Source organism: Budorcas taxicolor, chromosome 8, assembly GCF_023091745.1.
Source record: "Budorcas taxicolor isolate Tak-1 chromosome 8, Takin1.1, whole genome shotgun sequence".
Taxonomy (NCBI): domain Eukaryota; kingdom Metazoa; phylum Chordata; class Mammalia; order Artiodactyla; family Bovidae; genus Budorcas; species Budorcas taxicolor.
This window is the reverse complement of record NC_068917.1, coordinates 83180222-83324400: the sequence shown is the minus strand read 5'-3', so window position 1 is coordinate 83324400 and position 144179 is coordinate 83180222.

The following is a 144179-nucleotide window of genomic DNA, read 5'->3' as shown; positions in this document are numbered from 1 at the left end:
ATTCTGGAGCCTCTCCTGATTTCAAATTAGAACCAGACAAATTTAACCTCCCAAAACAGAACTGCTATGGTCTGGTTTCTGTGAAATGACTTAATGCTGAGTGAAGTTATATGAACTAGCAATTTGAGACTCTTTGTTGAAAGATTGAGCTGCCACCACTTCATGCATCACATACCGGTATTATTTCATGTGTACATGTATTAAGGGCAATTCAAAGACAATGACTGGTCACCTTCCTGGGTAACTATGCATTGTAGTGGAGAAACCAGAAGAAAAGAAATTGGCTACCAATACCTGCCGAGGGTGTACAAACAGGAGATGGAGGGCAGAGTTGTAACTCAGTGACAGCGAAGCTGAGGCCATCTTCAATCAACTTTGGCAACTCTTCATCAAGGTACACTGAGCTCATAACTGGTAACCTCTTCCCAATATCCATTTGGTAACTCTAGGATGGGATGGGAGGGCAAGAAGTGGGGGCGGGGGGCGGGGGGGACAACAAGTGAAGAATTGTCCAAGGATCCCAAAGGGGCTTTACTGACTGTCTTGTGGGCTGTGGAGAGCTGTATGACAGTGGTACCACTTTTAACTATTGACATTGACTTTGACATTGAAGTCGCTCAGTCGTGTCTGACTCTTTGCGACCCCAAGGACAGTAGCCTACCAGGCTCCTTCGTCCATGGGATTTTCCCGGCAAGAATACTGGAGTGAGTTGCCATTTCCTTCTCCAGGAGATCTTCCCGACTCAGGGATCGAACCTGGGTCTCCTGCATTGTAGGCAGATGCTTTACCATCTGAGTCACCAGGCAAGTACTTTTAACTATTAGGTGATGGAATTCATGATGGCTTGCTTTGAAAGAAGCTATAGTTAGCTGTCACTGGCTACGCCCCATCCCTCAGCTGTACCACTTTGGCACATGCCACCTGCTGGCCCTGATGTCTCTTTGCCTGCTTGCTCTGTCTGTGCCATAGAGTAGGACAAGAGTGCCGGGGATGAGCACAGGCAGCCCTCCCAGCAGCTTTAAGTAACGATAGATAGGAATGGTATGGAAATACCCTGGCAGAAGGAGATGCCTTCAAAGCACTGATTCTGAAGTTTCCCAGCAGAATCAAGTTTCTGTTGCTCATGGTGGCAACTGACTTGAGAGCACACCCTTTATTAGCCTTCTTCCCTTCCCAGCTTCACTTCTCCACTCCCTGGCTCTTGTTTTTGGCCTTTCTAGGATGAAATGGGAGAGCAAATATTAACAGGTAAATCCCAAATAGATCACTTGCACTTGATCTTTGTCTCAGGGACTGCTTCTGGGGGAACCCAAACCAATATAGCTTCTATTTTTCAAAAGTTTCTCCTTTGTCTGTGGGATAATACCATGAATGCCTGGGCTGCCGTATGTCTGTATGCATTCACTAATTCACTGACTCATTTTCTCTTTTCAAAAAATATCAATGGAATGCCTATTTGATGCAAAATTGCTGAGCTAGGTGCTAAAAAGACAGTAGTGAATAGTCATAAGTCTTGTCCCCTAGAGCGGCCTGTCCCAAAGAAACAAGTTATGTGCTACAAGTGTAATTTAAATTTCTTGGAGGCCACACTGAAAAAAAAAAAAAGGAAAAAGGGAGAAGCTCAATATAGCAAAATATTGTCATTTCAATGTGTTCCCAGTCTTTGAAATCTAGTGTTTGTTTTGTATTGGCAGCATCTCTCAATTTGAACTGGCCACAGTTCAAGTGCTATGTAGACACATGTGGCTAAAGGCTCCTGCCATAGAAAACAGCCCAGTTCCTGAGGTTTATGGTTAGTGAGCAGGAGGAAGGAGCAGATCACTTAAGAGGCAATCACACGATAGGAGGTTGGTTACGTGAGTTGGTGGTCCCCCAACTTAGTGTGTATCTGAATTGCCCAGAGAGCTATACAGGACACACAGTTTAAGGCTCATAGGAGACACCTGGGACTAAGCAGCCTCCCCAGGTTCTCCAGGGGACTGGATACACAGTGAAGCTTGACAACCACTGCCCTACCTCACCCTCAACCAGTCTCCTCACTCTCAGTTCTTTGTGAAAATGTTCAGGCATGCATGCTAAGTCGCTTCACTCGTGTCTGACTCTTTGTGACCCAATGGACTGTAGCCCACCAGACTCCTCTATCCATGGGATTCTGCAAGCAAGAATCCTGGAGTGGGTTGCCGTGCCCTCCTTCAGGGTATCTTCCCCTACCCGGTGATCAAACCTGTCTCTTGCATCTCCTGCTTTGAGAGGTGGGTTCTTTCTACTAGCACCACCTGGGAAGCCCTTATATAAGTGTAGAGGAGGAGAAATTATTTCCCCTCAACCCTCCCAGGTTCTTGGCTGAGTCCCCCTGTAAAAAAAGACAGGTTAATGAGAGAAAAACAAGCGAAAGTCTGTTAGTGTGTGTACCTGACATATACATGGGAGATACCCAGGAAAACTGAGTAGAACTCCCTCAAATGGCCCAAGCCACCACTTTAAATATATCTTCAGGTAAAGACAAAAGGGTGGGTGGGGCAGAAGGGGAGCCAGTTATGCGAGGGTACCAGGAAAAGCTCACTAAAGGAGAACAAGGTTGTTAATGCAGATTTAACTCAGTAGTGGCCACAGGACTGGAAAACGTCAGTTTTCATTCCAATTACAAAGAAAGGCAATGCCAAAAAATGCTCAAACTACTGCACAATTGCACTCATCTCATATGCTAGTAAAGTAATGCTCAAAATTCTCCAAGCCAGGCTTCAGCAATACATGAACCGTGAAATTCCTGATGTTCAAGCTGGTTTTAGAAAAGGCAGAGGAACCAGAGATCAAATTGCCAACATCCATTGGATCATTGAAAAAGCAAGAGAATTCCAGAAAAACATCTATTTCTTCTTTATTGACTATGCCAATGCCTTTGACTGTGTGGATCACAATAAACTGTGGAAAATTCTGAGAGAGATGAGAATACCAGACCACCTGACCTGCCTCTTGAGAAATCTGTATGCAGGTCAGGAAGCAACAGTTAGAACTGGACATGGAACAACAGACTGGTTCCAAATAGGAAAAGGAGTATGTCAAGGCTGTATATTGTCACCCTGCTTATTTAACTTATATGCAGAGTACATCATGAGAAGAAACTGGAAGAAACACAAGCTGGAATCAAGATTGCCGGGAGATATATTAGTAACCTCAGATATGTAGATGACACCACCCTTATGGCAGAAAGTGAAGAGGAACTCAAAAGCCTCTTGATGAAAGTGAAAGAGGAGAGTGAAAAAGTTGGCTTAAGCTCAACATTCAGAGAACGAAGATCATGGCATCCGGTCCCATCACTTCATGGGAAATAGATGGGGAAACAGTGGAAACAGTGTCAGACTTTATTTTGTGGGGCTCCAAAATCACTGCAGATGGTGATTGCAGCCATGAAATTAAAAGATGCTTACTCCTTGGAAGAAAAGTTATGACCAACCTAGACAGTATATTCAAGAGCAGAGACATTACTTTGCCAACTAAGGTCCGTCTAGTCAAGGCTATGGTTTTTCCTGTGGTCATGTATGGATGTGAGAGTTGGACTGTGAAGAAGGCTGAGCGCTGAAGAATTGATGCTTTCCAACTGTGGTGTTGGAAAAGACTCTTGAGAGTCCCTTGGACTGCAAGGAGATCCAACCAGTCCATTCTGAAGGAGATCAGCCCTGGGATTTCTTTGGAAGGAATGATGCTAAAGCTGAAACTCCAGTACTTTGGCCACCTCATGCCAAGAGCTGACTCATTGGAAAAGACTTTGATGCTGGGAGGGATTGGGAGCAGGAGGAGAAGGGGATGACAGAGGATGAGATGGCTGGATGGCATCACTGACTCGATGGACGTGAGTCTGAGTGAACTCCAGGAGTTGGTGATGGACAGGGAGGCCTGGCGTGCTGCAATTCATGGGGTCTCAAAGAGTCGGACATGACTGAGAGGCTGAACTGAACTGAACTTCTCCACTGATAAGTTTCTTGTGATTTACAGTCATCCTATTCCTCCTGGTGTAGAGAGGGAGACACCACCATGGAGGGAGAGTTCCGTTTTTAGTTAAAAAAAAAAAAAAGTAAATGTTCCTTGCTGCTGCTGCTGCTAAGTCACGTCAGTCGTGTCTGACTCTGTGCGACCCCATAGACGGCAGCCCACCAGGCTCCTCTGTCCCTGGGATTCTCCAGGCAAGGACACTGGAGTGGGCTGCCACTTCCTTCTCCAATGCATGAAAGTGAAAAGTGAAAGTGAAGTCACTTAGTCGTGTCCGACCCTTCACAACCCCATGGACTGCAGCCTACCAGGCTCCTCCATCCATGGGATTTTCCAGGCAAGAGTACTGGAGTTGGCCTCCAGTGCCTTTTCCATAGTAAATGGTAATTTCTACTCTGTTTTCAGACCTCTCATGACTGCAGTTTCTCAAAACAATCCTTATGCCAAGGATGCATATACATATTTAGGGGTGGTATACTCTGCTACTCTGCATAAGACTTGCTCTCAAACTCATTTGTACCTTGGATGCACTTCAGCAGTATTAAAAAATACAGAAGCCTTGGTTTCATTCCAGAAATTCTGATTTGAAGGTCAGGATTGAGACCTATTCATCAAGGTATTAAAGGAATTGTTTATTACCAACTCCTGGAGCTTGCTCAAACTCATGTCCATCAAGTCAGTGATGCCATCCAACCATCTCATCCTCTGTCATCCCCTTCTTCTCCTGCCTTCAATCTTTCCCAGCATCAGGGTCTTTTCCAGTGAGTTGGTTCTTCACATCAGGTGGCCAAAGTATTGGAGCTTCAGCTTCAGCATCAGTCCTTCCAATGAATATTTGGGACTGATTTCCTTTGTGTGTTTCTCCCCAGACTCACCCAAATCCTCCTCTCCCCTCCCCCCCCCACCCCCCACCAACCCACAACAAAAGCAGCCTGGCTATAGCCCAAATCAGGCAAATCACCTCCTAATGACCCACCCACCCCCAGCTCCTCAGATGGTCTGAACCTTGCAAGAGGCTCAAGGAAGGATGTGGGCTGCATGCATTTCCCTCATCATGTTATATTCCAAAGCAAAAGCCTATTTTGAAAGAATGAAACCATTTTGCACTGTGCTAAAAGAAATTCAGCATCTGACTACTGTAGAGCAGTCTGTCACTTCGGGGTGAGTTCACTGGGAAATAAAGACCAAGCAAAACACATGAACGTGGACATGAAAACCAAGGAAGATACAAGAACTGAACAATCAAAACAGTGTTCTTTCTTTTTGGTTTCAATTCATTTGTCAGAACAAATCAAACCACCGTGTAGACGACTTTTTAAAAGTTAGCAACAGTTTAAGCTTAACTGTACTGCAATTTTCAAATTGAACTTAAAATATTTAAATGTGACTTCCATGAATAAACTGAAACACTGAAGACATTACACAGTGGCTGAAAGAGAAGACCAGACTTCATTTCAAAAATACATGGTTGCACCCGAGTGAATGTGCTCCGATCAATCTTGAACACCAGGGATTATCTGTGCAAACACACAAAATTTAGCACCTCTGAATTTGATCACTCAGACTTAAATGCAACTGTTCTCAGAGAAGATCAATGTTTATAGCCTTAAATTCATTCAATATTTAATTTAAATGCAGGCAGGTTTATATCTGAAACCAAAGCCTGACATTTCAGAGTTTTTTCATCCCTGACAGCCCAACCCAGCATGAAGCTTCATGCTAACTCCCAGGTGCCAAGGAGATTTCAGAAACCCAACTGCAAAGCCCTCTTGACCAGGGATCCAGAAACAGTGTAGGAAAGCATGCTCACAAATCCGACCCAGTCCTGAAAAGGCTAACACCAGCTTCCTAACTGGTTTCTCTGCCACCTCTGACCCTCTCCAGACATCTCTATGAGGCTGCCAGAGCCATCCTTTCAGGGCCATCCATCCTTCCAGGGGGCAAAGATGGGAAGCATTCAACCCATTCAAATCAAGATCAAGTTAAACACTTAGGAAAGTATTGCCAAAGAGCAGGGTAGACTTAATAGGTGGAAAATTAGAGGCAGAACCCAAACAAAAAAAGCCCAAACATATCTAGATCCACCTTTTATATAGTGTTTTTCATTGGGTTTCATTTCATTAGCTTCCATTTCAAACGTTGTGCACACCCAGCACAGAAAAATTACAAAGAACATCTTTATAATCACGCTTGCACTTCTGGAATGGCATGTTTGTACAAGTCCTTCAAGATTCTTCCTTGTGGGCACACATACATATAGGCAATATCTTTACAAAACTGGACCCCTGAAGTAAGTGCTGTCTGTTACACACCATACTTTAGGTCCTTGATTCTCAAACTTGGCTATGCTACAGTCCATGGGGTCACAAAGAGTGAGACACAACCGAGCAATTGAAATGAACTGAACTGGGGAGAGACAAGCGTGGGAGAAGGATGCTCTAGTGCTTGTCCTCTCTCTACCTTGCTGGCCTTGGGGAGTCTTTGGTGAGAGACTCAGCTCCCTCCAGCTCCTACTGACAAAATATGACCCAGAGTCAGTGATACTTTCTCCTCAGTCTTTTAGGGACTACATCACCAGGCTATCATTGAGACCTGGTGCCACTGGGAGCATCCAGAGAGAGCCAGAATGTGAACTTGGGCCATCCTGTGGTGGGTGCTGAAAGCAGGGCTCAGTGTAGCTGAGGGCAGAGAGCATCAAAGAAGAGACCAGCAGAGAGGAAAAATGTGGGGGTGCTCCACTTGAGGAATGTAGCTGATATGGGGGTCCAGATGAGACTCTAGCCGGGGGCACCCAGAATTAATCTGTGATGCTTTTCAGTGTTCTAGAAGATGTCAGTTCAAGGGTCAGAGAAATATGGACTTTCCCTATTAATAAGACTCCATGTATACTCATCTCCTGTATTAAAGGCAAACAGAATGAAAACACTTTTAATCAAGATTAATGGCTTATATTAGCAACAGAAATGCTTCCTGAGCTAAAAAGGCCCCTACGTGGGAAGGTCAGGGGTGACAGGCTACAACATCCAGTCTTGGGTTTCTAGAAAGATTCCTAGAAATCTTACACTGGAGCATAACAAGAAACAAGCAGCGTTTGAATTTTCACAGAGGATATGCCCTCGGCCAGCAGCCATCCGCAGAAAATCTTCAGAAATGCACATGACGCCGAAAGAGGTGTTGCTTTGGAAGTACCTTGTAATCAGTTCCCAAATCTTACCAAACAGCAGCACAGTCTATAATTTCTATGTAAGCTCAGCCCCTTGTTTGCATCATGTCATGTTTCTTTGCTGAGGATGTGTCATCCATCAAAAAACAACAGTTTTGGCTATCCAAACTAAGCAGTCACCTGAAATTGCTAGAGGGAATGGTTGCTTTGTTCAATGGGGGTGGTCTGTTTGGGTGAGACAACCAGGATACCCAGGGTCAGGAAGCCCAGGGTCCTGACATTACTCATTGTGCAAGCTTGGACTTCCTGTCTTGTAAAATGAGAGCCTAAATGTAGGTTTTTATTCAGTAACTACTTTCTGGGTAGCAGATTTGTGCCACATATTTCCAGAGACTTTTCTCAACCCAATCATCACCGCTTCATTTCTGATTTCCAAGGTTCACTTCAGTCCTCAGAGTTTAATGTGCCTGGGAACTTAAGTTTCAAATTCTCTGAGAAACTTACCTGGTGTGTAAAAAAAAATGGAAACATCTCAGTTATTTTTCCTGATTTTAACTTGTCAGTTATAAATATTCACACAAGAAGGAAATTTATAAAATAAAAGCCACTTGGAAGCATCCCTGTCAGCAATAACCACAGTCCATATTTTGGGGTAGCCCTGTCCAGACCTGTTTCTGTGGAGCCTCATACACATTCAGTTTTCCTAGGGTATTTTGAGAAGCCTGCCAAATCCCCTCACTTCATGTTATGTGGATATCTTTCCACATCAGTGTGAAAACTTTTCATGTCAAAAAATATAGATCTACATCCTCATTTTCAATGGCTTCCAAACACTCCATTATATGATTAAATCATAATCTCTGTATTGTTGATACACATTGAGGTTGATTCCACTTATTGTATGAAAACAAAAAGAAGATGAATATCACTGTAAATCCATCTTTGTGAATATATATTTTCATTTCTCTCTTTTTTCCCCCTTAGATGAATTCCTAGAACTGGAAATCCTAATTCAAAAGATACTTAGTGAGCCTGTACCAATTTACATTCTTGCCACAGTGTATAAGAATGCCCATTTCTCTAAACTCTAGCTACATTGTCATTTGTTGTCCTTTAAAATTTTTACCAAATGCCAGACAAAAGATGGTAACTTTTTTTTTATTCCTTTGATTATTAGCAAAGTTGAACATCCTTTTTCTGTGTTTATTGATTATTTTATTATTTTCTTTTGTAAATTGTCTGTAACTTTCATTCTTTTATAAGAAAATATTTTCTTATTGCTTTGTAAAGACTCTTTCTATATTAAGGGTAATCTATAAGTGCTAACACAGACCACATACTTTTATTCTCAAATTACTCTTATTTCAAATTAAAGCTCAATTCATTCCTTAGTATAGAATATATAAATGGAAAATTTGAGGTATGTTGAGAAGAGTAGATTGCTAGATGAAGATCAAACCTTATTTTATATAATAATTTATTTCCAAATTTTACTTTTTTCTTAAATGTCACTCCCACTCGTTGTACATAAGCCTTTCTGAGTCCCCAACTCCCACTTCAGTTCCCCAAAAGTGAGGCTATTAAGATACTGAGTGATTAGAGGATTTGAACATTTTGAAAGAGAAGTAGGTGGTGACGGCACGTTATTGAAACTTGAAAGAAAGCCAGTGTGATATAATTTCACATTGAGAGCTGATCACTATGGCAACAAAGAACAAATTTTGAAAAATAAGGTTCAATATAATAGAATTAGGGGAGAAAATTGATTAAAATAAAAGGACTGTTTATCTTTTGTTTTTTTCTTAACCTGTTTATCATATGCAAGAAAACTCTATATGAGCACCCAAAAACATATTTCTGCTTTCAAAAGCAAACAGATTTTAATTATGTTTACATTATATGAAGTCACGAGAAGGAAATACTTTTGGTAATACTGTTTTTGTTTCTAGTAATAGTGACAGTATCTCTTTGAGTCTTTTATTTGAGAAGAAATAGGGTAATTTACAATACATACATGGGCTTCCTTAGTGGCTCAGCGGTAAAGAATCTTCCTGCCAATGCAGGAGACAAGAGTTTGATTCCTGTGTTAGGAATATCCTCTGGAGAAAAAAATGGCAACCTACTCCAGCATTCTTGCCTGGAAAATTTTCAGGACAGAGGAGCCTAGCAGGCTATAGTCCATGGGGCTGCAAAAGATTCAGACATGATTTAGCAACTAAACAACAACAACAACAAAATAAACATAGCTTTGAATTCTTTCTTTATTTTTCACTCAGTACTTCCATCCACCCATTCATTCATCCAATAAATACTGAGCCACTGTTAACTGAAAATACACTATTGAGGAAATTCAAACCTGGTCTCTGTCCTCAGGAAGCTTACATTCTATAGGAAATATTGTACCATATTCTTTGAAACATGAATTCAATAGTACCTAATATTCCAGTGTATGTTTACATGATAACTTAATTATACTATTGTTTTACATTCAGATTGATTTTAATTGTTATTATAATAGATTATTAAATGATGAGCAAACCTGTGTATTAATGTGAGTTGCTGATTATATCCTTAGGATTGCTTCCTAGAAAGGGAATTACTAGCTAAAAATACATAAACGTGTCTCTTAAAAAAAATAAAAAATTTACAAATGATAAAAATCACAGTTTTCCCAGTGAAAAGATTATCCTAACTGTAACATTATTTCTAGAAACATAGCATGGTTAAGATAGGGCAATAAATTACTTTTTAAAATTAGTATCTCCTGAAGTAGATGTGGAGTGTTGACTTTTGCTTTAGAAACCAAACTGAAGTTTAATAAAATGTCAAAATTCAATCAGCTCAGTTCAGTCACTCAATTGTTTCCAACTCTTTGTGACTCCATGGACGGCAGCACGCCAGGGTTTCCTGTCCATCACCAACTCCCGGAGTCTGCTCAGACTGACGTCCATCAAGCCAGTGATGCCATCCAACCATCTCACCCTCTGTCATCCCTTTCTCCTCCTGCCTTGAATCTTTCCCAGCATCAGGGTCTTTTGTACTGAGTCGGTTCTTCACATCAGGTGGCCAAAATATTGGAGCTTCAGCTTCAGCATCAGTCCTTCCAACGAATATTCAAGACTGATTTCCTTTAGGACTGACTGGTTTGATCTCCTTGCAGTCCAAGTCCAAAATTCAATATTACTATTCGTTGCATAGAGGCTTTGTAGAGAAGGTCATCTTTTGATCAGAAAGAAAAGAGATGCCATATCTATGCATTAAGGGAAAGACATGATCCAGTTTAGATCTTAATCTCCTTCTTTAGGAGATAAGTCCTTGTAGTCAACAGGCAAATTAGGAACATCAGAGTCCAGTGGTCTAAGGAGTCAGTCAAGAGTTAATTGTCTTACTGATCTGTCATCACTCATGACCATAACTCCCCATGACGAGTGATAGCTTCTTGTCACACCATTTTTATCCCATACAGACTTCTCGTTCCTTCTGTCAATTATGTTGTTTTCCAAAATAGAGAGTATTTATTTGGAATCCATTTTATTTGCTCGAAAGACATCTGCATTACTTTTTACAAATCATCAGACCCACCAACATAGTATTGTACAAAATTTGCATTTGCAAGAATCAAAATGATAAACTCTGCTTCCTTTCATTTGGCTCAAAACATATGTATTCCAGTAAGTATTTTTCAAGTAATTACTTTTCCCTGATAAGGAAACAAGAAGGAAACTGCACGAATGTTAAGAATCTAGGTTTCTGTTCTTGGGTCTGAATTTACATGATTTCAGGCAAATTACTGGGTCTCTGCACCTGAGTTTCCCCGCCTATAAAATGAGGAGGTTGGACTCGATGGTTTCTAATCATGTCTAGGGGTCCTTCTTTCCTTTTCATGCCCCCTGCTGATAGTTTATCCCCATTTTTCAATCATATGGTAATTTTATTCCTAGTTTTTCAAGGAACCTCCATTGTTCTCCATAGTGGCTGTATCAATTTACATTCCTACTGTGTTGCTCTTCATCCTGTTCATGACGCCAGTTGTCTCACTGTTCACACTGTCCGCACTGTTCGCTGAACCCAGCCTAGGCAAGGTGCTAGCTGAGAGGCTGGAGGGATCCATAGGAACTGCAGACACATTTCTTCTCTCCTGGCTGGCCTGGCAGCCATAACACAGCCTCTCTCCTCGTTGACACAGGAGCTGTAGCAGCGGCCACAGCATCACCATAACAGAGCCATAAAGGAGCCATGACATAACCTCATATAACATAATCATGATGCCGCTCCAAGGTAGCCCAAGGTGGCAGCAGCCAGGGCTTTCATGGTGAAGCTCATACCAGCATACTGCACACACTAGCCTGCAACCAAACGAGTACCTGGTGACAAAGCAAGTACCTCATAGCACACATGCACAGTGCTATAAGTTACATAGCCATTATTTACCAGACATTAGGTGAGTGAGACGGGAATACCAGACCACCTGACCTGCCTCTTGAGAAATCTGTATGCAGGTCAGGACCAACAGTTAGAACTGGACATGGAACAACAGACTGGTTCCCAATAGGAAAAGGAGTACGTCAAGGCTGTATATTGGCACCCTGCTTATTTAACTTATATGCAGAGTACATCATGAGAAACGCTGGACTGGAAGAAACACAAGCTGGAATCAAGATTGCCGGGAGAAATATCAATCACCTCAGATATGTAGATGACACCACCCTTATGGCAGAAAGTGAAGAGGAAGGAAGGGGAAGTGAAGGGGAGGAAGGCTCAAGATGGAGGGGATATTTATATGGTTATGACTGATTTTCAAGGAGATCCAACCAGTCCATCCTAAAGGAGATCAGTCCTGAGTGTTCACTGGAAGGACTGATGTTGAAGCTGAAACTCCAATACTTTGGCCACCTGATGTAAAGAGCTGACTCATTTGAAAAGATTCTGATTCTGGGAAAATTGAGTGCAGAAAGAGAAGGGGATGACAGAAGATGTGATGGTTGGATGGCATCACCAACTCAATGGACATGAGTTTGGGTAAACTCCAGGAGTTGGTGATGGACAGGGAGGCCTGGTGTGCTGTGGTCCATGGGGTCGCAAAGAGTTGGACACGACTGAGCAACTGAACTGAACTGAGCTGAACAACAGAAAACAACACAACATTGTAAAGCAATTTTCCTCCAATTGAAATGAAAATCTGGATCTCCTAGGAAGCATAGGGGTTGATTATGGAAGAAATAGCAAAACTGCCAATAAGGCAAGGCTATACTAGAGAGAAGGAAATACATATGCTCTTGAACTCCTATTCACAAAGAATTCTCAGACTCCAAGTCCAAAGCTTGTGAAGAAAGCTGATGCTGAAAAAGATAGGGAATAAATTCAGCAATTGGTTGAGGAATTTACTCCCAAGGAGCCATCTGAAAATAAGTATGTCTACAGATGGCCAATAGTCACATGAAAAGATGCTCAGTATCGCTAATGATCGTGCTGTGAGCTCAGTCTCTCAGTTGTGTTCAACTCTCTGCTACCCTTTGGACTGCATCATACCAGGCTCCTCTGTCCATGGGATTTTTTAGGCAAGAATACTGGAGTGAGTTGCCATTTCCTTCTCCAGAGGATCTTCCTGACCCAGGGATCAAACCCACGTCTCCTGTGGCTCCTGCATTGCAGGCAGATTCTATATCCACTGAGCCACCAGGGAAACCCTCACTAATGACTAGACAAATGCAAATCAAAACTATAATGAGGTATTACCTCATACCATCAAAATGGCCATCATCAAAAAGTACGAAAAACAAATGATGGATAGGGTGTGGAGAAAAGTGAACTCTCCTGCACTGTTGGTGGGAGTGTAAACTGGTACAGCCACTGTGGAAAACACTATGAAGATTCCTTAAGAAACTTAAATTAGAATTACCATATGATCCTGCAATTCCACTCTTGGGCATATATCTGGAGAAATCTCTAATTGGAAAAGATACATGCACCCCACTATTCATATCAGCACTGTTCACAATATGCAAGACATGGAAGCAACCTAAATGCCCATTAATAAATGGATAATGAAGATAGTGTATATATACAATGGAGTACTACTCAGCTATAAAAGGAATAAAATAATGCCATTTGCAGTAATATGGATGGACCTAGAGATTATCATACTAAATGAAGTAAGTCATAGAAAAACAAATATCATATGATATCACCTATATGTGGAATCTAAAAAAATGATACAAATAAACTTATTTACAAAACAGAAACAGAGTCCAGACATAGAAAACAAATTCATGGTTTCTAGGAGGGAAGGGAAAGAGGGATAAATATGGCGTTTGGGATTAGCAAAGCTATATATAAATATATGTAAAACAAACACTATATATATAAACAACAAGGTCCTACTGTATAGCACAGGGAACTATATTTAATATCTTTTAATAAACTGTAATGAAAAGAAAATGAAAAAGAATATATATATCCATATATTATATATACATATATATGTAACTGAATCCATTTGCTGTACACCAGAAACTAACACCAGAGAAGGCAATGGCACCCCACTCTAGTACTCTTGCCTGGAAAATCCCATGGATGGAGGAGCCTGGTAGGCTGCAGTCCATGGGGTCGCTAGGAGTCGGACGCGACTGAGCGCCTTTACTTTCACTTTTCACTTTCATGCATTGGAGGAAATGGCAACCCACTCCAGTATTTTTGCCTGGAGAATCCCAGGGACAGGAGAGCCTGGTGGGCTGCCGTCTTTGGGGTCTCACAGAGTCGGACACGACTGAAGTGACTTAGCAGCAGCAGCAGCAGAAACTAACACAACATTGTAAATCGACCACACTTAAAAAAGTTTTAAAAATGTCTAAAATCAAAAGAGACAGAGAAAGGAAAAATATTCATTTGAGCCTTGCAATCACTAGGCACGGGGGTGTCAATTTGTTCTTTGGTAATTAAGAATCTGAGGCTTAGACAGATTAAGAAACTAGCTCAATGTCCCACAGCCAGTAAGTAGGAGAGCCAGGTGTCACAGTCAGGGCTTTGAGTACAAAGCTAATTACTTAAGCACTGTTTTATTATCCCTATCAGTGTCTACAAAGTAAAATGTCTTTACATGTTTCAGACTATCCTAAAGGAAGAAATACAACAGAGCATTTCTTGAGAAATAAATTGGGCATGCAGAAATTTGGCCTCCACTGCTGAACTAGAAAATAAAAACTCATTCCTTGGAATTTCAATTCAATAAAAGTTTACTGAGCATCTACATCTTGTCCATCTCCTTGCTAAGTGCTGTGAGGGTGGATGATGGTGGTGGGGAGAGAAAACAGTAGAATTTGAAGTCTCATAGAGGGAAGGACATGGGCTTGCCCACCAGTTTACAATAATGTTCAGCAGGATGAGCTCATGGGAAAAAGAATGGTGTGGCCAGTCAGACAACCAGGATGCCAGCAAACGCAGTGGCAGGAGAGGCATTCAAGCACAGACTGAACCATGTGCACAGTCTGGATGGAGTGATCTGCCAGGGACACAACTCCAGGGAATAGGAATAACTTGTTAAACAGAAAGACGTAGGGAAAACAGAGCCACTTTCAGGGCCCCAGTAAATATACCAGATTAGCAATTAGAGAGGAAAGATTCCACAGGAGGGGCAAGAATACATTTGTACAGATCAGATTAAGTTCAGGTTATACCTATCCCTCACTTAGTGAGTATCATTCATTCCTGCAAAGCTTGCTATAAAGTGAAAAGCCAGTAAGGGAGTAAAAATTTTCATTAATTTTAATAGGAAAAACTAGAATGTGTTCCAGATCAGAGCTAAGATGCCTAATGTACAGAGGTAGAAAGCATATCAGTTGAACAATGATACCTTTATATAGGTCCTAAAGAACAATCTTAAGGTTAAGAAATACAATTTGTGCATGACTCACAAAAGGTTTTGGTCCACAGGATGGAAGAGAAGATGACAGCTAGTGTTAGTTGTTGGAGGAAAGACACCATGAAGTCATTTTCCTTCTGCTCCATTTTCTTTATCAACTTTTCAACTTTGGGGGGGCCCAAGATTTTCTTGCACTAAAACCGCACAGGAAAATAAAATTTTAACTCAGAAAACATCTTTTGGGCAAAATGAAAGGTGTGATGAAACGCCTGGAAACAAAGGCACAGGTGGAGGAGTTGTCAGAGATGGCAGTTCTGCATCCTTCCCACTCAGTGGGATCTAGGCAAAGCCAAACATCTGTGAGTCACCCGAACATGTATCCACTAGCCTCAGTCATCTCCCAAGGGAGTCTGTGGGTAAATTCATGAGTATGGCTTTGCTTGAAATGTAATGTTGAGCAATCTATTTGCTATTTAAGTTTGGAGGTTAACGCTGATCATGTTAGAAAAACAGGAATTGGTGTTTGCAGAGTGAAACTTTTCAAGAGCCCTTAGGGCTTCCCTGGTGGCTCAGAGGTTAAAGTGTCTGCCTGCAATGGGGGAGACCCAGGTTCTATCTCTGGATCGGGAAGATCCCCTGGAGAAGGAAATGGCAACCCGCTCCACTACTCTTGCCTAGAGAATCCCATGGACAGAGGAGTCTGGTCGGCTTCAGTATTCTTGCCTAGAGAATCCCATGGACGGAGGAGCCTGGTCAGCTCCAGTCCACGGGGTCCCAAAGAGTCGGATACGACTGAGCAACTTCACTTCATTTCACTTAGTTGAGAAGTCGCTAAGGAACAGTTCTTAACCTTGTGAAATAGGTTTGTGCTTGTGAGGTGGGAATTTCTTGTGAGATAACTCAACTCTTCCTCTTGGAGACAGAGGTACTACTTAGAAATACCTGCTTCTACCTGTGTACAGGGAACCTCCCATTGTACTTGGAGGCAGTGGTCTCAATTCTCAGAATATTCTGGTGGCCCTTTCCTATCAATATCTAAAGAATGGAATGTTTGAATTGCAAACAATTATGTGTCACATATTCATAGTATTTGTGGTCTTGTGAAAGGTTGTTACTTCTGTATATAACCTTTTTGATAAATGTCTGCTGAGGCTCTTATTTAATCTTGTTATTAAAATAGCACAACAAAATTATGAAGACCAATTCATGTGTTATAACAGGAGTTGTTTGGTTTTCTAGGTTGGTATGTAGCTAAGACAAATATTGACTTCGCTTTCAACTTGATGCTTCCACTAATCTCCTAATGAGGGGACAACTGCTCAAAGGGAGAAATTAAAGAAAATATGAAGTGAGAGGGAAATTCTTAGTTACTATCATGAAGAAAGAAAATAGATAAGCTAGTCAGTAATCTTTAGTAATTGGTTTTTTCTTTTTGGTCATTTGTCTCCAATTTCTCAAACATAGAAATAACCAGGTCAAACTCTGTGTAGGCTTTGCAATAAGAAAAGGGTAGTAAGTCTGCTGCTGCTGCTGCTGCTGCTGCTAAGTCGCTTCAGTCGTGTCCGACTCTGTGCGACCCCATAGATGGCAGTCCACGAGGCTCCCCCGTTCCTGGGATTCTCCAGGCAAGAACACTGGACTGGGTTGCCATTTCCTTCTGCAATGCATGAAAGTGAAAAGTGAAAGGGAAGTCGCTCAGCCATGTCCGACTCTTCACGACCCCATGGACCGCAGCCTACCAGGCTCCTCCGTCCATGGGATTTTCCAGGCAAGAGTACTGGAGTGGGGTGCCATTGCCTTCTCCAGTAAGTCTGCTAGTCTTATCTCTAATTTTGAATATTGCACATTTTTTCTTTCATCTCCATCAAAATGAAAACAGATGTACACTGAGGTTGACTTCACATTCATTGCTGAATTAAATAATAACTTGAGAAATAAGAGGGCCATTCAATGTTTACTCACACTCCGCTACTCTATTAAATAATTAGTTAGGGGTTCATCATTTTATGGTTAATAATAAGGATGATGACAATAATTAGTTATGCAGAAGTGATGCATGAACTTCGAGGCATCGTGAGCCATCCTCCCTACTGAGATGCAAAGAGCTTTTGAGGTTTATCTAAATTAAGGCTAATTTAGCCTGAAATAACTATGGGCAGTGGAACAATTACATCAAAGGTATTTGCATCTTCATATAAATTGTAGCTCTCAGACCTGGGATCCCTTGAGGTGTATGCATTTTTCAATCTTGACGTAGAACACAAATTTGACCCTAATTTATATTCAGGAAGACTCTGATTGAAAAATCTTAATAATTAATATGTGAAAACCAAGACCACACATGTATATTAATGGGTAGACAATTATGTTAATAGATAAATAATGTTCTATCACACATTTTAATTATACATTTTATTGGCAGGTCGCTTCTAGAAGTGGCTTTCTCAAAACAAGCCACTTGAACTTGTAACACTTGAACTTGTTACTCCCATTTAGCACAACGGGGAGCAAGAGGTGCATGGAGCAGGTAACTTCCTCAAGGTCAAAGAAGTAAAGTAGGAAATGGAGTTCACAACCCTTGAGCTTGAGTTGTTTGCTAAGTTCTTCTTTATTACTTCTGATCTGTTGCCTATAAACAGCAATGCTTCCTTGCCCAACAGCATAATATCTGCAAAGCATGCTATTACCAGTGTGGAGTTTTTAAGCAGAACTCAAATTCTTATAAATTAGTTCTTTGAATTCTGCATATGGCAAAAACAAACAAACAAAAAAACAGAAGTTCTTCTGAAACAATCATAGTTTGTGGAAGTTAAATTCTGCCAAGTTCTGAAAAAAAGAATTTTTACCCTAAGGACTTATTTAGTGTCACTTTTCTTTTGGAGTTTCCTTTTCTTTTAATTTGCTATTTATCCTTTCCATTTATTTAATTGTTTTTAAGAGGTGATATCAGTACATCACAGCCAAAAGGAATCTGTTTCTCATAGGAGGGAATAATGATAAAGAACTTTGAAAGCAACAAGAATAGGAGCTGGTAATAATTGGCCATTTACTAGATGCCAACACTGTTTTCTATATTTAACTTGTAAATGGTGGCATCAGAATTTGAATCTAGGACTCTGGTACTGATGTGCAACCATCAGTCTCATGACACTACCTTAGGGAAGCACAATGGCCATGACCATGAGCTCTGGGGTCAGTCTCAACATCCTGTCCTGGCTGTACTCTTTATTACCTTAGACAAATTGTTCTAATGCTATTGTCTTTCTTCAATACAAAAAAGGGAGGGTAAATACATTCACTGTTAATACATTAGTTAGGAGGGGTCGGATGACATAATGTATGTTAAGCACGCTATGCCTGGCACATAGTAGGTGTTCTGTGTCAGCTACCGTCATTGTTATCTACAGTATTAATGGGCAATCTCTGTACAAAATGCTTTTCAGAATTGGAAGGGATCTTTAAGTTCACAGTTCAGCCTCATCAATTTCTGATGAAGAAACTGAAGTGGGAGAGGCTAAGTAACTCATACAAGGTCCCCAAATTAGATAGTGTCCAAGTCAGTACTGGTCAATGTTCTCAAGATGTGTTAGCCTTCAAGAGTGGGAGGGTGTGTGTGTGTGTGAACACAGGTAGATGTGAGGATCCAGAAATATAACGAGAGATTCAGACAGGCTTTGAGAACCAAGTTGGGAGGTGTGCATGTGTGTTTGTGTGGATGGGAGCATGTTTTTCCGGGACACCAACTTGCTGTAGCACAGAGGCTATGGAATAGTACAGGGTTTGAGTATGCAGAAAGTCCTATTTATGAATACATTGGATGGGCACTGAAGGATGCAAATAAGGCCTGGACATGGAAACAGGATTGTCAGACACACCAGAAGGAGGCCCTCTTAGGTGGTCAGAGAAGAGGACAGAAGGAGGGATGGGAAGTACAGCAGCCCAGCTAGCCAAGGGACCATATGACTAGTCCAACTGCCATGTAGGGTTGCAGGGGCATCTACTTTCTGTGTAGCCCAGAAAGGTCTCTCCCTGGACCCTGGTGGCTGCTGGGTCAGAGGTTTGGTGCTCACTACTAGTCACTGCAAAGACCCTGGGACTTACTCTTATTAGTAACTCATGAATAACTTAATCATGTTATAAATAAGTAAATCATGTTATGAATAACTCAAATCATGAATAACTTAACTTTATAATCCCAACTTTCATCTATCTCAGACTTTTTCCTAACTGACTCTTATAGAATGTAACCTTTGGAAAGATATTTAAATACATGTAAAACAAATAACACAACCTCCAAAATACTACAATTTTACTCCAAGATCTTCATTTATAGCATTTAATTTCAGCTCTAAGCTCTTTAAGAGAATGCTATGCTGTTCTTAGTCACTTAGTCATGTCCGACTCTTTCACAACCCCATGGACTGTAGCCCTCCAGGTTACTCTGTCCATGGGAATTCTCCAGGCAAGAATACTGGAGTGGGTTGCCGTGTCCTCCTCCAGGGGATCTTCCCAACCCAGGGATCGAACCCTGCCAGGAGCCAGCACAGGAGATCCCACCCATGACAAGGTCATGCAGAGAGGCCTGATGGGCAAGGCGAGTCAGGCTTCAGGGGTTCCCCCTGGGTTTTCCTGAACATCTACCCCCAAAAACCAGAGTCTGCCTGCCTTATTGTACTGTGCTTTCCACTCTTCTGCCTCTAAAAGGAATTAACTTAGGGTTCCAGTAAACCGTCTCCTGCATATAAAAAGAATGTCTTGGCTTAAACCCCTTTGATGGCTTTCTAACTTATCTGACTGGTCTGCTGTTTACAGCCCCCAACCGTGAGAGGCACGAAACTCAAAACATCTTAAAGATATAGAGCCTTTTAGTTTGGTGAAGAGTTTGTTGAGTTAATGTTTGCCGCCAGGCCTCCATATCCTCTATCTTTTAGGCACCTGGGAGGATATTAATCAATGTAATCGGGATGCAGAAATAGGAATATAGTAGTTTTGATGTTTGCAACACTAGACTTTTGAGTTAATTAACTTTCTCTTTGTTATAAATCACTGTACTTCTTTCATTGTTATAAATAGCTGTGTCCTTGCTATGTAAGAATGCAACTTTATTTAGTGCTTTCTGAGAGTGGCACCAGACTTTGGGAAGAACAACACTTTTAAGACAAATATGTCTTCTGGTTGACAGACCCTTATCAGAAAAGGGCCGTAAAATGTTAATCGACCTTCTGGCCAGAAAATGATGTAAATCATCTAACACTTATGTATACAACAAGGTATGCAGAGAGAAAGCCTGGTCTCGATAAGAGTCAGGGCTGCTGACGCTGCATAATTTTGTATTATCCATTGATCTCTATGTAAAATCAAAAGTATATAAGGCTTTTCTGGACAATAGAGGATGGGCCAGTCACTGGACTGGTTTCTCCCGTGTCTTACTCTGTTTTCAGGCTGAATTCCCATCTGGAGCCGGGAGGCTCATCATGTCTACTTACTTGCCCTGGCTTCTAAGATCCGTGAGAGAGGGGGCCTAAAGTGGGGCACCCTCCGCTATTCAAATGGGCACCTGCCGGGGTCCAGCCCCGGTGGATCCAGGGTGATTCGAAGGTGGGGGGATGGAGTTGGTGTCCTTGGAAAAATACATATTTAATCACAGATATATAGAGAGATTAGAAACGGATAGTGTAGTAGGAAGATTAGTGGAGAAAAAGAGGCTGAATAACTTGGATTACGTGGAATAGCATCCATGCTCCAGATGGGAATTCAGCCAGAAAAATGGGAGTAAGAAGGAAGTGACATGGGGGAATCAGTCTTTCTGGAAACTGATCCGATTTCTTTATTTTTGGGTTTGCTTATATACCTTTTGTTACACATTGGGATGAATACAGAGTCACGGGGGGTCAGCAGTCCTGACCTTTATCAAAATCAGGTGCTTCACATAAAAAGGTCTTAGGGATTTTATGATCCTTTCTTTCTGATAACCAAAAAACTTATTTCTTCCAAGGGTGTTTTTTCTTAAACCAGGAACCACCCTCCAAATAAAGTTGCATTCCTATAGGGTGAGGGTGTAGTGAGTTACAATCAAGAAAGGAATTTATTTAACCCAACGTTAACATGATTAATCTTAAGGGTTAATACATATTTCTCCTATATGCTTAAAGGTTAATGCTTATTTCTCCTATATGCTAGTTATATTCGTTATAAAGGCAGGGAACATGGAGATTTAGCAGCAAACATCAGCCCAACAAATGAAAATCCTTTCACCAATGTTCCCCTTAAGATCTATTTGGTCTTAAGTTAGTGATAAAGTTACATTTTTACATAACAAGGACACAGTGATTTATAACAAAGCACAGTGATCTATCACAAAAGAGAAAATCCATTAACTCAAAAAGTCTAGTATTGCTAACATCAAAAACTACTATATTTCCTTTTCTATAGTCCAAATACTTTGATTAATATATTCCCAGGTGCCTAAGGATATGGAGGCCTGGCGGCAATCATTGACTCAACAAGAAGAAAAAGCCCTATGCTAATTAAGACTCTCAAAATACTCCAAAACTCTGTGCTGTTTATGGTTGAGAGGTAGTAAACAATCATGTGCGTAGTGGCAGGAGTATGGATAATCCTGTCACACAAGCTAGTCTGTCAGCAGAGAGGTTTGACCTGAGACATCCTTGTCCCACCCAGAGCAGGGAATTAGCAGCAATTATTGACACAACAAATGAAAAACCCTTCACCAATATAATTCCTAACCAACCCACTATACTAATAATTTCTAACTCCCCAAAAGAATTTGCCTTTAGTAAGTCTAAAACATCTCGTGCCTCTCAGATTTGGAGGCTGTAAACAATCTCATGTGGCCAGATGAACCTATACAGGTGGGCTAGATAATCTTCAGAGGAGTCCGTAAGCTGAAACACTCTTGTCATGCTCAGGAATTTTTATTGCCTTGGAGCTGCACGTTTATTCCTTCTCCGAGAGAAACGGTTATGGGGGAGAGCCCCCCATAAAGTCAGAGGTGTAGGTGAGAGCATAAAACAGACTCCGGTTTTGGGGTAGATGCTCAGGAACAGGGGGTTTCCTGAGGCTTAATCACGCCTTTGCGTATGCCAAGCCTCCTTCCTCATGACCTTTGCCATAGGCGGAGTTCCTCACGCTGGCTCCTGGCAGGTGCCGGTGGCCCAACATAGATGATGCAAATCTCTTGTCCTGAGGTTTTATTAGCTTTCCCCATAAACCAAGTTATTCAGCATCTTTTCCCCACTAATTTTCCTACTACACTATTTCTTCCTAATCACCTTTTATATTTCTAAATAAATAAGTTTTCCTCACATACTCCGTCTCCCCTTCAAATTACCCTGGATCCACCGGGGCTGGACCCCGGCAGAACCCAGGTCTCCCTCATTGCAGGCAGATTCTTTACCATCTGAGCTACCAGGGAAGCCCATGAATACTGGAGTGGGTAGCTTATCCCTTCTCCAGGAGATCTTCCCAACCAGGAATCAAATAAGGGTCTCCTGCATGTCAGGAGGATTCTTTACCAACTGAACTACCAGGGAAACCCCTTTAAGAGATTAAGTCAGCTCTAATCTGTGGCTCTTCATCCATTACCATGCTAACTTGTCCTTGCTGAGTATTGTCTGGTTTTTTTGAGGGCAGGTAGGAGGCACCTCTCCTAGTGAGGGTGCTGGGTTGGACAGGTGCTCACACAAATAGCATTGCTAGTATTGTCAGAGAAATCTGCCCAGAAGACCACAGTGACATCTGGGACAACCACAAGGAGAGTTGGGCTTGGGGGACATGGTGACGATGGACAGGCAATGACTAGTGAGATGGGAGAGAAGTACCAGTAGGGGTGGGAGGCCTGCTTAGGTGAAGTCTTTTCCAATGAGTCTGTTCTATGCATCAGATGGCCAAAGAATTGGAGCTTCAGCTTCAGCATCAGTCCTTCCAAAGTATACTCAGGATTGATTTCCTTTATCATTGACTGGTTTGATCTTCTTGCTATCCAAGGGACTCTCAAGAGTCTCCTCCACCATGATTCAAAAGCATCAATTCTTTGGCACCCAGCCTTCTTTATGGTCCAACTCTCACATTCGTACTTGGCTACTGGGAAAACCATAGCTTTAACTATACGGACCTTTGTTGGCAAAGTGATCTCTGCTTTTTAATATGCTGTCTAGGTTTGTAATGACTTTTCTTCCAAAGAGCAAGTGCATTTTAATTTCACGGTTGCAGTCACTGTCCACAGTGATTTTGGAGCCCAAGAAAATAAAGTCTGTTACTGTTTCCATTAAAAAAAAAAATACACTAAGACATTTCAGAGTTCTCCTTTTGATAACAGCTCCTGAAAATGATATCTTAGGGCATAGGGCTGTACTCCAGATTCTCCCTCAGGATTAAGTGCAGCTGCATATAATGAAAGACCCCAGTATGCAACCTAACAAACTAGAGGTTGGTTTCTGCCTCATATAAGAAAGATCTGGAAGTAGGCAGTGTAAGGCTGAGATCAAGTAGTTGAAGTCTTTGTCATCAAGGAACCAGGCTCCAACAATCCTTCTGCTCCACCATTTCAGCAAACATCTTCCTTACTCAGATGTCCTCACAGTTCAAGATGGCATCTGGACTTCAGCCATTAAATCTGAGTTCAGTGTGGAATCCAGAAGTAGAAGAGTGGAAGGATATACCTCCCAGCTGAGTCAGTTCCCTTTATGAAGGCCTATAGGACCATCATTTTACCTCTGTTTACATCTCATTTGTCAATTCTAGCAACAAGGAAGTCTGGGAAATGTAGTCTTTCAACTAGTCTATACTACAGTTCTATCTAAATCAATGAAACTAAGTCATGCCCTGTGGGGCCACCCAAGATGGGCTGGTCATGGTGGAGAGGTCTGACAGAATGTGGTCCACTGGAGAAGGGAATGGCAAACCACTTCAGTATTCTTGCCTTGAGAACCCCAAGAAAAGTGTGAAAAGGCAAAATGATAGGATACTGAAAGAGGAACTCCCCAGGTCCAATATGCTACTGGAGATCAGTGGAGAAATAACTCCAGAAAGAAAGAAGGGATGGAGCCAAAGCAAAAACAATACCCAGCTGTGGATGTGACTGTTGATAAAAGCAAAGTCCAATGCTGTAAAAAGCAATATTGCATAGGAACTTGGAATGTTAGGTCCATGAATCAAGGCAAATTGGAAGTGGTCAAACAGGAGATGGCAAGAGCGAATATCGATATTCTAGGAATCAGCGAACTAAAATGGACTGGAATGGGTGAATTTAACTCAGATAACCATTATATCTACTACTGTGGGCAGGAATCCCTTAGAAGAAATGGAGTAGCCATCATGGTCAACAAAAGTCTGAAATACAGTATTTGGTGATGAACAGGGAGGCCTGGCATGCTGCGATTCATGGGGTCATAAAGAGTCGGACACGACTGAGCGACTGAACTGAACTGAACAGTTCTATTAGCAAGGAAGATGGAAAAATTGATATTACAAAGACAACCAGTGGTCTCTGTCACACCATCCCCACTTCATTATCATCTTTCATTCATGCCTCTCCTTCAGTTCAGTTCAGTTCAGTTGCTCAGTCTTGTCCAACTCTTTGCGACCCCATGAATCACAGCATGCCAGACCTCCCTGTCCATCACCAACTCCCGGAGTTCACTCAAACTCACGTCTATTGAGTCGGTGATGCCATCCAGCCATCTCATGCTTTGTCATCCCCTTCTCCTCCTGTCCCCAATCCCTCCCAGCATCAGAGTCTTTTCCAACGAGTCAACTCTTCACATGAGGTGGTCAAAGTACTGGAGTTTCAGCTTTAGCATCATTCCTTCCAAAGAACACCCGGGGCTGATCTTCTTTAGAATGGACTGGTTGGATCTCCTTGCAGTCCAAGGGACTCTCAAGAGTCTTCTCCAACACCACAGTTCAAAAGCATGAATTCTTCAGTGCTCAGCTTTCTTCACAGTCCAACTCTCGCATCCATACATGACTACTTGAAAAACCATAGCCTTGACTAGACAGACCTTTGTTGGCCAAGTAATGTCTCTGCTTTTCAATATGCTTTCTAGGTTGGTGATAACTTTTCTTCCAAGGAGTAAACATCTTTTAATTTCATGGCTGAAGTCACCATCTGCAGTGATTTTGGAGCCCAAAAGGATCTATATATCAAAAGTTTCCTGACTTATCTCTGATTCCTAACTCTTCTCTTAGAATTTTTTTCCCTAACATGTTAGTAGCTAGGAGGGGTTAATATTCAAGCTTATCTTGAGGATGAACTGTTAAATGTCAGAATTTCGGGTAATTATGGTGAACTGAAGATAAGATGAGTGGAGAAGAGAAATTATTAGATGAATATACTTTACACATAGAAGACTTCACTGTATGTCACCTCCTTCCCCTAGCCTCCCCTTTTGTGATTTTCAGAACTGGGTCAACCAGTGCTTCTCACCTGACACTTTGGGCTGCTCTGATTTCCAAGTCAGTGAGTTTTAACACTGGCTATGCTTGAGGACCCTGGAGGAAATGGCAATCCACTCCAGTATTCTTGCCTGGAGAATCCCACAGAGAGAGGAGCCTGGTGGATTATAGTCCATAGGGTCACAAAGAGTCATGTCTCACTCTTTGCACCTAAATACACACACGCATGCTTGAAGAATACCTCTCTGTCCACAGCACTGTATCTGGGTTCCATCACGCTCTCTGAGGTTTTATCATGATCACATTTATTTTGAAAGAGCACTCCAGTTTACACTGGTGGGCATTCTATCTTGAGAACTACTGTTTTTAGACATTTCTGATTAAGATGGGAATTTTTCTTAATGCTTCAGTCTCATATCAAAAATAATGAGGAGAACTTAGCATTGAGAATGCCATCCACCCCAGCTCCTATTAGCATGACCAGGGCAGCAGTGCCTGCTGGAACATGGAACATGGAACATCTGGAGTTCTCCATCAGTGACTGAATCACATAGCCCTGTCATTGAGTGGTCCCTGCTCTGAGAATGGGGAACATCTGTCTGAATTCCTGGAAAGGGATTCTGAGGTTTGATGAATTAGACTTTCCTTGAACTCGGCTTTGAAATGATGGCTACCCTGATTATACAGCTTACCATAGTGAGCATCTGTGATTTGTGTCTGAGAACATCTCTTTCTTGAGAACCTATTTCTCTTCCTAATCTATGTGATTCTTGTAGAGCTGCCATCAGAAGACACTGTTGCCGTGCCCACCACAGGGCTGGCACACCACATCAAGTGGGGTCTATCAGACTCTTTTCCACAAATTTGAATCATTAGCAAATGTAGCTGGAAGAGAAACTTCAGGAAATAGTCTATACATTCCTAAAGTTAAGGGTCCTGAAACTTTTTCCTACGTTTGCTTGTTAAGAAGTTCTTTTGATTTCATTATTGAGTTTATTCGTGAGTAGCCTTTTTTTCCTTACTTGGGTTAGTCAGAATGAATTGTTGTTATTTGCATCCAAAGAACTCTGAAATACACAAAAATTAACAAGAAAGAGAGTAATGGATGGATTGCATAATATAGATCCTCAAGGAAATAGAGATTATTAGAATTCATTATTAAACAAATTTTAAAAGAATAAGAAATTCTGGGAGCATAGAAATAGGATGGTTTCTTCTAACATCATTGGATATTTTAATAGCTTTATCAAACTTTGAAATTATTACTACAAGATGGGATAAAACTCAGAATCTTCATGAGATTGTGGTTGAAATCTGTTATTATGTAGTCATGACCAAGGATTTCAAAATAGCATATAACAGAAGAGAAAATATCAAAGTACATTACATACAGCTCGAATAAGAAATATTTCATATAATTTTTCATTCAGTTGTATGTGTGTGTGAACTTATTTGTGACAGAGAATTTATTTTACATGAATAATGTAGGTTATGGCCAAAAGTGCTTGAAAAACACTGAATATTTGCAGCTTGCTTTTGGCTTGTAGACATGGGGCTAAAACAGCTAAAAATGAAATTCACAGACTGATTCTGCAGGTTGCTAATTTAAGTACCAGTTTAATTTACAATCTGACCAGACCTTTTACTAAACATTAGGACTTTGACTGGGGACCTCAGTAATTGAAATAGGAGACACAGTGAGATTGAATGTGCTTTTCAGATTCTCCAATCTTTCTAAAGGCAGTATTTCCTTTGACAGAGAATCTTATGCGTAGAAGAAAGACAGTAATTTTCCACATGCCCCATCTCTTACTGATGCTCTGAAAGGGACCAGGATTTAAACATAATATGATTAGGAAGATGAAGTGCAAAATTTAGATGTTGTGTTTAGGAGAACCTGAAAGGATTTGTAAATCTATATCATGAAAAGTCTAGATTGATTTTTTTTTTTTTGAAGTGGATTTTTAGAATGCTTCATCAGAGATGGGACTCAAAGTATTTAATGGGTGTATTTACTAGTGATTCAGTGTGAAGTGGGCTAGGGTCAGTTGACCAGCTGTGGTTCTACTTGTTTTCTTGGTTAACTTATATAATCTTGGATTAAATGCTGGCCCTTACTCAATAACACAGAAAGGCCAATAAGGGTCTTATAATGCAGGAACAGTAGTTTCAAGAATTTGTGTAACAGACGCTGAACTGGATCCATCACATACACCTTGCCTGCCCCCTTGTTCTGTCTCCAGATAGAACTGAAAAGACTCCCTCTACTCTTGCTATGAAGATTATGCTGATGAGAAAAGCATCACAATATTTAGAAAGAGCTTTAAACCTGTTCTTGAGAGATCAAAAATGCTGATGTAAAATCCTGCTATTGAGTCAAGCTTCTTGATTTTGGTGTGGTTGAAGGGAGCTCAGAATGCCTGAGTTCAAATGACAGCAGAAACCAAGTGGATGTGGTCATTTCATTTTGCAGCAGGGCAGGCACAGTGTGACGATTTTAAGAGATTCTTAGTTTAAAGCATGCATACATTTCTGGCCGTGGTTTTTAAATTATGAAGTCCTTAGAAATGAAATCAACAGGCAACCCATGAATGAAGGGAAAGAGATATTTGACTCAAGCTATTACATTAGAAAATAAGATTTCTTACCCACCTCCATAGTATGAGTCAGTCAAAAAAATCTAGAGCCTCTTGAATAAAGGTGAAACTGGGTACCACCAATGAAAGGATGTGCTGTATTATAGCGTACACCCAACAGGTTCCTTCTGTCATCCCTCCTGAATAATTGTGGCTATTTTATTGTAAAAGCTATTACATGCCAAGATCAAATGAATTCTCAGTAGTATAGAATGCCATTGTAGTTTTCTGATCAGAATAATTGGCTAAATGTACTAAATAGTACATGGCAAGCAACATTCTATTTCTAGGAAAATTTCAGAGATTATATTACAATCAAACATTTGAATATGAATGTCTAATGGTCTTTATTGCATTCTGACATGTTTCCCAGTTTGGCAAATTTAAAAAATGGAATGATCCTGTACAATAAAGGTAAATTATAAATTTTATTGGGTAGTAATTCCCATTGTGGATGCTCATCCACACTAAATTTTATTACTGGAGCAAATTTATAAGCCTGTTACATTTGATGGGCAGTTATTTAGCTGGAATGTATTTTTAAATTTGTTTCATTAAGTGGAGAACACCAGAAATATATTGCTTTTACCTGACAGGTCAGCAATATACATTTGCCACCCTCCCGCAGGGATGTATTGACTCTGACTTTGTGCCCCAGTCTAATCCATAAAGATTGAAACCAGCTTATCATTTTAAAGTAAATACCACTAATGCTTGCACTAATGACATTAGGCTGATAGAACATGGAGAATAGGAAGTAGCAGGTTCTTTAGTTACTCTAGTAAGGCAGGTGAACCAAAGACATTGTAAAATAACTTATGTAAAATTTCTGGAGCTCCAATGGGCTGGGAAAGATTCAGTTATTATCTTTTCAGTAAGAAACAACTTCTGCTTAATATTATGTCTCCTACCACCAAGAAAGAGGCATGGTCCATAATGAGACTCTGTGGATATTGGGTGTTCTGTTTGGACCAATTTCCCAAGGACTCCAAAGCTATCAGCCTTGTATGGAGCCCAGAATAAGATATGACTCTAATGGACTTGCCTCAGAACATTCAGTGATTTCTAGACTACCTGTGGCATATCAGAATGTATATGAAACTCATGTCAAGTCCTGATGGGAGAATCACTACAGAGACCTCAGGAAATACAGAGCAATGTTATGCTCCTGTAGGCAAGTAACTGTGCTCTTTTGACTCTTGACTTGCTACTGGGCTTTTTAAATAATTATTTTAAAATTAATTAATTTATTTTAATTGGAGGCTAATGACTTTATAATATTGTGGTTGTTTTTGCCATACATTGACATGAATCAGCCACGAGTGTACATGTGTCCCCAGTCTCGATCCCCCCTCCCATCTCCCTCCCCATCCCATCCCCCTGGGTTGTCCCAGTGCACCAGTTTTGAGTGCCATTTCATGTCTTGAACTTGGACTGGTCATCTGCTTCACATATGGTTCAGTTCAGTTCTGTTCAGTCACTCAGTCGTGTCTGACTCTTTGTGACCCCATGAATCGCAGCATGCCAGGCCTCCCTGTCCATCAGTAACTCCCGGAGTTCACTCAGACTCATGTCCATCGAGTCAGTGACACCATCCAGCCATCTCATTCTCTGTCATCCCCTTCTCCTCCTGCCCCCAGTCCCTCCCAGAATCAGAGTCTTTTCCAATGAGTCAACTCTTCACATGAGGTGGCCAAAGTACTGGAGTTTCAGCCTTAGCATCATTCCTTCCAAAGAACACCCAGGGCTGATCTCCTTCAGAATGGACTGGTTGGATCTCCTTGCAGTCCAAGGGACTCTCAAGAGTCTTCCCCAACACCACAGTTCAAAAGCATCAATTCCTCGGCACTCAGCCTTCTTCACAGTCGAACTCTTACATCCATACATGGCCACAGGAAAAACCATAGCTTTGACTAGATGGACTTCTGTTGGCAAAGTAATGTCTCTGCTTTTGAATATGCTATCTAGGTTGGTCATACACATATATATGGAATTTAGAAAGATGATAAGGACAACCCTACACACGAGACAGCAAAAGAGACACAGATATAAAGAACAAACTTTTGGAGTCTGTGGGAGAATCATCCCACCCTCGCCTTCTCCCACAGAGTCCAAAAGTCTTTTTTTAAATATCTGTGTCTCTTTTGCTGTCTTGTGTGTAGGATTGTCCTTACCATCTTTCTAAATTCCATATATATGTGTTCATATATTGTATTGGTGTTTTTCTTTCTGAGTTACTTCACTCTGTATAATAGGCTCCAGTTTCATCTACCTCATTAGAACTGATTCAAATGGATTCTTTTTAATAGCTGAGTAATATTCTATTGTGTATGTGTACCACAAGTTTCTTATCCATTGGTCTGCTGATGGACATATAGGTTGCTTCCATGTCCTAGCTATTGTAAACAGTGCTGCGATGAACATTGGGGTATATGTGTCTCTTTCAATTCCAGTTTCCTCGGTGTGTATGCCTAGAAGTGGAATTGCTGGGTCATATGGTAGTTCTGTTTCCTATTTTTTAAAGGAATCTCCACACTGTTCTCCATAGTGGCTGTAATAGTTTGCATTCCCACCAACAGTGTAAGAGGGTTTCCTTTTCTCCACACCCTCTCCAGCATTTATTGTTTGTAGACTTATTAATGGCAGCCATTCTGACCAGTGTGAGATGTTACCTCATTGTAGTTTTGATTTGCATTTCTCTGATAATGAGTGATGCTGAGCATCTTTTCATGTGTTTGGTAGTCATCTGTATGTCTTCTTTGGAGAAATGCCTGTTTAGTCCTTTGGCCCATTTTTTTACTGGGTCATTTATTTTTCTGATATTGAGCTGCATGAGCTTCTTGTATATTTTTGAGATTAATTCTTTGTTAGTTGCTTCATTTGCTATTATTTTCTCCCATTCTGAAGGCTGTCTTTTCACCTTGCTTATAGTTTCCTTCCTTGTGCGAAAGCTTTTAAGTTTAATTAGGTCCCATTGTTTATTTTTGCTTTTATTTTCAGTATTCTGGGAGGTGGGTCATAGACAATCTTGCTGTGATTTATGTCAGAAAATGTTTTGTCTATGTTTTCCTCTAGGAGTTTTTTAGTTTCTGGTCTTATGTTTAGATCTCTAATCCATTTTGGGTTTATTTTTGTGTATGGTGTTAGAAAGTATTCTAATTTCATTCTTTTACAAGTGGTTGACCAGTTTTCCCAGCAACACTTGTTAAAGAGATTGTCTTTTCTCCATTGTATATTCTTGCCTCCTTTGTCAAAGATAAGTTGTCCATTGGTGCGTGGATTTGTCTCTGGGCTTTCTATTTTGTTCCATTGATCTATATTTCTGTCTTTGTGCCAGTACTATACTGTCTTGATGATTGTAACTTTGCAGCGTAGTTTGAAGTCAGGCAAGTTGATTCCTCCAGTTCCATTCTTTTTTCTCAAGATTGCTTTGGCTGTTCAAGGTCTTTTGTATTTCCATACAAATTATGAGATTATTTGTTTTAGTTCTGTGAAAAATACCATTGGTAGCTTGATAGGGATTGCACTGAATCTATAGATTGCTTTGAGTAGTATACTCATTTTCACTATATTGATTCTTCCAATCCATGAACATGGTATATTTCTCCATCTATTTGTGTCATCTTTGACTCCTTTCATCAGTGTTTTACAGTTTTCTACATACAGATCTTTTGTTTATTGAGCTAGATTTATTTCTAAGTATTTTATTCTTTTCATTGCAATAGTGAATGGGATTGTTTCCTTAATTTCTCTTTCTGTTTTCTCATTGTTAGTGTATAGGAATGCAGGGATTTCTGTGTATTAATTTTATATCCTGCAACTTTACTATATTCATTGATTAGCTGGGGGTGTCTTTAGGGTTTTTTATGTAGAGGATCGTGTCATTTGCAAACAGTGAGAGTTTTACTTATTCTTTTCCAAACTGGATTCCCTTTATTTCTTTTTGATTTATTTTTAACTAGAGGGTAATCGCTTTACAATATTTTGTTGGCATCTGCCATGAAAGTGAAAGTGAAAGTCACTCAGTCTTTGCAACCCCATCGACTATAGAGTCCATGGAATTCTTCAGGCCAGAATTCTGGAGTGGGTAGCCTTTCCCTTCTCCAAGGGATCTTCCTGACCCAGGAATTGAACTGGGGTCTCCTGCATTGCAGGTAGATTCTTTACCAACTGAGCTATCAGGGAAGACCAGGTGTGTGCTGTGTGTGCTTAGTTGCTCAGTCATGTCTGACTCTTGTGACCCCATAGACTGTAGCTCTCCAGGCTCCTCTGTCCATGGGATTCTCCAGGCAAGAATATTGGCGTGGGTTACCATTCCCTTCTCCAGGCATCTGCCATACAACAACATGAATCAGCCATGAGTACATATATGTCCCCTCCCTCTTGAACTTCCCTCCCACCTCTTACACTTGATAACTGAGGCCTGATTTCATGGGTGGGGAATGGCGTGGTCAGAGAGGATTCAGTTCATGATCATGCATTTAGATCATGTAGCCAGCATATACCATGCTGCTGCTGCTGCTAAGTCGCTTCAGTCATGTTTGACTTTGTGTGACTCCATAGATGGCAGCCCACCAGGCTCCTCTGTCCCTAGGATTCTCTAGGCAAGAACACTAGAATGGGTTGCCATTTCCTTCTCCAATGCATGAAAGTGAAAAGGGAAAGTGAAACTGCTCAGTCATGTCCAACCCCAAGAAAGCCATAATTGAAAAAGACGCACATACCTCCAATGTTTACTGAGCACTATTTGCAATACCTAGGGCATAGAAGCAACCTAGGTTGTCGTCCCATCCCTCTAGGTTGTCACAGAGTACCATGCTGAGTTCCCAACGTTATGCAGCAATTTCCTGTTAGCTATCTATTTCACTCACGGTAATCCATGTGTTTCAATGCTACTTTCTCAGTTCATCCCACCCTCTCCTTCCCTGCTGTGTCCAAAGTCTGTTCTCTAAGTCTGCATCTCTATTACTGCCCTGAAAATAGGTTCATGAGTGTCATTTTTCTAGATTCCATATATATGCATTAATATATGATACTTGTTTTTCTCTTTCTGACTTACTTAACTCTGTATAATAGGCCCCAGGTTCATCCATCTCACTAGAACTGACTCAGCTGCATTCCTTTTTATGACTGAGTAATATTCCACTGTATATATGTGCCACAAATTTTTCATCCATTCATCTGTCCGTGGATATCCAGGTTGCTTCTATGCCCTAGCTATTGTAAGTAATTCTCAGTGAACATTGGGGGTACATGCACCTTTTTCAGTTATGGCTTTCTCAAGGTATATGCTGGCTACATGATCTAAATGCCTGATCATGAATTGGATACTCTCTGACAACCCCTTCCCCCACCCATGAAGTTAGGCCTGTTATCAAGCATAAGAAGCAGTTATAGGAGTAGGCCCGGGCTGCCTTTGAAGACACAAATAGATCTCATGACCAAGTGGTTCAGGCTTCTAGCCTGCCTACTCCCTCCACACATCTGTCCTTCCTTCAGTCAACACTTGTGACCACTTGGAGAGTTCCCTATAACCGACCTTTTTCAAAAAACCAACTTGATCTTGTTCATAGATATTCCTTCCAGACTTGCCAGTCTCTACCAGCATGGGTAATGAAATCATTTCAATATGAGAGTAGTGAAGAAGAACTAAAAAGCCTCTTGATGTAAATGAAAGAGGAGAGTGAAAAAATTGGCTTAAAACTCAACATTCAGAAAACGAAGATCATGGCATCTGGTCCCATCACTTCATGGAAAATAGATGGGGAAACAGTGGAAACAATTGCTGACTTTATTTTTTTGGGGCTCCAAAATCACTGTGAATGGTGATTGCAGCCATGAAATTAAAAGATGCTTGCTCCTTGGAAGGAAAGTTATGACCAACCTAGACAGCATATTAAAAAGCAGAAACATTACTTTTTCAACAAAGGTCCATCTAGTCAAGGCTATGGTTTTTCCAGTAGTCATGTATGGATGTGAGAGTTGGACTATAAAGAAAGCTGAGTGCTGAAGAATTGATGCCTTTGAACTATGGTGGGAGGAGACTCTTGAGAGTCCCTTGGACTGCAAGGAGATCCAACCAGTCCATCCTAAAGCAGATCAGTCCTGAGAGTTCATTGGAAGGACTGATGTTGAAGCTGAAACTCCAATACCTTGGCCACCTGATGGGAAGAGCTGACTCATTTGAAAAGACCCTGATGCTGGGAAAGATTGAGGGCAGGAGGAGAAGGGGATGACAGAGGATGAGATGGTTGAATGTCATTACCAACTCAATGGACATGAGTTTGGGTAAACTCTGGGAGTTGGTGATGGACAGGGAGGCCTGGTGTGCTGCAGTTCATGGGGTCGCAAAGAGTTGGACACAACTGAGTGACTGAACTAAACTGAACTGAGTAAGGGAAACCTTTCCTGTGGGCAGGATTTTTAACAGTGTATTTCTTTGTCCACTTTCCTAGAAGGTGAGGTATGTGAAGTAAGGATTTACTCTGCTGGATGGTGGTTCTGGCCACATAATCAGGAGATTGGAAAGAACAAGATTGGAAGATCTGGCCAAAGAAGTCTGGAGAAGGAACAGTCTTCTCAGAATGTATCCAATATATGAGAATCTTTGTATCCCGTTTGGATGATGGGAAAGAACTTGTCTGGAAGTTCTCTGGGCTTCCCAAGGTATAGAATGAAGAGAATCTTCCTTCATGAGGTCATAGGAGACCCTCAACCTCAGGGGAGGGCATGGAGATGGAGTCTATAATCATGAAAACATTGTGGATATAAAGAGCCACCCAAAGTTTTGGGAGGGAGGAAAAGAAAGTTTGCACTGGTGGAGCACTGAACAATACAGTGTAGGAGGCTCTAGGCTTAACAAGGGACTTACATTCTGGGTTTTGATCAAGGTTAATAGAGAGGTAAGACATGATGGGTTTATTTGTCTGAGGGAGTCCTAAATCAGATAAGAGTTAAATCCAACCAGTTGCTAAGTACAACTAGGACTCCAGCTGGAGTAGGAACCCTGACCTCTATAGAAGGATCCAGACATGTTCAGGACTAGTGGTCCAGGGTTCTAGGGAGTGATTCCAGTCTGGGGATTGACACCACCCATTAGCCATTTTGTTCTTCTTTCTTACTAACATACCCATCTTTTTTTCTGGATGGCATGTGCCCCTGCCCCAAATCACTTGATTTCTCAGGCTTCCTAGAAATAGGAATAGCTCTGTGACATAGACCATCAAGTCCATAGGTAAGGTTTCTTGGAAAGCTATTATTTTCCTGGTGAAAAGAAAGACTCCACAGGCATGTTCTGCTTGTCCATTGGCTGGCCGCCTTTCTCCTGCCTGAACCCAATTGTGATGCCATCTTGCCACCAGAGGATCAATACTTCAAGAAAAGGATGGTCAAGAAAAAAGTTAGGGGGGTCCTAGGTCTTTGATGATCTCTGCAATCTACTATAGCAGCTCTGGACTTCTTGATCAGTGAGGAAATTAACCCCTTACTTGTTTAAGGCACATGGTTGTCATCACTAGTGATATCAGCCCCCCCTCCCCTTCCTCACCTCCATGCTTATTGCCTTCTTGTGATGTCTATGCATCTTTCCTCTTTTGATATTAGCTTAATGTTTATCATGAATCAGATTTCACTTAGATACAATAGTTTATGAGTGGTTGTAGCCTGAGAGAGTAGACAGAAGTTTGATTACCCATGTAGCTGAATGTAATCCTAGCTGAAAAATCTTTGTGGATGAAGACAGATGCCTGGATAGAGGCTTGAATGATTGGAAATTGGTCTCTAAATGTTGAAATAATTTTCTTTCTCAGTGTCTCATTGTTGGAGTTGGGACAGGATGAGAAGGTGATATTGGGGCTGAAAAAAAAGGAAACCAATTCAGTTGTTTGGTGAGGTATGAACTTATACAATCAGTTCAACAAATAATGAAATGGTAGCAAGGCCTCTTGGTAGCCAGCAACCCCAAATCAACCATATCTCCATGATCCTGTATATTCTGGGTTCTGTCTACATGAGAGTCCTGACCCGGGAAGATTTAAAGTACAGGAGGCAGAAGAGAGATTGGAAGAACTCCACGTGACCAGGCTCACCAGCCAGCGAAATCTCCTTACCTCCTCAGGGGCAGAGTGGATAAGAGAAGCATGTATTGTGCTCTGAAGCAAAGAGAGACATTGACTCCAACTGTGTTCACACTTAGACTTTCTCAAACTGCCAAGTTCTCTCTTATGACTTGCCCAAGAGCAGAGCCCTAGGCCTCTCAGGCCCATAGCTTATTCCATCCATCATGTTTATGAAAATGTATGTAAATCACCAAATATGCAGAGCCCGGCCCATAGTAAATGTTCAGTATGGTAAGAGGGCATCATTTTTTTCTGTGGATATTATTAGTAAGTATGGGAGGCCATCTGTGTAGTAGAAAGATTATGACGCAGGGACCTGGGGTGTGATCCCAGTTCTGCTGTTAGTAGCTAAACAACCTGGAGAAACCAGCTTCTCTAAGGACCTTGCTCTCTTCACCTGTGAGTGTTGGATAATCTGTGTACAGCACACAATTCTCGGAGTCACCAACACATAGAAGACAACATAAAATGTATCCCCTGGAGCTGGGCGGTGTGAAGGGCCTGCAGTTGCTAACCTCCCTCCAGGCTAGAGCCCAGGAAGAATTGTGACTTTGCTTGGCTTGCAGTCAATACTATCTGATTGCCCTCCCGGCAGTTATGGTGTAATCTATTAGTCAATGGAATGTGCTTGAAATCAGTGATGAATTGTGCACCCGGGAATTAGCCAGCCTTGCTGTAATGAGCTTCAGGCTGGTGAGCCTGTATTTTCTGTCAGGAGGAAGGGGTGAGAATAAATCTAAGAGGGAAGCAGAATGCCTACACGTGTTCTGAAGTTCTGATCTCTACAGGAGACAACCGATCAGGCTGACCACTGGGCTCTTGAACGCTGGAGCTTTCAAGACCCCTGAGACAATCTCTGACAGGCTACATACAGATGGGGTGGAAATAGGAGGCCAGTTTATGCTGAGAAAAACTTGAAGCTCCGTACACATACAGGTGAATTAACTACTGGGATGGTTGTTATCACTAGTGACATTACTCCCCTCCCCCTCCTCACCACCATGCTTATTGCCTTTTTGTGATGTCTACGCGTCTTTCCTCTTTTGATATTAGCTTGATGTTTGTCATGAATCAGATTTCATTTAGATACAATAATTTAGGAGTACTTGTAGCCTGAAAGAGTAGAGAGCAGTTTGATTTACCAGTGTTATTTAGAAAATATACAATCCAGATAGCTGTGTAAAAAGTTAATTGTCCACTTTTGGTCAAGTAACAAAAGATGACATTTTGATTGGAAGAACTTTTCAAAAGAAAATACCTAGAAAGCATGTCCCTTATGAAGGTCCCATTCTATGCTGCACTCTTCTGTTATTGTATTCTATTTATTCCAGAGTGACCAGGCTGGGTTCTTGTTGTTCAGTCACTAAGTCGTATCCAGCTCCTTGTGATTCATAGTCTGAAGCATGCCAGGCTCCTCTGTTCTCCACTAATTCCAGGAGTCTGCTAAAATTCATGTCCATTGAGTTGGTGATGCTATCTAACCATCTCATCCTCTGCCACCCTCTTCTCCTTTTGCCAGACTATATTTTAAAACAAGCAGAGGCTTCCCATGTGGTTTGGTGGTAAAGAATCCGTCCTCCAATGCAGGAGACATAGGAAACATGGGTTTGATCCTGGGATTGGGAAGATCCTTTGGAGGAGGAAGTGGCAACCCACTCCAGTATTCTTGCCTGGATAATCCCATGGACAGAGGAGCTTATTGGCCTATAGTCCATGGGGTCACAAAGAGTTGAACACAACTGAGCACACACAAACATGACATTTTAAAGCAAATAATGTGGGTACATACAAAGTAGATGCATGTTGCTGCTACAAACTATTACATCCATTGTCTCTCCACTTGCCTTTTATGTCCCATTAAAACATCCTTCACGCACTTCCCCTCAACTGCCAGATGCATTAATAAAATAAAATGCATTAATCAAATAATATAATTCCTACTCTGCTGCTATTATGTTCTTAGCAGATGTTTGAGTGGATGTTTCTGGTTATGCAAGAGCCCAGTGATTTGTTGCAGGAAGACTTTAAAATAGAGTTAAATAAAATTTTATTTTGGCAAGTTTAACAACCGATTATCTAGGGGAAAAGAGCAACCAAATCCCAATTTTAGTATTTGCCAATATCTGTGGTGTAAATGCTCTCACTGTGGCCAATTTCAAGCTATCAAAGTGCTTCCCCTGGATGCAGAGTTGGGAAGAGAAGCATATAAACAACTCCCATGGGCAAGTATGAGCTGCTGTCTCACCACCAAACAAATTTCAAAGCTCACTGTTTAATGCAGGAGAATTTCAGACAGCTGCCAACAATTTGACAAAATCTAAAATCCAAGAGGATTTAGTTCAGAGGGTAACGTGTTCAGAAAACAAAGACAAACCCAAAGGGTTCAGTTCTACCAACTCACAGATATGATTAACTTGAGCTTTTGAAGAAACAGGGGATGGAGCAGAAACCATAATCCTTTAGCAAAGTATCTGAAAATCATAATAAGCATCAAATTACTGCTTGCAAAACTTCAGCCATATTTGGTTTTTGTCTGTACTCTTATTTATTTCAGTATCTTAGTTAATTTTATTCAACTCATTTAAAAAACTTAGCTTCATCTTAAGCAACTATATTCATTAAAGCATGGAGATGGTGAAGTAATTATGCTTTCAAAAATACATTTAAAGAAATATATAACCTTTAAATTAAACATTCATTGTAGGGGGAGGGAAAAATTAGGAAGTTGGGCTTAACATATACACATTACTATTTATAATATAGATAACCAACAAGGACCTACTGTATAGCACAAGGAAATATAGTAAGAATTTTATAATAACTTGTAAGGGAAAAGAATCTGAAAAAGACTATATACATGAGTGCATATAACTGAATCACTGTGCTATGCATCTGAAACTGGCACAATACTGTAAATCGACTATATTTCAAAGAAAAATAATTCATCAGATAAGGCCTAAAATCACTTTGTATACCATCTGTAGTATCTGAACAGGTACTTGGGCCATACTTTGTGAAACAATGCACCAAATTAATGACGTCCATTATTAATATTTACCTTTGGAGCCTAAGTATTGAAAGGCTCTGTATAATAATGTAGATGGTAAGTTCTCAGTCCTATATTTAGAAAAATCATCAGAAAACCTGGCTCCAAGTATCCTGAAAACCTTTAGGAAAAATGTATCTGACCTTTCTTTAAAAGGTCACTGCTGCTAAGCACATCTTTCTTCTGGGATGCTGACTACATTTCTTAGGTTTTATTAAAGCACCTGCCTTGGTGGGGTTGAGGTGGAGGTGGAGGAATGTTTTCTGTTTGTCTGATACGTTGATACAATAAAAGCACAGAGAGGACCACAGGACTGTGTACAGAAGTGTTCCTGGATTTCCTTCCCTGCTCTTGAACATCTGCGGGGGTCTGTGCTGTAGGCAACACTCAGTAAATTGGAAAATGAAGAACTCCATGTGTTCACCTTGGGCCTGCCACCTCCTCACTAGGTAATCACTGGGCAGCCACCCAAACTTAGGTTCCCTATTTGTCAAACCAGTTAGAGCAGGAGCCTGTTTCCAACTGTGGGGAAGATCAGATTTCAGAAATGGAAGATATTTTGCCCCATCCTCCCTCCTGAGCTGATCAGTGGTAATTATTAATGGCAACAACACACTGTGGGTGATTTTCCTTGAATTTGTTGATTTCTAACCATGATAGAGAGATCTCCTCCATTGTAAATCTGGAAGAGAAGTACTGTGCTCTGGAATTTAAAAATCTCCCCCCAATCCCTGTTTTAAGAGAGACTATTGCATTCAAACAAACAAACAAAAAAACAAATCAAAACCCAGTTTCTTCAGGTGGTTAATTGAATCAAAAGAAGAGTTGCTCATAATCACCAGCTGTCTCCTGATTGCAGACTTATCTATATTCATCTATGTCTAGTGAATTCATAATTTATGAGGCCCTACACAGCCACTTGCCTTAATAGCCTTCATTTGAAAAAGCTGATGTCTTCCAGCCAAAGGATGCTTAACACAATGTTTACAGACGTTGCTATGCCTTGATCAGCTGTTCCTGAAGTAAGTGCCTATAGAGAAGGAAGTCATTTCTGATTCATCTCTGGGTCTCTTTTGTACCAGTCCTCCCCAGGTCTTTCCCCCAGCCACAGAAGCATAAGTCTGGAAGGTACAGGAAAACCTTCAGTTGCTGAATCTGACTTCACTGGAGAAGCCAAAACAGTTCAGTGCATTTTCAGCCCTCCAAATATTAGCTGGTGAGTGACTGGTCCTCTAATATGTCACATTTTCATGTTCAATGACTGAAACTTCTTTTTTGGCAAGAGGTTACCAGAACTTCCAGTTTCTCAAGAGGTCAGTCATGAGAAAGGGCCCAACAGGAAGTAGACTCTTGCCTCTGGCAAGATTTGACTACAAATTTAGAGCAGGTTACAGTCATGCTTTCTGCAAAGAAGGCTGTTCCTGGATCCAAGAGAAGGCCCGTGTTAGCAAATTTGAGCATAAAGGGCCCATATGCATGCCACAAAAATGCCAAATGCACCGTAGAGAAGACCCCCAAACAAAATGGATTTAACTAGTGGGCAACTATGATCTAAGAAAATATTTGAAGTCTCAAAGATTCTGACTTAAAATCCTCCTGAGTAGGAGGGAAAACTACAGTCTGTGTGATGCATGGGGTTGGCAGTGACCTGGTTAGACCCGATGTTACCACCTACCTTTGTGATGTTAGGCAAGGCACTTAACTTTTTTTGTCTCTGTTTTCTAAGTAGAAAATGAGTTGGGCAGAATAATTTCTGAAATATCACTCAATTATGCATCTTTGGCCACCTCATGCGAAGAGTTGACTCATTGGAAAAGACTCTGATGCTGGGAGGGATTGGGGACAGGAGGAGAAGGGGATGACAGAGGATGAGATGGCTGGGTGGCATCACTGACTCAATGGACCTGAGTTTGGGTAAACTCAAGGAGTTGGTGATGGACAGGGAGGCCTGGTGTGCTGCGACTCATGGAGTCGCAAAGAGTCAGACATGACTGAGCGACTGAACTGAACTGAACTGATGCATCTTTATTTTTGGAATCTCCCTTATTACTCTGAACAATTAAGTAACATTTCCAATAGAGATTGTAGTGTCCAGAAATTAAGGATATTGAGATTAAGAGATCCTAGAGTCTGAATCTTCTTCCCCAAGACATTTCAGTACTGCCTTTTATTTTTCCTTCTGGGCATAGAATTCACTGCCATGATCATAGGAATGCCATGGATCATGTCTGAACTCCTTTTTGCTCAGTCTCACCAATGAAAATGGAAGATTCACACTGGCATAAAAAGAACGTAATAAGCTTTGGAGCCAGAGAGACTTAGGTTCAAATCCCAACTCAATCGCATACTCTCTGAGTGATGTTAGGTAGGTATTCAAGGTACCTTGCCGTGTAATGTGGACATGAAAATGTCATGCCATGTGGAACTGTTGAGATGATTGAATGCCTTTCATATCTCAAAGGTATTTAATGGATCATTCATTTAAAATTCACTTTCCTACTTCATTCTCGGAGATTTCCACAATCACATGAAAGATCTGTCCTTCACATTAGAAGTTCAGTTCCTCTACCTCTTCACATTCATTATTTTCTTTAATCTCAACTAAGCTGTTGACTACCATGGCCAAAACATGAACTTTTCATCATCCTTAAGAGCATGATCACTGCAAATCAACTTCAATATCCCATTCTCTGACTACCACCTTCTACCTCCCTTACTTGAGAACATCTGCTCCAACAATTCGCCACCCTCAGCAAGAACTCTAATCCTTCGGTCCTGTTAGATTTTCGCTATCAGAGATTTATCATATTCCCAGGCTAGAGTGCATGGTCCATTCTCTTCTTGCACATGCCATGAACTTTCGTAGACCCTCTCCCCAGTAGTTCACTTCTTTAGCAAACCTGAAATCTTGATTAAATCCAACTCTCCACCTCCTCTGTAGCTTCATTTCAGCTAGTTATTGCTGGAAAATAACACATAACTGTCAATGGATTCTTGCTTTAGTTTCATGATGATAAACCTCTATTATATGTTCAATGTCAAGCTTGTGAAGCTTTCCTAATGGCTTTGATTTCCCAGTATTTAATTCCACTGCTTCATACCCTCTTCCCCTGTCTCAGATCTTTTACATTCCTCCCTGTTTGCCTCATATTCAGTTGAGGAAAAGGGACCCCTTAAGCACACACTCCCTTATCTGCCTATGCAGTCCTGTTAATTACTACAAAGGAGGGTCAGCACCTTCACTTTGCTCTTGTGTTTCATCTCCTCTTACCTGCTCAATGGTTTTATTTTTGCAGTTACTGATCCTCCCCCTCCCCCAGACCTCTCCTCCCTACATTGTAACCTGCTTTGTAACAAATTTTGAGCTGACCCTGGAGTATAGCAACGAACAAGACACCATTCTTTCCCCGAGGCTCTCCCAGAAAAATGACTGGACCGCTAACTGGAAGACTATGGGATTGGTGCCTTTCTTAAGGAATGTACAAAGCTCTGTGTGGACACAGGTAGTTCCAGGGTACTTTGGGGTTGGGGAGTGGGACTCAGGGAAATAATCCCAGTGTTCACTGAAGATTTAGTAGTAAGGCCATAAATCATCTTTGTTTGTTTGGGGCCTATTAACTTTCCCATTGTTATTAACTCTTATTTGGACTCTGGACTCCTTTTCACTTTTTATAAAGTGAAATCCTTCTCATTTATGTATGATCAGTCACCTAAATTGGTGGGAAATGATTAATAAACCAATGTCTGTTGTGTTAATTCCAGGATTCCCCCCCCCCCCCCCCCATTTTTTAACTTGGTTTACTCACATTGTATGAACAGAAACTGTAACATTTCTATGAAGTCTAATTTATCTTTTGCTTTATAATTTTGTGTTTCATTGTCTTAACATAAGAAGACATTTCTTCTCCAAAGCAAATTTCCCCACTCATTCATTAATGGAATGCCTACACTGACAAGAATTTTTGTTGGCTCAAGCCTATATATAAGGCAGTCTCCTTTGGATGATTTGCAGTTTTAGTTGGGGAAGGGAGACAATAATATTTGAAAGATAATTCAGGATTATCATAAAGGCTTTGCAGGACACAAATAGAGTAATATCTCCTGGGGAATGGGCCACTTCCCCAGGAGAATTGAGATGGAATGTTAAGATATCTGAGACCTAAAGGACAATGAGGAGCCAACCAACCTTGTCCCCTGAGGGGGAAATGTACTTAGGCAGAGGGAATAGCAAGGACAATAGTTACAAAGCAAAGAAAAACATGGTATATGGAAGCAATGAGAACAGATAGTTGCAGGTGAAGTTTTGTGAGCAAAGGGCAAGTGTGCTGAGGTGAGGTTGGGGCTTAGACAGGGCCTTGTGAGTGAGCGATTGAATTCTAAGGCCAGTGGGAAACTGCTGAAGGATTTTAAGCAGATGATAACACAAGAGTGCACATGGCCCCCAGCAGCTAAGAAGGTATCAGCTCTGTCTAGGTAGGAACTGGGGATGAATTCACTTGATGAGAACTGCCTAAAAAGGGTCAGGGAAATTTTCCAAAAATTTTTTGTCTGGGGACCCAGAGCCAAATCTTTTATTTCTGTACTTACTTTTTAGATCAGGGTAATTACATGAAAATATATTATATTACTCCTCTGCTTTCAACAGAGGGATATATTTAAGATACTGGAGGTTCTGCTTTAGGGAATGGTCTATTTTAAAAGTAAACTGCAATAATCTGGATGGTTCATGAACTCAGAAGCAGGATTCTTTCAACAGATAAGTGTAAGTGAATACGATGAATAAAATGCTATGCTCTAAACATAGTTTTATAAGAAGCCATCTTTGTCTTCTGGAGTCTAAAATCTATCAGTGAAGATAAGACAAGAACATAGAAATGTATATGCTTAGTCGCTGAGTTGTGTCCGACTCTTTGAGACCCCATGGACTGTAGCCTGCTAGGCTCCTCTGTCCATGGGGATTCTCCAGGCAAGAATAAGACAAGAATATAAATGCCTATGATATGTGATAAGGCTCTGAAAAGAGAAAGTCTTCTTTAGTTCAAGGAGAGCTGGGAAGACTAAGGAAGAATTCCTGAAGCAGGCAGTGTTTAGGCAGGTTCTCAGGAAGCTCTACAATAGATGCCACTAAGTGGGGAGCATTTCTTGCCATAGGAAATGATGCTATGAAGATAAGAAATATTAGGTCTATCTGGGTCAACAGAACATCTGGATGAATGTTGAGGTAGATCCAGGGGTTTAGTGAGATGCATGGCTTCATGGTGGCTGGTTGAGGACAGTCAATTGGCAAGGTTGTGGACTCAGGTTGGGGTATATATGAAAGGGAAGGTGTATCTGAAACTGAATACTAACTCCTCGGTTTTCCTGGGCCCTGTTTGTCCTCTGCCCAGAAATCCTCGGGTCCCTTTTACCACACACTTACACTTTTTCCAGAAAGGATATGTGTGCTTTGATCCACACAGGTTCAGATCTGGTTCTCTTTTTCGGAGGACTACCCTCAGGCTACTGCAGCCACCTCAAAATCAAGATCAAAGAGTCAGATGTTCAAGTCCCTCTCTGGCTCCTTGTGAGGATAGATTTTGAAATCTCCCTGGCCTCCAGAGTTCCCTGCAGGGTGACGCTGAATCTACTCCATGGATCTTTGAGTGCCTGGTCTTCATTTCTTCCTCTTCCTTCTGCTTTCCCCGCTTAGCCAGGTTCCTTGGAGAGACTTTCTTAATAAATCATTTGGAAATGAATTTTTGTCTCTGGGTCCATTTCTGGGGTACCAGCCCTGAGACGCTGGCCAAAATTACTTTCATTTCCCCAGCTTGTGAAGGACTGATCCAGAGTGGGAAGGCCTGATGAGTGGCCCTGAGAAAAAGGTTTAGTGGAACAATGAGATACAAGCCTAACTGTAAACGAGTGAGTGCTGAGGACAATTTGTCCTTTTTGGGTGTCCTACAGGTAGCGCTAGTTGTCAAGAACCCACCTGCCAATGCAGGAGACACAGGACACATAGGTTCAATCCCTGGGTTGGAAAGCTCCCTTGGAGAAGAAAATGGCAACCCACTCCAGTATACTTGCCTGGAGAATCCTATGGACAGAGGAGCCTGGTGGGCTACAGTCCATGGTTTTGCACAGAGTCTGACACAACTGAAACTACTTAGCATGCACACACACTTCTTGAAAGTCTTGTGATGTTTGGGTTATTTCTGGCCTTTTGCATCTTGCTTCACCAAAAACATAGCAGAACTCAGAAAACGGAAAGTCCCAACATCTTTTGCGCCTGGGATGCAAGAGTGCGAAACATGCAGCACTGATGAGACAGGCCCATATTTAACATCTGTTCAGAAACGAACAGCTTGGGGAAAGATCTATTTGTAGAATCTTCTATTATTTTTGTTGGTTGGGTGGCAGCAGAGGTTTTAGTTTTCTGAGGTGCAGTGGTTGTGAAGTTGCAGTCCCAACTCAAAAAAAAAAAAAAAAAAGTGTTATCTTTGGGGTGTTACAGTGACCTCCATAGTTCCCTGTGATGTCCAGTAAAGCAGCAGTAACAGCAGCCACAGCAATGGGAACTGTTTTCTCACTGAACCAGTTCTGAGGCCTGGTTTGGGCCTTGTTCTTAGAAATGTAACTTTAGCCACCTTGGGACACCAGCCCTCCCAACAATGTCTTTTTAATAAATTTCTCTTGTGAATACTTGGTATCAGCTTGGATTGTTCGCAAATATGAACTCTGCCTGTGAGAGCAGAGGGTGAGAAATTGTGTGGATGGGTAAAGAGGAGAGTGTCAGAAGACTTTGGCAGCCTCTGTGATGGCAACTGGGGTCATTGTCTTTTAGTGTTCCTGTACTTCTCCTTCCGTGTTGAATCTGTGCTGGTGTGTGGGGCTAACAGAATACAATGTAAAAGATGGTTCTGTTAGGTAGTTAGAATAGGAAACAGGAGTCCAAAATGGTGGTGGCTAAAAGACAAGGAAGGGAAAAGCCCGTGAAAATAGAACAAAGGAAGGTCCGAGGACCTGAGTGAGGACCTCAGGTAGAACAAACAGCACTTTTGGCTAGCCCAATTTACATAGGGCAAGCCCAGGGAGAAGAAAAAATCATATAAAAAAAGGAGCCAAAGCGCGCGCTCTCTCTCGCGCGCGCCTGCTGGTGTGCTCCCCAACTCCCTTCTCTTCGCATCTGTGGGTCCGCATGCCCTCACGACTCGAGGATGGATTCTCTTGCTATTTTCTTTTTTTTTTTTAAATTTTTATTTTTACTTTATTTTACTTTACAGTACTGTATTGGTTTTGCCATACATTGACATGAATCCACCACGGGTGTACATGCGTTCTCAAACATGAACCCCCCTCCCACCTCCCTCCCCATAACATCTCTCTGGGTTATCACCGTGCACCAGCCCCAAGCATGCTGTATCCTGTGTCGGACATAGACTGGAGATTCGATTCTTACATGATAGTATACATGTTTCAATGCCATTCTCCCAAATCCTCCCACCCTCTCCCTCTCCCTCTGAGTCCAAAAGTCCGTTATACACATCTGTGTCTCTTTTGCTGTCTTGCATACAGGGTCGTCATTGCCATCTTTCTAAATTCCATATATATGTGTTAGTATACTGTATTGGTGTTTTTCTTTCTGGCTCACTTCACTCTGTATAATCAGCTCCAGTTTCATCCATCTCATCAGAACTGATTCAAATGTATTCTTTTTAATGGCTGAGTAATACTCCATTGTGTATATGTACCACAGCTTTCTTATCCATTCATCTGCTGAAGGACATCTAGGTTGTTTCCATGTCCTGGCTATTATAAACAGTGCTGTGATGAACACTGGGGTACAAAGCCACAGTCATCAAGACAGTATGGTACTGGCACAAAGACAGAAATATAGATCAATGGACTAAAATAGAAAGCCCAGAGATAAATCCACACACATATGGACACCTTATCTTTGACAAAGGAGGCAAGAATATACAATGGAGAAAGGACAATCTCTTTAACAAGTGGTGCTGGGAAACTGGTCACCACTTGTAAAAGAATGAAACTAGATCACTTTCTAACACTGCACACAAAAATAAACTCAAAATGGATTAAAGATCTAAATGTAAGACCAGAAACTATAAAACTCCTAGAGGAGAACATAGGCAAAACACTCTCCAACATAAATCAGAGCAGGATCCTCTATGATCCACCTCCCAGAATTCTGGAAATAAAAGCAAAAATAAACAAATGGGATCTAATTAAAATTAAAAGCTTCTGCACAACAAAGGAAAATATAAGCAAGGTGAAAAGACAGCCTTCTGAATGGGAGAAAACAATAGCAAATGAAGCAACTGACAAACAACTAATCTCAAAAATATACAAGCAACTTATGCAGCTCAATTCCAGAAAAATAAACGACCCAATCAAAAAATGGGCCAAAGAACTAAATAGACATTTCTCCAAAGAAGACATACGGATGGCTTACAAACACATGAAAAGATGCTCAACATCACTCATTATTAGAGAAATGCAAATCAAAACCACAATGAGGTACCACTTCACACCAGTCAGAATATCTGCGATCCAAAAATCTGCAAGCAATAAATGCTGGAGAGGGTGTGGAGAAAAGGGAACCCTCCTGCACTGTTGGTGGGAATGCAAACTAGTACAGCCACTATGGAGAACAGTGTGGAGATTCCTTTAAAAATTGCAAATAAAACTGCCTTATGACCCAGCAATCCCACTGCTGGGCATACACACCAAGGAAACCAGAATTGAAAGAGACACATGTACCTCAATGTTCATCTTGCTATTTTCTAAATAAAATAGAGCTGTAACACTGATCTGTCTAAGAGCTATAACACAGTCTGTCCAAGACCCAAGAGCGGTGACCCGCCGAGGGATTTAATGTCCATCACTCCAAATCTTTGCTGTGACGAGACAGAACCGAGGAGCATATACTCTCCTGACAGTTCCAAAGCAAAAGTGAAAGTCTCTTAGCCATGTCCGATTCTTTGCAACCCCATGGACTGTAGCCTGCCAGGCTCCTCTGTCCATGGAATTCTCCAGGCCAGAATACTAGAGTGGGTTGCCATTTGCTTCTCCAGGGAATCTTCCCAACTCAGGGATCCAACACAGGTCTCCTGCATTACAGGCATATTTTTTTTTTTTTACCATGTGAACTATCATGGAAGCTCAAAGCTAGTTCATAAAGATATTTCACTTGTGCATTGGAAGGTGATCACACGTAACAGTGATAGGACTGGCAAGGAGGATAACTTTCTTGTCTTGAGATAAAAAGAAAGAGGGAATAAGATTGTTAGGATCAAGAGAGGGGATAGATCAAGAATTTCACTTTCTCAGCAAAGTAAAAGTCAAGCAAGAGCATCTGCAAAGATGGAGCAGGACTGGAGTGAGTGGGTCTATTTTTTAAGCTAACATTTACTGAGGATTGATTTTGTGCCTGGCATATTGTTAACTTTTTCTATATATAATCTCATTTAACTATTCTATCAACATAACAGGACAGGATCCATTCACTTCTTAATTTTATAGATAACAGAGCAGAAGCTGATAGGAATTAAGGACCTCATCAGACCGACGTCCAAGGAGTGGTGGCTGCCCAGATGCAGGATGGCTGAGAGGAGCTACTCCACTTTCAAAGTCGGGAGGGGCAGTGGTGAGGAGATAACCCTCATCCAAGGTAAAGAGCAGTGACTATGCTTTGCTGGAGCAACCTTGAAGAGATACCCCACGCCCAAGGTAAGAGAAACCCAAGTAAGACGGTAGGTGTTGCGAGAGGGCATCAGAGAGCAGACACACTGAAACCATAATCACAGAAAACTAGTCAATCTAATCACACTAGGACCACAGCCTTCTTTAACTAAATGAAACTAAGCCATGCTATGTGGGGCAACCCAAGATGGATGGGTCATGGTGGAGAGGTCTGACAGAATGTGGTCCACTGGAGAAGGGAATGGCAAATCACTTTAGTATTCTTGCCTTGAGAACCCCATGAACAGTATGAAAAGGCAAAATGATAGGATAATGAAAGGAACTCCCCAGGTCAGTAGGTGCCCAATATGCTACTGGAGATCAGTGGAGAAATAACTCCGGAGAGAATGAAAGGATGGAGCCAAAGCAAAAACAATGCCCAGTTGTGGATGTGACTGGTGATAGAAGCAAGATCCGATGCTGTAAAGAGCAATATTGCATAGGAACCTGGAATGTCAGGTCCATGAATCAAGGCAAATTGGAAGTGGTCAACAGGACATGGCAAGAGTGAATGTCGACATTCTAGGAATCAGTGAACTAAAATGGACTGGACTGGGTGAAATAACTCAGATGACCATTATATCTATTACTGTGGGCAGGAGTCCCTTAGAAGAAATGGAGTAGCCATCATGGTCAACAAAAGAGTCCGAAATGCAGTATTTGGATGCAATCTCAAAAATGACAGAATGATCTCTCTTCGTTTCCAAGGCAAACCATTCAATATCACAGTAATCCAAGTCTATGCCCCAACCAGTAATGTGGAAGAAGCTGATGTTGAACAGTTCTATGATGACTTACAAGACCTTCTAGAAGTAACACCCAAAAAAGATGTCCTTTTCATTATAGGGGACTGCAATGCAAAAGTAGGAAGTCAAGAAACACCTGGAGTAACAGGCAAATTTGGCCTTGAAATACGGAAGGAGGCAGAGCAAAGGCTAATAGAATTTTGCCTAGAGAACTCACTGGTCATAGCAAACACCCTCATCCAACAACACAAGAGATGACTCTACACATGGAAATCACCAGATGGTCAACACCGAAATCAGATTGTATATTCTTTGCAGCCAAAGATGGAGAAGCTCAATACAGTCAGAAAAAACGACTGGGAGCTGACTATGGCTCAGATCATGAACTCCTTATTGCCAAATTCAGACTTAAATTGAAGAAAGTAGGGAAAACCACTAGACCATTCAGGTATGACCTAAATCAAATCTCTTATGATTATACAATGGAAGTGAGAAATAGATTTAAGGGACTAGATTTGATAGATAGAGTGCCTGATGAACTATGGATGTAGGTTCATGACATTGTATAGGAGACAGGGACCAAGATCATCCCCCTGGGAAAGAAATGCAAAAAAGCAAAATGGCTGTCTGGGGAGGGCTTACAAATAGCTGTGAAAAGAAGAGAGGCAAAAGCAAAGGAGAAAAGGAAAGATATAAGAATCTGAATGCAGATTTCCAAAGAATAGCAAGAAGAGATAAGAAAGCTTTCTTCAGCAATCAATGCAAAGAAATAGAGGAAAAGAACAGAATGGGAAAGACTAGAGAGCTCTTCAAGAAAATTAGAGATACCAAGGGAACATTTCATGCAAGGATGGGCTTGATAAAGGACAGAAATGGTCTGGACCTAACAGAAGCAGAAGATATTAAGAAGAGGTGGCAAGAATACACAGAAGAACTGTACAAAAAAGAGCTTCACGACCAAGATAATCACAATGGTGTGATCACTCTCCTGGAGCCAGACATCCTGGAATGTGAAGTCAAGTGGGCCTTAGAAAGCATCACTATGAACAAAGCTAGTGGAGGTGATGGAATTCCAGTTGAGCTATTTCAAATCCTGAAAGATGATACTGTGAAAATGCTACACTCAATATGCCAGCAAATTTGGAAAGCTCAGCAATGGCCCCAGGACTGGAAAAGGTCAGTTTTCATTCCAATCCCAAAGAAAGGCAATGCCAAGGAATGCTCAAACTACCACACAATTGCACTCATCTCACACGCTAGTAAAGTAATGCTCAAAATTCTCCAAGCCAAGCTTCAGCAATACGTGAACTATGGAGTTCCGGATTTTCAAGCTGGTTTTAGAAAAGGCAGAGGAACCAGAGATCAAATTGCCAACATCATCAGCTGGATCATCAAAAAAGCAAGAGAGTTCCAGAAAAACATCTATGTCTGCTTTACTGACTATGCCAAAGCCTTTGACTGTGTGGGTCACAATAAACTGTGGAAGATTCTGAAAGAGATGGGAATACCAGACCACCTGACCCGCCTCTTAAGAAGCCTATATGCAGGGCAGGAAGCACCAGTTAGAACTGGACATGGAACAACAGACTGCTTCCAAATAGGAAAAGAAGTACATCAATGCTGTATATTGTCACCCTGCTTATTTAACTTTTATGCAGAGTACATCATGAGAAATGCTAGGCTGGAAGAAGCACAAGCTGGAATCAAGATTGCCCGGAGAAATATCAATCATCTCAGATATGCAGATGATACCACCCTTATGGCAGAAAGTGAAGAGGAACTAAAAAGCCTCTTGATGAACGTGAAAGAGGAGAGTGAAAAAGTTGGCTTAAAGCTCAACATTCAGAAAACGAAGATCATGGCATCTGGTCCCATCACTTCATGGGAAATAGATGGGGAAACAGTGTCCGACTTTATTTTTTTAGGCTTCAAAATCACTGTAGATGGTGACTGCAGCCTTGAAATTAAAGGAAAGTTACTCCTTGGAAGAAAAGATATGACCAACCTAGATAGCATATTCAAAAGCAGAGACTTTACTTTGCCAACAAAGGTCCGTCTAGTCAACGCTATGTTTTTTCCAGTAGTCATGTGTGGATGTGAGAGTTGGACTGTGAAGAAGGCTGAGCACTGAAGAATAGATGCTTTTGAACTGTGGTGTTGGAAAAGACTCTTGAGAGTCCCTTGGACTGCAAGGAGATCCAACCAGTCCACTGTAATGGAGATCAGTCCTGGGTGTTCTTTCAAAGGAATGATGCTAGAACTGAAACTCCAATACTTTGGCCACCTCATGCGAAGAGTTGACTATTGGAAAAGACCTTGATGCTGGGAGGGATTGAGGGCAGGAGGAGAAGGAGATGACATTGGATGAAATGGCTGGATGCCATCACCTAGTCGATGGACGTGAGTCTGAGTTAAATCTGGGAGTTGGTGATGGACAGGGGGGCCTGGTGTGCTGCAGTTTATGGGGTCACAAAGAGTCAGACATGACTGAGCGATTGAACTGAACAGATAAACTGGTTCTGTTGGACACAGAGGGTAAACTCCACATTTTTTAGACCCTTTAATTGACTTACTAAGGACATCTGTTATGAGAAATTTACAATGTGAGTCTATGTTAGATGAGCCAAAAAACGAAGGAAAAGTTTTCTTCAGGAAAATATAAGACACTAGACAGTCACAGGTTCAATTGTGAATTACATTGAAATAAGATAGCCATAAAAATAAGGTATATCCTAGCTGTTTAAGGAAATTCTTGGGCACTATGTTTCATCTTTCTTGATGGAGTTGCGTTAGTGATCAAAAGAGCAAACCACCAATCCTTTTTCCTTGTCTTTTTCTCCCCATTGCACAAAATCTGTGGACTCTTCATGTGTGCTCAGTAATAAGAGAAGCAAAGGCCTCTTGTGGGTTCTAGGAAATGCATTATCCATTCTAAAATTACATAACAGCCCATTGTCTCAAGCAGAAGTGAATCCTATACACTAATCTGGCAGAAAGTGATCTAGCCCTTTAAAAGATTTATTAGTTCCTGATCTTCTGTCTATATATGACTATTTTTCATCTCATCCTGTGATGGATAAATTGAATTAAGCACTAAAATAACTTCTTTTTTAAGATATGTAAACGTTTGTGGGGGCTTCCCTGGTGGCTCAGACGGTAAAGCGTCTGCCTGCAATGTAGAAGACCCAGGTTCGATTCCTGGGTCGGGAAGACCCCCTGGAGAAGAAAATGGCAATCCACTCCAGCACTCTCGCCTGGAAAATCCCATGGACGGAGTAGCCTGATAGGCTATAGTCCATGGGATCACAAAGAGTGGGACACGACTGAGCGACTTCACTTTCACTTTCAAACCTTTGTGATCTAGACCTTCAGGTTTTGGAGGCCTCAAGATATTTGGAGACTCAAAATGTTAAATGAGGAGAAAGAGAAAAGTAACAGTTATTATAGAAACAGATGAGTTCCTAACAGTGTGTGTTGTAAATGCTTAATAACCAGCTTTCAAAAACTATGTAATATTGCCAGGGCTTGGGGAAGGCACTTATAGGGATAAATTGCTAATGGGTTTGGGTTTTAGGGGCGGAGAGAGTGAAAAAGATGGCTTAAAGCTCAACATTCAGAAAACGATGATCATGGCATCTGGTCCCATCACTTCATGGGAAATAGATGGGGAAACAGTGGAAACAGTGTCAGACTTTATTTTGGGGCTCCAAAAGGCAAGCCAAAGAATGCTCAAACTACCGCACAATTGCACTCATCTCACATGCTAGTAAAGTAATGCTCAAAATTCTCCAAGCCAGGCTTCAGCAATACGTGAACCGTGAACTTCCTGATGTTCAAGCTGGTTTTAGAAAAGGCAGAGGAACCAGAGATCAAATTGCCAACATCTGCTGGATCATGGAAAAAGCAAGAGAGTTCCAAAAAAACATCTATTTCTGCTTTATTGACTATGCCAAAGCCTTTGACTGTGTGGATCACAATAAACTGTGGAAAATTCGGAAAGAGATGGGAATACCAGACCACCTGACCTGCCTCTTGAGAAATCTGTCTGCAGGTCAGGAAGCAACAGTTAGAACTGGACATGGAACAACAGACTGGTTCCAAATAGGAAAAGGAGTACGTCAAGGCTGTATATTGTCACCCTGCTTATTTAACTACTATGCAGAGTACATCATGAGAAACGCTGGACTGGAAGAAACACAAGCTGGAATCATGATTGCTGGGAGAAATATCAATCATCTCAGATATGCAGATGACACCACCCTTATGGCAGAAATTGAAGAGGAACTAAAAGCCTCTTGATGAAAGTGAAAGAGGAGAGTGAAAAAGTTGACTTAAAGCTCAACATTCAGAAAACGAAGATCATGGCATTTGGTCCCATCACTTCATGGGAAATAGATGGGGAAACAGTGGAAACAGTGTCAGACTTTATTTTTGGGGGCTCCAAAATCACTGCAGATGGTGACCAAGAAATTAAAAGACGCTTACTCCTTGGAAGAAAAGATATGACCAACCCAGATAGCATATTCAAAAGCAGAGACATTACTTTGCTGACTAAGGTCCATCTAGTCAAGGCTATGGTTTTTCCAGTGGCTGAGCACTGAAGGAGTGATGCTTTTGAACTGTGGTGTTGGAGAAGACTCTTGAGAGTCCCTTGGACTGCAAGGAGATCCAACCACTCCATTCTGAAGGAGATCAGCCCTGGGATTTCTTTGGAAAGAATGATGCTAGAGCTGAAACTCCAGTACTTTGGCCACCTCATGCGAAGAGTTGACTCACTGGAAAAGACTTTGATGCTGGGATGGATTGGGGGCAGGAGGAGAAGGGGCTGACAGAGTATGAGATGGCTGGATGGCATCACTGACTCGGTGGACGTGAGTCTGAGTGAACTCCGGGAGTTGGTAATGGACAGGGAGGCCTGGCGTGCTGCGATTCATGGGGTTGCAAAGAGTTGGACACGACTGAGCGCCTGAACTGAACTGAACTGAAAATCACTGCAGATGGTGATTGCAGCCATGAAATTAAAAGACGCTTACTCCTTGGAAGAAAAGTTATGACTAACCTAGATAGCGTATTCAAAAGCAGAGACATTACTTTGCCAACAAAGGTCCGTCTAGTCAACGCTATGGTTTTTCCAGTAGTCATGTATGGATGTGAGAATTGGACTGTGAAGAAGGCTGAGTGCCAAACAATTGATGCTTTTGAACTGTGGTGTTGGAAAAGACTCTTGAGAGTCCCTTGGACTGCAAGGAGATCCAACCAGTCCATTCTGAAGGAGATCAGCCCTGGGATCTCTTTGGGAGGAATGATGCTAAAGCTGAACTCCAGTACTTCGGCCACCTCATGCGAAGAGTTGACTCATTGGAAAAGACTCTGATGCTGGGAGGGTTGGGGGCAGGAGGAGAAGGGGACAACAGAGGATGAGATGGCTGGATGGCATCACCAACTTGATGGATGTGAATCTGAGTGAACTCCAGGAGTTGGTAATGGAGAGGGAAGCCTGGAGTGCTGCCATTCATGGAGTCGCAAAGAGTCGGACACGACTGAGTGACTGAACTGAGCTGAACTGTACTATGTGAAAATGTTCTGAAATTTGTGGAGATAGTTGTACTATATAGTGAATTCTGTGTGTGTGTGTGTGTGTGTGTGTGTGTGTGTGTGTGTGTACTCAGTTGTGTTCAACTCTTTGGGACTCCATGGGCTGTAGTCTGTCAGGCTCCTCTTTTCATGGAATTTTCCAAACAAAAATACTGGAGCAGGTTCCTACTCCATTACCTCTCCAGGGGATCTGCCTGACCCAGCGATTGAACTCGGGTCTCCTGCATTGGCACGCAGTTTCTTTACCATTAGCAGCACCTGGGAAGTGAATTCACTAGAGATCAAAAACCACATAATTTGATTTTAAAATCGTTGGAAGATCTGAGTAGAGATTTTCCCAAAGAAGACACACAGGTACATACAGATGGCCACCAGGTACATGAATAAATGATCAACATCACTAATCATTAAGGAAATACAAATCAAGACCACAATGAGATGTCACCTCACACCTGTTAGAAAGCCTGTTACAAAAAAAAAAAAAAAAAAAAAAGGCAAGAAATTACAAGTGTTGGTGAGGATGTGGAGAAAAGGGAACACTTATACTCTATTGGCTGGAACATAAACTGGTACAGCCGCTATGGAAAACAGTATGAAGTTTCAAAAAATTAAAAATTTTAACTACAATATGATCCAACAATTTTACTTTTGGGTATTTATTTGAAGAAAATAAAAACACTGACTTGAAAAGATAAGATATAAGCACCCCTACATGATTGCAGTGTTATTTACATAGGCCAAGATACCGAAGCAGCTGAAGTGTCCATTGATAAATGAATGCATAAAGAATATGTTATAATGTATACACAATGGAGTACTACTCATTCATAAAAAAGAATGAAATCTTGCCATTTGTGATGACATGGATGACTTTGAGGGCATTATGCTAAGTGAAATAAATCATGCTGCTGCTGCTAAGTTGCTTCAGTCGTGTCTGACTCTTTGTGACCCCATAGACGGCAGCCCACCAGGCTCCCCCCTCCCTGGGATTCTCCAGGCAAGAATACTGGAGTGGGTTGCCATTTCCTCCTCCAATGCATGAAAGTGAAAAATGAAAGTGAAGTCGCTCAGTCGTGTCTCACTCCTAGTGACCCCATGGACTGCAGCCCACCAGGCTCCTCCATCGATGGGATTTTCCAGGCAAGAGTACTTGAGTGAGTTGCCATTGCCTTCTCTGAATAAATCATACAGAGAAAGACAAATACTATATGATCTTGGTCATACATGGAATCTTAAAATTACAAAGCCGCCATAGCTCATAAATACAGAGAATAGATTGCTGGTTGCCAGAGGTGGGGATTAGGGGTGGACAAAAATGAGTGAAGAAGGTAGAAAGGTACAAACTTCCAGCTATAAATTGAACAAGTCATGGGGATGTAATCTACAGCAGGGTGACTATAGTTAATAATACTTCATTGCATATTTAAAAGTTGCTAGTGGAAACAGTGTCAGACTTTATTTTTTTGGGCTCTAAAATCACTGCAGATGGTGACTGCAACCATGAAATTAAAAGACGCTTATTCCTTGGAAGAAAAGTTATGACCAATCTAGATAGCACATTCAAAAGCAGAGACATTACTTTGCCAACTAAGTTCCGTCTAGTCAAGGCTATGGTTTTTCCATAGTCATGTATGGATGTGAGAGTTGGACTGTGAAGAAAGCTGAGCACCGAAGAATTGATGCTTTTGAACTGTGGTGTTGGAGAAGTCTCTTGAGAGTCCCTTCGACTGCAAGGAGATCCAACCACTCCATTCTGAAGGAGATCAGCCCTGGGATTTCTTTGGAAGGAATGACACTAGAGCTGAAACTCCAGTACTTTGGCCACCTCATGCGAAGAGTTGACTCATTGGAAAAGACTCTGATGCTGGGAGGGATTGGGGGCAGGAGGAGAAGGGGACGACTGAGGATGAGATGGCTGGATGGCATCACTGACTCGGTGGACGTGAGTCTGAGTGAACTCCGGGAGTTGGTGATGGACAGGGAGGCCTGCCGTGCTGTGATTCATGGGATTGCAAAGAGTCGGATATGACTGAGCGACTGAACTGAACTGAGCTGAAGAGAGTATATATTAAAAGTTCTCATTATAAGAAAAAAAGTTTTGTAACTATATATAGTGATAAATGTTAATTAGACAATAAAATAAATCTAGATAATAACTCTAATGGCAGAAAGTGAAGAACTAAAGAGCCTCTTGATGAGGGTGAAAGAGGAGAGGGAAAACAATAAAAAACTAAGATCATAGCACCTGGTTCCATCACTTCATGGCAAATAGAAGGGGAAAAAGTGGAAACAGTGACAGATTTTATTTTCTCGGGCTCCAAAATCCATGTGGACCATGACTGCAGCCATGAAAGAACAAGACACTTGCTCCTTGGAAGGTAAGTTATGACAAACCTAGACAGCATATTAAAAAGCAGAGACATTCCTTTGTTGGCAAAAGTCATCTAGTCAAAGCTATGGTTTTTCCAATAGTCATGTACAGATGTGAGAGTTGGACCATAGAGAAAGCTGAGTGCTGAAGAATTGATGCTTTCAAATTGTGGTATTGGAGAAGAGTCTTGAGAGTCCTTTGGACTGCAAGAAGATCAAACTAGTCATTTCCTAAAGGAAATCAGTCCTGAATATTCATTGGAAGGACTGATGCTGAAGCTGAAGCTCCAGTACTTTGGCCACCTCATGAGAATATTCATTGGACAAGACCCTGATGCTGAGAAAGACTGTGGGCAGGAGAAGGTGGTGACAGAGTATGATATAGTTGGATGGCATCACCAACTCAGTAGACATGAATCTGAGTAAACTCCAGGAGATAGTGAAAGACAGGGAAGCCTGGCATGCTGTAGTCCATGGAGTCACAAAGAGTCAAACACAGCTTGGCTACTGAACAACTACAACAGACAATAGCTAGACAATAAGATCATTTTGCAATACACACAAATGTCAAATCATAGTTTTTGTACAGCAAAAGCTAATATGTTATATATCAACTATATTTCAATAAAAAATAAATGATATGCAAATATATTATTTAAGTAATCTCGTTTTTCCTATTTTCCATGGGAAAGCTGACCTATGATAGAAAACTGCTTAGCATTTGATGTTGCACCCAATATTAGCCATTCTCAACTTTAGGTTGTGTTCAGAAGGATGGGGTACGAACCAGGGTGGGGAGAGAATGATCAACCTCTAAAGATTTATTAGGATATTCTTTCTTACAGTATGTAAAAGCTTTCCTTCTTTCTAGAACTTGTGTTACTTTTGATTTTTGGGCTTACCTCTCCATACTTTCTCAATATTTTCTAAATGACAACACTTTACCCTATTACATATTGTTTTGTTAGATTTCTCTATCTTTCTATAGCATCCTATAGTATCCTAAGTATTCTGAAAAAGAAAAAAAAAACTAGAATGTGAAGATAATTACTTGTTTACATTTTTTTTTAAAAAGAAAACATAATATAAAGAATTACACCAAAATCCTTAAGATACTCTCTCTATATGGTGGCATTTTGGATGTACAATTTTCTGTATTTTGTAGATGGACTACAAAAGGCAGGTATTTTTGTATAATCAGGGAAAACTGAAAATCAGTATATAAAATTTTGAATAGTCCATATATTGACATTTATATGTAAAAAATATGAACGACAAAAATACCAGATTGCCATGGTTATATGTGGATGTTAGATACACTGATGACTTTTTTCCCCTTCTGTTTTTTTTTTTCCCCCCAAGTTTTCTGTGATGAGCATGTTTAAACCTTAAAGGTCCATCTAGCCAAGGCTATGGTTTTTCCAGTGGTCATGTATGGATGTGAGAGTTGGACTGTGAAGAAAGCTGAGCGCTGAAGAATTGATGCTTTTGAACTGTGCTGTTGGAGAAGACTCTTGAGAGTCCCTTGGACTGCAAGGAGATCCAACCAGGACATTCTGAAGGGGATCAACCCTGGGATATCTTTGGAAGGAATGATGCTGAGGCTGAAACTCCAGTACTTTGGCCACCTCATGTGAAGAGTTGACTCATTGGAAAAGACCCTGATGCTGGGAGGGATTGGGGGCAGGAGGAGAAGGGGACAACCGAAGATGAGATGGCTGGATGGTATCACCGACTCGATGGACTTGAGTCTGAGTGAACTCCGGGAGATGGTGATGGACAGGGAGGCCTGGCGTGCTGCGATTCATGGGGTCGTGAATAGTCAGACATGACTGAGCGACTGAACTGACTGAATGATATATATTTTTAAAAGAATGCATTGCATGTAAATGAAATAGTTGCTGTGAATGTGTTTTGTTTCAAATAATTATTCATAAGTTATTTCTTTCCTTTCAACTTAAAAAAATTGAATTAATTTATTTATAATGCTGGGTCTTTGCTGTTGCTTGCACTTTTCTCTAGTTGCGGTGAGCAGGGGCTGCTCTCTAGTTGCAGTGTGAAGGCTTCTCATTTTGGTGGCTTCTCTTGATGCTGAGCACAGGCTCTAGGGTGTGTGGGCTTCAGCTGCTGTGCTAGAACTAAGTAACTGTGGTTCCTGGGCTTTAGAGCAGAGACTCAGTAGCTGTGGAGCACTGGCTTAGTTATTCCATGGCATGTGAGATCTTTCCAGGCCAAGGATCAAACCAGTGTCTCCTGCACTGGCAGGCAGATTATTTTACCACTGAGCCACCAGGGAAGCCTCTTTAAAATTTTTTAAACTTAAGATGAAACTATAGCTGACCACGTGTGTACACAGGTAAGTAACATTTAAAGTAAAGCTGTAGTATTTTTTTTTTAAACATATTATAAGACTCACCAAAGAAATCAGCCATGCCCCAGGGTTGCTGTCTCACTGCTCAGCAGCTGCTGGCTTCCAGAACCTAAAAGGGGGACACTGGGTTTTCAATAACCATAAGTCAGGTACAGGCTTCAGAAGAGAATTCTGACCTTCCACCTTATAGGGGAAAATGCCCTTTAAGACATGGTCTCTGGGCAGATCAGATCATTAATTTTAGTTAAGCAAGGTCAAATTAAAGAAAATAAGTGGTGACTTGTGTTTTAATTTTAGTGTATTAACGTTTCTTTAAATTTTCTTTTGGGGAATGGTGGTTTTTATGGAGTTAATGACAAGGAATCCTGATCTTCACTTATTATTTCTGTTCTCATTTGCATTTTATTTGTGAAAGTCCCTGCTAAGCTGCATTTGAATGAAACAAAAAGTCCAGCAGATAGGGGTGCTCTCTCCTTATTTGAAAATCTCCTTGTGAAAGAAAGCAGCACAGAACAGGGAAATTTGGAATTAATGTTATCGCACATTTGCATCCTGTATCCCAAAGAACTTTTCTGGCTAAAAGCTATTTTGTGTAAATTTTGATAGCTGAGCACTTACAACCACAGAGACACCTGAAACTTGCATGTGGCATAACCTGATGGCTCCTTGCACTATTTTACTACCTTTGTTCAATTTCTTTGTGAAAAGCCCAGAAATCGGAATCTTTGCATAAATCCAACTCTCCTTTTAAGGACCTGTGGGTCACAATTCCAAAGCTGCAGCAAAGTCACCTTTTGAGATCTGAAGCTATTTTCTGTATCTTTCATATACTGCAGCTACAACCCCAAGATGGGGGAATTCTTTTCCTTCAGCTAAAGAGATGCGATTACCTAAGCTTCCCTCAGGTTCTTGTGACATGAAATGGCAGGACTTTTATGAAAATGTGTTCAGTGTTGCTGAAGCACTGCCTCTGGCTGTTTTAGTCACTGGAGCTCTGTGTTTGTTCAGCTGGAGAGGTCAAATGATTTGTTCTTCCAGCAGTTAATCATTTATGACAAATGTGCTTGGTTGACACGTGAATGCTGGATGGCACTTTAGCTGGAGAAGCCGTAGAGTGCACTTGCCTCTTAAAACACGCTCCTATTCGTTAGGGCACCCCTGCCCCATCCACTGGCCTCAGGCTGCCAGTGTGTTCTTGTCAACTTCTCTTCACTGCTTCCTTCTGTCCCCTCTGCGCTCCCCTTTTCCTCAGTTGTCAATTAAGGGTCCAGAACTTACCTTCACCTGCCAGGGCGCATCAGGGACACACACCTGATTTCTCATGCTTGGTTGGAAGTGGATTTTCTGAGGAAGCTTAGGGACCCCTGGCTTGCACTGGCCCTAGCAGCATGTTCACAATGTCACGTAGTGTGAAAGGCGCAAGCGCCACATACTTTGGCCTATTTCTACTTCAGCTTCTCCTCAGGTACATCTCCTCTCATACAGCTGGAGATCGTGGCTGAGACATTTTTGAGAACCATCCAAGGGAAAGTTGAGTTGGGGATCCATTTACTTGGGGTTTAGTGGAATATACTTGGTATAGTCTTCTGAGTGTCAATAGTTCAGTTATTGCTCCTGTCCTCATGGAGGAATGGCCCACTCTGCGGCTCCCCTGTGAGGAGACCCAGAGGATCCTGGGACCTAAATATGTGGGAGGTGGGGAGGAGCACTGTCAACAGGGCGTGGAGCCTGGAGCCAGTCTGTGAAACTTTTTCAGATTGGAAAGCTCATATGTGAAGGTAAGTTGATAGAAATCTTCCCAAATTTGACAAGCAATTCTAAAACATGATCAATAATGGTTGTGATGCTGAAGAGTTTTCTAAGCTGTCAATTCAAAAAATTTGACCAATTGTGCTAGAGAAAAGATCTATGATCTTGTATTTTCTGCTACAAAACTTTCATCGTATGAAGAGGTGATCAGAAAGCCTGCAGCCAAAAATGTAGGGAAGAAAGTAGTTTTGAGATGCGTCAGGACTTTATTACTTTTTATATTATTTCCTCCTGAGTTTTATGATGCTTGTGATATTCATCAGTTTTCCAAAATTTGTATTTTGTTGTAATTTCTGATTTCCCCTCACATCCTACCTAGTTTTGTACCTTTTCAGAAAAGAGGAATCCTGAGGTTGTTTAAGCTTTAGAGACGTCAGCACCTAGATCTATCCCTAGTTTCAACTGTTTGAAACCCACTGTGATGCTTCTAAAAAAATAATTTTTTAGTAAAGCTTTTAAATCAGGTATTTTCAACTTGTAAGTTAAAACGTTGAAGGCAATATTCCTCCTCTTCATCTTTCTCATCTACTGTGTTCCAAGGCACTTGAAACCAATATTATGAGCCGGGAAAGAAGTCCGTTGATATTGGAAACTGCTATTCTGAATCCAATCTCAGATATTTCTGGCTTCTATAAAATAAGATTTCAGCTTAGAGGACATTCACTTCCACATGTTAGACCAACACTCAGAAATCTCTGAATATATAAAGTAATAGTCAGTAGGAAGGAAGTCATGTCACAAGAACAATTTGGCTGGTTCTTAAGAACAGTTAGTAACTGGGCACAGCCAAAAATCAGTGTGTTTGTCTTCTAACAGATCATAATACCAGGTGGCCCAGAAAAAGAAGAAGAGGAAATGCGTGTGGCTTGTTGCAGAGGGAATCGCTGTATTATGCAAAAGGAACGGATCCCCGAAGAGGGAGGTGCCATTCCTGCTGTTCAAATGGGGCTTGTCTGGTGCTTAGCGGCAATGACTGGGGGGATATCTGCCTGGGAGGACCTTCTCATGGGAAGGGAGCCTTATGGCTCCACTTGTGAGTAAAGGATTAATGCCTTTGGGACATAAAGTAATTCAGATCCCATCATAATGTTGTTCTTAAACTGCATGGCACCTGGAGGTCTTGTTCAAATAGACTGTAGTCCCCATCCCTATAGTTTCTGATTCAGTAGGTCTCGCATAAGGCTTGAGAATTTGTGTTTCTAACAAGTTCCCAAGTGATTCTGATGCTGCTATCCAAGTTCCACAGGAACCACTAGAAGCTGATCACATTTGCCTTGTTCTTCTTTATTCAGCGTGTGCTGTAGCAAGGGACAGCCCTTGGCATTTACATGTTGACAGAGCTTCAAAAGCAGGCAGAGAAGTAGGGAAGCTTTAGAGTGGACTGATTAGAAGTGGGCATCCTATGTGATTGGTTCCGGTTACATATATTTATCTTCCTCGGGCTGGTCCTTCGTTAAAAGTGGGATGAATATTAGAGATACTGTCCATTATAAATTAAGTCCTGGCTATTTAGGGTCACGGAGAAGGCAATGGCAACCCACACCAGTACTCTTCCCTGGAAAATCCCATGGATGGAGGAGCCTGGTAGGCTGCAGTCCATGGGGTCGCTAAGAGTCGGACACGACTGAGCAACTTCACTTTCACTTTTCACTTTCATGCATTGGAGAAGGAAATGGCAACTCACTCCAGTGTTCTGCCTGGAGAATCCAAGGGACGGGGGACCCTGGTGGGCTGCCATCTATGGGGTTGCACAGAGTCGGACACGACTGAATTGACTTAACAGCAGCATTTAGGGTCATTTGTTAAATGGGTTATTGTTTGACATCCTGGTTGGATTACTAGAGACAGTTGTCTGATTTCCTACTAGTCTGACTTACAGACTTATAGACCAGCTGGTTTTTTGGGCTGGTTACTGTAGATTGTGGGAAAAGGTTCTATTTTTACATATTGTTTGGTCATTGTCCATTTGCATACTAAATCTCTCAAATATTCAATAAAAGTTTATTGCCTCAATGAGAAAAATCATGTTGACATTTACAGCAGCTGAAAACCAAGTCCCTGTTCATTCATTCACTCTAAAATATTGGTTAAGCACCTGTTCGCAAACACTCTGTTCCAACAACACAAGAGAAGACTCTACACATGGACATCACCAGATGGTCAACACTGAAATCAGATTGATTATATTCTATGCAGCCAAAGATGGAGAAGCTCTATATAGTCAACAAAAACAAGACCAGAAGCTGACTGTGGCTCAGATCATGAACTCCTTATTACCAAATTCAGACTCAAATTGAAGAAAGTAGGGAAAACCACTAGACCATTCAGGTATGACCTAAATCAAATCCCTTATGATTATACAGTGGAAGTAAGAAATAGATTTAAGGGCCTAAACCTGATAGATAGAGTGCCTGATGAACTACGGACAGAAGTTCGTGACATTGTACAGGAGAGAGGGATCAAGACTATCCCAATGGAAAAGAAATGCAAAAAAGCAAAATGACTGTCTGGGGAGGCCTTACAAATAGCTGTGAAAAGAAGAGAGGCAAAAAGCAAAGGAGAAAAGGAAAGATATACCCATTTGAATGCAGAGTTCCAGAGAATAGCAAGAAGAGATAAGAAAGCCTTCTTCAGTGATCAATGCAAAGAAATAGAGGAAAACAACAGAATGGGAAAGACTAGAGATCTCTTCAAGATAATTAGAGACACGAAGGGAACATTTTATGCAAAGATGGGCTCGATAAAAGACAGAAATGTTATGAACCTAACAGAAGCAGAAGATATGAAGAAGAGGTGGCAAGAATACACAGAAGAATTGCACAGAAAAGATCTTCACGACCCAGATAATCACAATGGTGTGATCACTCACCTAGAGCCAGACATCCTGGAATGTGAAGTTAGGTGGGCCTTAGAAAGCATCACTATGAACAAAGCTAGTGGAGGTGATGGAATTCCAGTTGAGCTGTTTCAAATCCTGAAACATGATGCTATGAAAGTGCTGCACTCAATATGCCAGCAAACTGGGAAAACTCAGCAGTGGCCACAGGACTGGAAAAGGTCAGTTTTCATTCCAATCCCAAAGAAAGGCAATGCCAAAGAATGCTCAAACTACGGCACAATTGCACTCATCTCACACGCTAGTAAAGTAATGCTCAAAATTCTCCAAGCCAGGCTTCATCAGTATGTGAACCGTGAATTTTCAGATGTTCAAGCTGATTTTAGAAAAGGTAGAGGAACCAGAGATCAAATTGCCAACATCTGCTGGATCATGGAAAAAGCAAGAGAGTTCCAGAAACACATCTATTTCTTCTTTATTGACTATACCAAAGCCTTTGACTATGTGGGTCACAGTAAACTTTGGAAGATTCTGAAAGAGATGGGAATACCAGACTACCTGACCTGCTTCTTGAGAAATCTATATGCAGGTCAGGAAGCACCAGTTAGAACTGGACATGGAACAACAGACTGGTTCCAAATAGGAAAAGGAGCATGTCAAGGCTGTATATTGTCACCCTGCTTATTTAACTTGTATGCAGAGTACATCATGAGAAACGGTGGGCTGGAAGAAGCACAAGCTGAAATCACGATTGCTGGGAGAAATATCAATAACCTCAGATATGCAGATGACACCACCCTTATGGCAGAAAGTGAAGAGGAGCTAAAGAGCCTCTTGATGAAAGTGAAAGAGGAGAGTGAAAAAGTTGGCTTAAAGCTCAACATTCAGAAAACGAAGATCATGATATCCAGTCCCATCACTTCCTGGGAAATAGATGGGGAAACAGTGGAAACAGTGTCAGACTTTATTTTGTGGGGCTCCAAAATCACTGCAGATGGTGACTGCAGCCATGAAATTAAAAGACGCTTACTTCTTGGAAGAAAAGTTATGACCAACCTAGATAGCATATTCGAAAGCAGAGACATTACTTTGCCGACTAAGGTCCGTCTAGTCAAGGCTATAGTTTTTCCTGGGGTCATGCATGGATATGAGAGTTGGACTGTGAAGAAGGCTGAGTGCTGAAGAATTGATGCTTTTGCACTGTGCTGTTGGAGAAGTCTCTTGAGAGTCCCTTGGACTGCAAGGAGATCCAAGCAGGACATTCTGAAGGAGATTGACCTGGGTGTTCTTTGGTAGGAATGATGCTGAGGATGAAACTCCAGTACTTTGGCCACCTCATGTGAAGAGTTGACTCATTGGAAAAATCTCTGATGCTGGGAGGGATTGGGGGCAGGAGGAGAAGGGGATGACAGAGGATGAGATGGCTGGATGGCATCACGGACTCGATGGACGTGAATCTGAGTGAACTCCGGGAGTTAGTGATGGACGGGGAGGCCTGGTGTGCTGCGATTCATGGGGTCGCAAAGAGTCGGACACAACTGAGTGACTGAACTGAACTGAACTGTGTCACACACTGCATGTCAGCACTGGGGATACAGTGGGAACAAACATAAACTGAGCTTCTGCCTTTTTGGAGCTTACAGTCCATATAGAAATAAAGAATTTTAATGGAGTCAATATAGTAAAACATGATGAATGAATTCATTAAAGAAATATATATGAGCTCTGCTGTAACAAGGAAAAAAGTTCTGGAGAAGGAGATGTACACTGAAATTCAAAGAGAAATAGAAGTTAGGTGAAAATTAATGGTGATGGGAGGTAGGGATGAAAAAGTGGAGAGGGCATTTTAGCGGTTGAGAGGTCACCAATGCTAACTGCTATAGTAGGAAACTCAGAGATGTAACAAAATGGATGGTTGATTCTGGCTCATATCAATTCCAATGTGGACAAGGTAGGTCATCCACATGACTGTTTTCCATGCAGTGACTCTGGGCCCTCAGTTCACTTCAGTTGCTCAGTCATGTCCGACTCTTTGTGAACCCATGGACTATAGCAAGTCAGGCCTCCCTGTCCATCATCAACTCCTGGACATTACTCAAATTCATGTCCATTGAATTGGTGATGCCATTCAACCATCTCATCCTCTGTCATCGCCTTCTCCTCCTGCCTTCAATCTTTCCCCAGCATCAAGGTCTTTTCCAAAGAGTGAGTTCTTTGCATCAGGTGGCCAAAGATTGGAGTTTCAGCTTCAGCATCAGTCCTTCCAATGAATATTCAGGACTGATTTCCTTTAGGATGGACTGGTTGGATCTCCTTGCAGCCCAAGGGACTCTCAAAGGTCTTCTCCAGCACCACAGTTCAAAAGCATCAATTCTTCCATGCTCAGATTTCTTCACAGTCCAACTCTCACATCCACACATGACTACTGGAAAAACCATAGCTTCGACTAGATGGACGTTTGTGGGCAAAGTAATGTCTCTGCTTTTTAATATGCTGTTTAGGTTGGTCATATCTTTTTTTCCAAGGGGCAAGTGTCTTTTAATTTCATGGCTGCAATCACCACCTGCAGTGATTTTGGAGCCCAAAAAAATAAAGTCTGTCACTGTTTCCAATGTTATCCCATCTATTTTCCATGAAGTGATGGGACCAGATGCCATGATCTTCGTTTTCTGAATGTTGAGTTTTAAGCCAACTTTTCCACTCTTCTCTTTCACTTTCATCAGGAAGCTCTTTAGTTCTTCTTGGCTTTCTGCCATAAGGGTGGTGTCATCTGCATATTTGAGGTTATTGTTATTTCTTCTGGTAATTTTGATTCCAGCTTGTGCTTCATCCAGCCTGGCATTTCACATGATGCACTGGGCATATAAGTTAAAAAAGCAGGATGACAATATACAGCCTTGACGTACTCCTTTCCCAATTTGGAACCAGTCTATTGTTCCATGTGCAGTTCTAACTATTGCTTCTTGACCTACAAACAGACTTCTCAGGAGGCAGGTCAGATGGTCTGGTATTCCTATCTCTTTCAGAATTTTCCACAGTTTATTGTGATCCACACAGTCAAAGGCTTTGGCATAGTCAATAAAGAAGAAATAGATATGTTTCTGGAACTCTCTTCCTTTTTCCATGATCCAGCGGATGTTGGCAATTTGATCTCTGGTTCCTCTGCCTTTTCTAAATCCATCTTGAACATCTTGAAGTTCATGGTTCACATACTGTTGAAGCCTGGCTTGCAGAATTTTGAGCATTACCTTGCTAGCGAGTGAAGTGAGTAAAATTGTGCAGTAGTTTGAACATTCTTTGGCATAGGCTTTCTTTGGGATTGGAATGAAAACTGACCTTTTCCAGTCCTGTGGCCACTGCTGAGTTTTCCAAATTTGCTGGCATATTTAGTGCAGCACTTTCACAGCATCATCTTTTAGGATTTGAAATAGCTCAGCTGGAATTTCATCACCTCCACTAGGTTTGTTCATAGTGATGCTTCCTAAAGCCCACTAGACTTCACATTCCAGGATGTCTGGCTCTAGATGAGTGATCACACCATCGTGATTATCTCAGTCATGAAGATCTCTTTTGTATAATTCTTCAGCGTACTCTTGCCATGTCTTCTCAATATCTTCTGCTTCTGTTAGGTCCATAACATTTCTGTCCTTTACTGTGCCCATCTTGGTATGAAGTATTCCCTTGGTATCTCTTGTTTTCTTGAAGAGATCTCTAGTCTTTCCCATTCTGTTGTTTTCCTCTATTTCTTTGCATTGATCACTGAGGAAGGCTTTCTTATCTCTCCTTGATATTCTCTGGAACTCTGCATTCAAATGGGTATATCTTTCCTTTTCTCCTTTGCCTTTTGCTTCTCCTCTTTTCTCAGCTATTTTTTAGGCCTCCTCAGACAACCATTTTGCCTTTTTTTCATTTCTTTTTCTGGAGAATGGGCTTGATGCCTATCTCCTGTACAATGTCACGAACCTCCATCCATAGTTCTTCCAGTAGTCTGTCTATCAGATCTAATTCTTTGAATCTATTTGTCACTTCGACTGTATAATTGTAAGGGGTTTGATTTAGGTCTTACCTGAATGGTCTAGTGGTTCTCCCTACTTTTTTCAATTTAAGTCTGAATTTGGCAACAAGGACTTCATCATCGGAGCCACATTCAGCTCCTGGTCTTGTTTTTGCTGACTGCATAGAGCTTCTTCGTCTTTGGCTGCAAAGAATATAATCAATCTGATTTCGGTATTGACCATCTGGTGACGTCCATGTGTAGAGTCTTCTCTTGTGTTGTTGCAAGAAGGTGTTTGCTATGACCAGAGTGTTCTCTTGGCAAAACTCTGTTAGCCTTTGCCCTGCTTCATTTTGTACTCCAAAACCAAATTTGCCTATTGTTCCAGGTGTTTCTTGGCTTCCTACTTTTCCATTCCAGCACCCTATAATGAAACGGACATCTTTTTTGGGTGTTAGTTCTAGATGGTCTTGTAGGTCATCATAGAACTGTTCAACTTCAGCTTCTTCAGTGTTACTGGTCGGGGCATAGACTTGGATTACTGTGATTTTGAATGGTTTGCCTTGGAAACGAACAGAGATCATTCTGTCATTTTTGAGATTGCATCCAAATACTGCATTTTGGACTCTTCTGTTGAGTATGATGGCTACTCCATTTCTTCTAAGGGATTCTTTCCCACAGTAGTAGATATAATGGTCATCTGAGTTAAATCCACCCATTGCAGTCCATTTTAGTTCACTGTTTCCTAAAATGTTGACATTTACTCTTGCCAGCTCCTTTTTGAAGATTTCCAATTTGCCTTGATTCATGGACCTAACATTCCAGGTTCCTATGCAATATTACTCTTTACAGCATTGGACTTTACTTCCATCACCAGTCACAACCACAGCTGGGTGTTGTTTTTCTTTGGCTCCATCTTTTAAATTTTTTTGGAGTTATTTCTCCACTGATCTCCAGTAGCATATTGGGCACCTACTGACCTGGGGAGTTCACCTTTCAGTGTCCTATCTTTTCACCTTTTCATACTGTTTATGGGGTTCTCAAGGCAAGAATACTGAAGTGGTTTGCCATTCCCTTCTCCAGTGGACCACATTCTGTCAAACCTCTCCACCATGACCCACCTGCCTTGGGTGGCCCCACTCGGCATGGCTTAGTTTCATTGAGTTAGACAAGGCTGTGGTCCATGTGATCAGATTGGTTAGTTTTCAGTGATTTTGGTTTTCAGTCTGTCTGCCCTCTGATGGAGAAGGATAAGAGGCTTATGGAAGCTTCCTGATGGGAGAGACTGACTGAGGGAGAAAGTGGGTCTCATTTTGATGGGCGAGGCTGTGCTTAGTAAATCTTTAATCCTATTTTCTGTTGATTGGTGGAGCTGTGTTCCCTCCCTGTTATTTAACCTGGGGCCAAACTATGGTGGAGGCAATGAATATAATGGTACCTCCTTCAAAAGGTCCCATGCAGGCACTGCTACACTCAGTATGCCCAACCCTGCAGCAGGCCAACACTGGGCCACGCCTCCACTGGAGACACCTGGACACTCCTGGACAAGCTTGGGTCAGTCTCTTCTGGTGTCATTGCTCCTTTCTCCTGGGTTCTGGTGTGCACAAGGTTCTGTTTGTCCTCTCCAAGAGTCTTTCCCAATCCTGTATAAGTTCTGGCGGCTCTATGGTGGGGTTAATGGCGACCCCCTCCAAGAGGGTTTATGCCATACCCAAGTCTGTTGCACCCAGAGCCCCTGTCCCTGCAGCAGTCCACTGCTGACCTGTACCTCCTCAGGAAACACCCAAACACATTTCTGTCTCAGTTTCTCTGGGGTCTCTGGGTCCTGGTGCACACAAGGTTTGTTTGAGCCCTCTGAGCATCTCTGGCATGTATGGGGTTTGATGCTAAACACGATTTTGCCCCTCCTACCGTCTTGCTTTTTCATACTGTTCATGGGGTTCTCAAGGCAAGAATACTGAAGTGGTTTGCCATTTGCTTCTCCAGTGGACCACATTCTGTCAGACCTCTCCACCATGACCTGCCTGCCTTGGTGGCCCCACACCAAGGCTTAGTTTCATTGAGTTAGACAAGGCTGTGGTCCGTGTGACCGGATTTACTAATTTTCTGTGATTATGGTTTCAGTGTGTCTGCCTTCTGATGCCCTCTCACAACACCTACTGTCTTACTTGAGTTTCTCTTACCTTGGACGTGGGGTATCTCTTCATGGCTGCTCCAGAAAAGTGCAGCTGTCGCTCCTTACCTTGGAGGAGGGGTATCTTCTCATGGCCACCCCTCCTGACCTTGAACATGGAGTAGCTCCTCTCAGCCCTCCTGCGCCCTCACAGCCACCGCTCCTGGGATGTGGGGTTGCTCCTCTCGGCTGCCACTCCTGACCTCAGGCATGGGGTAGCTCCTCTCCACAGAAAAAGTGTACAAAAAAGATCTTCATGACCAAGATAATCACGATGGTGTGATCACTCACCTAGAGCCAGACATCCTGGAATGTGAAGTCAAGTGGGCCTTAGAAAGCATCACTATGAACAAAGCTAGTGGAAGTGATGGAATTCCAGTTGAGCTATTTCAAATCCTGACAGATGATGCTGTGAGAGTGCTGCACTCAATATGCCAGCAAACTGGGAAAACTCTGCAGTGGCCACAGGACTGGAAAAGTTCAGTTTTCATTCCAATCCCAAAGCAGGGCAATACCAAAGAATGCTCAAACTACTGCACAATTGCACTCATCTCACATGCTAGTAAAGTAATGGTCAAAATTCTCCAAGCCAGGCTTCAGCAACACATGAACGGTGAACTTCCAGATGTTTAAGCTGGTTTTAGAAAAGGCAGAGGAACCAGAGATCAAATTGCCAACATCTGCTGGATCATGGAAAAAGCAAGAGAGTTCCAGAAAAACATCTATTTCTTCTTTATTGACTATGCCAAAGCCTTTGACTGTGTGGATCACAAGAAACTGTGGAAAATTCTGAGAGAGATGGGACTATCAGACCATCTGACCCGCCTCTTGAGAAACCTATATGCAGGTCAGGAAGCACCAGTTAGAACTGGACATGGAACAACAGACTGGTTCCAAATAGGAAAAGGAGCATGTCAAGGCTGTATATTGTCACCCTGCTTATTTAACTTGTATGCAGAGTACATCATGAGAAACGCTGGACTGGAAGAAGCACAGGCTGGAATCACGATTGCTGGGAGAAATATCAGTCACCTCAGATATGCAGATGACACCACCCTTATGGCAGAAAGTGAAGAGGAACTAAAAAGCCTCTTGATGAAAGTGAAAGAGGAGAGTGAAAATGTTGGCTTAAAGCTCAACATTCAGAAAATGAAGATCATGGCATCCGGTCCCATCACTTCATGGGAAATAGATGGGGAAAGAGTGGAAACAGTGTCAGATTTTATTTAGGGGGGCTCCAAAATCACTGTAGATGGTGATTGCAGCCATGAAATTAAAGATGCTTACTTCTTGCAAGGAAAGTTATGACCAACCTAGATAGCATATTCAAAAGCAGAGACATTACTTTGCCAACAGAGGTCCATCTCGTCAAGGTTATGGTTTTTCCTGTGGTCATATATGAATGTGAGAATTGGCCTGTGAAGAAACCTGAGCACCGAAGAACTGATGCTTTCAAACTGTGGTGTTGGAGAAGACTCTTGAGAGTCCCTTGGACTGCAAGGAGATCCAACCAGTCCATTCTAAAGGAGATCAGTCCTGGGTGTTCATTGGAAGGACTGATACTAAAGCTGAAACTCCAATAATTTGGCCACCTCATGTGAACAGTTGACTCATTGGAAAATACCCTGCTGCTGGGAGGGATTAGGGACAGGAGGAGAAGGGGATGACAGAGAATGAGATGGCTGGATGGCATCACTGACTCGATGGACATGAGTCTGAGTGAACTCTGGGAGTTGGTGATGGACAGGGAGGCCTGGCGTGCTGCGATTCATGGGGTCGCAAAGAGTCGGGCACGAGTGAGTGACTGAACGGAATTGAACTGAACCATCTTGCTAGGGCTTCTCCTTTGCCCTTGGATGTGGGCTATCTCCTCAAAGTTGCTGCACAGCTGCATGGCCATCACTCCAGTACCACACAGCTACTGCTCCAGTGGAAGAATGGAGACCAGATAATTTGGGAACTTGGGAGCCATTTTGGGGAATTTGTGCTTCACTCAAAGGACAATGGGAACCATTGAAATGTTAAAAAAGGGAAGTGTCCAGATTGCATTTGTGGTTTTAGATTGCTCTGGTCTCATCCTGGATAATGGATTGGGGAAGGACAAGACTGGGCAAAGAGAAAACAATGAAGCATGTTAATAGTCTATAAAAGACGGTACTAATGAATTCTTTAGTTGACAGCAAATACTTACAGCTCAACAGAAATGTAGAGTTAATTTCAAAGTTATCTGCTTCATTTAGATTTTTTTTGATAGCTAGTTTTATCATGAGTCTCGTATGCTTCAAAAAGTGAATCTTCCTTTGCAGGTTACATCTGATCATGATCATTTTTTCTCAGGAAAAAAGAACACATTGCATTTCTAATTTGATGGGGATCCATTTCATTTTGAGTGAAAGGAATTGGATATCCATAAACCTATAATTAATTGATTTGGCACAGAAAACCCTCGCAATGGGAGACATCAGCCTAAAAATTTGGAATTCAAGTGGTAATAGATTCTAGTTGCTCTCTGGCTCTGTCAGTGCCAGAGAATAACAGACAGTGTTATGTCTGTTTTTGAGTAAATTACTTGCATGCTTGAGCGTTCTCTTGGCTGCTCCATTAGAAACAAGAAAGGACCCAACCACGGATTCACTCTGTAGGCATAGGAGGTCAGCAAAGTCAAGTGAATATCTCCCAAAGGGCATCGATAAAGTAAATGCTTTCTTCTAAGCATGTTTCCTACATGATCCAGGAAACATAATCAGGTCACTGGATGAGAGTTTAGAGAGTCTTTTTCATCTGCCCATTTCCCCACCTTCCCACCCACAGTTGCTTTCATCATTCCATATGGGATAATAACTTATCTTTTCTGATTTAACCACAAAGCCTCTTATTGCATGGGAGAGTCTGGTATTCTCTTTTATTTTTTGAAACTTTCAAGGGTAACACAATACAGTAGATTTTGAAAGCTTCCCTCTGTTGCATTAGGTTTACTCATGAAATAATTTCTGTAGCTACATATTTCAAAATGGTTGGAGCTACACACAAAGTCAGTAATTTGAAAACTGTTTACTTCTTTTGCAGACTCTTGATACCAACAGTCTCTAGCGATTTTCAGGATGTAAAGAAAGAACTGGTGAATGGCTGTGTTGTCTTTTTTTTTTTTTTTTAAAGTCAGGGGAGCCTCAGGAAACACAATCCATGGAAAAGATCCATGCCTCAGTTCTGTTGGCCTCTGTTAAGATCATGGCCACATTATTTCCAGGTCTTGGCTGGAAAGATTAGACTTATTAAAAATCTGTTTTTCACACTCTATTAGGATTTTTAGAAAGCCTTAACTTACAAATCAACAGATAAGAGTATGATTGTGTAACTTCACAGGGTGCCCCTAGTACTTCATGAGGCTTTGACTTCATGGCAGGGATGGAAATTTAAGATAAAAACCATACGTGAGTAGAACTCTTAAGATTTTGCTTTTTACTTGATTATAAATGTAACTTAGGCTCATGCTCATTGTCTTAGTTTACTGGGTTACTATAATAAAAATACCATAGATGGGGGTGGCTTATAAACAACAAACATTTATTTCTCACAGTTCTGAAGGCTGGGGAGTCTAAGCTATGGCACTGGCAGCTTCGGTGTTTGCTGTAAAGTGTTAGTTGCTCAATTGTGTCCAACTCTGCAACCCCATAGACTGTAACCCACCAGGCTCCTCTGTCCATGGAATTCTCCAGGCAAGAATACTGGAGTGGGTTGCCATTCCCTTCTCTGGGGGAGCTTTCTGACTCAGGGGTCAAATCTGGGTCTCCTGCATTGCAAGAGGACCATCTGAGCCACAAGAGAGGTTTCCTAATTCATAGCACTTTTTCACCATGTTCTCACATGTTAGAGGGGATGAGAGAGAGCTCTCTGGGGTTTCTTCTGTAAGACACTAATCCTACTCATGAGAGCTCCACCTTCAGGACTGAAGGACCTTGCAAAGGCCTGCCTCTGTACTGCTATCACATTAGACATCAGGATTTCAACATGCAAATTTTGTGGGGCTGCAAACATTCAGACCATAGCATTTACTCAAAACAAAACAAAACAAAAATTACAAACAAGTCAAGTGAGATTTTAGAACGTTTCATCTAATGTAGACTATCTTGTGTATCACTGACTTTAGCATGACTATTTCTTCCATGTCATTAATATTTCTTTGGAGATACTTTTAATGACTATAATATTCTGCCTTATCAAATTTTCATAATTTAATTAACCATTTAAGTAACCATCTATTGGCTGATGCTTAGGTTGTTTCTAGTTTTGACAGTTACATATAATACTGAGGAAATTCCCTGGTGGTCCAGTGGTTAGGATTTAATGCTAGCACCACCAAGAGCCCAGGTTCAATCCCTGGTCAGGGAACAGATAGGTATCAATGATGTGATTGCTTTAATCATTATCTGGGTTAGTTTTGAAACAACACATTTGTGCCTTATGTTTGTGTTGGTGTGTTTACAGTTTGTTAATGCAAGGCCTTTTAGCCTTGCTGATTTTGCTTCTTGAGATATTGCACTAATATCTGCCCTGGGTCCAAATACGTGCTATGTTAAGAGTCACATATTCTGATATACAAGTTTACATGTCATGAATTTGATACAGGAAGTTTACTTACTAGCAGATATTCCTCATTTGCCTTTTCCCCCTTTTTCTCCTCCACCTTTTCTACCTTCTGTTTGTTCTCTATTTTTCTATAATCCTCTTTTTCTTACCATCATCCATTTGTGACTCCACAAGCCACCAAAACAAGCACTGGGAGGATTTCAACTTCAGGAGAGTAAATCTACTTTCAATTACTGGGAGAATGAGTTGGGTTCCTGCTGGAAACTCAATCTTGGTAGGAAATGTGGTGGGATTCTTCTTTGTCTTGAAGTTTCAGGATATTGGGAGATGGGGCTTGTGATGGGGGTGACAGTGGGATGTCCCCTGATTCCTCCTCAGGTGCCTCCCCTGTGCTCTCCACTGACTGCACATCCCTGCAGGACTCACCCTCATACTTCCTTCAGGCCCCAGTGGTGCCTTATCAGAGGCTTTCCTGTCTGTCCTATAGAGAACAACACCCTCTCCATTCCCCAGCCAAGCCTCTTCCTCTTTCCTTGCTTTGTTTTTCTCCATAGAACTTATCAGTCAGCACTCATGTAAGCTACTAATTTCACCTACTGGAGTACCACTGGTTTGCATGCCTCTGTATCCTAGCATCTGGGGCAATGCTGAGCACAGGGAGTACTCAGTGGGTGTTTGCCGAATGAATACATGTTGACAGCATCCCTGAAATTTAACAGTTGCTGCTGCCTTTGTAGATGTTCCCACGGATCTATGCTTGTGCACTGATAAAGATCTAGACACACCAGCCTTTCTGAATAGTGCATATGGGTGAATTCTCATTGTACTTGTGAGCATAGACATTCTTTTCAGGAAATGCCATTGTCTATCTTGCCCCTGTTGGTGTGCTCCTGGTATGCAAACTTGATGATGAATGCCCAGGAGATCTGGGAACACCCACAGTCCCTCTCAGAGCATTGCCAGTCCACCCCCTCACCCCCCAGGCTCCAGAGGGAGCTCTATGCACAAGAGATGTGCAGGAATATATCTGTCATGATTGGTTGACAGTTTGTCCCCAAATCCTAGTTTGAAAGAGTTGAGCTGGACCACAGGGACAGGCAGATTACCTTGGGTGAGAACTTGAGTGTTTCTTTTCAGTGACCGTCTGAGGTTGCAGTGGGTAGGCATGGTTTTAGCTGTCAGACATGCAGAGGTGAAAGCGTATACAAAATAGAGAGAATAGTATATTGAGGGATATGTCGCTGGATGGTGGTGAGGACTGACTGTGGAATTCACTGGAATTTGGGGGGGGACTTCTAGAGGACTGCACATATATTAGTTGTCATATTGGATGACTCAGGTCAGCCAACCTCCAGGAAGGCAAGTCTGTAATGCTCAGCCAGCTGATGGGCACCAGGCATTGTGCATCTTCTCAGCCTTCTCTAGAAGCCCTTGCAGGGTGCAGTCTGAGACCCTCTCATGGGTTGTTTGGAGAAGGAAATGACAGCCCATTCCAGTATTCTTGCCTGGAAAATCCCATGGTTAGAGGAGCCTGGAGGGCTACAGTACATGGGGTTGCAGAATTTGACATGACTGAGCGACTAACACTTTCACTTTTCATGGGTGGTATGTGTACTTTGCTGCCCTGATGGGATTTAGGATGGGCCCTCAGCTACACACATGGCAGACGTGTTCAATGTGTGTTGCCGTGAGACACCCAGGGTCTTCAGCCATCATCAGTCTGTGGCTGTCATAAATCCTGCAAAGAGACCTATACACCCTGAGGTGGATTTTGCTGGCATTCTTTCTGCCAGGCTCACAGAAGGGCTGTCATAAGCAGCAAGACACTGGAACCTCCTTTGCTTATAGTGGAAGATTTAAAGTGAAAGTGGCTCAGTCATTTCCAACTCTTTGAGACCACATGGACTATACGGTCCATGGAATTCTCCAGGCCAGAATACTGGAGTGGGTGGCCATTTCCTTCTCCAGAGGATCTTCCCAACCCAGGGATTGAACACAGGTCTCTCATATTGCAGGCAGATTCTTTACCAGATGAACCACCAGGGAAACCCTGGGAAGCCACCGGGGAATCCACCAGGGAAGGTTTAAAAGGTAGATGAAAATTGAGAAGAATTTTCAAAATGGAAGGAATGGTCACCATGATAGTGTATATTTTACTTCAAATAATTTTATTGAATATCTTGTCTTGAGGGTTTTAACACTAGAGTCTGGCTGCCTCATTTCTGAAACCTGGGGTCTTTCTATTCTACTGCGCTGAAACGGGCTGGCAGGTGCAAAAGTGCAGACGGACTGAAGAACCATCCTTGGGAATGTGAGTCTGGAGACAGGACAATGAAAAGTCTTTCCTGAATATGCACTTGATGTTTTCAAGAGGAGATAGTGGGGGACACACAATTAATTTGGAGCAGGTTGAAATTGTTGAAAGTGAAGTCACATAGCTGTGTCCTACTCTTTGCGACCCCATGGACTGTATTGGAGTGGGAGGATATATTTATATCTGTGTTTCAAAGACATAAGCATAGGTCTTTGATCAGGTATTTGAAACCCATGACCTGAAATTTGGGTAAAACGCATTTAGAAACCATAGAAATCTTGTCAGAATTAGAAAGGTAGGCAATGTTTGAGAAGGAAATTTCAGTCACTAAATTTGAAGGGACAGTGGTGATATGGATAGTCATGTAGAAGGTGCCAGTCCAGAAAAGAGAGGACTGGTGCCGGAGAGAGTTTAGGTGATGTAGAGAAGACTTCTAGTATGTGGGAGTTTCATATTGGTTTTGGCGACTTACAGGACACGAAGAATCTCAAAGATGACGTCAGCCAGTGGCTACTAGGAACAGTGTCATGGTTGAAAGAGCAGGATATTTGGAAGAAAATAAACTCATCCTCCATCAAGTCTCTCTATTGTGGAAACTGTGGCTTTCTTGTGGTTAGTGGTCTTGCTCTCAGAGCCCACAAGAGGAGATATTTAGGAAGAGAGAGAGGATGTGTCAGAGATGCTTTGCCTCATCGACATATGGATGAGGAAGGCATTGATCATCAGAGCAAAAATAAAGCAGAGAGATCTAATGTCTGATGCAAGCTGAGCCTTGATGAGTTTGTCTTTTTTAATACTTAATCATGGTTTTGAAAGGGACAAAGAAATGTATGACAGGGTGGTGTTTTCAAACCACACCCACATATTCTTTGATACTCCTCTAATTAGGAGTCTAATTCCTCTTCCCTGGAAAACAGACTCAATCCTGATGAGCAGACTGTGGTCCAGTGGCACAGTGACCCAGTCTGGCCTTTGAAGGTGATGACCTGGCTCTTTCTCCTGGGATTCTTGCTCTCAAGACCCAGCGGTCTTGCTGAGAGAAGCCCAGGATGCCTGGGCCACCATGGGCAGATGTTCTTCCAGCTGAGCTCCCAGCCAAGAGCCAGCGTTATTTACTAGACCTGAGAGCAATGAAGTGTCCAGAAGATCCCAGCCCCTGTCCTCTCTGACAGCAGCCTTACAACAGACCCTGAGTGGGAATTGCCTAGCTGACCCAGGTCAACCCATGGAAACCAGAGAAACTGAACTCCTCTCCTCCGTTTCCTCCTCCTCTTCCTCCTAATGAAAATTGTTGAGTTGCTTAGTTGCTAAGCTCTGACTCTTTTATGACCCCATGGACTGTAGCCTGCCAGGCTCCTCTGCCCATGGAATTTTCCAGGCAAGAATACTGGAGTGGGTTGCCATTTCCTTCTCCAGGGGATTTTCCTGATCCAGGGATCAAACCTGTGTCTCCATCATTGAAGGCAGATTCTTTACCTTCTGAGCCACCAGGGAAGTAATTTACCACTGAGCTACCTGGTAAATGAAAATTGTTGCCATTTTATCTACTAAGTTTCGGCAGGTTTACTGCACAGTAATAGATAATGAAAACACTAATCAATGGCAGATTTAAAAAATGATCAAAGGCCTCCTACTAATCTCTTCTTAACGCTTTTTCTTTCTCCTTTATTTTTTTATATCTTTGTAAGAAAGTGTCCTGATGATAAAAGGTGGGTGGTGGTGCAGAGATGAGTTTTGACTAAGCATTGCCCCAGAGGCCCAGGGTGTCTGACCTGGCAGCATCTGTTAGCATCTGTGAGCAAGACCAGGTCACAAAGCTGCTCATGTCCATTCAGAATTTCCCCTTGTTCTCATAAGGCAGTTCTCAGATAAAGGATGAGATACACTTAGGTGGATATTTGTTTTGTTTCTTAAGATAATCATGATTCCTCTGCTTTAGTGCAATTTCGTTCTATGACGTTCACTGGACTTGGGGTCAGATTGTGGGTATCACTCGGCAGTGTGCAAACACCAAGTTTCTGAGGGAGGTTTGTGTAAGAGAGAGGAAAGCTCTAGATGGTAAGGGCAAGAGGAAAAGTGGAATTCATGTAGGAGTGAGTAATAATAATAATTACTCCCATTGTACCTGTTGTCACATTCTTCTTTTTACATAATATATGTTTTACCTTGTGAATAAGATTTAAAAACTTTCAGAACCACTTTTCTCACCTTAAATGGTGAATTTTTGGTATCATTAGATTTGCAATTATATAGAAGTCATAGCTATTTTATATCTGGTATGGAGCTCTTAGAAATACCTCGCTCAGACATTCACCCCACATTTTGAAGAAAGAACATTTTTTGGTTTCCTGAGAGTCTTGCCAATGAGCCGAAGAATAGAGCATTTGTGAAGCCCTCTTTCAAGATGGAGAAGAGGAGGCTTACTACTGCCAGTGAGGCTGCACCCCTGAGGAGAATTCTGGAAGACTCAGAGAGGGATCTGACTGATACTCTGCCGGCCTGAGCAAGATGGGCGAGGAATAGCTTTAAGATGGAGCTGCTGGGGGCTGTTGGCAGAACTAAGGAAAGAGGAAGAACATCGCCTTGTCTGCTTTCTCTAATCATTCTCTATACTTTCCAAATTTACAGAGCGCTGTGCCACCGCAGAGGGAGACAAGACGAGTAGCTCAGCTGACCCTCTGTTTATCTGAGGACATTCTAGGTGCTGGGCTCAGGGGGACAAAGAAGAGTATGACACAGTCCCTGCCCTAGACAGACTCTGAGCGGTGATATCTATGTAATGTGCTGAGAAGTGAGTGGGGGCCCCTCCAGTGCTGTGAGTTAAAGAGTCTGCTCTTACTGAGTGATTGGAATGCTGACATTAAAAAGCATTACTCACCACCTTAGGATACATTCTTTTTCTCACTCTCCAGAGGTCATACTCCTGTCTTGTCGCTTAACAATTGTTAGGATGATGGACACCATTTCTTAGGAAATATAAGAGGTCTGCGCATGTGACTAAACTAAAATATTGTATTTGAGGCTTCCTAAGTGAGACACCATATGAAGGCTCCTATCAACATCTTCTCCTTTAATCCTCAGAATAACTCTACCAGAAAGGTTCTATGGTTATCTTTGTTTTAGATGCACTAAATAAGGCACAGAGAGGTTCAGTCAGTTGCTCAAGGTCCCACAGCTGGCCCATCTTAGAGTCAGGCTTTCGATCCAGTTCCAGAACCTGTTCTTTGTACTTCTGCTTCCAATTGAATGCTGGTGTCCCTCCCAATCATGAGATTTTATCACTCAGCTCGTAAACTGATCCACCCACAGACCAATAGTTTGGCATCTCCGGAGGACCTCTTGGAGGTCCCAGGTAGCTCTGAGGGGTGCCTCCTGAGAAGGCAGCTGGGCATGGCACGTGGGTTGGAGCCCCCGCTCTCTTAGGACTTGGACCAGGGCCATACTGTACCTACCCTGAGTCTCTTCCAGTTTTGGATCAGTATCGTTTCTTTCTGGATTTCCCAGGTGGTGCTAGTGGTAAAGAACCTGCCTGCCAATGTGGGAGATGTAAGAGACGTGGGTTTGATCCTTAGGTTTGGAAGATCCCCTGGAGGAAGGCACAGCAACCTGCTCCAGTATTCTTGTGAAGAGAAGCCCATGGGCAGAGGAACTGGATGGGCTACAGTCCATAGAGTCACAAAGAGTTGGTCATGACTGAAGTGACTACACATGCATGCCTCCTTTACTTTTTAGCTGATGTCGGGATTTAATTTGTTTTGAGATGCCTGTTAGGTTCACTGTCAAGCCAGAACCCTTTATTTTGCATGAGAACTCAAGCTAGCTTTGTCCTAACTGGCTTCCCAAAATATGTAAGTTGAAAACAAAGATTTTTCCAAATATTCTTACAGGACCTATTCTGCTTTCAGATATCTTGAGTCACAAAAAAGACAAAAGTTACAAGGCACTTGTGGTTGATAAGGTTTTCATCAGTTCAGGTGCTCAGTCGCATCCGAGTCTTTGCGACCCCATGGAATGCAGCACACGAGGCCTCCCTGTCCATCACCAACTCCCGGAGCTTACTCAAACTCATGTCCATTGAGTTGGTGATGCCATACAACCATCTCATCCTCTGTCGTCCCCTTCTCCTCCCACCTTCAATCTTTCCCAGCATCAGGGTATTTTCCAGTGAGTCAGTTCTTCACATCAGGTGACCAGAGTATTGGAGCTTCAGCTTCAGCATCAGTCCTTCCAATGAATATTCAGGACTGATTTCCTTTAGGATGGATTGGTTGGATGTCATTGCAGTCAAGGGACTCTCAAGAGTCTTCTCCAACAACACAGTTCAAAAGCATCAATTCTTCGGCAGTCAGCTTTCTTTATAGTCCAACTCTCACATCCATACATGACCACTGGAAAGAAAAACTATAGCTTTGGCTAGATGGACCTTTGTGGGCAAAGCAATGTCTCTGCTTTTTAATGGCTGTCTAGGTTGGCCATAGCTTTTCTTCCACGGAGCAAGAGTCTTTTAATTTCATAGCTGCAGTCACCATCTCCAGTGATTTTGGAGCGCCCCAAAATAAAGCCTGACACTGTTTCCACTGTTTCCCCATCTATTTCCCATGAAGTGATGGGACCAGATGCCATGATCTTAGTTTTCTGAATGTTGAGTTTTAAGCCAACTTTTTACTTTCATCAAGAGGCTCTTTAGTTCTTCTTTGCTTTATTAGAACTTAACAATAGAAAGATCCTAGCAGATCCACTCTCATAATTTACATTCTAAGATATTAGGATTAGTCAGAAGGTTTTCAGGAAGGAGAAACTGTCTTCAAGCAGGATACATTGTTGTTATACAATCCCTAGTACAGAGTTTAAACTGAGTTGCTTGTTGTATAATCATCAGTTCCGGGCTTAAAGAAAAAAAAAAAACTTTTTATGTGATTAAGACTAAGGAATGTAGAGAAAAAGAAAAAAAAAAAAAGTTTTTTCTTTCCTCCTCCTTGGGAATTCCAGACTCCTATTTCCTTCTCAAGAACCTCAGAACCCCTCTCTCCTCGGGCACTCCCAGACTTCTTATCAACCTGCCGAGGAATTGACTCTCTCACTGACATTTGTACACATTGCATTTGGACCTGTCTTTTGGTAGAAAGAATAATGAGGAAGCCTCTCTTCTGTTGGGCCTGCTAATTTTGCTTATCATCAGTGGATTTACCTTTTGCCACTTGGTAACTAGGGCAGAAAGTGAAGAGGAACTAAAAAGCCTCTTGATGAAAGTGAAAGAGGAGAGTGAAAAAGTTGGCTTAAAGCTCAACATTCAGAAAACGAAGATCATGGCATCTTGCCCCATCACTTCATGGGAAATAGATAGGGAAACAGTGGAAACAGTGTCCGACTTTATTTTTCGGGCCTCCAAAATCACTGCAGATAGTGACTGCAGCCATGAAATTAAAAGAGGCTTACTCCTTGGAAGAAAAGTTATGACCAACCTAGATAGCATATTCAAAAGCAGAGACATTACTTTGCCAACAAAGGTCCATCTAGTCAAGGCTATGGTTTTTCCAGTGGTCATGTATGGATGCTAGAGTTGGACTGTGAAGAAAGCTGAGCACTGAAGAATTCATGCTTTTGAACTGTGGTGTTGGAGAAGACTCTTGAGAGTCCCTTGGACTGCAAGGAGATCCAACCAGTCCATTCTAAAAGAGATCAGCCCTGGGATTTCTTCGGAAGGAATGATGCTGAAGCTGAAACTCCAGTACTTTGGCCACCTCATGTGAAGAGTTGACTCATTGGAAAAGACCCTGATGCTGGGAGGGATTGGGGGCAGGAGGAGAAGGGGATGACAGAGTATGAGATGGCTGGATGGCATCACCGACTCAATGGACATTAGTTTGAGTGAACTCTGGGAGTTGGGGATGGACAGGGAGGCCTGGCGTGCTGCGATTCATGGGGTCGCAAAGAGTCAGACACGACTAAGTGACTGAACTGAACTGAACTCAATCTTTTATGTTCTCAACAGGGGCCCAAGGCAACAACAGCAGGGTGTTGTAGAAAGTTGGTTCCATTTTAGTATGAATGTACTTTACCACAGTGACCACATTCCTTTGGGAAGCACTGCCAGGGAGTTTTGAACTTAATATCTCATAATCTCATCCACTATTAGAAGCAATGCAAGGAATTTAGAATTTTAAAATTCATTTTATTTCTATAGTGAATATACACAAAAAATGTGTATTCACATTATTTTAATCCAAGAGGAGAAAAAAAAAAGACGTGTAGTAAAAATCTCCTTTTAGTCCTGCTGCCCAGCTCCCCAGCTTGCTTCAGAAGCAACTAGTATTACCGATTTCTGATGTGTCATTTGGAGATGTTCAATGCAAATAGAAACATATCAGCAAACAATATCTTATTTATTTCTATTTTTTTCCTTCATGGCAGTTAATATAAACTAATCTAGACCTTAATTTCTATATCAGGGCATTATGGGCACCTTCATTGTTTTTTAATTGTATGCCATTAAAAGCATACCTCTGAATTTTTTAACCAGTCCTTATGGATGGGCAGTTTTATGTTGTTTCTATTCATTAAGCATTTTAAAAAATGATCGAAGATCTAAGATCCTCTGAAGATTTTCATCTCTTCCTCCTTCTCTAGAATGACCAGTTTGATAATAATGTATATGTAATGAATTTCAACTGCTGTTACTTGAGCAGTGTTTCAGTTCATTTAGAAAGGATTTTAATTTTACACATTAAAAGATACTTTATCACTAAGTGTTACATTTAGACTCTTATGAAGTTTTATGAGCTTTTTATTCCTCTTTGCTAACCTTATAAAGCTTTTATGTTCCCAATTTTTGCCATTTTGGATAATGTCTGTTTTAGTGCAATTGATAGTATGCTTCACGTTCTTCCACTACATCAAAGTATGTATGTGTGTGTGTTGGTCATTCAGCCATGTCTGAATCTTTGTGACCCCATGGATTGTAACCCTCAAGGGTCCTCTGTACTGGAATATGTCAAGGCTGTATATTTCACCCTGCTTATTTAACTTATATGCAGAGTACATCATGAGAAATGCCAGGCTGGATGAAGCACAAACTGGAATCAAGATTGCCAGGAGAAATATCAGTAACCTCAGATATGCAGATGACACCATCCTTATGGCAGAAAGCCAAGAAGAACTAAAGAGCCTCTTGATAAAAGTGAAAGAGGGGAATAAAAAAGTTGGCTTAAAACTCAACATTCAGAAAACTACGGTCATGGCATCTGGCCCCATCACTTCATGGGAAATAGATGGGGAAACATTGGAAACAGTGAGAGACTTTATTTTTGGGGGCTCCAAAATCACTGCAGATGGGACTGCAGCCATGAAATTAAAAGACGCTTGCTCCATGGAAGAAAAGCTATGACCAACCTAGACAGCCTATTAAAAAACAGAGACATTACTTTGCCAACAAAGGTCCATTTAGTCAAAGCTATGGTTTTTTCAGTAGTCATGTATGGATGTGAGAGTTGGACTATAAAGAAAGCTGACTGCCAAAGAATTGATGCTTTTGAACTGTGTTGTTGGAGGAGACTCTTGAGAGTCCCTTAGAAAGCAAGGAGATCCAACTAGTCCATCCTAAAGGGGATCAGTCCTGAGTATTCATTGAAAGTACTGATGCTGAAGCTGAAGCTTCAATACTTTGGCCACCTAATGCAAAGAACTGACTCATTTGAAAAGACCCTGATGCTGGGAGGGATAGGGGGCAGGAGGAGAAAGGGACGACAGAGGACGTGAAGGTTGGATGGCATCACCAACTCTATGGACGTGAGTTTGAGTAAACTCTGGGAGTTGGTGATGGACAGTCATGCTGCATTCACGGGGTCACAAAGATTCGGACACAACTGAGCGACTGAATTGAAACTGAAAAAGGGTCCTCTGTCTATGGATTCTCCAGGCAAGAACACTGGAGAGGGTAGCCATTTCCTTCTCCAGGGGATCTTCCTGACCCAGGGATCAAACCCAGGTGTCTTGCCTTGCATGCATACTTTACTATCTGCCCCACTAGGGAAGCCCATATCAAAGAATAGAACTTAGAAATATCATTAATTCCTTTTTTTCTCTTTTCCAAACTTTCTCTTTTTCTTGATTGCTCCTTAAAATTCACCCAAATGATATTTTGGATGCTAGAAAGATTTACTGATGCTCGGAAGCACTATCTTATTTTGGAGATTATAACTCCATATTCTGTATAGTCTTCATACCTTATACTGCAGTGAAGTTGTTTTCCATTAACAAATCCTGTCTTGGCCAAAATTACTTGCTTCAACTGCTCTAGAAGCTGGGAATACCTTGTCTTGCTGGAGAAATACATCATACTGTTCATTAGTCATATACTTTTAAAAATTAAATTCAATGTATTGGCCTCATTAGGTGTTAAAATTTTAAGCAATTTCTGGGTAAAAATAATATTTTCTTTTTCTATGACTGTCTTGTTGTGTTGAGAGTTCATATTCGTGTTAATTAGATTCAGAACTACAGATTCTTATCATTGGACTGGACATGAAGAGCGCAAGATCTGGCCATTTGTACCACACTGAAGATTCCTTTCCCCTGACCAAAAGCTGTGTTTTTTGGTTCCTATCTGGGGGAAGGAAATCACCATCATTCTAGGAAGGTCATTCCACCTTTTTTTAAAGAGTTTTTAAATTCTTAGGCTTAACTATAATTATCTTTGTTTTAATCAAAATAACACCATATACCAACTCTTCTAGTAACAGAGGGATTAAGCTAAAAACAAATGATGGATAATATGAATCTAATATCACCAGAAATTCAAAAGGCATGAGAGAAATTTTCAGAAGATGCTGATTTTTTTTTCAAACACAGGGTCATAAATATCACAAAAGGCATGCTAAAATTTCTTTTTCTTGATTGCTTCTTAAAATTCACCCAAATGATGTTTTGGATGCTAAGAAGATTTATTGATGTTCAGAAGCATTATCTTATTTTGAAGATTACAACTCCATATTCTGTATGGTCTTCATACCTTATATTGCTGTAAATTAGGACAGGGCTAAAGGTTCAGTTCAGTTCAGTTGCTCAGTCGTGTCCGACTCTTTGTGACCCCATGAACCACAGCACGCCAGGCCTCCCTGTCCATCATCAACTCCTGGAGTTCACTCAGACTCACGTCCAACAAGCCAGTGATGCCATCTAGCCATCTCATCCTCTGTCGTTCCCTTTTCCTCCTGCCCCCAATCCCTCCCAGCATCAGAGTCTTTTCCAATGAGTCAACTCTTTACATGAGGTGGCCAAAGTACTGGAGCTTCAGTTTTAGCATCATTCCTCCCAAAGAAATCCCAGGGCTGATCTCCTTCAGAATGGACTGGTTGGATCTCCTTGCAGTCCAAGGGACTCTCAAGAGTCTTCTCCAACACCACAAGAGTTACATAATTTCCAGGTGGCATTTGGAAATGCGACTGCCAAAAAAAAGAAAAGAAAATGAGATTGCTACAGCTGACAGTTGATTTAACACTCAAAAATTTTACTGTTTCCATGGGTAATATGGGCATAATAGTTCTAGTGATGTTCCATTTGTATGTAATGATCATTGTTTTTGAGTGTCAAGGACTCATCTTTTACTCCCCTGAAATCACATCTCAATTTGCCTTTGGAAAAATGGTACCTCTTCTATTGGGAATAATGCTGATGAGACTGGTGTCCTAAGCACCTCTCATTCAACTGCCATAAGGAAAGCATGCAACCCCAAGTTCAATCATACTCTCTCTATGGAATTTGAATATAAGGCAGAGATGGAAGTCAATTATTGCAGTATTCATTTGTTCATCTAAGGATATTATCCCAGAGAGTCAGGAACATTTAGTTCCCTCATGAGATCTGTTTCTAGCTTTGCCTCTCATTCTGTGAACCATTCACTAAATATTAGCAACTGTTGATGTTGAGCTTGAGGTTGCCATGCCAGCCAATGTGGGCTATAGATCAACAGCTGGCTTTCCAGCTTTGAAGTTGTACTTCAGCCTCAAGATGATCTCTTCTCCTCTATGAACTTTGCAAACATTTGCTCCCTCAATTGTGCTTTAGTTTATCGGGAGAGTAAATAGCTTGAATAAAAATTATGTTTGTTAAAGTGCTTATGTAGTGAGCCCACAGCCAACAAGAGCGGTGTGACCACTGGGGTGTCTGTTTGGGCAGAGCAGATAGGTGCGAAGCTCTGTGATTTTTTTTTCCAGCACTGAAGTAGACTAACCAGTCTGCTAACTAGATATACTAACAAAGACCAGACTAACTAGCGAAGCTTTTAGGAGAGCTTTGAATCACAGCCAGAGCTGTGCTCACCCAGGGGTTGAGTCAACGTGGCGGATGTCCCAGAGGTTTCACGTGAATTATTTCCTCAGTAGAGCTGCCCTAAAATACCATCTTTCTTTCTTGAATTGACCTCAAGTTTCAGCTAATTCTGAGACAGGCCAAAAAGAGTAGAGGGTAAATGAACAGCCAGCAAAGATGGCCAATGTCTTCGAGACACAGAGGCTGGCATTCTTGGAAGATCATTCACTATCTCAGAATGATTTTTAAAGAAGTGAAAATAGACATAGAGAAAAAGCAGAGTTTTACACATTTATTTTTACAAATAAGATATCCTATCATCTAAACACATAGAACTCAATATAGATGTGTTGGCTATTGATAAACAAAGTGAAAGTAAAAGTGTTAGTCATTCAGTAGTGTCCAACTCTTTGTGATTCTATGGACTATAGCCCACCAGGGTTTCTGTCTATGGAATTCCAGGGTCTCTGTCCATGGAATTCTCCAGGCAAGCATGCTAGAGTGGGTGGCCATTCCCTTCTCCAGGGGATCTTCCTGATTCAGGGATCAAACCCAGGTCTCCCACATTGCAGGCAGATTCTTTACCATCTGAGCCACCAGGGAAGCCCACTGATAAGCAAAGCCTTTTCTAATTTTTAAAGTCAAATACTGTTTTTATACATAGTTACTTGTTAATATTTTATATTTACATACCATCTTACAGATCATATTTTCACTTATTACACTCTTAAAAACAATCCAGGAAACATAGGTTGGGAATTGATAACATCCTTAAAGTGAAGGGCAACTGGCTCAAGACATCCCATTAGTCCCTTACAGTAAGGCCATGGCTCCCATTAAGGCTTCCGACATCCATTTTATAGCACCTTGTCTCTGAGATGAGTTTCAGTGCATTTTTGAAATGGGGATTAATCATGAAATAGCATGCCCATTATGCACATTTGGGCTTATCCCTTTGGATTCCCCAGTTCTAGAGGACAAGGGGACCAGGCAAGATGCAGGGCTGGCTCTGCCTCTGAATGGGGTGTTCAGTGTGAATGTCTGATCGGTCGCTATCGGACCCTCGTTCACTCTGCCTGGTTTCATCCATGACACTCTCAAGGCTTGTGGTGTTTGCACTTCTGTGGAGCAACTCCAGGTCACCTAGAGTTATATATTATCCTGTGTTACTTTTCTCTAAGGGCAACATTATCTATTAACCCATATCTTCTCTTTGCCCATATCCCTGCAAGGCAATGTGAAGAGTAGAGATGTAAAATGCCTGAATAATTTAAAACTATGTATAATAAGGAAACATCTGTTTTTCTGGGAAGTGGGATTGGGGAGGATTGGAGAGAAATCTATGTGCTTAAATCTTCCAATTCTGTCAATTTATGAGCTTAAATACGTTAGTGCTAATTTAAATTGTTCATTAAATTCTTAAGCTAGGAATATTCCGGGATGTGAAAAACCATCAATATCTTTTGCCTGGGCTATTAAGATAGCTTTCTCATCGATTTCCTTACTTTCTGTCACTCCCTGTGTGACAATTTGTTCTCCACTTAAGTCCCCATATGAGTTTTCTAATGCACAAATTGCTCCTGAGGGCACTTTTCAGCCCCTCTTTCCTCCTGGGAAAGGCCTTGCTAGACGCAGCAGTAAGACTCTATGGGCTGGAGGCCCCCCAGTGGTTCAGCTCAGGGCTGTTTAAGGGCTTCCTTGAGTTTTTGTCCTTGTCACGTTCTCTCCTTTAGTGCTCTCCTTCCAACTTTCCTCCTCTAGTTTCTAGTGAGTTTCCTTCTTTTAAAAAGTGTAGGTCAAATATCCTCTTTCTGGGAACTTCTCTGCCTCTTCCTTTCTCTAGTAACTGATTCCTCCCTTGTCTGTTTCCCATAACTGTCCTGGGTCCAGCTTTGTTGTTTTTAGTGGTGAAGTCCTCTCCCACTCTTGGCGACCCCATGGACTATAGCCCACCAGGCTCCTCTGTCCATGGGATTTCCCAGGCAACAATACTTGACTGGGTTGCCATTTCCTTCTCCAAGGGATCTTCCCCATCCAGGGATCAAACCTGCTTCTCCTGCATTGGCAGGCAGATTCTTTACCACTGAGCCACCGGGGAAGCTTGTGTCCAGCTTTGGAGATGTGCTTTTATATCCTGTATAGAAAATTGTTTAATGACTCCCTTTGGAGAGTGGAGTGTGTGTGATTGTGAGAGGGTCGGAGAGTCAGAGTGAAAGGAAGGAAGCACAGAGCTTGGGACACTGGAGTTTCCTTTCAGAGGAGGAGTAGTCCCTGCAAGACACACCCTTAAAGTCCACCCTAGATATCTCTGTTGATATCCATCTCTTTGAACTGCTTGTTCTTATACCAAGGAAAACTGACTAAATCACAGAGTGGACTGTTCCTTCCTAAAAATTCCTTCACTTCACTGGGACCTCCCTGAAGGTAAGGACTAGCCAGGGCGGTTCATCTGAATCTCCATCAAGAGCACAGCCTGGTCTAGAGCAGGGGCTCAGCAGTTGCTGGTAAATGGATGACACAGTGGACCAGAGCCTTTTCTTCCATCCCTGACTCTTCCACTGGCTTAGGTCCTGTCCCTGACTTTGTGCCTGAGACCATCTCTCTCACTTGCCCCTAGCTTGTTCATGGATGACTCTAATCAGCTGGTTGACTCTAAGCCAGCTGCCTGCACCAAGGCCTTGGCCAAATCAGACTTTGCCTGTTTCTCTGTGTGTATATGTAACCTGGTTGCTGGATGTGTTTCAAACAACTCAGAGTCTGACACATTCACCAACTCAGACTCTGTCTCCATTCTGCCCCTGCCTTGATAGAGACATATGTGGAAGTCAGCTCTTTTTCCCATCCACAAGCTTCTTCTCTCTCTTAGCTGTGAGTTACTTGTTCATGAGTTCTTTCACCCTTCAGGAATGTTTTTGATGTTTTAATCTAATATCTTCTCTGTAAAGTAAACAAATAAAAGCGAAACAAACCCCCAATATGGCCAAGCTGTATTCTTCTAGTTGTGATTCTGTGTCTTTAAAACACAAGTAAACTGATGTGAGGTCCTGAGTGAACTTCATCTCTTTTGCCCAACCATGCTTCATGCCTTGACATTAAAGCCTTAGGCAGTATTGATTAGAATCATAAGCTTGCTCAAATTTCAGTCTTATCGATTTTTTGGAGATGGGCCAGAAAAAGGAAGCTTGTTTTCAGTCAGTGTGAGTTGAGCAGCAATAATAGTTGTGGGGGATGGAAGAGTGGAGGAGTGGGAGGCAGGCGTGGTGCTACTGCTGAAAGCTACAAATCTGAAAGATAAAGATTGAATTTCCAAGCCTCCCTTGAGCTGCCTCCTTACCTGTTCCTGAAAGGGTGGAAGGCATTTCTCTCTCAAAGTTACTTAGCTCAACAAGTTGTAAGCATCAAGGCAAGAGAGAATTAAAAGTATTTCTAACTTGGGGAATTATTATTAATAATTTCTGTGTTTGAGCTTGTCAAATTGAACTTTTTAATCATCATGTTTGTTAGTAACTTCAACAAAAAATGTTCCCTTCCCTACCCTCCATGCCTTTTTGGTGCAACGTAGTTGAATAAAATAATCTGACTGGTACCATGGACAAAACAATACTGCTGAATTTGAAGCATATGTTAATACTTTGTAAGATTAATGGAGAGAGAATTTTTAAATGTGTATTTATGATATCAGAAGGTGGATTCAATATGTCTTAAACTTTTTATTTTTTGATCCTGTACTATATGCATTTGAAATTCCAAAAATGACCTTTGAAGCTGTGTGTTCTAGAAAAGATTAAAAAGAAGATTGAGAGATTTTTGCTTTTGACCAAGATGGAGTTAGCAGGGACTGGATTTATCCCGTGGCCTGAAATAACAACAAAAAAATCATACAAACATACACACAAAATAGAAAACCAGGCACTTAACACACAGAGCATTGGGTGATAAAGATGATGTGGGAAACAAAGAATGGGAGCCATAAAATTGTTCCACCGTGTTGTGTGAAAACAGTTTCCAGTCCACAGTGCAGGGAAGGGGGCCTCAGGTGAGGCCTCGTGGTCTCCTTGAACTGAGAAGAACTGCAAGTCTGGAGAAACCAAGGTTGCTAGATTTTGCAAAGCAGAGCACCAGAGAGAGGAGAGAGCTGTTCATAGGGGGAACTCAAGATCTGCAGTATTCTGTTAAGTATGCCTCAGTGTATATGTTTGAGGTAACAGAGGCAACTGAGGCTGGGGCGATAACTACCTCAATGGATGAGGGGGGAATTCCCTGGCAGTCCAGTGGTTAGGACTCAGTGCTTTCACTGCTGTGGGTCCAGGTTAGATCCTTGATCAGGGAACTAAGATCCCACAAGTCTTATGGCAAGGCTGGAAAGAAAAAAAAAAGGATGAGAGAAAACTATGTCCAGTGTTCACACAGAGTGAAAATAGTGCCTGTTATCAACAGCCAGATTGAAGAATCATCTAAAAAGCATCTTTGTTGGGACTAGGGAAAATGTAAGTGCAAATTAAGTGCTGTTCTGGTCCTATCTATCAAATTGAGTTTTTTGTAAAACTCAAAAAATTTAAACTCTTTTCAAATAATTTATTATTACTGAATTATTTAACAAAAGGTCAAGAAAATTTATAGGAATATAACAATATCAAGCACCCAAAAGGTAAAATCCATAATGTCTGGCTTCTAAATAAAAATCGCACAGTGATAGGATTAGTAAACAAAGAAACAGCTAGTGTGGTTGTATTTCGTATGTCCAAAATGCCAAAGAAAAGATTATGTATGCTATGTAGAAATATGAAAGGGAAAAAAAGGCCCAAATTGAACTTCTAGAGTTGAAAACTTTGCTATCAAGAAAATACTCGATGAGATTAACATCAAATTAGACATTGCAGAAAAAAAAATTAGTGAATTTGAACATATCAATAAAAACTATCCAAAATGAAGTTAGAAAACAAAAGCAAAAAATTTAGAGAACATCAGTTAATTCTAGGACAACTTCAAGCAACCAATTATATATGTAACTGGAGTCTCAAAAAAAGAGAGGGCTTATAAAATGTTTGAATGGACAGGATTTCCCCATATTCACTAAAAACTATAAACCTAGATTTAAAAGTTTCATCAAGTCTCAAGCATAAGAAACAGGAAGGAAATGACACAAAGGCACATCATAAGCATGTTACTTAAAGCGAGTGAAACAGGGAAAATCTTAAAAGCAGTTGGGAAAAAAAAGAATTCTATATAGAGAATAAAAATAACAGCAGTCTTATTTTCAGAACAATGAAAGATTAAAAAACATGATACTGAAAGAAAAAAACCTGTCAACCTAGCATTCATTACTGGTGAAGGCTTCTTTAGTCATATAAAGGTGAAAGCATTTATCACCATCAAACCTGCACTACAAAAACATGATCTATAAAAGAAAAAGCCAAACGTTTCAAAAATTGAATTCACTAAAACAAAAAACTACTCTTCTTAGGAAAACAGAGTAAAAAGAATGAAAAGGCAAGACGTGGACGTGGAGAAAATGTATGCCTATCACATATCTGACAAGGGACTTGTATAAATCATACATAATGAGTTCACAAAACTTCATAGGAAAAAAACTAAAACTTGATGAAAAAATGTGCAAAACATTTGTCAAAGCATTTCCCTAAAGAAGATATATGGATGGCAAATAAATACATGAAATGTTATTCAACACCATCTGTCATTAGAGAAATGCAAATTAATACAATGAGGTACAACTAAGTGTTGATGAGGATGTGAAAGAACTTAAACTCTCATGTTCTTCTGATGGAAGTATAAAATTGTATAGTCATTTTGGAAAAGAGCTTGGCAGTTTCTTTGAAAGTTAACATATGCATACCAAATGATCCAATTGTTGAACACTTAGGTATTTACTTAAGTTAAATGACGTCGTATGTCCATGCAAATGTTTGTACACAGTGTTCATAGTAGTTTTATGTTGAATAACCCCAAACTGGAAGCAACCAAAATATTCATCAACAGATGAATAAATAAAGTGTGGTGAATTAGAATAATACTAGGCATATTAGTAAAAAGGGATAAGTTAGTGACATAAACAATACAGTGGATGAATCTTAGGTTCATTATATTATGTGAAAGAAGCTAGAGAAAAATTGAATACATATTGTGTGATTCAATTTATATAACATTCTAGAAAACTCAATCTAATCCATAGTGACAGAAAGCAGGTCATTAGTTGCACGGAAATAAAGGTGGGGAGAAGAGAAGTTCACAGAAGGACAGGGGGAAGGCATTTTAAAAAGGAGAAAAGGAGACATTTTGGATGAATGTACCTATTATCTTGATATAGTGGTGATTTCATAGATGCACATATGTTAAATTTATATTTTATATTATAAACATGTGAAGTTTAATATGTCAATTATATCTTAGAGAGTCCCTTGGACTGCAAGGAGATCCAACCAGGACATTCTAAAGGCGATCAACCTGGGATTTCTTTGGAAGGAATGATGCTAAAGCTGAAGCTCCAGTACTTTGGACACCTCATGAGAAGAGTTGACTCATTGGAAAAGACTCTGATGCTGGGAGGGATTGGGGGCAGGAGGAGAAGGGGACGACTGAGGATGAGATGGCTGGATGGCATCACTGACTCGATGGATGTGAGTCTGAGTGAACTCCGGGAGATGGTGATGGACAGGGAGGCCTGGCGTGCTGTGATTCATGGGGTTGCAAAGAGTCAGACACGACTGAGTGACTGAACTGAACTGAACTGAAACTGTTTGAAATAAAAAAAAGTGATACATGTACCCCAGTGTTCATAGCGGCACTGTTTACAATAGCTAGGACATGGAAGCAACCTAGATGTCCATCGACAGATGAAAGGATAAAGAAGTTGTGATACATATAGACAATGGAATATTACTCAGCCATAGAAAGGACACATTTGAGTCATTTCTAGTGAGGTGGATGAACCTAGAGCCTGTTATCCAGAGTAAAGTAAGTCAGAAAGAGAAAAACAAATTCTGTATAGTAATGCATATATATGGAGTCTAGAAAAATGATACTGATGAATCTGTTTGCAGGGCAGGAGTGGAGACACAGACATAGAGAACAGACCTTGGATACAGCAGGGGAAGGAGAGGGTGGGACAAACTGAGAGAGTAGCACTGAAACATGTGCATTACCACGTGTTAAATGGATAGCCAATGGGAATCTCCTGTGTAACACAGGGGGATTACCTGTGGTCTGTGACATCCTGGAGGAGTGGGAAGGGGTGGGGGTGGGGGAGAGACTCAGAAGGGGATGTATGTATACTTATGACTGATTAACGCTGTGGTATGGCAGAAGCCAACACAATATCGTAAACCAATATCCTCCAATTAAAAATATTTAAAAAATTTTTAAAGGTTGTGATATAGGAACTCAGTCTGAGATTAAGGAAGGAACTAGTGTTTCTGTGAACTACACACTTTACTCAGTGAACCCACATAAATATGAAAATATAGCTATTACAAGTAATGGAAAACAATACAATATTGGAATTCATTGAAAAATGTTCAAGTCAGAAAATAAACACATTTTGAAAGAATATGGGTGAAGGTACTGTCCGTGTGTACAAGATTTGGTCATTCCCAAACTGTTGCCATCTGCTAAATAATTTTGTTTTAATAAGAAGAAATGATAATACAAATTTTGACACGACTTGGTAGTGCAACAAATATCAGCAAAATTGGTTAAATCTTTTGAAAATTATCAGTTCAGTTCAGTTCAGTCACTCAGTCATGTCCGACACTTAGTGACCCCATGAATTGCAGCACGCCAGGCCTCCCGGTCCATCACCAACTCCCGGAGTTCGCTCAAACTCATGTCCATCAAGTCGGTGATGCCATCCAGCCATCTCATACTCTGTTGTCCCATTCTGCTCCTGTCCCCAATCCCTCCCAGCATCAGAGTCTTTTCCAATGAGTCAACTCTTCGCATGAGGTGGCCAAAGTACCGGAGTTTCAGCTTTAGCATCATTCCTCCCAAAGAAATCCCAGGACTGATCTCCTTCAGAATGGACTGGTTAGATGTCCTTGCAGTCCAAGGGACTCTCAAGAGTCTTCTCCAATATCACAGTTCAAAAGCATAAATTCTTCAGCACTCAGCCTTCTTCACAGTCCAACTCTCACATCCATACATGACCACTGGAAAAACCATAGCCTTGACTAGACGGCCCTTTGTTAGCAAAGTAATGTCTCTGCTTTTGAATATGCTATCTAGGTTGGTCATAACTTTCCTTCCAAGGAGTAAGTGTCTTTTAATTTCATGGCTGCAATCACCATCTGTAGTGATTTTGGAGCCCCCCAAAATAAAGCCTGACACTGTTTCCACTGTTTCCCCATTTATTTCCCATGAAGTGATGGGACCAGATGCCATGATCTTTGTTTTCTGAATGTTGAGCTTTAAGTCAACTTTTTCACTCTCCTCTTTCAACTTCATCAAGAGGCTTTTGAGCTCCTCTTCACTTTCTGCCATAAGGGTGGTGTCATCTGCATATCTGAGGTTATTGATATTTCTCCCAGCAATCTTGATTCCAGCTTGTGTTTCTTCCAGTCCAGTGTTTCTCATGATGTACTCTGCATAGAAGTTAAATAAGCAGGGTGACAATATATAGCCTTGACATACTCCTTTTCCTATTTAGAATGAGTCTGTTGTTCCATGTCCAGGTCTAACTGGTGCTTCCTGACCTGCATATAGGTTGCTCAAGAGGCATGTCAGGTGGTCTGGTATGCCCATCTCTTTCAGAATTTTCCACAGTTTATTGTGATCCACACAGTCAAAGGCTTTGGCATAGTCAATAAAGAAGAAATAGATGTTTTTCTGGAACTCTCTTGCTTTTTCCATGATCCAGCAGATGTTGGCAATTTGATCTCTGATTCCTCTGCCTTTTTTAAAACCAGCTTGAACATCAGGAAGTTCATGGTTCATGTATTGCTGAAGCCTGGCTTGGAGAATTTTGAGCATTACTTTACTAGCATGTGAGATGAGTGCAATTGTGTGGTAGTTTGAACATTCTTTGGCATTGCCTTTCTTTGGAATTGGAATGAAAACTGACCTTTTCCCATCCTGTGGCCACTGCTGAGTTTTCCAAATTTGCTGGTATATTGAGTGCAGCATTTCACAGCATCATGTTTCAGGATTTGAATTAGCTTAACTGGAATTCCATCACCTCCACTAGCTTTGTTTGTAGTGATGCTTTCTAAGGTCCACTTGATTTCACATTCCAGGATCTCTGGCTCTAGATTAGTGATCACACTATCATGATTATCTGGGTCATGAAGATTTTTTTGTACAGTTCTTCTGTGTATTCTTGCCACCTCTTCTTAATATCTTCTGATTCTGCTAGGTCCATAACATTTCTGTCCTTTATCGAGCCCATCTTTGCATGAAATGTTCCCTTGGTGTCTCTAATTTTCTTGAAGAGATCTCTGCTAAGTCACTTCAGTCGTGTCCGAGTCTGTGCAACCCCATAGATGGCAGCCCACTAGGCTCCTCTGTCTTTGGGATTCTCCAGGCAAGAATACTGGAGTGGGTTACCATTTCCTTCTCCAATTCATGAAAGTGAAAAGTGAAAGTGAAGTCGCTCAGTCTTGCCCAACTCTTAGCGACCCCATGGACTGCAGCCTACCAGGCTCCTCTGTCCATGGGATTTTCCAGGCAAGAGTACTGGAGTTGGTTGCCATTGCCTTCTCCATAAGAGATTTTTAGTCTTTCCCATTCTGTTTTCCTCTATTTCTTTGCATTGATCGCTGAGGAAGGCTTTATTATCTCTTCCTGCTATTCTTTGGAGCTCTGCTTTCAGATGGGTATATCTTTCCTTTTCTCCTTTGCTTTTCACTTCTCTTCTTTTCACAACTATTTGTAAGGCCTCCCCAGACAGCTGTTTTGCTTTTTGCCTTTCTTTTCCATGGGAATGGTCTTGATCCCTGTCTCCTGTACAATATCACAAACCTCCATCCATAGTTCATCAGGCACTCTATCAGATCGAGTCCCTTAAATCTATTTCTCATTTCCACTGTATAATCATCAGGGATTTGATTTAGGTCATACCTGAATGGTCTAGTGGTTTTCCCTCCTTTCTTCAATTTAAGTCTGAATTTGGCAATAAGGAGTTCATGATCTGAGCCATGATGAGCTCCTGGTCTTGTTTTTGCTGACTGTATAGAGCTTCTCCATCTTTGGCTGCAAAGAATATAATCAATCTGATTTTGGTGTTGACCATCTGGTGACGTCCATGTGTAGAGTCTTCTCTTGTGTTCTTGGAAGAGGTTTTTTGCTATGACCAGTGCGTTTTCTTGGCAAAACTCTATTAGCCTTTGCTCTGCTTCATTCCATATTCCAAGGCCAAATTTGCCTGTTACTCCAGGTGTTTCTTGACTTCCTACTTTTGCATTCCAGTCCCCTATAATGAAAAGGACATTTTATTTGGGTGTTAGTTCTAAAAGGTCTTGTAGGTCTTCATAGAGCCGTTCAACTTCAGCTTCTTCAGCATTACTGTTTGGGGCATAGACTTGGATTACTGTGGTATTGAATGGTTTGTCATGGAAACAAACAGAGATCATTCTGTTGTCTTTGAGATTGCATCCAAGTACTGCATTTCAGACTCTTTTGCTGACCATGATGGCTACTCCATTTCTTCTTAGGGATTCCTGCCTGCAGTAGTAGATATAATGGTCATCTGAGTTAAATGCACCCATTCCAGTCCATTTTAGTTCGCTGATTCCTAGAATGTCGACGTTCATTCTTGCTGTCTCCTGTTTGACCACTTCCAATTTGCCTTGATTCATGGACCTGACATTCCAGGTTCCTATACAATATTGCTCTTTACAGCATCGGATCTTGCTTCTATCACTGGTCACATCCACAGCTGGGTATTGCTTTTGCTTTGGCTCCATCCCTTCATTTTTTCTGGAGTTATTTCTCCACTGATCTCCAGTAGCATATTGGGCACCTACTGACCTGAGGAGTTCCTCTTTCAGTATCCTATCATTTTGCCTTTTCCTACTGTTCATGGGGTTCTCAAGGCAAGAATACTGAAGTGGTTTGCCATTCTCTTCTCCAGTGGACCACATTCTGTCAGACCTCTCCACCATGACCTGCCCATCTTGGGTTGCCCTGAGGGCATGGCTTAGTTTCATTGAGTTAGACAAGGCTGTGTTCTGTGTGATTAGATTGACTAGTTTTCTGTGAGTATGGTTTCAGTGTGCCTGCCCTCTGATGCCCTCTCGCAACACCTACCATCTTGCTTGGGTTTCTCTTACCTTGGACATGGGGTATCTTTTCATGGCTGCTCCAGCAAAGCACAGCTGCTGCTCCTTACATTGGATGAGGGTTATCTCCTCACTGCTGCCCCTCCTGGCCTTGAATGTGGAGTAGCTCCTTTCGGCCCTCCTGAGCCTGCGCAGCCACCGCTCCTTGAAAATTATCAAGCAACCAAAAAATTTGAAATGCCTTTAAACAAGCAGTCATGGTACTATGGTCACTAACAGAAACAATGATAAAAATAAGATTGTTCTCTTCTTAAGGGAATACATTAAACAGGTATAGTTGGTTTCAAAATACTTAATTTCAGACACATGGGTTTTAAACAGTGAGTTTTTTATTTAAGCAATGAGTTTTTTATTTGGCCAAAGTCCCAATCGAGTTGGCACTCAAAATATTTGGGGGGGGGGGGAGGGCGGAATTCCCTGGTGGTCTAATTGTTGGAACCCAGCGCTTTCACTGCCAGAGGCCCAGGTTTGATCCCTGGCCTGGGAACTGAGATCCGACAAGCTGTGTGGCAAGGCCAAAAAAAAAAAAATTTATTTTGAATAAATGAGTAGGAATGTTCTTTACAGACTGAATTTTGGATCTGGATTTTTTTCTTAAGTTTTTGCAATTCACATTGAAACTAAGACAGAAAACGGCTCACATGAATGGAAATTGCCACTACATTTGCTGTGTCTTCTTCTTACCTTTCCATGGTGTTTCCAGAGCCCATATAAGTGCCTGATACTTGATAGATCTCAATTGCTATGTTTTAATGAATTAAAGGATTTTAGTAGTCATAAAGCTGACCTAGTTCCTCCATCATTGTCACTTATTCTGTGATTACTTAGCTCTGAGAGACAGACCTCTTTACATTCCTCTCCTTCGCAAATTCTTTCGTGCCTTCCAGTGAAGGCTTTCCTGCCATGTCTGGGCCATTCATCCTTTTGATATGCTCATCTAGGAAGCTGACAGCCTTCAGGCATTGTTAAACTAGGATCCTGAAACTTGAAACACGAATTTGATAGATGTCCTGCTTACTTAGTGCTGGTGGTCTTTTCTCTGAAGACCCAGACATGATCAAATGCTTATGATCATGAAAGCTGAAAGCTAGAGAAAGGATACTGATTGCTATGGCTTTGGACTTTTTTTTCATGAACTACTTGGAGAAAAATAGGTGTTTGTCTCTTTTCCTGGGAATATACCATAGGGAACACAGTTTGATCCATCACCCTGTGATTTTTGCCCTGAACAAATTACAAATATGCACTTAACTTCCCAAAGGTTTTGCTATTGCAGAAAAGATCGATGTGTACTTTAAAGGCATTTGGTTGACTTATTTCATTTCTAACATTAAAAAAAAAAAACGCAAAACAGGCTTTCCTTTTAGTGCCTGTTATTTAAATAATTGAGCCAATACTGAAAATTTATTGAAATAGATATTTAACAGTAACAGATGCCCTGGAGCACCCCCTTCCTATTATATTAGGCTTTCTTATAAAGACAGATTTTTAATTCCACAAAATGAAAAGTACCCTTAAGTCTCAACCAAATTAAAAAAAGATCTACTCTGAAAATTCAAATGGTTTTACCTCTTAAACTTGAGCTAATTTGAATCTCACAAACAATGCATGAGCTATAGCGCACATGCAGAAGTGTGCTGCTGGCCTTGAGGCTGGCTATCTTACATAACCCCTAGAGGAGATAAAAACCAATTACTAAGTTGGGAAAAAAAAAAGGTGGAAAGAAAATTGCTTAAATAGTTTATGAATATGGGGATTGTTGGCAAAGATTCCCTCATCTTATTGTTTATATACTGTATTAGTTAGCTGGAGCTGCTTAATGAGATACCATAAACTGGGTTGCAATAGAAAGTTATTGCTCATAGTCTGGGGCTAAGAAATCTAAGATCAAGGTGTTGGCTGATTAGGTTCTCCAGTGAGGGCTCTCTTCCTGGCTTGCAGATAGCTGCTTTCTCATTGTGTCCTCTCAGGCAGAGAGAGAGAGAGAAAGAGAGAGATGGAGAGAAATGAAGAGGGTAAGGAGAGGGGGACAGAGGGAGGGGAGAAAGACAGAGTTTATTCTTTCTTCCTTTTCTTACAGGACACTAAATCCATCATGGAATCCCTACCCTCATGACCTTATTTAAATCTAATTACATCTCAAAGGCCCCACCTCCAAACATCATCACATGGGGAGTTAAGACTTCAACATATGAATTTTAGAGGGAAATAAACTTTCCGTCTATAACATTCCACCCTGTAGCCCCCAGTTACATTCTTCTCAAATATGAAGTACAATCATTCTATCCCAATAGGCTCACGAGTCTTGACTCATTCCAGTAGCAGCTCTAAAGTCTAAAAATACAAAGTCTCATCTAAATAATGGATGGCACTTGAGTTATGATCCATCCTGAAGCAAAATTTCTTTCCAGTGTGAACCCATGAAACCAGATAACGCTATGTGCTTCCAAAATACAATAACAGGACTGGCATAGGAGAGATATGTCTATTCTAAAAGGGAGAAACAGGAAAAAGGAAGGAGTGTTGGTTCTCTCAGTTCAGTTCAGTTCAATCGCTCAGTCGTGTCTGACTCTTTGCGACCCCGTGAATCGCAGCACACCAGGCCTCCCTGTCCATCACCATCTCCCGGAGTTCACTAAGACTCACGTCCATCGAGTCCGTGATGCCATCCAGCCATCTCATGCTCTGTCGTCCCCTTCTCCTCCTGCCCCCAAATCCCTCCCAGCATCAGAGTCTTTTCCAATGAGTCAACTCTTCGCATGAGGTGGCCAAAGTACTGGAGCTTCAACTTTAGCATCATTCCTTCCAAAGAAATCCCAGGGCTGATCTCCTTCAGAATGGACTGGTTGGATCTCCTTGCAGTCCAAGGGACCTTCAAGAGTCTTCTCCAACACCACAGTTCAAACGCATCAATTCTTCGGCGCTCAGCCTTCTTCACAGTCCAACTCTCACATCCATACATGACCACAGGAAAAACCATAGCCTTGACTAGATGGACCTTAGTCGGCAAAGTAATGTCTCTGCTTTTGAATATATTATCTAGGTTGGTCATAACTTTTCTTCCAAGGAATAAGCATCTTTTAATTTCATGGCTGCAGTCACCATCTGCAGTGATTTTGGAGCCCCACAAAATAAAGTCTGCCACTGTTTCCACTGTTTCCCCATCTATTTCCCATGAAGTGATGGGACCAGATGCCATGATCTTCATTTTCTGAACGTTGAGCTTTAAGCCAACTTTTTCACTCTCCTCTGTCACTTTCATCAAGAGGCTCTTTAGTTCCTCTTCACTTTCTGCCATAAGGGTGGTGTCATCTGCATATCTGAGGCGATTGATATTTCTCCTGGCAATCTTGATTCCAGGCCCCAGACATAGCAAGGCAAAGACCATTAGATCTTAGGTTTCAGGCATAATCCTCTTTGGCATGAGGCTCTGCCTTCCATGTCCACTGAGTCAGAAGTTCTGTCTCCACAGTTCTGGCAGTGGGGAGGATCTTGCCCACTAATTCTTAAGTGGCTCCATCCCCACAGCTTCTGCCCCCCAGAATCATCTGTGCAACTGCTGTCTGAAACCAGGGCCACAGGCTCCCCACAACCTCCCTGAAACTGAACAGGCAGCCCTATTGATCTTGGAATCTCCCTTGGAGACATGTCCTTTGTCTTGAAGAATAGTGTTTAAGTTCCCAGCTGAATAACTCTATGGTTCCATCCCATAATATCTAAGAAGTCCAACAGCTCTCCCTCATTATGTCCCATTTCTGTCCCCTTCAGTTCAAGCTGGCAATGTTTCTGTTCATGTAATCCCATAATCTCTTTGTCCAGTGATAGTCTTGCCACACCCTAGGTGCTCTCTTCCAAACTTGTTCCTCTCTCTCCCCACCCCTCTTTTTTTTTTGCAATCTGAACAGGTTAAGAATTTTTGAAACCTTCGAGTTCTGGTTTCTTATTCAATTCATTTTTCTTTTAAAAATTCCTTCATCAATTTATTTCTCCCTTTGTGCATTGTACTTTAAGCAGCCAGGAAGAAACAAGTGTTTCCTCAACACTTAGTTTAGGAATCCCTTCAGCTAACACCATCGCAGCATATGCAGTGTCAAATACCGTAACAATTCTTGTTAAATTTTTTGCTTACTTTAAAGAAAAATTTCAGTAACCCAGTTCGGTTCAATTCAGTCACTCAGTCATGTATGACTCTTTGCGGCCCCATGATCCACAGCATGCCACGCCCCCCTGTCCATCAGCAACTCCCGGAGTCCACTCAAATGCATGTCCATTGAGTCAATGATGCCATCCAACCATCTCATCCTCTGTCGTCCCCTTCTCCTCCTGCCCTCAATCTTTCCCAGCATCAGGGTCTTTTCAAATGAGTCAGCTCTTCCCATCAGGTGGCCAAAGTATTGGAGTTTCAGCTTCAACATCAGTCCTTCCAATGAACACCCAGGACTGATCTCCTTTAGGATGGACTGGTTGGATCTCCTTGCAGTCCAAGGGACTCTCAAGAGTCTTCTCCAACACCACAGTTCAAAAGCATCAGTTTTTCGGCTCTCAGCTTTCTTTATAATCCAACTCTTGCATCCATACATGACCAGTGGAAAAACTACAGCCTTGACTAAACGGACCTTAGTTGGCAAAGTAATGTCTCTGCTTTTTAATATGCTATCTAGTTTGGTCATAACTTTCCATCCAAGGAGTAAGTGTATTTTAATTTCATGACTGCAATCACCATCTGCACTGATTTTAGAGCCCAGAAAAATAAAGTCAGCCACTGTTTCCACTGTTTCCCCATCTATTTCCCATGAAGTGATGGGACCAGATGCCATGATCTTCGTTTTCTGAATGTTGAGCTTTAACCCAACTTTTTCACTCTTCTCTTTCACTTTCATCAAAAGGCTCTTTAGTTCTTTTTCACTTTCTGCCATAAGGGTGGTGTCGTCTGCATATCTGAGGTTATTGATATTTCTCCCAGCAATCTTGATTCCAGCTTGTGCTTCTTCCAGCCCAGCGTTTACTCTGCATAGAAGTTAAATAAGCAGAGTGAAATATACAGCCTTGTCACACTCCTTTTCCTGTTTGGAACTAGTCTGTTATTCCATGTCCAGTTCTAACTGTTGCTTCCTGACCTGTATACAGGTTTCTCAAGAGGCAGGTCAGGTGGTCTGGTATTCCCATCTCTTTCAGAATTTTCCACAGTTTATTGTGACCCACATAGTCAAAGGCTTTGGCATAGTCAATAAAGCAGAAATAGATGTTTAACCACTAAAGGTTTTGAAATACTTTCTTGACTTAGGACAAGAATACCCTCTCTCATTCCAGTGTCCCACTTTATTTTTCTGCCTTTTGTAAACATAATTTAAGGCCCTGCTGCACAATAACCACTGTATTTTCTAGCTCATGAAAGAAGTGTGATATAATTCTAATGCAGTTTATATGCCATATATATAATATTAATCTGCCATGATTTCTGACCTCAGTGCTCTCTCGATTATTTATTTTTGCTTAAACTTTACAGAGCCTGCTCTGCCTATTTATTTTTTTTCCCCAATGAAATGGTTCCCTACATATCATCAATCCAGAAAATTTTGCTCAAATGTCAGGGCTCTGCCTAATATGTTATAAGCACCCGATGGGTTAAATAGATAATTATTTATTTGTGCTTTGGACACTTCAATGTAATCAAAACTCAGATTTTATTCATAGAACATTCCAAGTATTTTATAAATATGTAGGCATTACATGATTATATTGGCAAAAGATGATCAACAAGAAAATGAGCAGTATACATTGCAGAAATTAGGATGCAGATGTTTTAACTGTTCTGTGTTTCTTCCATGTAGTAGGGTATCCTGAACAGAAAATACCGTGGTTCCCCTTATCTGAGGTTGTGTGTTCTTTAGTTTCCTGAAGTCAACCATTGATTTGATAATACTAAATGAAAAATTCCAGGAATAAACAATTTATAGTTTTAAGCTGAAAAGAAAAATCTTTTCAGCTACATATCCAATTATATCCCTCACAAGTTCTACTTTCCACAAAGCACTAGAACTTAAACACAACTCAGCCATGTTCTTTGCTCTTTTATAATGAAGATGGCCTTTCCTCAGTTTCTGAAAATGTGTTTCTCATTTCCATCTGAGACCTCACCAGAATGGCCTTTAATGTTCATGTTTCTACCAACATTCTGTTCATGATTATTTCTGTATTCTCTGAGATGATGGAAGTGTTTTCTCTGGATTTCCTCTTTTCTTTCTGAACAATAGACACCCTACAATGCTGGAAGACCAACTTGAGTTGTAATTCAGTCAATCTCAGAATGAGATCCCACATTTGATTTTCTGCAGTCTCAGCCCTGCAGCTACAGAAAATAAGCATCTTCTTTAGGTGTACATGGTGGCTTTCTGGTCATTTATGTGATGCTTGAGCTTGGAATTAGAATCCCTGAGCTCATCCTTTTCTTTGACCGCTTTGTCCAGGAAAATTGGGAGCAACCAGTCAACATCATTATATTCATTAGATTCACAAAAATGTTTGAAAATAACACATACACTGTCACTTAGATCCTTACTTCTTATAAGTGGTTAATGAGAAGTACCCAATGACTTATATAGGACTACCAGGGCTCTCTTTAGTACTTGAAATATAGTCAATAGCATCTTTAAATCTTATCAGTTTATAGACTGATAGAGTCAAAATATATATAAAATATATATTTCCAGACTCCCTAGAACCAATTTAGAAAAGTCATCCTTCAAATTCTGTCCCATTAGAGTCATTCTGGATACAAAAATCTGTATTAGTCTGGGTTCTCCAGAGAAATAGCATATATTTGTATTCTGAGAGAGAGAGAAGGAGAAGATGAGAGGCTTTAAGAAACTGCTTCACTTGATAACAGAAGCCGAGAATTCTAAGCTCTGCAGTTGGCAGGGTGGACACCTGGGAGAGGTGATGATGATACAGTTCTAGTCTTGAGTCCAAAGGCCTGAGAAGGAGAGCTGATGGTGTTAGTTCTAGTCCAAGTCTGGGTCCAAAAGCAGAAGATTGATGTTCCAGCTTGAAGACAGGCAGAGAGAGAGAGAGAGAGAGAGAGAGAGAGAGAGAGAGAGAGAGAGAGAGAGAGAGAGAAAATTCTGACTTAGTCAGCTTTTTACTCTATTCAGGCTTTCAATGCATTAGAAGTGGCCCATCCACACCAGAGAGGGCAATCTGCTTTGTACTGTGTACTGATTTAAATGTTAATCTCATCCAGAAACAACCTCACAGGTACAATCCAACATAACATTTATCCAAATATTTGGCCATCCCATGGCCCAACCAGTTGATACAAAGAATTAATCATCGCATTTGCCAATTAAGGAGTGTCACCTGGATTCAATGGTTGGACTAAAGGACGAGCTCAGTCTAACAAAGAGGGGGAGGAGGCGTGCTTCTCCAACAGTTGCCTGGGTGTCAGCCTGAGTCACAGCCACGAGCAGCTGTGCCTGGGCCCAAAGTGCCCTCATGAGAAGATCACGAGTGTGTGCTCAGTCAGGTCTGGTTCTGTGTGACCCTGTGGACTGCAGCCTGCCACGTTCCTCTGTCCATGAGATTTTCCCAGCTCAGACCAAACAGGAAGGAAGAGAAACTTTGACAGTTACTCTTGGTGATTTCAGAAAAGCAACTTGATTCTCCTATGGAAAATGAAGTTTGTAGGTTTATATTAAGACCCCATCCTCAAACTCTGCTCTGAAATGTCAGCCAAGCAGCCTTTACAAACAGATCTGGTCCCAGCCCTTTTAGAAGGTTGATCTTTGCAAACAGAAGGGAAAGACTCACCCTGATCATCCAAAACCACCAAATTCATTGAGTTGATAACCAAACAACACACAAACAAACATCCTTTGCCTTACTCAGTCCACACTTTTACAATTCTGAACCCAAGAAAACACTTATCCCATTTTCTATTGCTTAGTGATCAAAGCGAAGTTTCCATTTTCTTTTTATTTTTTCCATTGGGATGAATGTTAAAATTTGCTTTCTCATCAGATGAGGTTAATATCCATTATAAAGTCTTGTTTCAAAGAGCTGACCCTTCTTTTTTGGCAGGAATGGTGGTGATTAATTTTTATTGAATCATAACATGCCTGAAAGAGTACACAAATCATTAAGATTAACTTGATTGAATCTTTGTAAAGAGAATACATTCGTGTAACCACCACCCAATTTAATAAATAGAAAGTACTTTAGCTCCTTCCTACTTCTTAAAACAAAAAACAGAACAAAACTTCCAAATCTTTATTTTTGATTAGCAGAAACACAGGGTAATATTGGCAGTGAGAAGGGGCGAGGCCCTGCTGTGGAAACTGTGCAGACTGGACCAGGTTGATTGGTTCTTGTAACACAAACATAACGCTGGCCACAGCTCAGCAGTGGAAAGATCCGTCAACAGGATGCTGCCTGTGACTTCTGCCACAGGACAGTCTTAAAGAAACTGGCAAAGTCTGGTGAGCACAAGATGACGTGCTGGAGCTCAGAGAGATGGATGGTCAGTGTCGGCTCTCCTAGAATATTGTCTATGAGCTACTTCATCTCTGCAATGAGGCAACTCATGAGCCATCTCAGGTTTTTGTTTTTGTTTTTTTTTCCCCTCCTACTTCTTAAAACCTGAAATGTAAACCTATCACTTAGGTTTGCCTAAATTTGTACTTTACCTAAATAATACAAAGGTAGATAAATAAAACATAGACTAATACAACATGCAATTTTTTGTGTGTCTTGAGCCTTTCAGTGTATAGTCGACACAATGTCTGATTTATCTGAGTTATTGAATGCAGCACTAGTTTTTACATTTTCACTGTTCTATAGCATTCCATTGTATGAGTATGCTGAAGTTACTTATTATTGTATTATTGTTGGACATGGGTAATTTTTGGTTTGGGGAATTAATGAATAATTCTTCTGTGAATATTATAAGACATCTGTTTTGGTGGATACAGGTATGTGTTTCTTCTAAGTCTATATTTAGGTGTGGAATACCTAAGTCATAGTGTATGGATGCGTTCAGTTTAGGAGACAATGGCAGTTTTCTATAGTGGTTGTATCAGTTGCTTGTACCAGCTGTTGTGTGAGAGTTTCAGTTGCTCTACATCATATCATTGGGATTGCTATTCTTTTTTATCTTACTGACTTTGTGGATAGGTAGTGGTGTTATTGGATTTTTAATCTGTATTTCTCTGATTGTTATGAGGCTGATCACCTTTTCCTATCTGTACTGACCACTTGGATAGTTTCTTGTGAAATGTATTGAGTTGTATGTGTTCCCTTGGTTTTAGAAGATGCTAAATGGATCCAAGCATTGATCATGATTAACGGTGTTATTTTGTAACTGAGTATATTCATTTTCTAGGTGGGAGAGATCTGGTCTCCAACTGATACCACATCAGTTACATATGTCTGAGTAATCATCCTGTTCTTAAATGAATGGATTAATATTTACATTATGATGATATTCTCAAAGGTTATTTTTTTTTATTAGATATAGTTGATTTACGATGTTGTGTTAGTTTTAGGTATACAGCAAAGTGAATTAGTTATACATATACATATACCCACTCTCTTTTAGGTTCTTTCCCCCTATGGGCTATTATGGGCTTCCCTGGTGGCTCAGACAGTAAAGAATCCACCTGCAACTGAACCAGGAGACTCCGGTTCAATCCCCGGGTTGGGAAGATTTCCTGAAGGCGGACATGGCAACCCACTCCAGTATTCTTGCCTGGAGAATTCCCATGGACAGAGGGACCTGGCAGGCTACAGTGCACAGGGTCACAAAGAGTTGGACACAACTGAGTGAGCAAGCACAGCACAGCACATAGGCCATTACAAAATATTGAGTAGAATTCCCTGTGCTGTGACAAACCTAAACAGCATATTGAAAAGCAGAGACATCAGTTTTCCAACAAAGGTCCATATAATAAAAGCTTTGGTTTTTCCAGTGGGCTTCCCTGGTAACTTGGATGGTAAAGCATCTGCCTCCAATGTGGGAGACCCGGGTTTGGTCCCTAGGTCGGGAAGATCCCCTGGAGAAGGAAATGGCAACCCACTCCAGTATTCATGCCTGGAGAATCCCACGGACCGAGGACCCTGGTGGGCTACAGTCCACGGGGTCGCAAAGAGTCGGACATGACTGAGCGACTTCTCTCTTCACTTCTCTTCATGGTTTTTCCAGTAGTCATGTATGAATGTGAGAGTTGGACTATAAAGAAGGCTGAATGCCAAAAATTATTGCTTTTGAATTGTGGTACTGGAGAAGACTGAGAGTCCCTTGGACTGCAAGGAGATCAAATCAGTCAATCCTAAAGGAAATCAATCCTGAATATTCATTGGAAGGACTGATGCTGAAGCTGAAGTTCCGATACTCTGGACACCTGATGAGAAGAGCTGACATACTGGAAAAGATCCTGATGCTGGGAAAGATTGAAGGCAAAGGAGAAGAGGAGGCAGGCAATGAGATGGTTTGATAGCCTCATGGATTCAATGGACATGAATCTGAGCTAACTCCAGGACATAGTGAAGGACAGGGAAGCCTGGCGTGCTGCAGCCCATGCAATCCCAAAGAGTCAGACACGACTTGGCGACTGAGCAAAAACAACAATCCTGTGCCGTAGAATAGGTTCTTGTTAGATATCCCTTATAAAGTTCCGTCAGTTTATTAAAACAGGGATTCCTGGTGAGCAAAGGGCTCATTTTTAACACAGATTGGTTGCTGGAATTTTGTAGGACAACATACAGAAGCCCAGTAATTCATCACTGTAACACTGGTCCTTATCAGTTGAACTGGGACACTCCTTCCAAACTCATATGTTGAAATCTTAACCCCCAGTAGCCCAGAATGCGAATGTTTGGGAATGGTGCTTTTAAGGAAGTTAATTAAGGTAAACTGAATTCATTAGGGTGAAGCCAAATCCAAAAGGACTGGTGTCCTTGTAAGAAGAGGAGATTAAGACACAGACAGGTACAGAGGGAAGACCATGTGAAGACACAGGGAGGAGATGCCTATCTCCAAGCCAAGGAGAGAGGTCTCAGAAGAAACAAACCTTTACAACACCTTGATCTTGGACTTCCAGCCTCCAGGACTGTGAGAAAATAAATTAGGCCACCAAGTCTGCACTCTGTGGTACTTCGTTATGGCAGCTCTAGCAAACGACTCATGTACTGACCAAACACTGAGAATCCATCCTGGGGAATCAAAACCATTGAACCTTGGAGCTGGAAGTTTTGGTTCAACATTTGGCAAATAAAACATTAAAATTCTATTCCAGGAATACGGCAATTTTGGCCTTCCAAAGAAGTCTAAGGCAGAAATATTCCATTTGACTCTCAAACTACTTAGAGAATGTCCTTTCTGTGGGTATGCAGTTCTCCCATATTTAATATGATCTGCAATTTCCTTCCCATCCTTCTTTTTGGAGACTTTCCACTGCTTTAAAAAGCCAGAACACAAAATCACATCTCAAGTTGGTCCACTTAGAGCTGCTCCCAGCTGGAGAGAAATAACGGTATTCCTACCAACTGTGTTCAGCTGCTTTGTATCCATATACTAACACTTTAGTACTGTGCATTGTGACAAGTTATATTGTGGTTCATTCAATTCAACTACCATGTTTGTGTGCCAGGCACTGTACAGTGGGTGAGGGGTGGGGTGCAAACATGAACAGAACACCATGCCCACCCTTAAGGAGGTAAATTGCTCAAATACTGTGAGGTGATCTGGTGACAGTAAGTTGGAAACGATACAATGGGGGTCCTGGAATTACTTAGCCAAAGTTGGAGGACTCATTTGGTGGTGGATATTGGAAAATGGCCTTCCTCTGCCAATAAATACCTGTATACACTTGCCCGTAAGGTGCTGCAAGATGCTGACCTTCTGAAAATGCACCAGGACCAGAGAGAAGCCTGGAGAAAAATAAATGTATAAATCTCCCTATGGAACCGGCATCTTTACAGTTTTTTCTGGATCAGTCTGGGTTTTGTCATTTCAGTCTTGAGCACTACAATGTCTTGAGCACTTTGCTTGGCACGAAAGAGCACATTCTTTGCTCCTAATGTACACATGCTACTTTTAAGAAAAAAAATGAGAAACATCTCAAACACAGACCTGGGAGGAGGCAGAAACAGCACTGGAATTGTAGAGAAGCAGGAGGCAGGGTCTGAGAGGGGATGCATTATGCTCAGTCTGGGGATGGGCAGGAGCCTGGAGGCAGCCTGCAAATTATTATTTTTTTTTTGGAAAAGTAATCAGGAGCTATTTCTTGGTTTGTGAGCTTTGCTATCGTTTGAATTTGCCCTCAGAGGGCTGATGGTGTGGGTGGATGGTATTGTTTGATTGTAAAATGGAGCAGCAGTTGGTGAGTGGTTAATTTAAGAGTGAATCACTGGTCTGACAGAATAACCTGTGTGTCCTGGCCCATACCCATGGAGGAAGGGAAGCCAGCACTGCATTTACATTTTAAATTGATTCCCTGAAGCTGATATTAGTAATTCTGTTTCGCAGAAGACAGATTTAGAGAGGTTTTCTTCAGGGAAGAGCAGGGAATTTGAATTTAGTTTAGGTTGTGTGCCTCCCACCAAAGGATAGCTTTTATTTATCTAGTATTATTTTTCAATGCCAAAAAGAAGGAATTCACTGATATCCAGTGGAAGGGAGAAGAAAGTGCACAGGTGGCTGTACTGAGATGTCTGTGACTGGCCCAGATTTTCATGGGTCAGCCCTCCCAGAGCCCCTTCTTACTGAGGTGGCAATGAGGGCAGCAGGGTTCCCCTTCATACCTTCACCCTTGGAGAAGAGACTCCTTGCTTGACAACCTTCAGGAGATCTGATGTTGACAAGGGTGACTGCTATTGTTGCAGGAAGGGGGACCCCTTCCAGGGCCCAAAACTGGGCTCTTGTCTAACACTCAGAAATGAATTGTCCAAGGAGACACACGTGCTGACAAAGCAAGAGATTTGGGAAAGGGCACCCGGGTGGAGAGCAGTAGGGTAAGGGAACCCAGGAAACTGCTCTGCCACGTGGCTCACGGTCTCGGGTTTTACGGTGATGGGCTTCGTTTCTGGGTTATCTTTGGCCAATCATTCTAATTCAGAGTCTTTCCTGGTGGCGCACACATTGCTTAGCCAAGATGGATGCTAGCAAGAGGGATTCTGGGAAGTGGATGGACACGCATTGTCTCCTTTAGACCTTTCCCGAACTCTTCCGGTTGGTGGTGGCTTATTAGTTCCGTATTCCTTACCAGGACCTCCTGTCGTAAAACAACTCATGCAAATGGTTACTGTGGTGCTTGGCCAGGGTGGGTGGTTTCAATCAGTGTGCTTCCCCTAACACTATGATATTTGGGCATTCTAAAATGACTTCCTCAGGCTAGGGAAGGCCATATGGAAAGAACTTCAATTGACCTAGAATAACCATTATTTGAGGACCAGGCACGCAGGGGTGTGAAAATTGTTTCTGAGACACTTCCAAAGCTGTGGGATCCTCTCTTAAAATATTAGTTGAGGGGAATTCCATGGCAGTCCAGTGGTTAGAACCCCACGGTTTCACTGCTGAGGGTCCGGGTTTGATCCCTGGTCATAGAACTAAGAACCCACAAGCTGCCTAGTGTGGCCAATATATATAAAATCCTCAAGTTGAAGACACATTTAGGGTGGCACACTTTACTCCCCTACAGGGCCTAGGATCCATTCTCCATCTGGGGAAAATGGAAGCATAGATTTTACATACGGGTTAAGTCAAGAGAAGACTAAAAGACTCAGAGCCCAACATGTGACACTCCTGAGGGAATGATGTAAAAATGAGGTCCTTAGCAGAAGCCACTGGGAAGTGTGATGATGCGTCACCCTGCACAGCTGCCGTCAGTTACTTCTTCATTCCCACATGGACCCTGGATGCTGATAATTGACAGTTCTTTCTCCAGAGAGGCTGGTGATCTTTGAGTTCTAGTGTCACGTCTCCGTGTGGGCTCCACCAGGGCTCCATCCTCTCATCCAGACCTTACAAACCCTCTCTGAGTCTTAGTTTTGTCTTAATCCATATGCAAAATATATGCTTCCATTTTTCCCAGATGGAAAACAGGTCCTATTCCCTGTAAGGGAGCAAAATTGCCATTTCAAAATGTGTCTCTTTGTTTGGCATGAGGATTAATTTTAGGCTGAGGAATGTTAAGAAAGAGAAGACTCAATATCTCTCTAGTTGCCTAAAAGAATTTAGATAAAGGGCTGATTTGTTACTGATCTGAGCTTGAGTTGCTCACCCAAACCTCAGAATAGTCAATCTGCTGACACTGGGTTCTGGTGAAGGAAAGTACAGCACTTATTGCAGGCACCAAGCAAAGAGAATGGATAGCTTATGCTCAAAAGACCTGAACTCCCTGATAGCTTTCAGGGATGGGTTTTTAAAGGCAACACTCGAGGGGAGGGCTGCAGCTTGTGGACTTTCTTCTGATTGATTGGTGGTGAGGTAATAGAGTGTTGTTTTGAGAGTCTTAATCATCAACTTTCTGTTTAAACAGTCTGGACTCTATGAGCTATGGTTAGCAGTAGTTACCATCCTCCACTTGGGTGGGGTCTTACTTTCTGCAGAACAACAGAAAGATATGCATCTGACCCTGTGATGTTCCTGGGCACCAAAGGCTTTCTGTCCCTTGTTTCTTATTTGTAAGGAAGAGATTCCAGTCTTCATGACCTTCCCTGAGTTCCAAGGGAAGATTTGAACAGTTGCTGGGCAGAAGCCGGGAGGACCCCATGCCCGAAGGGCAGTGGCCAAGAGGAGTTACCACACGTCCAAGGTCAAGGGCAGCGGCCTAGAGTGCCAGGCTGTGATGGTGCAGGAATGGCTGGGAGGAGCTACCCTGCGACCGAGGCCAGGGATGATGGCTGAGAGGAGCTACCCCGTGTCCGAGGTCAGGGGCGGTGGCTGGGAGCAGCAACCCCACGCCTGAGGCGGGGGCAGCGGCCGGGAGGGGCAACCCAACAACCAAGGAGTGGTGGCTGCATGGGCGCAGGAGGGTCTAGAGGAGCCATCCCACGTTGAAGGTCAGGAAGGGTGATGGTGAGGAGTTACCCCTTATCCAAGGTAAGGAGCAGTGGCGAAGAGATACCCCACGCCCAAGGTAAGAGAAACCCAAGTAAGATGGTAGGTGTTGCAAGAGGGTATTCAGAGGGCAGACACACTGAAACCATACTCCAGAAAACTAGTCAATCCAATCACACTAGGACCACAGCCTTGTCTAACTCAATGAGGCTAGGTCATGCCAGCAGGGCAACCCAGGGCGGGCGGGTCATTGTGGAGATGTCTGACAGAATGTGGTCCACTAGAGAAGGGAATGACAAACCACTTCAGTATTCTTGCCTTGAGAACCCCATAACAGTATGAAAAGGCAAAATGATAGGATACTGAAAGAGGAACTCCCCAGGTCAGTAGGTGCCCAATATGCTACTGGAGATCAGTGGAGAAATAACTCTAGAAAAAATGAAGGGATGGAGCCAAAGCAAAAACAATACCCAGTTATGGATGTGACTGGTGATAGAAGCCAGGTCTGATGCTGTAAAGAGCACTATTCCATAGAAACCTGGAATGTAAGGTCCATGAATCAAGGCAAATTGGAAGTGGTCAAACAAGAGATGGCAAGAGTGAATGTCGACATTCTAGGAATCAGGGAACTAAAATGGACTGGAATGGGTGAATTTAACTCAGATGACCATTATATCTACTACTGTGGGCAGGAATCCCTCAGAAGAAATGGAGTAGCCATCATGGTCAGCAAAAGAGTCTGAAATGCAGTACTTGGATGCAATCTCAAAAACGACAGAATGATCTCTGTTTGTTTCCAAGGCAAACCATTCAATATCATGGTAATCCAAGTCTATGCCCCAACCAGTAACGCTGAAGAAGCTGAAGTTGAACGCTTCTATGAAGACCTACAAGACCTTTTAGAACTAACACCCAAATAAAATGTCCTTTTCATTATAGGGGACTGGAATGCAAAAGTAGGAAGTCAAGAAACACCTGGAGTAACAGGCAAATTTGGCCTTGGAATGAGGAATGAAGCAGGGCAAAGACTAATAGAGGTTTGCCAAGAAAATGCACTGGTCATAGCAAACACCCTCTTCCAACACATAAGAGAAGACTCTACACATGGACATCACCAAATGGTCAGCACCAAAATCAGATTGATTATATTCTTTGCAGCCAAAGATGGAGAAGCTCTATACAGTCAGCAAAAACAAGATGGGGAGCTGAGTATTGCTCAGATCATGAACTTTTTATTGCCAAATTCAGACTCAAATGGAAGAAAGTAGGGAAAACCGCTAGACCTTTCAGGTATGAGCTAAATCAAATCCCTTATGATTATACAGTGGAAGTGAGAAATAGATTTAAGGGCCTAGATCTGATAGATAGAGTGCCTGATGAACTATGGACTGAGGTTCGTGACATTGTCCAGGAGACAGGGATCAAGACCATCCCCATGGAAAAGAAATGCAAAAAAGCAAAATGGCTGTCTGGGGAAGTGAAGTCGCTCAGTTGTGTCTGACTCTTTGCGACCCAATGGACTGTACCTACAAGGCTCCTCTGTCATTGGAATTTTCCAGGCAAGAGTACTGGAGTGGGTTGCCATTTCCTTCTCCAGGGGGACAGTCTGGGGAGGCCTTACAAATAGCTGTGAAAGGAAGAGAGGTGAAAAGCAAAGAAAGGAAAGATATAAGCATCTGAATGCAGAGTTCCAAAGAATAGCAAGAAGAGATAAGAAAGCCTTCTTCATTGATCAATGCAAAGAAATAGAGGACAAGAACAGAATGGGAAAGACTAGAGATCTCTTCAAGAAAATTAGAGACACCAAGGGAATATTTCATGCAAAGATGGGCTCGATAAAGGACAGAAATGGTATGGACCTAACAGAAGCAGAAGATATTAAAAAGAGCTGGCAAGAATACACAGAAGAACTGTACAAAAAAGATCTTCACGACCCGGATAATCACGATGATGTGATTTCTCATCTAGAGCCAGACATCCTGGAATGTGAAGTCAGGTGGGCCTTAGAAAGCATCACTATGAACAAAGCTAGTAGAGGTGATGGAATTCCCGTTGATCTATTTCAGATCCTGACAGATGATGCTGTGAAATGCTGCACTCAATACGCCAGCAAATTTGGAAAACTCAGCAGTGGCCATAAGACTGGAAAAGGTCAGTTTTCATTCCAATTCCAAAGAAAGGCAATGCCAAAGAATGCTCAAACTACCGCACAATTGCACTCATCTCACATGCTAGTAAAGTAATGCTCAAAATTCTCCAAGCCAGGCTTCAGCAATACATGAACCGTGAACTTCCTGATGATCAAGCTGGTTTTAGATAAGGCGGAGGAACCAGAAATCAAATTGCCAACATCCGCTGGATCATGGAAAAAGGAAGAGAGTTCCAGAAAAACATCTATTTCTGCTTTATTGACTATGCCAAAGCCTTTGATTGTGTGGATCACAATAAAGTGTGGAAAATTCTGAGAGAGATGGGAATACCAGACCACCTGACCTGCCTTTTGAGATATCTGTCTGCAGGTCAGGAAGCACCAGTTAGAACTGGACATGGAACAACAGACTGGTTCCAAATAGGAAAAGGAGTATATCAAGGCTGTATATTGTCACCCTGCTTATTTAACTTCTATGCAGAGTACATCATGAGAAGAAACTGGAAGAAACACAAGCTGGAATCAAGATTGCTGGGAGAAATATCAATAACCTCAGATATGCAGATGACACCACGCTTATGGCAGAAACTGAAGAGGAATTCAAAAGCCTCTTGATGAAAGTGAAAGTGGAAAGTGAAGAAGCTGGCTTAAAGCTTAACATTCAGAAAATGAAGATCATGGCATCTGGTCCCATCACTTCATGGGAAATAGATGGGGAAACAGTGGAAACAGTGTCAGACTTTATTTTGGGGGGCTCCAAAATCACTGCAGATGGTGACTGCAGCCATGAAATTAAAAGACGCTTACTCCTTGGAAGAAAAGTTATGACCAACCTAGATAGCATATTCCAAAGCAGAGACATTACTGTGCCGACTAAGGTCTGTCTAGTCAAGGCTATGGTTTTTCCTGTGGTCATGTATGGATGTGAGAGTTGGACTGTGAAGAAGGCTGAGTGCCACACAATTAATGCTTTTGAACTGTGGTATTGGAGAAGAGTCTTGAGAGTCCCTTGGCCTACAAGGAAATCCAACCAGTCCATTCTGAAGGAGATCAGCTCTGGGATTTCTTTGGAAGGAATGATGCTAAAGCTGAAACTCCAGTGCTTTGGCCACCTCATGTGAAGTGTTGACTCATTGGAAAAGACTTTGATGCTGGGAGGGATTGTGGGCAGGAGGAGAAGGGGACGACAGAGGATGAGATGGCTGGATGGCATCACAGACTCGGTGGACGTGAGTCTGAGAGAAATTTGGGAGCTGGTGATGGACACGGAGTCCTGGCGTGCTGCGATTCATGGGGTCACAAAGAGTCGGACACAACTGAGTGACAGGAAAGGAGGGGATGCAGAGCCAAAAAACCATCTGAGGTCCATTTAAAGAAGCTCATCAAGATTAGAAGACCCCCTGAGGTGAGACTAGGAGAGCAGGCCTTGCATACAGTCTGATCTCAACCAGTAGCCCCACCCTTGAACGCTTGCTATGAAACTCCTTACCAAATCCTCTCAGCCTGTGACACATAATTTTCAAGGGGAGAAGCCTGCTGTGTCCCCCTTTGCCTGGCAAAGCAATAAAGCTATTCTTTTCTACTTCACCAAACACTCTGTCTCTGAGATTTGATTTAGGGCTGGTGCAAAGAGGCCCAGGTTTCAGCATCACCTTGAAAAGAAAATAGGACTCTTTTTTTTTTTTATCATTGAACTACTTTTTAAGCTATCACTACTTTTCTTTCTTGACTGCTTTTCCTTTGTTTCTCCATTCTTTCCTCTCCCTAATAGTTAACTGCTTGAGTCTGCTTTTTGAAACTCAGGAAAGATCTAGGAAACTAAAGCCTTTTTCTATAAACAAGAAATAAGGACACAGAGGTACTTCTGTGCTTGGGAGGACTCCACAGGGTCCTTTTGGTTTCACATCCCAGAATAGAGATATCACCAGAGATATCTGCAAAGAAGATGGGCTAGGCCTGGTGGGGGAAACTACAGGGTATAGAGATCAGAGGCCCCTCTGTCCCATTGTCTGTGCAGGGCTCAGGAAACGTTTATTTACCAAACATTTGCTTTTCTATCTCCTTGTGAATTGCCTTCCTCCCCTTTGAAGTCCGAAACCTCTACCCCTAACATCCTCTTTTGTCTTTAGCTGAGATGGTATTTAAGGTAAGGGCTTCAGCCATTTGGGTGAGTTACTCAGTTTCCTGGGGTATCTCCCATATATACATTTGTTTAATTTTTTCCTGTTAATCTGTTTCTTTTTAACGCAGTTCTTAGGTCAGCCAGAAAGCCTAAAAGGGTCGAATTGAAATGGAGCAAGACCTTATGGAGGGGCTTCTCAGGTGGCTAAGTGGTAAAGAATCCATCAGCAATGCCGGAGATGTGGGTTCAATCCCTAGGTCAGGATGATCCCCTGAAGAAGGAAATGGCATTCCAATATTCTTGCCTGGGAAATCCCATAGACAGAGGAGCCTGATGGGCTTCAGTCTGTGGGGTTGTAAAGAGTCAAACATGACTTAGTGACCAAACAATAACAACAAAAGACCCTATGGGGCCCTTCTGGGTGTAAATCCTTTCTGTGCCCATTTCTTGTTACTGAACCAAACTTGGGTCTGCTAAGCCATGTGCAGTAAAGCTAATCTACCAATGCTGGGGTGTGTTTAGGGAGAGTGCAGCATTTATTGTAAAGGCACCAATACTAGGGGAATGAGTGAATAACGTTCTAAAATCCCAAACTCTCTGACAGGTTTCAGCAAAGCATTTTTAAAGGCCTGGTAGCAGGTGGGGGTGGGGGGTTGTAGGGTGTGTGATCAACTCATGCACAGGTTTGTATGATCGGTTGATGATGAAGTAACAGGGTGGGGGTTCGCATCATCGATCCTTAGGCTCTAGGGGGCCTGAGGGTCATATGCTGATTGCTTCAGGTAGTTGACATCTTCCTTTGGTGGGAGTTTTCACATCTGTAAAACAACTCAAGAAATGTGCCTCAGATTCAGTTATCTAGGTACTTCAGAAAGGGGCTAAAGCAGAGCATGTGGATAAGAGTCTTACAGGGTCCTGCTTGGTTACAATGTCTGTAGGAAACAGCCTTCATTCAGTCTCCTTGACATTTCCTGAGTTCCACAGGGCAGATTAAAACAGCTGCTAATCAGAGAAGGAAGGGAATGCAGAAACAAAGGATTCAAGAAACTAATGCAATGATAAAGCAAGTTCCTCCTCAAGGAATATGCATGACAATATCTCTGAGTTCCTCTGCAGGAATTAGAACCCCCACCCAAGTGGAAGATGGTAACTTCAGGCTTAGCACAAGATTCCTAGAGCACTGCCCTGGTACCTCATCGTGAACTAATCAGAAGAAAGTCTACATATTGTGGAAGATAATGAAGACTCTGACCACCCCACTTCCCCAAATGATTCTCCATTTAAGAACTTTCGTGGTCAAGCAGAATTTTCAGAATTGGTTTTTGGACATGAGTCCACTTTCTCCCCAGATGGCCAGTCTTTTTGAAACCTTTCTTTCCAACCAACATTTGCCTCTCAAGTATTGGCTTTTGAGGGCTGAGTAGCCAAACCTGAGCTCAATAACAGAGGAAAATTTCTTCCCTGATATCACTTAGAGAGGGTCATAGTTAGAAGAAGTAGAAACACCTCTCTTGGGTTTGGATGGGTTGAGAGGAACCAACCTCAAAGTTCAAGTTAGGCCTCGCTCCCTTGCCCCATGCCATCTACCTCAGTGTGTTTCTAGAGTCTTGTTTCTACAGGTACAAGAATAGACAGACAGCTGCCTTGCTGAGACATCAGCTTATTTGTTCCTGTTGCCGTCACAGATTCAGCAGAAGTGTGCTGCTAAAGCTGGCTTTTTGGCACAAATGCTTCAGTGTTTTGTGAGCTTAAGGTTCTATCTGCAAGTTCAGGCATGACCTGGGTGCTTGTCAATTCAGTTCCAGCTCAGCTCTCCTAGGGCTGGCTTTTGTTACCTGAAAACCAGATTCGCCTCTTGGTGGGTGTTGCGCCAAAAGACACAACCAAACAAAGACTAGGAGAAGGAAGGATTTATTATTTGCTGCAAATAAGGAGAACACTGGGGATCTTTCCCAAAGCAGTGTTTTCTTGAACAGCAAAGTTTGGGAATTTTTAAGCTAAGTGTACATGCATATTCATGACGGGACTTAGGCGGTCACAGAGTCCAAGCTTAGTCGGTTGAGGTCTTGAGGGTCAAAAAATGTCAACATTGCCATCCTTTAGGTTTGAGCTAATCTTTCGGTTGAGAGCTTCAAGCTAATCATTACCACTGAAACAGAACTGGGAGTCTTTAAAACTTGTGTGTCATTTTTGCTATTATTACTTTTCTTGCCATGAAAACAGTCTTCTGAAATCTTTTGTTTCCTTCAGTTCAGTTCAGTTCAGTTCAGTTGCTCAGTCTTGTCCGACTCTTTGAGACCCCATGAATCGCAGCACACCAGGCCTCCCTGTCCATCACCAACTCCTGGAGTTCACTCAGACTCACGTCCATCGAGTCCGTGATGCCATCCAGCCATCTCATCCTCGGTCATCCCCTTCTCCTCCTGCCCCCAATCCCTCCCAGCATCAGAGTCTTTTCCAATGAGTCAACTCTTCGCATGAGGTGTCCAAAGTACTGGAGCTTCAGCTTTAGCATCATTCCTTCCAAAGAAATCCTAGGGTTGATCTCCTTCAGAATGGACTTGCAGTCCAAGGGACTCTCAAGAGTCTTCTCCAACACCACAGTTCAAAAGCATTAATTCTTCAGTGCTCAGCCTTCTTCACAGTCCAACTCTCACATCCATACATGACCACTGGAAAAACCATAGCCTTGACTAGATGGCCCTTAGTCGGCAAAGTAATGTCTCTGCTTTTGAAAATGCTATCTAGGTTGGTCATAACTTTTCTTCCAAGGAGTAAGCGTCTTTTAATTTCATGGCTGCATTCACCATCTGCAGTGATTTTGGAGCCCCCCAAAATAAAGTCTGACACTGTTTCCTTACAATTGTTAATTACTTGAAGGCAATGGTACCTCACTCCAGTACTCTTGCCTGGAAAACCCCATGGATGGAGGAGCCTGGTGGGCTGCAGTCCATGGTGTCGCTAAGAGTCGGACACGACTGAGTGACTTCACTTTCACTTTCACTTTCTCTTTCACTTTTCAGTTTCATACACTGGAGAAGGAAATGGCAACCTACTCCAGTGTTCTTGCCTGGAGAATCCCAGGGATGGGGGAGCCTGGTGGGCTGCTGTCTATGGGGTTGCACAGAGTCGGACACAAATGAAGTGACTTAGCAGCAGGAGAGACCTCTTTCAAGGGCAAGCATTGTGGCTGGGCTTAAATCACAAAGTGGCTTAGGTCCAAAATGGCTCCTCTTCTATCAAGGAAACCATGCCTGGTTCTCTTTCTCTGGGAACCCCTTACTTATCTGCTTACTCCTGAGAGAATGAAGTCTTTCTCCCACTCCCTCATATACCCACTCTGCTGATTGAGCAGCTCCATCTGCCCCAGACCATATATTCTGGGATATGTCATTGGTAAATTTGGGAACGTTCATTATCCTCACCCAGTACTTTTAGAGAATAAGCCAGGAGATGCTAGAGGAGCCCTTTGGTCTCTGGATAAAGATGGAAGACTTTTGAGAAAAGGTGAGTTGGCCTTGTTAGCACTGGATAAACTTGCTGGTGATGCACCCAGGAATAGAGTCAAAGCTGGTGAATTTCTGGAAACCCAGGACAAAATATCAGCTTCCCTTTTCCTAGAATTCAAAGCTACTAGATAATAAATGAAGGAATGCACTGGGGACTGGAGTCATGCCCCCCACATCCCCATTCAAAGGAGGACCTGCTCCCTGTGCTGCTGGGAGTGTTTTCAACATATGGCCCTTTTGGGTACATTTACAAGGAACTGTCATGTCCAAGATCACACCCTTCCCAGAGTGGGCTGGGCTCAGTGACAATCAAGGCAGGGATATAAAGACCATCTCAGCTGGGAATGACTCTGACATCAACTACCGAGTTGGGCCAAGCTTCACAGGTTAAGGGCACCATCTCCCGCAAGGATGCTCAGACTTCAGATATAGCCACAAGTCTGGAGACTTTCCAGTCTTCACATATGGATGTGAGAGTTGGACTGTGAAGAAAGCTGAGTGCTGAAGAATTGATGCTTTTGAACAGTGGTGTTGGAGAAGACTCTTGAGAGTCCCTTGGACTGCAAGTAGATCCAACTAGTCCATTCTGAAGGAGATCAGCCCTGGGATTTCTTTGGAAGGAATGATGTTGAGGCTGAAACTCCAGTACTTTGGCTACCTCATGCAAAGAGTTGACTCATTGGAAAAGACTCTGATGCTGGGAGGGATGGGGGCAGGAGGAGAAGGGGACGACAGAGGATGAGATGGCTGGATGGCATCACAGACTCGATGGATGTGAGTCTGAGTGAACTCTGGGAGTTGGTGATGGACAGGGAGGCCTGGAGTGCTGCGATTCATGGGGTCGCAAAGAGTCGGACACGACTGAGCGATTGAACTAACTAACATGTTACTGAACTGAACTTGGGCCTGCTCCCAACCCACAGCAAAGCTAATCTACTGACACCAGGCTGTGAAGAAGGAAAGCACAGCATTTATTGTAGGTGCCAAGCAAGGAGAATGGGCAGCACATGCTCAAAAGACCCAAATTCCCTGATGGCTTTTAAGGGAGGATTTTTTTTTAAAGGCAATAGTTGGGATGAGGGTTGTAGCTCATGGACTTTCTTCTGGTTGGTGGTAAGGTGACAAGGTGGTGTCTTGGAAATCTTAATCATCAATCTTCTGGTTCCAAGCACCCTGGGATCTATATGCTTGTGGTCAGCAAGTAGTCTTTATCCTCCACCTGGGGAAAGGGATCTCAGCTCCTGCAGAGCAACTCAAAGATATGTCAGACTGTGACATATTTCTTTTTCTTTGCTTCTACATTCCCTCAGTACTTTAGAACTCAGAAGGCCTAGGAGGCTAAAGTTTTTTCTACAAACAAGAAACAGAAGACATGGATGGGCTTTTGCACCAGGGAGGGCCCTGTAGAGTCTTGTTTGATTTTGATTCCCCATTTTCTTTGATACTCCTCCATCCTGAGGGGAACGGGGACAGGACAAGAAAGGGAATAGAATTTTGGATGGAGAAGTTAATCATAAACAAAGCAGAGAGACTGTTTCACCCAAGCCACTCTCACTTCTGTTTGGCTACAAATTTGGATGTTCCCACTAACCTTGTACTTTTGATAATTTTCTTAGAACAAATTATAGAACTCAGGAAAGCTCTGTATTTATGGTTAAAGTTTTATTATAGCACTGCTGTTAAGTCACTTCAGTCGTGTCCGATTGTGTGTGACCCCATAGACGGCAGCCCACCAGGCTCCCCCATCCCTGGGATTCTCCAGGCAAGAACACTGGAGTGGGTTGCCATTTCCTTCTCCAGTGCATGAAACTGAAAAGTGAAAGTGAAGTCACTCAGTCGTGTCCGATTCTTAGCGACCTCATGGACTGCAGCCTACCAGGGGCTCCTCCATTCATGGGATTTGCCAGGCAAGAGTACTGGAGTGGGGTGCCATCGCCTTCTCTGTATTATAGCACAATGGATACAAATCAGGACCAGCCATAGAGAGAGACACATAACGTAAGGTCTGGGAGCATCCTATAGGTAAAGCTTCCTGTTATTAGGACTTGTTACTTTGCAGCACATCAACATAAGACAATACACCAAACTGGTCAGGGAAGTTCCCTTCAGTTTTTTTAAAAATATTTATTTTTATTTATTTATTTATTATTGGCTATGCTGAACCTTTATTACTGTGTGTGGGCTGTCTTTAGTTGTGGAGAGTGGGTGTTACTCTCTAGTTGTGGTAAGCAGGCTTCTCATTATGGTGGCTTCTCTTGTGGAGCATAGGTTCTAGGGCATGTGATCTTCAGTAGTTGCTCAACATGGGCTCAGTAGTTGAGGCTTGCAGGTTCCAGAGCTCAGGCTCAGTAGTTGTGGTGTGCGAGCTTAACTGCCCCACAGCATGAGGGATCTTCCTGGACTAGATATCAAACTGGTGACCCCAACATTGCAAGGTGGATTCTTAACCACTGGACCACTAGGGAAGCCCTCCCCCAGCTTTTGATATCCATGATTTGCAGCAGGGCTTTCTTATAGGGGCATCATTGATTAAATCATTCACCATGTGGCTTAATCTCTAGTTTCCTTCTGCTCCTCCCAGGTCAGGCTGATTCCTGTGGCTCAGACACCCAACTCTCAAAAGCTGGTCTTTCAGGTGAGACAACTCCCATCCTTAGTCATCTCATTAGTATAAGCCATCAGGTGTGGTCTAGGGGACTCACAGTGAATAACAAATCATTCTAATCATTGGAGAAATACCAAGGGCTTAGAGGCTCACTCCCAGGAACAGGGTACAAAGGCCAGCCAAGTTCTTTGTTGTACGCAGCCCAATGCAGTACAACTCTAATGGGCCATTTCCCTTCTAGAATCCCAGCTGGGGTGAAGAGGCCACTGGAGCAGGTCTACTTCTTTCCAGTCCTTTCATGTGGTTCCAAGAGCATTCTCAGACAAGCATCCTAGGCACTAATATCTCAGAGTCAGCTTTTGGGAGAGCTTGAACAGGGGCAGTTAGCTCTGGGAGTAGCTCAAGTGAGTAGGTGAGAAGATGAAGTACTGGAATTTGATCACACACTTCCCAGCTGGTCCTAAGCCTCTTATCAATCAGTTCAGTTCAGTCCAGTCACTCAGTAGTGTCCGACTCTTTGTGACCCCATGAATCGCAGCATGCCAGTATCAATGGCAACCCTGAAAACATCTGAAACCTCTGTCAGAGTCTCTTATCTTCATGAGAGGAACCTAGCACTTTCACCAGCTGAAACCAGCTGAGGCATGGAATCTCATATATCTGAATGTTCAGTTCAGTTCAGTCGCTCAGTCATGTCTGACTCTTTGCAACCCCATGAATTGCAGCACGCCAGGCCTCTCTATCCATCACCATATCCCGGAGTTCACTCAGACTCACATCCATCGAGTCAGTGATGCCATCCAGCCATCTCATCCTGGGTCATCCCCTTCTCCTCCTGCCCCCAATCCGTCCCAGTATCAGAGTCTTTTCCAATGAGTCAACTCTTCGCATGAGGTGGCCAAAGTACTGGAGTTTCAGCTTCAGCATCATTCCTTCCAAAGAAATCCCAGGGCTGATCTCCTTCAGAATGGACTGGTTGGATCTACTTGCAGTCCAAGGGACTCTCAAGAGTCTTCTCCAACACCACAGTTCAAAAGCATCAATTCTTCAGCGCTCAGCTTTCTTCACAGTCCAACTCTAGCATCCATACATGACCACTGGAAAAACCATAGCCTTGACTAGATGGACCTTAGTTGGCAAAGTAATGTCTCTGCTTTTGAATATACTGTCTAGGTTGGGCATAAATTTTCTCACAAGGAGTAAGCCTCTTTTAATTTCATGGCTGCAGTCACCATCTGCAGTGATTTTGGAGCCCTCAAAAATAACGTCTGACACTGTTTCTACTGTTTCCCCATCTATTTCCCATGAAGTGATGGGACCAGATGCCATGATCTTCGTTTTCTGAATGTTGAGCTTTAAGTCAACTTTTTCACTCTCCTCTTTCACTTTCATCAAGAGGCTTTTTAGCTCCTCTTCACTTTCTGCCATAGGGTGGTGTCATCTGCATATCTGAGGTTACTAATATTTCTCCCAGCAATCTTGATTCCAGCTTGTGTTTCTTCCAGTCCAGCATTTCTCATGATGTACTCTGCACAGAAGTTAAATAAGCAGGGTGACAATATACAGCCTTGACGTACTCCTTTTCCTATTTGGAACCAGTCTGTTGTTCCATGTCCAGTTCTAACTGTTGCTTCCTGACCTGCAGACAGATTTCTCAAGAGTCAGGTTAGGTGGTCTGGTATGCCCATCTCTTTCAGAATTTTCCACAGTTTATTGTGATCCACACAGTCAAAGGCTTTGGCATAGTCAATAAAGCAGAAATAGATGTTTTTCTGGAACTCTCTTGCTTTTTCCATGATCCAGCAGATGTTGGCAATTTGATCTCTGATTCCTCTGCCTTTTCTAAAACCAGCTTGAACATCAGGAAGTTCACGGTTCATGTATTGCTGAAGCCTGGCTTGGAGAATTTTGAGCATTACTTTACTAGCGTGTGAGATGAGTGGAATTGTGCGGTAGTTTGAGCATTCTTTGGCATTGCCTTTCTTTGGAATTGGAGTGAAAACTGACCTTTTCCAGTCCTGTGGCCACTGCTGAGTTTTCCAAACTTGCTGGCATATTGAGTGCAGCACTTTCACAGCATCATCTTTCAGGATTTGAAACAGCTCAACTGGAATTCCATCACCTCCACTAGCCTTGTTCGTAGTGATGTTTTCTAAGGCCCATTTGACTTTACATTCCAAGATGTCTGGCTCTAGATGAGTGATCACATCATCATGATTATCTGGGTCATGAAGATATTTTTGTACAGTTCTTCTGTGTATTCTTGCCAGCTCTTCTTTATATCTTCTGCTTCTGTTAGGTCCAGACCATTTCTGTCCTTTATCGAGCCTATTTTTGCATAAAAATTTTAGTGGAGTCCATTGCTCCTGTGTTGCCCAAAACAACTTGAGAAACCAAAATGAGAGCCTCCCTCCCCTTGCAACTGTCCACAGGTCCATATCCTGGATCTTTTGCTTCTAGAAGCACTGAGATAGGGTCCCTATAATGTTTTATATTCATCTCCGGGGCCAGGACAGGGCCATTCCCCATGGCGCTAAGATCTTTAGTAGATGAATGTAACAGCAATGTAACAGCAAAGCCTTGCTGGGAACCAGTGGACAAATAATGGGCTCTGGAGGAGATAAGAGAATGGAGGGATCCTGCTCCAGAAGGGCTATCCAGAATTCAGAAGGGGAATAGAACTTCTGGGCTCTGGTTTGGGGAGAAGGGGCCTGGGGAAGGCACTGTGGGTAGGAGGCCATGCCCAGGAAAGACCAAGTGGTACAAAGGGCACTGATTGGTCAGCAGAGGAGAAAGGAGATGGGCCCAAGTGGGGTGAGGAGGAGCAGGAGGGGAACAGCAAGGGCCGGGGAATGGGGTGGGCTGTGGGGCCTGAGCTGTGGTCATGGGGGCCCAAAGATCTGGGCCTACAGGGGGCCAGCTGTGACCTCAGCACTCCCCTCCCTCATGTCTGGTGCTGTCACTAACTGCTGGCCTGACTGCCCTCCAAACTATTTCATGCCTGCTCTTTGCTCCACTTTCTCCAAGTCCTGTGGGCATCTCTTTATGCTCAGGCCTCACCTTCTACCAGCTCACTCCTGAGGGAGCTCAGAAACTCTCTGCAAGAATCCCACCCCAGCCCCCCTACCCACAGACCTGCCTTCATCCACATGCCCAGTCTGCCAACTGTACAGACTTAGCTCAGCTGAACCTGGAAATCAAACCTGCCTTTCTCTCTAAAATGAACCCTTCAGACTGTCACTTTATTTTATTATTTTTTTTTTAGCCTCTCAAGCTAGAAGCCTTTGACATTTTTTCCCTCCAATGCTTCATCCAAACTGTCACAGCAATCCTGCAGCTTCCTCATTAGGTATTTTTCTTGACATTTTTCATTCCCTTTTGTACCAGACATACTACGCCCCAGGTTATCTGAACTCTAGGAAATCTGTCAGAAACTCGGTATGGATCCTAGGAATCTGTATTTCTAGTACATTTCTAGGTAATTCACCTTATACCAATCAAGACAAGTCTCTGTTGCAGAGGGAATATAATCAGAGTGGATTAGGTTATGCTCCTGTAACAAATTAATGCTGCAATCCCAGTGGCTTAACATAATGCTACTCACAAATCCTTCTCCTTTTGTAGCTGCACCATCGGGAACATGTGGTCCCCAAAAAGGTTGCAACTGGAAAGGAATGCGCTGAAGGGATGTTTCTAAGGGACAGGCCTGGAATTGACTAGAACTGAGTTGCAAAGGAGGCTGGGAAGAAAGTTCCCAGGAAGAGGGGAGAGTCCTTGCTGCAGCTGGTCTCCAGGGCTTGTCTGTGTTTCTTCTTCTTCATGACTGTGGTCGTCTCAGGTCCCTGTCAGCCCAGGTGACTTGATTGTTTTCACAGGAGTCCCACAATACTCTCTACACTCACACCAACTGTAAGGAGTCTGTGTTCTTAGCGCTAAAAGTGTAGGACTCAGCTCTCATCTCAAGCAGCACCAGGGTCCAGCTGCACTCACCTTACCGTAGCCCCTGGTCTTCTTTCAGCTGCTTGGTTTATTCCAGGATGCTCAGGATCTCCCCCTCAAGTTTTATGGAATTTCCAGTAAAGGGAAAAAATAAAACTTTCCAGGAGTTGCCTGAAGGAAAATCATCTGACACTGACTAGCTCTGGAAGATGAACTGAGATAAAACAAAGAAGAGCTTAGGAATGTGGACCAAAATGCTGTGGTATAAACAACCATTTCTGAACTGTGGCTCCACCTTGGCTGTTCAAGTACAAGAATCTGTAAATATCCAGAATCATTATTCATGATCTTTAGGAAGGCAGCACGACACGGATGTAAAGGGTGGGGGTACCGTGTAGCTAGCTTGCCTAGGTTTGAATTGCTTCTTGCTAATCGCAAGTCTTAGGAAAGTTACTTCATCTTGCTGAACCTTGGTGTTCTCATCTGTCACAAGGAAGAAATATGCACATCCATCTCCTTAATTGTGATGACTATTAAACTCGGTGATCCCTGTACCTGGCTTATTGTGGAGGAGTAAAAGAATATGCTAACCCTTGTTGTCTACCCTTAAACTCAAGCCTCTTGGCTTTTATTTTAGGTAGATAATCTGTAGGTGTAGATTTCAACAGATTTAGAATAATTATCCTAAAAAATATACTCTGCCAATTCCTGTGGAAATCCTATCATAAAGGGATGTGGGTGGGAGAATGAAGCTCCTTGACAACCATGAGGGGGGCTGTTGATCTCCTTTGCTGCATATCAGTAATCTCCATTTGTCAAGTGACAGGCATTTTGTGAGACAAGATATTTGAAAAGTCATATGAACAGCTTGGGGCTTGCCTGGTAGCTCAGCTGGTAAAGAATACCCCTGCAATGTGGGAGACCTGGGTTCAATCCCTGGGTTGGCAAGATCCCCTGGAGGAGGGCATGGCAACCCACCCCAGTGTTCTTGCCTGGAGAATCCCCATGGACAGAGGAGCCTGGTGGGCTACAGTCCATGGGGTCACAAAGAGTCAGACACGACTGAGCGACTAAGCACAGCACAGCAGATGAAGAGCTTATGTGAAGGGATGGTGCTCCTCAGGTTGTTCCCACTTGCAAGGTCCTCCACTTTGGCTAGATTTGGGGATGTGGCCTAGGCCTGCCCCCTTTGCTTTTGAGAAATGGTAAGTTAGGAGCGGAGGTTGGGGGTGCGGGGGTGGGGAGGCGGGGGGCTCTGTGGGGATCTGAGTCACTGTTGCCTGGCCTTGTGCTTTTCCCCTTTCTTCTCTGAGACCCCAGATGATGGGAACAGCAAGGGAAGGTGAAATTAAGAAAATTAAGGAGTTTGTATGCCAGATCTGAAAGTACATTACTTGACAGCGGGGTGTCCTGTCCTAGAAGGGCTCATGGGGCTTTCCTTTCAGGCTTTGTTATTTTATAAAGGCAATGTGGGTGGGGGGATGAAAGTGGAGGTGTCACACATGAACCATATTCTAAGGAAACTGGAGTTTGGGTATAGCAATGGGGAAGATTCTTGGAGTAAATGTTTTACCATAAAATAAATATTGGTTGAATTATTTTCCTTCCCAGGGCTAGGATAGACCATAGTATGCAGAGATTGCTTCTCTGGGACCTGTAGAATAATGTGAGAAATCTTTTCAGATCACTAGCTTAACATTTCTCAAAAAAAATTTTTCTTTTGGTTGCTATTAATCAAAGGTTTTCTAAGACTTTATTTCTTAATTAACTTTCCAGTTTCCCAAATCACATTTCTTAATATTTTAAACTTAAAGTTAGCCAAGGGCAGTTTTGCTTTCAGTAAAATCAGAATTTACCAGCTTAGTTCAACCCTACCTAATTCCAAATGGCTGCTAGTATATATTTTCTCCTTTCAATTATGCTTTCACTCTCCATTCTGATTATTGCAGGTTATGCAAATCAAGCTGGAAAAGAGATTTAATTCAATCAGCTGTGGGTCTGCTTCCACTGATTTGAATATTAGCTGTTTCGTCTATATGTAAATGACTGGAGAGAAGGAAACTTGTTGCTATGAACTGTGACCAATCCTGATGCCATAACCTTGTGTCAGATCTCAAGGTCAAGCTCAAAGTCGAATTGATTGTGGGAGGATGTTTGGGGACCCTGGAGCAAGACACTCCACCTCAGGTCTGTGCTTGGGATGGTTTTAAAAGACCCTGATTTTTTTGACACTGTCAGGAAGACCTCCTCCTCTTGTCCATTATTGGTGATTCTCAGAAAGATGAGGGGAGAAACAGAGAGAAGGATTGCTTCTGTTTACTGAGAATTTTTTCCATTCACTCAAACGAAGCAGCATTCTTCACATACCAGGTTGAGAAAGGCAGCTAAGGTATCTATCCCTGAGGAAAAATAGAATATTTGGAGCTGTTAGCAAGCTGGGAGGGAGAGAGGCTTGCTCCAAATCTCACAAAGGACCAAGAACAGAGAAATTAATAGCACAGAGTGAATCCTTAGCCAACAGGGGAGCCCAAGACAAACTAACAAAGAAGGTTCTTCCAGGCCTTGCCTCTGGCTGCCCACGAGCCTTTGAAGTGCTAACATTGCTTTTTGGTGGGGAGGAAGAAAAGAGGGGGACAGCAGGGTTATAAAAATGCTATTTGTTTATCTGGAAGGTGCTAAACCAGTTTCCAGGCACAGATGTTGTTTTGCTTTAGAAAGCTGGAGATGTGTTCTTCAAAGGAACACTGACCCAATCCTGAGCTGATTCTTCCTCTTCCTCTTCTTTTTCCCCTCCCACTAAACTAGGTCAGGGAGAGAGTTTCATATTTTGTTGTTGTTAGACTGCCAGCTCAGAAGCGAGATGATTGGCTGAGACCTAGAGCTTGACAATTAAAGTTAAATACAGGCAGCTGGCTGGGTTTTGATTAAAAGCCATAATCAAGAAATCTGGCAATCTGGAATTGCGTGATGGCTGAAGTCTGTTTCTTTTTTTTTTTTTTTTTCCTGTTTTTGTTTTTAACCCCATGTGCGCAATGACTAATCTTTCGGGGCTTTTTTCTTTACTGTCACTACAAATCTTCAGGTTTAAAAAAGCTGACAGAAATCTTAAAGTCATGTGAGTTTCCTTGTTTCTGAAATAGCTGAAGACTGCTGTGTTGCTGTCCGTGTGACTTGGAGTTTCTGCTCTATTTGATGAAAATGAACACCGAAGACACAAATCAGTTTGTTAGCACAGTGTTTAATTATTCTTTTTTTCCTACTCGATTAATTACTTATAAATGGGAAATAAAAGCAACTCAGATCAACTCCTTTTATTGGTGCGGCTGTTCTGGACGCAGTTATTTTGTTGCTTCTAGGGCCACCTTGTGGAAGATAACTGTTATTTTGAATATGGCAGTCAAGAATGGATTCATTTAGAAAGTGTAGTATACTGTCCATGTGACTTCCTGGTATAAAATCTAAGTAGAATGATCACTGAGTTTCTATCAGAAAATACCCTATAACAAAGAAAACCAGTTGTGGTGAATATGAAAATGTGTATGCTAAGTTGCTTCAGTCATGTCCGACTCTGTGTGACCCCAGAGAGGGTAGCCCACCAGGCTCCCCCGTCCCTGGGATTCTCCAGGCAAGAACACTGGAGTGGGTTGCCATTTCCTTCTCCAATGCATGAAAGTGAAAAGTGAAAGTGAAGTTGCTCAGTCGTATCCGACTCCTAGCGACCCCATGGATTGCAACCTACCAGGCTCCTCCATCCATGGGATTTGCCAGGCAACAGTACTGGAGAGGGTTGCCATTGCCTTCTCCCAAATGAAAATGTATATACCACTATGAAATACACAAAGAAAGTTCAGATTTTGTAGTTCACATAAATCATCTGCATTTCCTTACAAGTCCTCAGGTGTTAGTGGGGTGGAGACTTGGGAGTGTCTACATTTCCCAACTATTTCAAGATTTCAGATTTCTTCTCCCTGCTGAACTTGGGGTGGTGAGGAAGGGGAACTTTGGGCTCTGGGTCAGTAGCATCACATCTTCTATTTGCAAATGGGCTAAACCATTTTCTGGACCTCAGCGTGGAGTCTGCCTTGAGTAGTTGGTCCCTTCTGGCTTTCTGGTATCATGTTGGGGATGGATCATGAGTCACTGTGCTTCATAGACTCCAAGGCTCCTTCATCATGACTTTAGCTGGCACAGGCCCTCTTGTATTTTCTGAGTCTCTCTACTGGGGAAGGGACAAAGTTCTGGAACTTCTGCAGACCATGCAGAGCTCTAGGGCATCAGTAACATGTTCTTAGGCTATCTACACAGATGTCTTTTCCACCATGGTTAGCCATGTGTATTGGATGTGGTGCCACATCAAAGACCACTTCCTAAAGACATACCTGGGAGTTGTCTGGTTTCTCACATCTTCCCCAAGGTGGGAGTGAAGAATAGATATTGAGAACAGTGGCAACTCTGATCCTTTCACTCTAGTTTTTTTTTTTTTTTTTTTTTTCATTTCTTGCTTTCTGAGTTCCATTGAGGCTAGAAGAAGGTTCTTCTCCTTTCTGTATATCAAGGATTTCCCTATCACCACTTCTTGCATTATTTATCCTATGATTTACAGCAAAGCTGTAGAATCAATTTGGCAAGCTTGACTCAGACACTCACAGAATTGTCAAAACTATCATATTTGTAGGGGTTCAAAAGTAAAATTTTTGGAGTCAAAGCTGAAAATTAACTCTTTTCCTTGTGTGCATTTTGGACTTAATTATTCTGATTTCTCTTAGAGGCAAATGGATGTTTCTGGCAGAATGGGGAAAGAACAGAAACTTGGAAAAGTGAATTGAAAAACACATCAATATCTTTCAATACAATGTTGTCTTCTTTTCATTGTTATTATTAGTTCTAAAAATGTGACCAAAGATTCAGTAAAAACTTGGAAAGCAGAGTATAGCATCTGTAATTACTTCTTCTTAATATTTCTTCCCTGATTTGACCAAACTCAAATGGGTTGATATTTGGTTTTGCATTGACAGTCTTCTTAGGAAGAGGTAGAAGCAAGATAGGAGAAGCTGGTGAATTTTAATAGGGATCCAATCTCCCATAACAAAGAGGTGAATCTTGGTGTAGACAGTTTTCTTGCCAATCCAGTCCCTACTCCAAAGCCGTATTAGCCTTCTAAACAAAAGCACTTTTATTGTTTATTCTTCTAAAAAACCTCCACTATTCCTCAGCAACTATAAATTGAAATTCAAACTTTCAAGGTCCTTCTTTATGGAAATTTTTTTTAAATTTTTAATTAATTTATTTGGCTGTAGCAGGTCTTAGTTGTGGCATGCAGGATCACTAGCTGCCACATATGGGATCTTTAGTTGCAGCATGTGGGATCTGGTTCCTTGTCCAAGGATCAAACCCAGGTCCCCTTCATAGGGAGCATGGAGTCTTAGCCACTGGACCACCTGGGAAGTCACTCAAGGTCCCTGCTTACCTCTGCAGATGTGCCTTCCACTACTCTCTTGTAGATTGCTTACATGCAAAGAAACTCTTTTCTATCTATGTCAGCCTGATAGCCAGTGTCCCTTTCTTCTATTGTACCTTAAACATCTATTTTTAAAATGCTATTTATATTTGATTCATTCTTTCAGACCAATTCAAATCTCTTCTCATCTGTGAAACTTTCCCAAATTCGTCAACCTCTCCCTTCTTTCCTTTTCTTAGGCCAGTGATTCATAACCTGAAGTGAGCATCAGAGTTACCTGGCTTGTATTTTCTATGCCTGTTCTAGCCTCAAACTTAGAGAATCTAATTCACTTGTTCTGAACTTGCATCTACATGGTTCTGAGAATGTGCCTATGTAAGAATAAGGCTGAAGTTTAATGTCTATCCTCCTCTAGTTCATTCCACTCAGCACTTAACAGCTATTGCTTTGTCCTGTCAGTTACCCCTTTGTGTAGAACTCAGTGCCTGGGTAGGGTCTGAGATCAACTGTCACACCATCAGGGCTGATGGTCCACACTTTCCCCCAGATTCCTCCACATACCCTGACACAGCAGCCTTCTGCTTGTTCATAGAAGGCTCTAGAAATTCCGGGATGTTAAGAGATACTATTACTCCTACTTTCCTTGATTTACACCATGGACAAGGACAGGGGCTTTTCCTACTGTTGGAGTTCAGACATAGAGAGCCCCTGGTGGTCTGTGTGATAAAGCTGTAACAGGTAGGAGCCAATTTTAACTCCATGTTGGATCTGTTTCTTTGACCTTTGCTTTTCACTGTTTTTGTTATTATATTCATACATAATGGCCTGCCTCAGGGAAACCTGCCCCTCTGCTCGAGTATTAAACTGAACTGCCTTTGTTCAGCTCATAGGGAGATAATCTGACCCTGCCACCTATAAATTGCTGCAGAAAAGATAAAACTAATACATCCCTTCCTATTTTGTGAGATAAATGGCCTTTTAACTTTACTTCCTCACTTCTTCTCCCTCTCAGTCTATAAAAGAAACTGGTATCCGGACTCTAGAAGATAGTTCTTTTTTGGAGACATTAGTCTGCCATCTTCTTGGTTAGCCAGCTAACCAAATGAAGTTGTATTCCTTGCCTCAACAACTTGTCTCTCAGTTTACTGGCCTGTAATGTGGCAAGTAGAGTGAGCTTGGACATGGTAACAGCCAAATTCCTGAAAGAAAGAAATTACCACAAAGGAGGCAGAAGTACTTACTCATTAAACCCACATTTATTGAACACCTATTATTTGCCAGACTGTGCATTGGAGGTATATGATAAATAAACAGAGAAACTATATATTCTTTGGAAGGACTGATGCTGAAGCTGAAGCTCCAATACTTTAGCCACCTGATGTGAAGCACCGACTAATTAGAAAAGACCCTGATGCTGGGAAAGATTGAAGGCAGGAGAAGGGGGCAACAGAGGACGAGATGGTTGGATGGCATCACTGACTCAATGAACATGAGTCTGAGCAAGCTCGGGGAGATGGTGAAGGGCAGGGAAGCCTGGCGTGCTGCAGTCCGTGGGGTCACAAAGAACTGGACATGACTGAGTGACTGAACAACAACATTCCCCCTCATTTCAGTAGGGACAGCAGAGGGGACGGACAGCAAAGATATGGATCAGTGAGTATATAGTTCAGAGAGGGACAGGAGCTCTGAATAAAGGCAGGTGCCCCAGGGCACCTGAACCAGCAGGGCAAAGAAGAGTGGGTCTCATTCTGCATGGGCTGCACCTGTGTGCATGCTGGGGCAGCCCCAGACATCACCCCTTCCTGGGCCTGCAGCCTCACTCCAGAAGTGCTGGGAGGACAGGTGTAGGCTATGAAGGAAAAGACAGTGTTACTAGAGACCAAATAAGGGAGCTGTGTGACCCTTCTGCCAATGCAGGAGAGAAGGTTGACAGAGGTCAGCTGTCAAAGGGATATAGGCAGGGATGTGGACACACGCTTGCAGCTTAGAGTCTGGAGGTGATCATAGCAGTGTGGGCCAAGACTCAGGATAAGAAAGTGACAACAGGCACCAGGACAGAGGGCTGGTGGGCAGGGAGGACTCAAACAGGGGAGCTGCAGAGCTCCCTGTAAAAGCACTTCCTCTGCTCCCACCCAATCAGAATCCTAACAGGAAAGATATCCTCTAACGGTCTCTGGATCCTCAAGTTCCTTACAAATTCAGTCCTGAGGACTCATGTAGATGCTCCCAGAAATAGCAGACAGAGTTAATCGGCCAGTGGAAGGTCAGAGTAGGGGATGGCTGTGTGAGTGTAAATGGACGGCTAAGCTGTGCACACTCACCTCTGAAGTCTAGTCTGCTCTTTTAGCTGTCTTTTGCAAGAACTTTGAGGCCAAGGATTCTTTTACATTCAGCACTAATCAGGGTCTCTCAGAGTTAGAAGTAGAAACTCAGCAAGTATTTATTGGTTATCATTTGACTATTTTGATTTTGGGCTTTGTTTTTTATTTTTCTCTCACTGAGGAAGCATTAAAAAAGCCTGACTGATGTGAATTGGATTGACATGGGCGAATCAACGGTTGATGACTTTTAGATTTTTTTTCTTCCTGATCCTCCTGCAAGTATGATTTGGATCATTTGCAATTACATTCAAGGAAGAATTAAATGATTATGTGATGCAAATGAGATTAAAATAATGCTCTTTGGGATCAAATGCACACAACTGCTTAATTGCTGGAGACTTGCCTAAAGTTTCAATTTTTTAATGCTGAGTAACAAACTCCTTTAAAATTTAGTGTCTTAAAAGCTGTTTCATTATCTTTCCCAATTTTATAGATTGACTAGGCTCACTTAGAAGAAGCTTCTATTCTATATGATTACGGCTGGGGCCGCAGTCATTTGGGGGCTTGAAATGTCCCAGTGGTTCATTCACAGAGCTAGCCATGTGCTGACTGTGAAAACTCAGCTAGGACTGTTGACTGAATGTCTTAGTTCTCTTCATGTGGACATATTTGTATGCAACTTGGGCTTCCTCACAGCATGGCAGCTTAGTTCCAGAAAAAGGCAAGCAAGAGAAAGGAAGCAAACATTGCCAGTCCTAAGACTAAACTCACTTTTACCATGTTCTGTCGGTCAAAGTAGTTGTGGGCCAGCCCACATTTAAAAGGAGGGAAAATGGGAGGGAGGTGTAAGAGGGAGAGTACATAGGTATACCTATGGCTGATTCATGTTGATGTTTGGCAGAAACCAATACAATACTATGAAGCAGTTATCCTTCAATTAAAAATAAATAAATTTTTTAGAAAAGAGGAAGGTAAATAATCTCTACCTCCATGTGAGAATGACACATATGTACAAGAAGTTTCCATCTTTGGAAACTATCTACCATGTTTGCCCTCTGGCCACCACAATTCATATCTCCCTCCATATGCAAAATATATGCACAGTTAGCCTTAAGCTATTAGCTCAAAGTCCAGGATCTCTCTATCTAAATCAGGTTCAGTTATGAATGGGGGGTCATTGAGTGCAGCTTCTCTGATAAGGCTTCTTGGTACAGAATTCTATAAATTGAAAAGACATTATCTGGTCTAAACACATTCAACATACAATGTGAGAAAGGAGCAATTATAACTGCAGCAACTGGTGTATAACTTTCACTAATCCATAATAAATCTGAAATCCAGTCACACGTGTGTTAGCAGGTATTAAAAATATTTTTTTAATTAAAAAAAAATCAGGCTCTTGTTCTCCTCCTGGGGGAGAGGTTTGCTATGGCTCAACTCTTCAAATCATACTTTCATTTCCATTAAGAAATTACCTATGCTTGCAGCTAAGTAGTTTTCTCAGCCTATTTCCTTAGCATAAGAAGTTAGAGGTTCTGAGTGCCAAATAATTGATTCTTTTGAATCGCGATGCTGGAGAAGACTCTTGAGAGACCCTTGGACTGCAAGGAGATCCAATCAGTCCATCCTAAAGGAAATCAGTCCTGAATATTCCTTGGAAGGATTGATGCTGAAGTTGAAACTCCAATACTTCGGCCATCTAATGTGAAGAGCTGACTCATTGCAAAAGATCCTCATGCTAGGAAAGATTGAAGGCAAGAGGAGAAGGGGCGACAGAGGATGAGTTGGCTAGATAGCATCACCGACTCAATGGACATGAATTTGAGCAACCTCCGGGAGACAGAGAAGGACAGGGAAACCTGGCATGCTGCAGTCCACGGGGTCTCAAGAAGTTGGACATGATTTAGTGACTGAACAACAATGAGGTCTTAGAAACGGCTTACAACTGCATTTTTGCTTTCAACTTTACTGTGAGACCATGTTCTACTTGTGGAAACCTAGACTTAATTTTTGCCTTGAGGTCATTTCTTCTGAGAACATTCTGTTGGGTCCTGAGTCTCTATGTGTTTTGTAAATTCTGCTCTCCAAGAGTCCTTTTTGAGGGAGTTTCATCTCTCTTTTTTCTCAAATTTTCTCAGAGGCAACTAAAGAAAAACTAGTTGTCACTCAGTTTTCATCCCAGAAATCTCTTTGACCGGTGCATATGCTCATCAGCTACTCTTTCTAGCCTCAACATCACTGTGGAAAAGGTTGCCCAAATTTGACAGTATTGCCGAACTTTCTGCCTATATGCGACATCGGTTGCCTTTTCTTTATCCTCCAGTGACACTTTCCTCACTCCCTCTCCTCAGGCTCCATTAGTGGTTTCTCTGAGGTCCTCCTGGCTCCTGCCTGCTGTCCAGTTCCAAAGCCAAAGCCGCATATTTTAGGTTTCTATTACCACAGTACTCACTTCTGGATATCAAATTTTGTTTTAGTTATCCAGTGCTGTAGAATAAACCCTAAACAAAATAAACCTCAAAACTTTGTGGCTTAAAACAGCATCCATTTAATTATCTGTCATAATTCTGTAGGTTGAGTGGACTCAGCTGGGTGGGGTTGCTCCCTCTGATGTCGGCTGGGCTGTGGTCATCTGAGGGCTCTCTGGGATGCAGATCCGAGGTGGCTAAGTCACATGCCTGGCAGCTGGTCCTGGCTGTTGATGGGAGCTTGGCTAGGCTTCCTGACCAGAGACTTCGCTTGTCATTCCTTTGGGCTTCAACATGTAGCTACTCAGGCCTCCTCAAAATTTGGGGCTGAAGTTCCAAGAATGAGTGTTCCACAAGGAAGAAGGTAGGAACTGCTAGCTTTAGGTCTGGATTTGAAGTTCACTTCTGACATATTTTAATCAGTCAGAGCAAGAGGGCAACCCAGATTCAAAGGGAGAGGAAAAAAAAAAAAGCAAAAACCTTTCACCCCAGTGAAATGGTATGTGCATACCAGCAGGGGTGACCTTTGGGGACTACCAAATGGCAGCTTCCCAGGCAGCACCGTGGTAAAGAATCCGCCCGCCAATGCAGGAGATACAAGAGATGAGGGTTCGATCCCTGCGTGGTGAAGATCCCCTGGAGAAGGAAATGGCAACTGGCTCCAGTACTCTTGCCTGGAAAATTCCATGGACAGAGGAGCCTGGTGGGCTACAGTCCATGGAGTTGCAAAGAGTTGGATACGACTGAGCGTACATGCATGCAAGAAGAAGAAGAGCTGGGGAGTAACAATTGCCTCTTGTAACAATCAGTGACATTGAACCAGGTGCTACTTTTCTTTTGTGGAGATGATAGACCTCACATTTCTAGAACCTCCCAATAATTTTCCCCTCTGACTCAACCTGCACACTGAAGGGTTATTGATACTTCCTATTCAAACAATTGATATTTTGCTTTATCTACTAAGAATCCAATGTAAGAAAAATTCATCTGATGCTTCCTTCTGTTGGGCAAGCAGTTCTTGATAAAAAGTTGGAAAAACAGGAATTGAGTCTTGAAGCAAGTTTTAATTTAGTATTAATGTGTAGTATAAAGAGTCACCACAGCCTTTTTGCAAATATGATTTTTGTAAACTTGCAAATTCTCTAACTGCTTATGACCTGAGTAATAGAATGTCTATGAGAAATCAGTTCAGTTCAGTTGCTCAATCGTGTCCAACTCTTTGCGACCCCATGGACTGCAGCATGCCAGGCCTCCCTGTCCATCACCAACTGCCAGAGTCCATTGAGTCGGTGGTGAGCTCTCCCTAAAGATAAAGAGGAGAAAATAACTCCTAATTAATTTGTTTTGATGTATGTCTTTAAAAACACACACAGTTCAGAATGACATGAAATGGAAACTCTCTCTCTGCTCACTCCTTGTCTTCTTCAAAAATTCAACACCGCTTTCTGAGATGACAGTGTCTGCTGACAGGTGGTTGCTGTTGTAAATAGATTTAATATACTTATCCCTCTTTCTTGATTGGTAAATTTAAACAGTATTTACTGTGTTCTCACTAGAAAGCAATTTTACCATAATTTTATCATTTGTCAGAAACAAGTTGAGGTTTCCTAAAATACCCCCAGGGTTTCTGATTTGGCAGGTCTGGGAGGGGGTCAAGATTCTGCATTTCCAGCAAGTTTCCCAGGTGATGCTGAAGCTTTTGTTGCGGACCATATTCTGAGAACCACTGTCATGAAGAGTAAACATTTTTGGTTTTAACTTACGCTACATCTTTTTCTCTCTCATTTATCTAGTGATTTTTCTCAATTATATATACACTTTAATTCTGGCATTATCTGGCATATGAACTTATACTTATGTGGTTATTTCTTGATTGATCATCTTTCTTTTAAGGCAGTAACTAGTGACAGTTAGAAGGTACAAAAGGTGAGGAAACATGAGAATTACTTTTCCTTTATAATTCTGTGACTATTGTCAGTGATATCTTTGGGGAAAATTATTTGCAATCATTTGGAGCTAGTATAGAGAAATGAAATTTATTTTTGCATCTTGATCTTATATCCAGTCACCCTGCTAATCCTTCAGTCATTCTAATTCTTCACTGATAAGAGTTCGCATGTTGCTAACTGCACCTCTAACACATTCACTGTTAATGCTGCATAGTGTTTCATTTTCTGATCATGCTACGCATGCGTAGCCCATTTTCATGTTGACGGACATTTAGTAGTTTAGATAGTCTCCTCCTCCTCCTTCTCTGCTATTACATTTTAGCAGCGGTTCAATTTTAGCACGTGTCCTTGTGGACGTGTGTGACTTTTGTTTTCCAAGATACACCAGGGAGTAGAACTAGTGGGTTGTAGAAACTCGGATACCACTCATGCACAATTCATAGCCTGTCGGCCTGACCTGTTTTTCCAGTTATTGCCATGGCAACTAGCCCTGCATGAGCTGCCAGTGATTTTGCACAGGCATCCCCTCTTATTTGGGCTGCATGTCTCTTGCCTTCAGGCCAGGATGGGGCAGGGGACAGGGACACCCTTGCTCAGTGTACACCTGTGCGCAGTTGCGAGGTGAGGGGAGTTAACACCCCAAGGGGCAGAACTTTTGGCAGTGGGATGAAGGAGCCAGTGCACAAACCTCACCCTTCTTCCTCTGGACTAACTGCTTTGCCGTGCCGTTTGTTTGGCCTCTTGAAGGGGGATCTCATTAGACCCAGAAGCCTATAGTATCCCCTGCTGGCTCCCCCTTTCATACCTCACTCTGGTCACTTCAAGAGACACTGGTCCCTTGGGGGGTGGTGCCTGGGTGCAACTCCTCACCCCCTGAAGCTGCTCTGAAGTCTTCCTGCCTAAGTGTGGTGGGAGGGGTGTGGCGGGGTTGTGGAGAAGAGACTAAGCTTGGGGGCTTAAAGGACTCACACAGTGAATGCTGTGCATGGGAATACACGGAAACCAGAGCTTCAGTTTAGGGTTCTAATTAGACAAAACTGGTGCTAGCAGAAATGGTAGTTTAGAGTTGGTTTGGTTTCTAGCAATGAAAATCAACTAAGAATTTAGCTGTATAGTCAGAATCAGGAAGTAGAAAAGGATGTGACCTGGATGCCCAATACCAGCTTGGATTAGTAAGAAGTCTTAACAAATTCCGATTCTGCATATTTAACAGCAGACCTAATTTGTTGATTATGTTGCATTACAGTCTGGAATATGATCATTCATGGTGAGAATATTTATTGAGAATGTATTATATGCCAAATATTGCTCTGAGTGCTAAGAAATATTAACTAATTTAATCCTAATAAGAATACTTGGAAGTGAATATTTTTATTATCACTGGCTGTGCCTCACAGCTTGCAGGAAGATCTGCTGGAGGAGGGCATGGCAACCCACTCCAGTATTCTTGCCTGGAGAATCACCATGCACAGAGGAGCCCGGTAGGTCCTCTGGGGGTCCATGGGGTTTCAAAGAGACATGGCTACAGTCCATGGGGTCTCAAAGAGTTGGACGCGATTGAGCAACTAAGCACAGCACACAGCTTGCGGGATCTTAGTTCCCTGATGAGGGATCAAAACTGGGCCCCCTGCAATGGAAGTGTGGAGTCCTAGCCACTGGTTTGCCAGGGAATTCACAAAAGTAAAAAATATTATTATCCCACTTTCTAGATGAGGAGGTTTAGATATGCGGAGGTTCAGTACTGTACCTCAAGTCCTACAGTGGTTGAACTCAGGAAGTCTATACCTAGGCTCCTGCTCTTAACCACTTCACCACCCTGATTACTGATTCTCATGTTAATGAGCCTTCCTCCCTTTGTTCATTCATTCATTCACTTGTTCATTTGTTCCTTTCTTCTATCTTTTCTTCCCTTTTTTTTTCATGTCAGATTTGTTGAGGCATTATTAACATATGATTGGACTACATTACATAATTACTATAATGTTATATTGTCTTATTATATAATTAGCATGAGGTTATATTATAATAACCAGGGCTTCCCTGGTGGCGCAGAGGTTAAAGCATCTGCCTGCAGTGCAGGAGACCTGGGTTTGATCCCTGGGTTGGGAAGATCCCCTGGAGAAGGAAATGGCAACCCACTCCAGTATTCTTGCCTGGAAAATCCCATGGACAGGGGAGCCTGGAGGGCTACAGTCCATGGGGTAGCAAAGAGGTGGACATGACTAATTATAATTAGTATATGGTTAATTAAACCACAATCAAGTTATAGACATTTTCATCACCCTAAAAAGTTCCCTGTGTCTTTTCCTTCACTCCCAGTCTCTGACTTCCCAGGTGGCACTAGTGGTAAAGAACCTGTCTGCCAATGCAGGAGATGTAAGAGACGTGGGTTCGACTCCCAGGTTTGGAAGATCCCCTGGAGGAGGGCATGGCAACCCACTCCAGTATTCTTGCCTGGAGAATCCCATGGACAGAGGAGCCTGGCAGGCTACAGTCCATGAGGTCGCAAAGAGTCGGACACGACTGAAGCGACTTAGCACGCAAAGCACGCACACACGATCTCTGGCAACCACTGATCTCTCTCCGTGTAGTTTTGCTTTTGAGAGCATATCACAGGAGTGGAGTCTTGGAGTCTGTAGCCTTTTGAGCAGGCTTCTTTCACTGAGAATGATACACATGAGATTCATCCACGCTCTTGTGTGTATTAGTGGTTTGTTTCTGTTTATGACTGAGGAGCATTCCATCGTGTGAATGTTTGTTTATCCATTCAACAGCTGATGAATGTTTGGATTATTTCCAGCTTCTGGTGATTACATATATGGCTGCTATAAATATTTGCCTACTGGCATTTGTATGGACATATCTAGTAATGGAATTGCTGGGTCATATGATAAACAACTATTTCACTTCATAAAAAAGGCCAAGCTGCCTTTTTCAAAAAGGCTGTATGATTTTTATTTTCATCAGCAATGTATGATTTTAGGTGGTTGCTCTACATCTTTTACAGAACTTGGTATAATCAGGTTTAAACAATTTTTTTAGCTGATTTAATAAATGTTTGGTGGTATCTCATTGCGCTTTGGCGATGCACTTCTCTCATGACTAATTATGCTGAGTATGTTTGTATGGGCTCACTTGCTGTGTGCTTCTCTCTTCGGAATGCCTTTGTGTAAATAAGATTTAATTTATATTAGCCATATGCTTATTAATGAATATTATTATGTTCAGTTCTACAAATGGATGTTCCCATACAGTTCA